This window comes from Gossypium hirsutum, chromosome D12, assembly GCF_007990345.1.
Source record: "Gossypium hirsutum isolate 1008001.06 chromosome D12, Gossypium_hirsutum_v2.1, whole genome shotgun sequence".
Lineage (NCBI taxonomy): Eukaryota > Viridiplantae > Streptophyta > Magnoliopsida > Malvales > Malvaceae > Gossypium > Gossypium hirsutum.
Window position 1 is genome coordinate 10,146,150 of NC_053448.1, and position 136,746 is coordinate 10,282,895.

The 136,746-nt window shown below is 31.8% G+C and overlaps 2 protein-coding genes, 3 long non-coding RNA genes, 1 other non-coding gene and 2 pseudogenes across 12 annotated transcripts; 5 read left to right on the plus strand and 3 right to left on the minus strand.

The window, feature by feature from the left end:
• Window positions 1-12,921: 12,921 nt before the first annotated feature.
• On the plus strand, window positions 12,922-13,728 carry LOC121224667 (uncharacterized). The gene is made up of 3 exons (XR_005922355.1): window positions 12,922-13,102; window positions 13,184-13,512; window positions 13,618-13,728. It is a non-coding gene; the product is annotated as an uncharacterized lncRNA (long non-coding RNA).
• Window positions 13,729-52,174: 38,446 nt separating this feature from the next.
• LOC107945775 (transcription factor MYB20-like) lies at window positions 52,175-53,879 on the plus strand (annotated as a pseudogene).
• Window positions 53,880-69,621: 15,742 nt separating this feature from the next.
• LOC107945776 (uncharacterized) lies at window positions 69,622-71,118 on the plus strand. The gene is made up of 2 exons (XR_001696729.2): window positions 69,622-70,682; window positions 70,823-71,118. It is a non-coding gene; the product is annotated as an uncharacterized lncRNA (long non-coding RNA).
• LOC121224855 (small nucleolar RNA Z122) lies at window positions 70,350-70,442 on the plus strand. Its single transcript, XR_005922598.1, has one exon. It is a non-coding gene; the product is annotated as a small nucleolar RNA Z122 (small nucleolar RNA).
• A 13,723-nt stretch (window positions 71,119-84,841) lies between the features above and the next one.
• On the minus strand, window positions 84,842-88,575 carry LOC121224668 (uncharacterized). 2 transcript variants are annotated; one of them, XR_005922357.1, is made up of 4 exons: window positions 88,455-88,575; window positions 87,873-87,963; window positions 87,096-87,201; window positions 84,842-85,401 (listed from the first exon to the last, which is right to left on the minus strand). It is a non-coding gene; the product is annotated as an uncharacterized lncRNA (long non-coding RNA). The 2 variants fall into 2 exon arrangements; XR_005922356.1 differs by lacking the exon at window positions 84,842-85,401 and having other exon boundaries at window positions 85,409-87,201.
• A 1,911-nt stretch (window positions 88,576-90,486) lies between these two features.
• LOC107945777 (repressor of RNA polymerase III transcription MAF1 homolog) lies at window positions 90,487-94,019 on the minus strand. Of its 3 annotated transcripts, none has more exons than XM_016879900.2 (11): window positions 93,897-94,019; window positions 92,962-93,084; window positions 92,706-92,776; window positions 92,583-92,632; window positions 92,412-92,485; window positions 92,266-92,328; window positions 91,818-91,905; window positions 91,321-91,383; window positions 91,172-91,251; window positions 91,017-91,088; window positions 90,487-90,925 (listed from the first exon to the last, which is right to left on the minus strand). In XM_016879900.2, exons 2-11 carry the CDS (start codon window positions 92,991-92,993, stop codon window positions 90,844-90,846), a joined length of 675 nt encoding a protein of 224 aa, XP_016735389.2. In that variant the 5' UTR covers window positions 92,994-93,084; window positions 93,897-94,019; the 3' UTR covers window positions 90,487-90,843. The 3 variants fall into 3 exon arrangements, with proteins under 3 accessions (XP_016735389.2, XP_016735390.2, XP_040964361.1); XM_016879901.2 differs by having other exon boundaries at window positions 92,962-93,061; window positions 93,897-94,005; XM_041108427.1 differs by having other exon boundaries at window positions 92,962-93,061; window positions 93,855-93,989.
• Window positions 94,020-102,832: 8,813 nt separating this feature from the next.
• Window positions 102,833-107,086, plus strand: LOC107945778 (calcium/calmodulin-regulated receptor-like kinase 2). Of its 4 annotated transcripts, none has more exons than XM_016879904.2 (9): window positions 102,870-103,135; window positions 103,354-103,426; window positions 103,906-104,296; window positions 104,517-104,670; window positions 105,144-105,270; window positions 105,845-105,930; window positions 106,016-106,087; window positions 106,199-106,402; window positions 106,491-107,086. In XM_016879904.2, exons 3-9 carry the CDS (start codon window positions 103,971-103,973, stop codon window positions 106,770-106,772), a joined length of 1,251 nt encoding a protein of 416 aa, XP_016735393.1. In that variant the 5' UTR covers window positions 102,870-103,135; window positions 103,354-103,426; window positions 103,906-103,970; the 3' UTR covers window positions 106,773-107,086. The 4 variants fall into 4 exon arrangements, with proteins under 4 accessions (XP_016735392.1, XP_016735393.1, XP_040964362.1 ...); XM_041108428.1 differs by having other exon boundaries at window positions 102,929-103,135; window positions 103,354-103,449; XM_016879905.2 differs by lacking the exon at window positions 103,354-103,426 and adding an exon at window positions 103,479-103,776 and having other exon boundaries at window positions 102,934-103,135.
• Window positions 107,087-107,830: 744 nt separating this feature from the next.
• LOC107945779 (phosphatidylinositol 4-kinase gamma 5-like) lies at window positions 107,831-111,751 on the minus strand (annotated as a pseudogene).
• Between the last annotated feature and the right edge of the window lie 24,995 nt (window positions 111,752-136,746).

Sequence of the window (136,746 nt, forward strand, 5' to 3'; positions counted from 1 at the left end):
AGGAACGAAATTTTACCTCTTGAGGAGACAATAGAGATTGTGACCTTAAGGGAACATGCATAATCGAAGAAGCAAAGTAAGACCTTGTTAAGTTACTTCAAGAGTTCAAAGATGTCTTCGTATGGTCATAATAGGATATGCCCGGTTAAACACTGATATTGTAATCTGAACAACAGCACGATATCAGAAATTTACAGTATGTTCAAGATTAACATCATTAATGATACAGTGAAAATTCTTTGTTGGGACAACGCCTTTCTCTTTGACTTATCATAGCTTTGCCCATTGAAGTCGAGTTACCATCTCTCCGCATTCTTTGTTGGATTTTACTCTAATTGAATAGGAAGATCCAAAGTTTTTAGTCATAGTTAAATGCACCAAAAACAAATCTCACCCAGAAAGCTCTATGAAAGAAACCTGATACCAAATAAGATCATTCGCATACAAAATGAAAGTGGATGAGAAGGATATTGTATGAAAGATTTTATTTGGAAAAGCATTGATTCTGATCGAAAGGGATAATAAGGACTTGCTTAATCCTATGAGTTTAAAAAAATCAAAAAAATTAAAATGATGGGAAAAGAAAAGAAAAGAAAAAAAGAAAAAGGAGAGGCCATGGCGAAAACCCGCAAAGGGCGCTTTGTGACCAAATAGGGATTTGAGTTGAAAACCCGAAAAGGGCAACTCAAATTTTGACCAAAATGGGGCCTGGACGTCATCATCATCGAAGGCTTCTAATGGGTATTGTTTCATTTTTTAGATCATTAATTACTTCATCAAACAGGTAGAGGCTGCTTCATACGCCAATGTCATCATATGCCGTTATAGAATTCCGAAGAAGATGGTATCGGTAAACGCATTAGCATGATAGCTCAGGCCTGTAATCAATTTAAACTCAGACATCACGATTCATCACTGTATCACCCAGAAATAGATAATAAGAAGATTGCGAAAAAATGACTAAGACTTACAAGGGCTGGCATGAGAAATTACCATTTGCCCTCATTGCTTGTCAAACATCTATCAAGACTTCTACCGGGGCAACACCTTTCTCTTTGGTCATGGGAGAGAGGTAACTTTACCCATTGAAGTAGAAATCCCTTCTCTCCGGGGATTAGTTGAGCTAGAGTTGAATGAAGCAGAATAGAACCAATCGCGATGTGATCAGTTAAACCTGATAAAAGGGAAAAAGGCTAAAAGTTATTCATCACGGTCAGATGTACTGGGAATGAATGATGTGGGCCTACAACAAAAAGGTTCGTCCAAGAGAATTTCACGAAGGGGACCTAGTGTTGGAAAAGATTCTTCCAATACAAAAGGATTTTAGAGGAAAATGGATGTCAAATTGGGAAGGTCCTTATGTCGTAAAGAAGGCCTTTTCCGGAGGAGTATTGCTTTTAAGTGAGATGAATGGAAAAAACCTGCTAAATCTTGTAAACTCAGATTCAGTCAAAAAATACTACACCTAAAGAAGTAAAAGGGAGCAAGGTGCAAACCTACAGAGGGCGCTTTGAGTCCTAAAAAAAAGATAAAAAAGAAAAGAGAAAGACCAAGGTGAAAACCCGCAAAGAGTGATTTGAGTCCTAAAAATAAAAATAAAAAAAAGGAAAAGTATAAATGGAGAGGCTAAGGTGAAAACCCGCAAAGGGCGCCTTAAACTAAAGGGGATTTGAGTTGAAAACACAAAAAGGGCGACTCAAATTTTGATCAGAATAGGGCATGAGGTGATCAGAGTTACTCAAATGTTGATCAAAATAGGGCATGCGGTGATCTTGCTATGACTGAGTCAGTAGGAAAGGGTACGCGAAATCTTGGGGCATCGACAGAGTAATGTAGATCTCCTGAACACATTTCAAACTCAGAATGGTCTTCAGAAAGTTTGTACAGAGAAGTTCAAGCTGCGATATCTGGGGCACCTAGTCTTTATACTATTTACATTTACTTATTCTTAGAATACTTCATTCTTTTCTAAGATACAATTCAATTCTTCTTTTACTCTCAATATTCTTGATAATTTATTCTTTGTAAGCTATGCTCTCAAATCAATTCTATTTTATCTATCGTTTTGTTCTTTTTGCAAGCATGTTGCATTAGAATAATGATTAATAGACCAATAAAACTTTCACAAGGGAAGTTTTGCATATTACTTTAGAAGTTTCTAAATAATACAGGAACCTGAAACAAGACTATTGTTTAGAACGCACCAAGTTTAAAGGTTGGGAATCTGAGAAGGAAGAGTCTAAATTAAGACTATCTCTTTGGATTTTGTTGTCAAAAATAGTGATTGAACAAAATGACAAGATGTTAGGTTGGTGACGAGGCTCAAATGAACAAGCAAGCAATAATCACTAAGTAATAGAAAGAGGTTTCCTTGGAGAAGAGAATCCTTCATTTGTGCATAAGCATTTGGTATGACACCCTGGGAATGGTGTAAAGAACCAAAGAGTTTCACGTTCTGTATCCTTGAACTACGATAGGAGAGGATTAAGAAAAAGCTAGATTTTTCTACCCTTGGGTCACAGTGGGAGAAAGATGATACAAATTTCGCGTCCCAGTGGATTGAACTTTAAAGTTCACAGTGGGGGTAGCTTGATTAAGTGTTTATTTGAAAATGTCAGCTGAGCAAGAAGGCGTTGTAGCACGTCAGTAATAAAACCTTAATAAACTTTGAGTAATGACAACCTAAGTGATAAAGAAAGATCGTTTTCGAAAAAATGACATTATGCATTTATTCAAATGTCATTCATAAACGTCTAGTTAGGAGCATTTGATTCATCCTGATCATGTCATCCTAATCACTAGGCATAATTAGGTCCATAAAATGGATTATACAGGTCATGTTCCCCAGAAAACAAATCAGTGAAGATAGCAAATCCTATCTCCCTAAAGTTGCAGCGAAGCAGATCAAAGAAGCTTTATTTCTCTTAGTAGCAGTGGAGTAGGTTGAAAATAGTATATATTGTCTTCCTGTATTGGCAGCGAAGTAGATCAAAGATAGCAGATCTTGTCTTCCTGTATTGGCAGCGAAGTAGATCGAAGATAGCAGATCTTGTCTTCCTGTATTGGCAGCGAAGTAGATCGAAGATAGCAGATCTTGTCTTCCTGTATTAGCAGCGAAGTAGATCGAAGATAGTAGATCTTGTCTTCATGTATTGGCAGTGAAGTAGATCGAAGATAGCGGATCTTGTCTTCCTGTATTGGAAGCAAAATAGATCGAAGATAGTGGATCTTGTCTTCCTGTATTGACAGTGAAGTAAATCAAAGACACTAGCCTTGCATCCCTGAGTTTGCAATGGAGCAGACTGAAGATAACAGATCTGGTCTTCCTGTATTGACAGTGAAGTAGATCGAAGACACCAGTCTTATTTCCCTGGCGTTATAGTGGAACAGATTAAAGCTAAAGGTAGCGAATCTTGTTTCCTTGGCGTTGCAGTGAAACAGATTAAAGCTAAAGATAGCGGATCTTGTTTCCCTAGCGTTGCAGTGGAATAGATTAAAGCTAAAAGTATCGAATCTTGTTTCCTTGGCATTACAGCGGAGTAGATTAGAGCTGAAGTAGAGCGGATTAAAGCTGAGGAAGGATCGAAGTACCAATTCCTATACTTCTGAAGATGTAGTGGGTTGGAATGAGGCTACTTGAAGAAGAAAAGCACCAAGGTCCAGCACGACCGAGCAAAATTGACTATTTTTAAAGTCTTCGCTTCATTCTCGTTTCACGACAACGAGCAAAAAGGGGCAGCTGTAATACCCAAATTTTGCCCAGCCTTACCAATAATAAAAACAAAAAAAATAAAAAAATAAATGTCCAGTTCTTATTACAACAGTAGGCTCAATTAATTGACCCAAAATACATTTCTCAAACCCAAAAAACAAACCCAATACCAAGACACATTGCTACAGCCCGATAAAAAAAACCAACAGAAACCCTAGAAGGTTCAGGCGCCACTTCTGCCCTTCGCGCGTGCCGAGCCCCACACGCTTGCACCTTCTCCACAGCTGTACCTACAACGAACACAAGCAGCAAGCAGAACGTAAATAAGATAACAGAAAAAATGGGATAACGGACGAGATTTTTGGGGATTCATTTTCTTTTATTTTGTATTTTCGGCTATAAAAAGAGCCGATTGATTCATTGTAAGGGGGAGGAGATACAAATCAAAAGAGAAAAGAGATTCAAAAATTTTACAATAGATTCAAAGGTCTATTTTTTATTATTCCGATTTCTTTTTTTTTTGGTGTTTATTTCTTTCCTTTTCTTTTTCTTTTTTTGGTTTCATTTTGTATAAAAGAAACAAACAAAAAATAAAGAATAAAAACGCACCTATTTGCGTGAGGTTCACAAATTCCGATGAAAATCGGTGTTTTTGGAGTCGAGAAGTCAAAAAGCAAAAAAAAGGGTTTTCTTCGATTTTTCGGTCACCATGGACGGCGGCACCTTCGCTGGCAACCGGTGGCCGCCACAGTGCTTCGACGCCGGCCGGTGGCCCTATTGGCTGAAGAAAATATGAGAGTTGAGAGGATTTTTGAGGGTTTTTTGTGGAAGAAAGAAAATGAAATTTTTTAAAGAAATTTGGTTTAAATAGAGAGGCAAAACGGCACCGTTTTGGGTTAGGGACTCAGGCGCCAAAATGACACCATTTAGGGCCTATCCGTGTACGACCCAAACCGCTCCAAGGGGGATCCGCGCGTTTTTCTTGAATGGGTTATTTATAACCCTGGCCCTTTAGTGTTTATGCTCCTTTTAATTTACTCCCTCCTTGTTCTTTTTTTAATTTTTTGAATTTGGTCCCAGAATTTCGTTTGGTTTTCGATCAGATCCCTGTGCGAAACAGTGAGCATGGGTGATTGGAATAATTTCCTTTTCAGTCCCCGTACTTTTGCGCGTGTTTTATTTTAATCCCCCAATTGGCCCTATCATTTATTTTTTTTAAATTCACCCTAAAGTATTATTCAAATTGCAATTTAATCCAAGGCATTTATTATTATTATTATTTTATTTATTTACCTCTACTTATTTATTTCCATTTATTATTTATTTATTATTATTCTTTCAATCTTTACATTAAAAATAAATTTTAAACATTTTTTTATATACTTATTGTGCGGTTCCTATTTTATTTTTATTTTTATTTTTTTATGTCATCTTATTTATTTATTGATCGAAATATTAATGATACATTTATTATTATATTATTTATTTGCTTATACTATTTCACATATTTTTTTCAGCTTTGAGATATTCACTATTGTCATTATTATTCTTATTATCATTATTCCTGTTATTATATTTATCTTTTTAGTTTTATTTAATATTTCTTTGTCCTTTTATGTACTGGTTCCTGTTCAAAATTTTTAGTTTTCCATTTGTTTACTTACATATTTTTCCTAGATAAATTGGTTCATTCGTGCTTTCTTTCATTGTTTATCTTATTTTATTTTTGTTTTTGCTCTTATTATTGTCGTTTATAATCGCATTCATTAATATTTTGTTATGTACATTAGCACCGTGTTTTTTTTCATTTTATTATAAAATCATATTACATTAATTTTGCTCAATGCATAAATTATGATTTTAGAATAAGTAAAACTTCGTGTTTAGATTCGAAAAAGTCGTACCCTAGCTTACGAGGTTTCGATTTTCGAGATAAACTTAAATACACGACTCTTTTCAAACTAAAGTTTAAGCGATTTCGAGAATGAACAAAAGATCTTGCTCTAACTTACGGGACATGATTTCTCTTCCAAACCCGAGATAATTGAATCGAATATCTTTCAAATAAATAAATCTTTCGGTATTTATTCTCGAATCAAGAATTTTAAATTGTGTCCTAACTTACGGGATATAATTCTCATTCTCGATTCAGGTAAAAAATGCATTTTTCTTGAAAAGTTCCAGAATTTTAGTAAAGGATCATATTTTTAACTCCTCAAAATTTTTAATCTTCGACACTAAGACATTAATAATCAATTAGGTACCAATTTTGGACGTTACGAGGGTACTAACCCTTCCTCGTGCGTAACTGACTCCCGAACCTATTTTCTCAAATTTCGTAGACCAAAATCGTTTTCAAGGTGAGCCAATCACACCTCAATAAAGTATCGGTGGCAACTCCAACTTTTGTTTTTCAAAGTCGGCCCCGTTTTTTCAAAATAAAAATGGCTTCGACAATTCGAGTTCGACGGATGAAAGCAAATTCTCTTTGGTAACTAAATTAGGATCCAAGCTTGTCAATGTTGGCACATAATTAAATTAATCTTGCACAAAATAAATTTTGAAAAGTTAGAAATGTGAAGAGACTTGAATATGAAGAGTTAGTAATGTGAAGAGACAAGAAGATAAAAAGTTACACACATGCATGAATAGTCACAACTTCTATAGCATTTAAGTTATGTAAATGAACAGTCACAACTCCTATAGCATTTAGTGATGTAGATGAATAGTCACTTACAACTCCTATATAAAGAGTTGTATGTGATGAAGAATTTTAAGAGTGAGTGAAATAAAAATTTATTAGAAAGGGTGTTTTCTTTCTTCCATAAAAAAATATTTCTCTTCTCCATTATATTCTTTATCATTTTCTTTGTTTTATTTCTCCAAATATTAATCAATTTTCTACAAATTGGTATCAGAGCCTTGTTCAATCCAAATGAACAATTCTATTCCTCTTTCTTCCGTACCATAATTAACCAAAGAAAATTATGGCAAATGGAGTATCCAAATGAAGGCTCTTCATGGATCTCTAGAAGTTTGGGAGATTGTTGAAAAAGGTTATAATGAAGTTGAGGCTGAAGAGGAGGAAGGATTAACGCAAGTTCAAAAAGAGAGTCTAAGAAAATCAAGGAAGAAAAATCAGCAAGCCTTATTTTGGATATGTCAATGAGTTCAATCATATGAAATGGCTTGGGAAAAAATAGCTTGTGCCACCACGGCAAAACAAGCATGGGAGATTTTACAGAATTCATTCAAAGGAGATGAAAAGGTGAAAAGAGTTCGGTTGCAAACTCTTCGAGGAGAGTTTGAAAGATTGCAAAAAATAGAGCCGGAATCAGTTTCTGATTAATGTTCACAGGTTTTGTCCATAGTCAACCAATTAAAAAGAAATGGTGAAACTATAGATGATATTCGTGGTGTTGAGAAAATCCTCCGTTCTTTAGATTCCAGATTTGACTACTTATGGTAGCCTTGAAGAATCAAAGGACTTGAGTACCATGACTATTGATGAACTCACAGGTTCGTTGCAGGCCGATGAGGAAAAATTAAACAAGAAGAAGAAGGAAGTAGATCTAGATCAAGTGCTCTAATCAAAGTTGTCTCAAAATGAGAAGAATAGAGATTTTAAAAATCAAAGAGGGAGAGATCGTGGTCATGGAAGAGGAAGAAATTTTAGAGGAATAGGCTCAAATGCTCGTGAAAGAGGTAAAGATGCAAGCACAGAGAATGGATGGAAAGAAGCCAACCAAAGTCAAAATTTTAGAGGATCACAAAAAGGACATGGACGTGGAAATTAAATAGGAAGAGGTCGTGGCTATTTTGAATGTTATCATTGTCGCAAACCTGGTCATTTGGCAAGTAAATGCTGGTACAAGAAAGAAGATAAAAATGAAGCTAATATAGTACAAAATAATCAAGAGCAAAAGCAAGAAACTTTGTTGCTCGTGTATCATGGTGGAGAGATTGATGATGTCTGATACATAGACAGTGGTGCTAGCAAGCATATGACAGGTAACAAAAATTTATTTTCGAAGTTATTTGAATCTGATTTTGGAGAAGTAAAAGTAGGAGATGGCAAAGCTTACAAAGTTAGCGGTGTTTGTGAGTTGGAGTTCAAAACAAAGCAAGGAAGGGTAGAGAAAATGTCTGAAGTTTATTTTGTTCCTGGTTATAAAAATAATCTTCTTAGCGTTGGGCATCTCTTGAAGAAGGGATATGATATTCATTTTTGTGACATGACTTGTTATTTGTCAAGGAAAAATCAGGTTGTTGCTAGAGTTGGAGTGGCATCAAATAATCTTTTCTCTCTCACCCTTCAAAATCAGAATATGTCTTGTTTTATTGGTGCTCATAAAGGAGTTTCAAAGTTATGACATGATAGATATGGGCATTTGAACTATGGAAATTTAGAGATGCTTTCAAGGAATATGATGGTCAGAGGTTTACCAAAAATCGATCGGCTTGATATGTTTGTGAAGCATGTCAGCTTGGAAAGCAACACAAAATTGGTTTTCCTTCTTAATCCTCGTGGAAAGCAAGAAGACCATTGCAACTTATTCACTCGGATCTTTGTGGTCCAATGACAGTTTCATCTTTGAGAGGTAATCGTTACTTTATCTCTTTCATTAATGATTACTCAAGAAAGTTATGGGTGTATTGTGTCAAATAAAAATCAGAGGCTTTTCAGAGATTCAAAGATTTTAAGGCAGAAGTGGAGAACTTTACTGGGCTAAAAATTAACACCTTGCGGACTGATCGTAGAGGTGAATATTTTTCAAAATAATTTGAGAAATATTATTGAGACAGTGGCATCCGACATGAAATGACAGTCCGGCATACACCTCAGCAAAATGGTGTGTGTGAAAGAAAGAACAGAACAATTATGGAAATGGCTAGATGTCTTCTTAAGAAGAAAGGTTATCAAGAAGATTTTAGGCTGAAGCTGTTTCCTGTGCAGTTTATCTTATCAACAGATCGCCGACAAGAAGCTTGGAGAATTGCACACCACACAAGGCTTGGTATGGTACAAAGCCTAGTATTCGTCATCTTAGAGTATTTGAGAGTGTTGCTTACTCTCATATTCCAAATGCAATGAGAAGAAAGTTGGATGACAAGTCAAAGAAATGCATTTTCATTGGCTATAGTGAAATAAGTAAGGCATACAAGTTGTACAATCCAGTGACAAAGAAGATTGTGATAAGCCAAAATGTTCGGTTTGATGAAAACTCCATGTTTGAAGATATGGAAGTTGAAAAGGAAAATTTATCAATTTTTCCTTTTGAACTTGAAGAAGAAGAAGATGCAATAATTGAGAATGCTGAAGATGATGCTCAAGCAGGAAATCCTCCTGCTTCCCCAAGTTCTTTATCAAATTCTTCTTCATCCAACCCGATCCGAAAAACGAGAAGCATCCAAGAGTTATATGATGTAACTGATGAAGTTGTGCAAAATGATAATGTATTCTTTGCCTTCTTTGCAGAAGAAGATCCAATTTCTTTTAATGATGCATATCAAGAAGAAATATGAAGGAAAGCCATGAAAGAAGATATTTGCTCACTTGAAAACAATGATACATGGGAGCTCACAGATTTGCCGTCGCACAAGAATTCAATTGAAGTCAAATGGGTGTACAAGACAAAGATGAATCCAAATGGCTCTATCAACAAGTACAAGGCAAGACTGGTTGCAAAAGGATAAAAGCAAAAGGAAGGAGAAGATTTTACAGAGGTATTTGCTCCAGTTTCAAGACTTGAGACAGTTCAGTTACTTATTTCTCTTGCTTCCCAAAACAATTGGAAAATGCTCCAAATGGACGTAAAATCTGCGTTTTTGAATGGTGTTCTCAAAGAAGAAGTCTTTGTTGATCAACCACCTGGGTTTGTCAAAAAAGGAGAAGAAGAAAAAGTTTACAAGAAGAAAGCTTTGTACGGGTTGAAGTAATCACCCCGAGCTTGGTATAGCCGCATCGATTCTTATTTTCAGAAGTGTGGATTTCAGAAATGTCCATATGAGCATACTCTCTACATCAAATGCAATTCTAAAGGAAGATTCATGGTTGTAAGTCTCTACGTTGATGATCTTATTTTCACAGGAAATGATGTGATGATGTTGAAAGAATTTCAACACTCAATGATGAAAGAATTTGAGATGACAGATTTGGGAGAACTTCATCATTTTCTTGGCATTGAAGTTTATCAATCCAAGAAAGGAATTTTTATTTCACAAGAGAGCTACGTAAAGGAAGTTCTAAAGAAGTTCAAGATGGAAAATGCTAATCCAGTCTCTACTCCATGCATCACAAGTCTGAAGCTATCTAAAGAGGGTGAAGGAAAGCTTGTCAATTCCACAATATTCAGAATTTTTGTTGGAAAGTTAATGTATTTGACTTCGACAATGCCTGACATCGTGTATGTTGTTAGCTTGGTGAGTAGATTCATGGAGAAACCTTACTCCAATCACTGGGAGGCTGCCAAGAGAATATTGAGATATGTGAATTTTCTATAAAGCTAATACATTAGTTGATCTCATTGGTTATACGGATAGTGATTTAGCAAGAAACATTAATGATAGCAGAAGCACTTCTGGTTATGTTTTTCACCTTGGTAGTGGTGCAGTTTCATGAAGCTCAAAGAAACAATCAGTTGTGGCGCTTTCGACTACAAAAGCTGAATATATCGCTGCATCTTATGCAAGATGTCAATTAATTTGGTTACATGGAATTTTAGAGAGTCTTATGTAGAAGCAGAGCAAGTCAACAATTTTGTTTTGTGACAATAGTTCTACTATTTCGGTCACAAAAGATCCAGTTCTTTATAGAAGGACAAAACACATTCGCATTCGATATCACTTCTTGAGGGAACTAGTGAATAATGGTGATATTCAAGTTGAATATTGCAAGACGAAAGATCAGATGGCTGATATCTTCACAAAGCCGCTTAGTGGACAAGTCTTCAAGAAAAATGTTGAAAGGTTGGGAGTTCGAAGCAAGTTTAATTTAAGGGAGGCATTGTTGGCACATAATTAAATTAATCTTGCACAAAATAAATTTTGAAAAGTTAGAAATGTGAAGAGACTTGGATATGAAGAGTTAGTAATGTGAAGAGACTTGAAGATAAAAAGTTACACACATGCATGAATAGTCACAACTCCTATAGCATTTAAGTTATGTAAATGAATAGTCACAACTCCTATAGCATTTAATGATGTAGATGAATAGTCACTTATAACTCCTATATAAAGAGTTGTATGTGATGAAGAATTTTAAGAGTGAGTGAAATAAAAATTTATTAGAAAGGGTGTTTCCTTTCTTCCATAAAAAATATTTTTCTTCTCCATTATATTCTTTATCATTTTCTTTGTTCTATTTCTTCAAATATTAATCAATTTTCTACAGTCAAAGCAGCTAACCTTGATGTCCCTCCATATATTTATGTCCCTGCGCATATATTTGAGTCTTACGATTGAAACCTAAAGCAACAAACATAAGTACAACTTCTTCTGGTGTTAATGGACACAACCCTTCAGATCTGAGCATGGCAAGGGAAGGGAACCTGAAGCAAGTAAAACAGTTGGCTTCAATATAAAGAATTATAAAATTGCAGTTAGTAAATTTAATTGGCAATTTAGCACATTACAATTAATAAAAAGTTGTAATCTTTTTGCAGATCTAACACAGATACATAGCATGTAATTTAACCAATATGGAAGTATAAAAAAAAACAAGATTTTTCAAACCAAACCAAATTCAAATAACTTTTAGAAAAACAATCAAACACCATCGAATCAAACAACTTTTATTAAAAGTGAAGGAAACCCAAACTCATAAAGCAAGAATTATACGATTTCATGTTCATAAAAGATGACAAATAAAGCACAAAAAAAAAAAGCTCTTTGAACATGAAATAAAAAATATATATTATTTCAAAACACTATAAAAAGCAAGAAACCAAATGATTTGAAACATGGTACGAGAATGATCTAATTTCTTAAGCTAGAGAACTTGAATTCCATAACCAAATAGATTATTATGATTTTGAAAGCCAATTCTAAAATATTTTTCTATTAAGATTGAAGTTGATAAATTTAGTTAGCAGTTTAGCACATTACAATTAATAAAGAAGTTGTAATCCTTTTTGCAGAAAACTAACTCAAAACCCAGAAATGGCATAACATGCAAAGTCATGCTCAAAGATGAATATTTTTGAATCTCAAGAAAATGAAGTATCAAAAAGATTTTTAAAAAATGAAAAAGAAACAAAGAGGAGGGAAGAACCTGTAGTTAAACCGGCATTAGAGGCTCGGTTGTGGGTGGAGCAAGCAAGCCAAGAGACTGAAAGGGGCTGTCGGGTTGAGTGAGGAGGTCAAATCGAGACCGAAAAATAGACTCAGGTATTTTATTTTAAGGTTTAAATTAAGTGAAGAAGAGATGAAGTTGGAGATTTGTTGATGATTATAGTGGAGGGAAGAAGCATGAAAAAACAATGGAAAAGATCTCAGTTGGAGATTTCAGACGCGAAAAGAAAAGCGAATAGCGATGGTAAAATTGAAACCTTGGGCTAAGCCCACCGAATGATATCTTAACTCATCCTTGAACGGACCGTAATAGCTTATTACAATTAGTGATGAGTCCACTAAATTGGATTATATTACATTGCTAATTCCTTCCGACCAAACATGTTGATACATTTTGTTAAATAATTTCAAACCCTCAACTATTTCCATAAAATTTGTAATAGTAACATATTCGTTAAAAAGACTTCAAAAGAAAGAAGAAAAGACGGAATGTGAATAAAAAAATCATACTACTATATTTAAAAGGAAGGCTCTAAGGGTCTTATCTTTTGACACGTATACAAGTCTTTTTTTAACTAGGGCAAAACTCTTCTTTTTACTGAATCCCACATCATAAATAGAAAACCAATCCCACACATCTCTCAAGGCCTTTTAGGTAGACGAATGATCTCGATCCTTGAACTGGAGTTTTTCCTTAATGGAATAATAAAAACAAGGCAAGAATCCACCAAAACTTTACACATGTCGAACATGTAACATTAACGTTAGCACCTATCACTCCATTAAGACCCTCAAAACTTTACATATGTCGAACATGTGGCATTATCGTTAGGACCTGACACTCCATTACACCGCCACCTTCACGTTTCCTCCTTATACGTTGCATTAGCATACCCAAGTTAATGGAAAGGAAGAACTAAAGAAACCATACTCAAGAAGACACCTTCTAGTGGAAGAAAACAAAAGATCCTCATCAATGCTAGCCATGTTTATAGCAAAGTGTTCACTCAAAGGCTCAAACTCTTTCTTTCTTTCACTTAATCATCCTGCAAAGTCTCAGGAATATGCTTCACTACCACCTCGTCCAAACACTTAGAGGTAAGGTAACGAACCCATTGACTTAGTTCTTCACTTCTCTTTGGGCACTTTTTTATGGAGTTGGTTTGCAAGGAATTTCAGGTAAAAAATTATGCATATATATGAAGAAAAAGACCCGAAAAGCAATGAAGATGTCACGGAAGGAGCAAAGGTGAAAATAGAAGTAGTAACTAATAGAATGCGGAGACTGCCTGAAACAACGAAGAGAAGGCCAAAGAAGGAATGGAGAGGAAATTTTAGAAACTGCATACGAACTGAAAGACAATACAGAAGAAAAAAAACAAATGGTGTGAAGAAGATAAAACAATTCCAAAAGATTGTGGAAGTGAAACGCATACGAGGCTTTTGGGGTTTAATAGCTTTTATGCAATTGATCAGGACTGGATAAACATAAAATTATACATAACCGAGTATGATACGCTAGTAATACTGGGTTGTTTGTGATCGCATCAATAGCTCAATTAACATTTGCTACACATATCATATTTGATCATATTATATTTGCTTTTGAGCAGGTGAAAGGTACTATCTATGGCTTAGAGGATTATACAACGGAGGCAACAACTATTGATCCTCTAGAGACTGTGTTTTCTAAGAAAGGTTTCATTGTACTGTCAATGGTATCTTATGATCATCTTACACTACACCAAAACAGGCTTTTAGCGGCGCTTTTTTAGGCCTTTAGCGGTGCTTTGAAAAGCGCCACAACAGACGCCGCTAATGAATGCGCCGCTACTTTAGCGGCGTTTTTAGAAATAAACGCCGCTAAAGGTGTTGGTCTATAGCGGCGCTTCTAGCACAAACGGCGCTGAAGACTAACACCTTTAGCGGCGCTTTAGTGGAAGCGCCGCTAAAGACCTTGACCTTTAGCGGCGTTTGTGCTAGAAGCGTCGCTATAGATCAGGGTCTTTAGTGGCGTTTTTTTTTCAAACGTCGCAATAGACCCTGATCTTTAGCGGCGCTTTGACCACAAAACGCCACTAAAGAACCTAATCTTTAGCGGCGCTTTCCCCCAAAACGCCGCTAAAGACCATGATCTTTAGTGGCGCTTTTTCCACAAACGCCGCTAAAGACCCTTATCTTTAGCGGCACTTTGACCAAAAACGCCACTAAAGGCCAACACCTTTAGTGGCGTTTTTTTTAAAAACGCCACTAAATTTGGTAAATTTGTAAAATAAAATTTTTTATATTTTCAGCCCTCCTGTAAAAATAAATCAGAAGAAATCATATTTAAACCAGCCAAAAGTAATAAATCTATATATTAAACAAATAATAAATATCAATAAATAAAATAAAATTTGTATTATTCTTACAAAAATGTTAAAAGTTAAAATGATAATTAAAAGTCAAAATCGAAGTATATTTACACGATAGTCTAAGACGGCGGCTGTTGCCACTGCTGAAACATCTTCATCATGCTCTGAAGCTGCTGCTGGAGTTCATCGAACTTTTGACGCTGCTCTGCTTCCCTCGCTGCAGCCTCTGCTTCCCTCACTTTAGCCTCTGCTTCTCTAACTGCAGCCTATACTTCTCTAGCTGCCGCCTCTGCTTCTCTTGCTGCCTCATCTACTTTAAGCTGCTGCTGGAGTTCTTCATACTTTCGTTGAACCTCAGCTTCTCTCGCTGCTGCATCTGCTTTCAGTTGTAGCTGGAGTTCTTCATATCTTTTTGAACCTCAGCTTCTCCCGATGTTGCCTCCGCTTTAAGTTGTGTAATTTGCTCAATTGTTGTCGCTTGCATCTGAGCCATCTGGTCTCTTAACCTCTAAACTTCAGCTTCGGCTCGACTCTCCGAAGACATATATTGTTGCAAGCTAGATCCAAAATATTAGGATGGGTTAACAAAAGATCCTTGAAATCGAACCCGACCATACCTTTCAGGACCTAAAACTTCAGTGATAATCCGGTTATCAATGTCGTCAATATGAACAGAACTATCACTGGAAGCAATCGCTTCGTACTCCGCCTTTTTATCCTTTAATTTTTCCTAAAAAAATAAATCCTATAGTTAGGAACGCAATATATATTAAAAAAAACCCAATGCAACATAACTTAACAATATTTGCATTACAATAAATGAAATAAATCATAGAAAATAAACACTATAAATTATTAAAACAATTTAAATTGTATTAATTAAGCAAACGTACCATAATTTCTGCAGCTTCAGGAGTCATAGGGTTTCCATCTTTCTTCCTATGTGTAATGTCAAAAAGTTGAAGGCATCCAACTTTTTGACCGGACGACAGTTCCTACAATACAATAGTAAAAATATTAATGTAAGTAAGTAATAAAAATCTGCCAATATTAAAAAATTGAAAATACCTCTGCATGAGCTACACACGCAAAACTTTTCGACCCAGCTGTGTGAGTGAATTTTTGTTGCTGCCTACTTTTTTTTCCAACTTCTTCACGATCCTACATTATGAAATTATTAGTACGTTAATTAGGAAATACTATACACCAAAGTAATTACAAAATTTTATAAGTTACACATACCTCTCCTTTCTTCGAAGTCCAAAATCTAACGACCTCTTCCCACTGGTACCTCAGCATTCCCGGCGGGACATTTTGTAATCTCTCCTCGAGTGTTGTTTTTGTCTTAAAATAGTCTTTCTTTAAAGTGCTCTTATGGTCTCTCCATCTTTTTCCCAATGCCTTCTTTACATAAGCATCGGAGACCTCTAGAGCAAATCTCACCTACAAAAAACACAACTTAAGAAAGTAAATGTAAACGAAACTTAAACCCAAGTATTATAAATGACATACACGTTTTGTTACCTTAATGTTATCGAGAGCTTGGTTCTTGTTACTCTCGGGCACTTTATGCCATGACTCGAAGTTAATTGGCAACATATTTGCATTCCGTGCTAGAATGCCCATGTATCCTGCTAAAAGGCGAGCTTTTGATCCAACAGGCTGACCGAAGCTATTACTGGATACTTGGACACGCTCGACTGGATCTAGGTCGTATAAATCGCTCAGTACCGTACGTCCGCGACCTCTCCGCGTCCGACCAGTTTCATCTGAAAAATAAAAGTATTGTAATATACGAAATTTAAAAAAAAACAAACAAGAAGTCAACACACATGTAAATTAAATGTTAAATTACTTTGAACTTCTATAGGTTCCTCAGGTGTAACTGGAACATTCGAAGATCCAATAGCAGTCTGTTGTTCAGTGCTGTTTGTTTCCGCTGAGTTTGGAGTACCTTGAACAATGCGGTGCGATCGCACTTTTCTTCTAGGCATTTTATCTGCAATACAAATAAATTAGCTGAAAACTTAGTATACAATTACAACAATAATATCACATATAAAATAGTTGAAATGTCATCATTCGTAGATGTAATTAGATAATCGTAAAAGCTTACTACATTATAATTCGTAAATCTCTTCATCCGTATCCTGGCGGACCCATTGAAATTGTGTACTAGTACTAGGGATGTTTTCGTTTAAGTTCTGTTCTGGAAATGGCAAAGTTTGTGTTCTGTCGTCAATGTCATCTCTACTTCCACTGCCCATGTCAAACAAGTCTCTAGGGATGTTACGGAGTACAATGTACCAACCCTCATCAGTTGGGTCTTTTGAGTAAAAAACTTGTTTGACTTGAGAAGAAAATACATACGGCTCATCAATCAATTATTGTCCTGTGTGAATCAATCAAGCAAAGTTTACCATTGTGAAACCAAATTGATCTTGCTTGATTCCACGTGCAGTATTAACATCGGCCCAATCACCTCGAAATAAGACAACTTTCCATTTGCCGTAGTAATCCAACTCAATTATGTCAGTAAGAAGTCCAAAATATTCCACATTTCCCTCGACAGGATTATTGTCCCTAGCACTAGCATAACTTGTAATTGAGGAATTAACCACTATTCCACAATTTTGCGTTCTCCTCAATCTCTCGCGATATTTTGTATGAAATCTGAATCCGTTTATGAGGAACGCACTATATCTTTTAACCACCCGATTTGGACCTTGGGAAAGCCATTTAACTTCGTCGGTGACGTTTTACCCACTCCAAACCTATTGAATGGAAAGTAAACTGAGTAATTAAAAATGTTTTGAGTAAATATTATTATTTGTCGGTGAAAGCTCTAATTACATACCGTTTGGCTTAACCATTCATGAAAAGATTCTGTAAACAACTTATTGATATCTCGATGTTGTGTTCTTCGGGAGCGTGAACGAGATCTCAATATTTTTTTGTACCCACTGAGTTAAAAATATGTTCACTTTGTTAGACTATAAACAATTTTTAAATGATGAATGTTTATCAAATTTCTAGAACTTACTTGCGTAAAGGTTTGATTGATTCGTGGTGAAATAGAACATATCGATGTACTTGAACCCACGATAAATCATCTAATTATGCAATTTCAACTTTATCATTGGTTCTCCAAAACTTTGGAACAAATAAGTCTCGGCAAAGTTATGATCCGTGAGTCCAGCATTTCTATTTGGTCTGTTCAACCTTGTTTCAACATCTTCCAAATATCTTGAACAGAAGGTCATACACTCCTCTGCCAAGTAGCCTTCAGCAATCGATCCTTCTGGATAACGCTTGTTGCGGCAATAAGAATTTAATTTGGATAGGAACCTAAACACGATATACAACATTATCAAAAGTTGTAACTAAAGGCATATAGGTGAATGGAGGAAAATTTTAAAAATTGTAATTAATACATTTCTATGGGATACATCCATCGATAGAAAACGGGTCTGCCAAGAATTGCTTCATGCGGGAGATGGATTATCAAGTGAACCATAATAGTAAAGAAGGAAGGTGGGAAGATTTTCTCCATGTTGCATAAAGTTAAAGCGGCTCGATCTTGTACCTTCTGAAGTTCTTGAACATCCAAAACTTTGCCACAAATGACTTTCATTATATTGGATAGTTCAATTATACAAGACATCATCTTCTTCGAAATACAACATCGTAGAGCAACTGGCAGTAAATCTTGCATTAAGATGTGATAGTCATGTGATTTTAGCGAATATAGTCTTCGATCTTTAACACTAACACATCGAGATATATTAGATGCATACACATCTGGAACCTTTATATCCTTCAACACCATGCAGAACACTTCTTTCTCTGTCTTCGACATTGAGAAAATAGAAGGCGGCAACTGATATTTACCATTCGAAAGTGGATTCGGATGAAGATCAGGTCGAATTCCCATCTGAACTAAATCAAGTCGACTCTGAAGATTGTCTTTTGATTTTCCGTCTACATTCAAAATTGTACAGACAATATTCTCGCAAACATTTTTCTCAATGTGCATAACATCAAGATTGTGTCGTAAAAGGTGGTGCTCCCAATAAGGCAACTCAAAAAAAATACTTCTTTTTTTCCACAAGTCCGCCTCATTAGGATCATCCTCTTCATCGGAGTTATCATCAGCTTCATCATTTGATCTTTTATTTCTTTGCGTGTTTGCCGGTTGATTCATCTTCCCATAACTGAAATTCATATCTTCCAACATTAACAAGATTTCAGATCCACTTGTCTGCGAAGGAGCTTCTCTAAACTCTTCAGTACCGTCAAGTGTCGAACTCTGATATCTAAATCTATGATTTTCTGGTAACCACCGACGATGCCCCATGTAAGAGAACTTCTTCCCATTGTATAACCATTACGAACATGTTTATGCAGCACAACAAGGGCACGCATAACGACCCTTGGTACTCCAACCGGATAAATTGGCATAAGCAGGGAAGTCATTAATGGTCCACATCAAAGCTGCATGTAAATTAAAGTTCTCCTTTCTCAGCACATCGTATGTCTCGACACCAGCCCATAATTGTTTTAACTCTTCAATAAGTGGCTGTAAATAAATGTCGATATCATTCCCGGGCCCTTTCTCTCCAGGGATAATCATAGATAAGATAAGGGAAGATTGCTTCATGCAAATCCACGGAGACAGATTGTAAGGAACAAGCACTGCTGGCCAAGTACTGTATGCAGTACTCATGATCTTGTAAGGATTAAATCCATCAGATGCTAGGCCAAGCCTCACACTCCTGGGATCGCTTGCAAAGCTTGGAAATTTATTGTCAAATGATTTGCAAGCTAAAGAATCTACCATATGCCTTAATAGTCCATCATCGGTTCGTCCTTCATGGTGCCACGTCATTGACTCCGCTGTCTTCGACGACATGAAAAGCCTTTGAAGCCTTGGTATCAGCGGAAAATACCGCAAAATCTTGATCGGCTTCTTTCTTGGTTGTGCATCATTTTCATCGTCGTTCCCATCTTTTGTGTTTCTATTTATCCAACGGGATTCACCGCATACATGACAGCACTGTTGGTTTCTCCGATCGCCCCAGTACAACATGCAATCATTCGGGCAACTATGGATTTTGTTGTACCCAAGACCTAAGTCTTTTATCATTTTCTTCATATCTTTGCATGACTGAGGGATTTTTGCAAACGGAAACATTTCTCTCAAAAACTCTAACAGCATTGTCAATGAGTTCCCGGTCCACCCTCCCAAACATTTTAACTGGAAAAGACGAATGCAGAAAGACATTTTTGAAAATTTCGATCCCTCATATAGTTCTGAGTTCATCTCATTAAGTAGCGCGTAGAACTTTGCCGCTTCTCCATTTGGCTCTTCATGATGTACACTTCCTCCGGGTTCAGTAAAAGCATTTCCACCGAGATTATAATCATCAGATGGCACAAAGTCGGGTGGGAACGACTGTAAACCATGACTGTGAATATTAAATGCTTCCCGCAACATCCCTTCCATGTCATCCCCTCTAACAGACTGATGGTAAGCAGTACTATCATAAGATACATCCATCCTTAAAGAGGAAGTACTAGGCGGGCATTCTCCATGAAAAAATCATTGTTTATAACCACGAACAAACCCATCAACAATTAGATGCTCGTATACAACTTCACGATAATGTCAGTTTATGTTGACGCACTTCTTACACGGGCAAAGAATCATGTTCTCTTGGCTTGCATATTGAAATGCAAAATTTAGAAATATTTGTACTCCATTTCGATAACCGTCGCTTACCCTTGACAAATTCATCCAAGACCGGTCCATTTCTTATTTCTTGAAGCCTAATCTTGACAATAAATTGCACGGGTTTAGGATTTAGGAATAAGTATAATTAAGCTATGTAAGTTATGTATTATGTAAGTTATTTATTATGAAAACTATGTAAGTTGTGTATTATGAAAATTATGCTATGTAAGTTATATAAGTCATATAAGTTATGTATTATGTAAGTTATGTAAGTTATTTATTATGCAAATTGTTAAAATGTTATGTAAGTTATGTATAATATTAATTAACTAAGTTATGTAATTTATGTATAATATTAATGTAAGTTATGTATAATATTAATTAAGTTATGTAATTTATGTATAATATTAATGTAAGTTATGTATAATATTAATTAATTAAGTTATGTAATTTATGTATAATATCACATCACCCCATCTTTAAAAAGAAATAAGTCACAGCAAATTATGTAAGGTAACATATAAGTTTATGTAAGTTATGAATGTAAGTTATGTATTATGTAAGTTATTTAAATTATTTAAGTTGTGTATTATATAAGTCATGTAGGCTATGTGTTATGTATGTAAATTATGATTTATAAACGCTTTAAATTTTTCAAATATATCAATATAATTTTAATTAATATATTAAAATTGTATATAAATATATATATCAAAGATGTTTTAAAATATAACTTTGAAAACATTTCATTTAAAATATAATTTTGTAGATTTAATCTCCGGAAAATTCAAAGATCGTTACGATATGATGTATATTTTGTAGCTTTTATTAATTCAAACAACAAATTATGTTAGTAAAAAAAATTGACTTCGAATTACAAGATATAATTAATTTGTTTATATTTATCGCGATATTTTTGTTACTAAAGAAATAATACTTTGAATTGTCATTACAGAATAAATATATTTCGAAAAAGTATATTTTTATTTTAATAGAAAATATAAATAAATATACAAATTTATTTGTATGTAAAAGATTATTAATCATTAACGAATTCCCATTATGTAAGTTAAGATCGATAATTAATCATTAATTTTCCAGTAAAATTTATAATGGCAACACATAATATTGGAAATCGATGATTTATAAACGCTAAACCGATAAAATGATTCGCCCATCATTGGACACGCACTCAAATATATAAAGTTGTTTAAGAGTTGTATTCCGAATTTTAATAGTTTAAAACAATTTCCTTTGCCGAATATCTTGAGCAGAAAATTTAAACATCAAATAATATGTAATAAGTTGCAAAGTAAAATGCAAATTTAGCTAAAATGGTAATTAAAACTCCCATCTAAAAATGAAAAATAATAATTAAACTATACAACTAAAATATAATGACATATAAAAATTTAACAATTTGACTTTTTTTTATAAGAAACCTAAATGGAGAAAAATAGGAATAAATACCTTAAATCCACTCAATTCCGAAGCAAATCCTGGCAAAAAAAAGACAGAAATACATTAGTACGTACCGAAAAACATAAGTAATTAAAGCCAAAAAAATTAAAAAAATAGGAGTTTATACTCACAAAGTTAGCTAAACTAAAAAAACTAAAATTGAACATATATATGAAAATATATATGAATATATGTTGAAACATGACAGTGAATTAGATGATATTAGAGGTTTAAAATTGAACATATATAACTGTACCCAAACTAACATGTTCCCAAAATTGAACATATATATATGTTCCCAAAATAACATGACAGAAAAACAATCCATTAAATCCATCAAACTAACAGCAATAGTCTACCTACTTGTCTAATAATTACCCAAAACTTCAGTGATGATTCCTACATTGATACTACATTATAATCACATCACCCCATCTTTAAAAAGAAATAAGTCACAGCAAACAGCAAATTATTTGGCAATTGGGTGATGAGAAATCATTAGTGGGTTAAAACACTAAAATATAATTCACACCAAAGAAATAAAACACGTCAAATTCACACCAAAATCTAACCATCATATTCTTCACCTGAAATCATTAGTGGGTTAAAACCATTCTAATTAAATCTGGAAAAGAAAACGGAGGCAATTGGGTGATGAGAAATAATTAATTTGGCAGTTTGTAGCCTTTTATAAACCAAAAACACAAATTGAGTTTTGGCAGAAAGAATTGTGAAGATCCTTGTAAATCAAAGTCTAAAACTTGTTAATCACTCTATTATTCTCCTTCACTCTTATACTTATTTCTCTAGCTATTGAGAATGCATGTCTCATTCATGTCTTCGACAATGTTTTCAATACAACATGGACAGATTCAATTAAAGCCATCGACACCATTGCCTTACCTTTGCCTTGCCTTGTTCTTGTTCTTGCCTTGTTCCAGTTCAAACAAATTCCCCTTTTTTATTCTGCAAAAGAAAAAGAATGGATGACGAAGACATGAGTAAAATTCCCCTTAAATTCAAACACAGTTCCAAGACGACAAACGGCTTACCTATTCCCCATCATCTAATGATTCCCCACAAATTATGTTGTTTAATCGAAACCCTAAAACCCCAAATAACTTAGACTAACCTAAAACCCCAAAAATTTAATCGAAAAAGAACAGAAACGGCTTACCTATTCAATCGACAAATCTCGCAGCTGTGCCCACCGTCTTTCAAGATCGACTCCGACCACCTTTCTTCCCTTTCTATTTTTCGTGATAAGTTTTTACACACTTCTTTCTGTAATTTCGACACTTAGAAAATTTCGAAACCTAATCTCTGCAATTTTGTTAAGGGTTGCTGTAACTGGAGGACGGAGGCAGAGATGTAAGTGAATTTTGTTAAGGGTTGATGTAAGTGAATTTGTCCGCTGACGAAACGGCGCCGTTTAAGTTAAGTTATGTAAGTTTTGCGGCGCTTCCCTATAAAACGCCACAACAGAATCTGATTCCCTAATTCACGGAACGACGCCGTATATTACAATAATTGTGGCGTTTTTGACTAAAACGTCGGTAAAGGATACCTTTTGCGGCGTTTTTATATAGAAACGCCGCTAAAACTCTCATTTTCTTTTTGTTTATTTAACAAATAAATAATTACTAACTTATTTATTTGTTTATTTATTTATACCAATTTTATTTTGGTCCTATATTTACAAATTAAATAATTAATAACTATATATATATCCATATATATTCATATATATCCATATATAAGTAAAAATATATCAAATGGACGTTAATTTGGGTTAAATGTTTTGCCAGTTATAACTATTATTAGTTATATTGTATCATTTAACAAGTCTCAAATTATAAATTAACCTTGTAATCTTCATATTAACCATTCAATTTATGTAGCTACGTACATGCATAAAGTGATCACCTACCTATTATACTCAAAACTTATCTTAATATTAAATTTATTCTGGATATATATTTTACAAATATATAAGAACATATATATTTACCTCCAAAATTAATCAATCTAATATTAACCTATTAAGAAACCCTAAACCCTGGCCAAACCCCTAAAATATCTGTAACCCTCACTAAACCCTAAACCCTAATTAACCCTGTCCTTAACCCCTAAATTTACGTCTGTAACCCCTAAAGCATAACCTAGCCCCTAAACCCTAAACCATAAATACCAAACCTTAAATTCATATATACCGGCCCGTACTCCTTAGAATACCATGCATCGACCAAAATATTCCCTAAATATTCTTTAATAAAAAAAATATATAGTAAAAATCTATTAAAATATAATAACTTATATATATAGTTAAAAATATTGTATAAAGTTGAAATAAGGAAGCAATATTATCTTTATGACAAATTTTTGTATGAAGCTTCGAATGTCCTCTTAACAAATGGATGAAATTTGTTATAATAAACTTGGTACAACAAATTTTGTCTCTAAGTTAATAAAAAACAATTTTTTATTATTAAATTTGGTATAGAAAATGCATTTTTTTCGATAATAAGTTCATAAAGGATGAGGACAATGGCCTTTAAAGAAACGGCGCCGTTTAAATTAATTATAGGTCACATTTGCGGCGTTTTGGGTAAAAACGTCGCTATTGCATGCCTTTTGCGGCGCTACGGGAAAAAACGCCACTAAATTTTCAATTACAGAAAGAAACGGTGATGTTTTCACAAAATTGTAGACATATTTGCGGCGTTTTCCCTTAAAACGCCACTAATAGAGTACATCATTCAACTGAAACGACGCCGTTCTGACACAGTTTCAAGAATATTAGCGGCGCTTCCCTATAAAACGCCACAATAGAATCTGATTCCCTAATTCACAGAACGACACCGTATATTGTAATATTTGTGGCGTTTTTGACTAAAACGCCGCTAATGGCTATTTTATATATATATTAATTATAATATAAACTATACACTAAACTTCAATATATTAAATTTCATCTAACTGGATTTATTTTACAAATATATTAGAACATATATATATTTACCGTAAAAATTAATCAATCTAATATTAACCTCTTATTAAGAAACCCTATCATGACCGTCTAAACCCCCTGACCATTGAAATATGGTACGTAGCAAATTATCTTTATGACAATAATTTTCGTTTGGATCGATCTAAATATAAGTTTTACCATTTTTGAACTTAAGTATCGATATTTTTGCATCTGCTATTGCTATAGCCATATATATCAAAAAAATCAAATGGTTAGGGTTATAAATGTTTTTAAATATACAAGATATTGTATCATTTAACAAGTCTCAAATTAACCAATCAATAGACATGCATAAATCCATCATGATGATCTACCTATTATATTAATATTCAATATATTAAATTTATTCTGGATCTATATTTACAAATATATAAGAACATATATATTTACCATAAAAAATAATCAAAAACTAATATTAATCTAAATTAAACCCTAACATGACCGTTGAAACCCTAAACCTCCAACCCCTAAACCTCCAACCCCTAAATTAACCTTAAATCCCAAACCTTAAATCTATACCCAGTCCTCCTTAAAAGACCGTCCATAAAAAAAATTCCATAAATATTTAATATATATAATCATAAAATATAGTCAAAATCGATTAAACAATAATTAATTGTTAAAATATATTTTGTTTAAACTGGTGTTTTATAATTCCTTTCATTTATTTAGTCGAACATGAGTACTACCAAAATTTATTACTCTTATAAAAGTTAATTCTATTTTTAATTTATTCTTTGCAATACAAAAATTTAAGTTTTATTATATTTTATTTTATTCATAATTTAATATATTTTCTCTCGTAAAGTAGTTTAAATCAACTATGATTGAAAATTAATAATAAATAGTTAGTTGTTATATATATATACGACTTCTATTTAATAAAAACTTTTTGTATTAATCAATATTATTTGTTAATTATAATTTATATGTAAATTGTACCACGACTATATAATAAATAGAACAAAATATTAATTATTTCAACTTATAAGATTTTTGTTACTATTAGCGGCGCTTCGGAAAAAACGCCGCTAAAGGTAGCATTAGCGGCGCTTACATATAAAACGCCGCTAAAGGCCAGGGTATTAGTGGCGCTCAGATAAAAACGCCACTAAAAACACGAACTTTAGCGGCACTTAGAAAAAAATGCCGCTAAAGAACAGAGAATTAGTGGCGCTCAGACAATAACGCCACTAATGATACGAGCATTAGCGGCGCTTAGACAAAAACGCCGCTAAAGGCCAGAACATTAGTGGCGCTCAGATAAAAACGCCGCTAAAGATCGGATAATTAGCGGCGCTAAAGTAAAAACGCCGCTAAAGGTTTAAAAATCGCAAAAAACGACGTCGTTGGTCTTAAGTTTTTTGTGGCGCTTTATATAAAACGCTGCTAATTCCTATTTTTGGTGGCGCTTCTTGGAAATCGCCGCTGATGGTCTACCTTTAGCGGCGCTTTGACTAAATCGCCGCTAATGCTCGATTTTTTGTGGCACTTTTGTTCCAAACGCCGCTAAAAGTGCCGCTAAAGGCATATTCTGGTGTAGTGTTAGTTATGGCATCTCGTTACACAATGCTTAAGAATAAAATTCACACAAACGTTGTTCATAACTCCACAAGACAAAGATTACTTTGCCGAACTCTATTCCAGGTAATGGCATCAGTTTACAGGCTTCAACATCTACCTTACATCATGTATTACAAAATTTGATATGATTATTCCTTTCTATGCCTTATGTTTGTATTTGCTTTATTATCCTCAGATAATCATGCAATTACGATGACCCACTCTTTTATCTTCATATACTATACCTCATGCTTCTTTTTTTAAATTCGTTTCTATTTTTTTAAAATGATTTTTAAAATTTGATTCAAAAGGTGTTTAAACCACGGAGTAATAATAACAAATAATATAATAGATGAAAGCTGAGCGAAGTATGGCAGGAAAAAGAAGGCACAAACTTGACCGAAGGCTAATTGGGTCCATAACTTTAATACCCAATCAAAGCAAATGGGCAGCTCAATGCCTCTTAACTAAAATAATAATAATTTGCTATTGCTCCCCATGTTTAATAAAGCATGATATGCATTAATTAAATCAAATGCCTGGAAACATATTATGATTTAAAATTTTAATTATATTATAAATTTAGATTATATTTAAGATTTTGATTAAATTGGTGTTATCTTATAACTTTTATTTTTATTATTTCAAGTATTTTTCTCGTAATGGATTTTGAACTTAAAATATTATAATTTTTAACATCTTAACTTTTATTATTAGTTGAGTTATCTTATTAGTCACGTTTTTATTTTGGTCAATTTAATTTTTATTTTTTTTAATTTGATCATTAACGTTAAAGAAATTGATCAAATTGGTCATTGTTAAATTTTTTTTCTTTTTTTTCCATTAATTTTTTTGTTTTCCTCTCTTTTTCTTCTCCTTTCTAATTTAAGAATTTTAATCACCGACATCCCTTAAAGATGTCATGGCTGCCTCCGTCAAATCATCACTGATAAGCGCAAAAGTAATGGGATAAGGATATCAAAGTACAGAAATTTTGAAGCTTTGAGATCAACTTCATAATTTTTTAGGTTTTTTTTTTGAGAAATTTGATCTTGTAAAATTGAAACGAGGCTTTTGGCTTTATTTTGGTGGATTTGGTTTGATAGTTTTGATGTCGAAGAAGACGTTGGACAATTACAACATCGATAGTGAGAAGCAACGATTGTGGGTAAAGAGAAGGAAACAAGGAAAATGAGAAAAAAGAAGCATCTCTCAGCATTGTTCATTGACAGGATATCTCTCATCAGCAATGGTTTGATGGAGGAAGCAACAACATCTTCCAGGGAAGGGAGGTGAAGGTTAGGGTTTTTAAGTTAGAAGGGAGTCGATATAAAAATTATAATTAAAAATTAAAAAAAGAAAAGAAAATGAGAGCATTCCGATAGTTTTAACGGAAAAATGAACAAGTTGATTAATTTCTTTATCAACAGTGATCAAATTATAAAAATTAAGGTGACTAAAATAAGAACAACTTAATTTTAGCCACCTCAAAGTAACAAACGGGTAGTTTATCCTTAATTATTTCAATCAAAATATTTTATTGTTATATCATTTTTTTTAAAAGGATAACGTTATTTTTTTTACTCACGCGTGGATCATAATTTAATATGTTATATGATAATTAATTATATTTAAGAAATTCAATCTAAGCATTTTTTTTAAAATGTATAATCAAAACTTACCTGATAATGAGAGATATCTAAGGATCAAACTATGGCCCAAAAAAAAACATGACTTGCAAATCTGACTAACCAAATTTTGGGATACCTTAACTTTATTAATTAATTCATTAAAAGATAAAAGCACAACCATGTGCACAATGTATTAATATGAATTTAAAATAATCTTATAAACTAAAATTTCATAGTTAGGTACTTGAAGGTTTTTTTTTTAATTAAAGTAAATATTTGAAGTTTTATTCTCTTTATCATTTTAAGTACCAATAGTCAACTATCATCAAAACATATCCCTCTTTCTTTCCCTTCCTTCATCAAAAACCTCATAAAACCAAACCTATCATGGCTTCAAAATGGATAAAATGAGGGTTGTCTTTTTTCTTTCTATTTTGAGTTTTTAGTGTAGAGAAGATGAAAATGAAAGGAGAGAGATTTAGAGATGGTATTTTTTAAATTTATTTTTTATTGAATTTTAATTTTAAATATTTTTATTTAATTAAAAATTACACTTGTCATAACTTAATTGTGTGGAGTTTTTCTTCCATGAGTGTTAACTGTTGTTACTTAAAATGATAACAAAATAAAATTTTTGGTACTTCCTTTGACAAAAAAAAAAATCTTCAACTACCTAAATAAAAAAGGTTGCATATAAAAAGAATCTTTGATATTATGAATGGAGCGACAAAATTTCAAAACATAAATAAACTTAGCAAGTTGAAATATTCATATTTTTATCTCTAACTTTCTTTCTATTTCAACTTGGACTTTAAATTAATTAAGATTTATTATTATAAATAGAATTCAACAAATGGGGGTTATTCTCATTGGTAAATTTAAAGTGTCTAAAACATAATAGAGTATTAAAGAACTGATTTTTCGAAGAGAAAATTTCTAAGTCATAATCGAATAACAATACCACCAAAAAAAAGAGATGAAAGATCATTTTAATTAACAATAAGGTAAAATTGTAATATTCATTAATCACTTCACACATTTATTTAGTTTATAATACATGTTATATTAAATTTGTTCCTAAAGTTGTATCGGCTTCAACTAAGGTAAGATATTTTATATTGTTGAAAAAGATAATATATTTTTAAAATTTTTATTTTCAAGTTTTTAATGTTCACATATTTTTATATTTCAATTTTTTATAATAAAAAAAAAAACCAAAATCATTCTTGACAACTTTGTAATAGATGTCGTCATGCGTCTTTCTTTGACTATGGTCTGTTATTTTGGACAAACATTATTGGTCCCTAACTCTCCGTGGCCCTACACATTCCCCTTATCATCAATTCTCTTTCTCCCTTCATGCATACGCTATACTGACATAATCAATCTAAATAGATAATTCACAATTCTACTTTTCTTTAAACAAAGATAAAATACCACTTAAATCTGATTTGATTTTTATATGGTGATTAAAAAATAATTGTTAAAATTTATCCTTTTTTTTAAATAAACTCACAAAATATTTTTTATTTGCACCAAATAAATTACGGAATAAATCAATAAAATAGTTTTAAGAGGTTTTCTTCACATATTATAAACTTACAGAACTTTAAAAAATATATCATAATATTATATTATTTCATCATCGTTGACGAATACAAGGGTGGCAGGTGGGGGTCACTGCCCCTTAGCTTTTTAGAAATTTATATAATACTCTTTTAAGATAAACTTTATTACATTAAACCTTTTAAAAGTTTAAATTCTACTCTCAAACCCTTAAAAAAAACTAATTCCTTATAAAATAATTTCTTTTAGAAGTTACAATAAAAAAATAAATCATCAACTTTTAATATATATATATATCAATTAAAAAATGTTTACCCATAAAATTGAAAAAAAAATAGCCTATAACAAATGAAAAAAGAAAAAAAGTAGTGAAAGAAAGCAATTAACAAATTATAAGAGAAAGAAGAAGATATTATCATAAAAAAGGAAGAAGAATAAGAAAAAAAATTCAAGGTATTTTTTAAATATTTTGACTTACTTTCTTTATTTCTTTTACAGTTCTATACTTCTATATTATCTATAAGTACCTAAAAGAAACTCAAATTTTAGGATTTAGGGTTTATAATTTTATTTATTTTATTTTGATATGTTTTAGCTTAATTTTTTATATATGAACATCTAAAGTATTTCTTAATTTTTTACTAGATATATATAATAACATTTTATATTTTTTAATTAAATAATCATTGTTTCCACTAAAGATGAATGATTGCACTGCAATTAGCTATTTAGCTATATAATTTTTAATTATAGTATTTAAATAATATATACTTTAATTATTGAATGATTATACATGAAAATTAATAGTAAAAAAATAGTAAACATTGCTAATATAAGTAGTCGTATTTCTAGATTTGCTACTGCTCATCATCAATTAATATAGTCTTTGATCACTTTCCAATAACATTATTATTTTAATATGATTCAATAACGCCTCTTCGAAAAATCAAGGCTTTAATTCTTAATTCTTTTTTATATAATTTCTAGCTTATTAATGTTATAAATCTCCAATTTTTTACTAATAATTTTTCTTAGACGCTACTTGACTGAATATGCTTAATTATCTAATGTCATTTATAAAGCTAAACTTAAATTTTAATTAATATACAGCTCTAAAATTAATTAATTGATAATTAAGATGCTTATGGTTCTATTTAATTAATAATTCTATTTTACATCAATAAACAAAATTTTTTTAAAAAATTAACACAACATTTTTACGTCAAAAATTTTAAATAATAATTATAAATTAAATTATAATTATAATTATCACATTTTTTATATATTTTATGCTCAGAGTTTTATCCAAGTAAAAACTCTATTTTAAAATCAGCACAACTTTTTTAACTAATAATTCTAAATTAAATTATAATTATTTTTAAATTTAAATTTAATTTCGTAATATGATGAAAAATAAAATGTATTCTCATTAGGTTAAAAGGTTTTCCAAACTTGTGATTTTATATATATTATAGATTATAATGTTATATATTTGAAATAAATTTTAATAGAAAATAATTGTATATACAACCCTCCAAACCTGGCCTAGACGTTAAGACTGAATTCGAAATATTACATTGGCCACCAAAATAGCCCAGTAACGATCAAAGTTTATAATACAGTTGTATAAGACATTTGCTTATTTTTGAAGAAAACTTAGCATGCCATCTTAATTTTACTAAAAGATATAATTTTCTAAAAAATGACGGAATTTAAAATTTACTTAGTAAAGGTTGATTTCTAATTATTATGTGTTTTTCAAAACTCATTTACATAACAATGCAATGGGAAAAGTGATATTTAACCTAAGTTTAATGGAAACTAGATTTTTATGCATGATTGATTAATAATCCATATTTCAATAACCTAAATAAAAATAAAATGTCATGTATGCAGAGTAAACCCAAAACCTAAGTCTCATGCCACAGTTCAAATAAAATAACAAAGTCTTTGAATAGTAGAGATTGTGAATAATGAATCTAAAATACTTTTATAAAAGAAACAGTCTGTGCCAAGTTCTCCGGATGTCGAGTCTGCGATCTAACCTGGTGGGTTATCTATAAAGATAGAAATAAAACGGGGAGTGAGCTTAAGAAGCACAGTATAAGTCCAATCACAAGAAAAATCGGTCCAAAGTAGCAGATAAAGCATGCGAAATAATAGTTCTTTAGAACAGTCACATTCGTATAGCAAGTCACAATAATGGTTTTATAAATCAATACATCACTACAAAATTTCAACATTCATAGTTTTGTATGCACATGTTTATGAATGAAATACAATTTCGGTATGTCAAAAGAAAAATCCTACCCAACTCCGCTACACACCTCACCGGGAGTTCCCTTGAACTTAATCATCTTTATACATCGGGTTATGGATTAACCACCACTGCTTTGCAGATAAAAACTACCACTGGGTTGTGGATGCATAACATATTTGTAGATAAAAACTACCACTGGGTTGTGGATGCATAACATACATATCATCTCAACCCATGCAGTGCAATATATCATGCTTTGTAATAGAACAATTCAACACTAGCAGTAGACATGCTTAACATGTATTCAATTCAACACTAGCAATAGACATGCTTATCATGTACTCTGTAGGGCTGTAACAATAATAACACTAACAGTTTATCAGTATCCTTTGACAAAAAGCATGTAATATTCACTTATCATGTGATGTAACATTAGCACTTTAGTCATAAAATCACAGATTTCAAAAATAACACAATATCAGGGACTTATTTGAGCAAATAAAAACTCTAAAAATAATCTAAGGAATATACAAGGACTAAACTGAACATATCATAAATTTCTAGGCAAACTGTAAAATAGGGGTTACATGGTCGTGTGTCCAGGCGATGTGAGAGGTTTTAGGTTATGTGGAAGGGTTACACAGTTGTGTGGCCAGGCCGTGTAATAGACTATGATTGTGTGGTAAACTTTAAAATTACCCTACAAGAGAGACACGATCATGCGAAGGCCGTGTGGAAGGGCTGTGGCTATGTGGTTCACGAACTGGCTTAGGGTTTGCAGGGGCATGTGGTCGTGTGATAGTTGTGTAGTCCACACGCCCGTTTGGGAGACCGTGTAGCCCTAATGCTACACATTATCACCACTGATTCATTTGGGAAAAGACACACCTTTCACCGAGATCCGATTAACATTCCTTATGCTTGATTCTAGTCTGACGCACCTAGATCCAGTCTTTCAACAATAAATAAACACAATTAACAATTGATGTTAAAATTGGTGAGATTATCCAAAGATTAGGGCAAGAATGATAAAACATTTGGAACAAAATATCTACGTGGAATAACGATGTTACGGAGTTAGAAGTTTTACTTATTAAAACAAATGCACTTACCGATCTTTGATGAAAATAAGGATGCTATTGATGGTAATTTCAAAACTTGGTAAAGAAACAAGTGAACGGGGAATGATTCGATTTGGGAAAGAAAAAATAATTTACAGTAATGGAATGAAAATACGATGTAAAGAAAAGAAAAAGAAAAGAAATAAAGAGAGCTAAGCAAAGTTTTAATATGAATTAAAAAGAAAACAATGTGTCAAGTCTAATTAGGAAAAGATAGCTAAATACCTAGGGTTTGAAAACCTTAGGGGAAATATAGTAATTTTTTCAAGATTGCCGAAAATAAAAAGACTACACCTGGGGAAGGTGTAGCTCAAACCTAAAATCACAAAGGGAAAGTTTAGCTCTTAACCATTAGCCCTGAAGCTTATTTCTTGTTTAATCTTCATCCTTGATCGATTTTATATTAGATGTGGTTTTTAACTTAGGTTGTCGAAAATAAAAGAAAAAGAAATAGGAAGAAGAGAGCTCGAACATGGTCTCTAGGGAAGATAGCTAACACTTAACCATTTCGCCTAATAAATTTCTATTAACCATTTCAATTAACCCTCTATATTTTGGGGGTGTAACAACTATCCCCTCTTTAAAAAAATTTCATCCTTGAAATTTACCTAGTTTAAACAGATGAGGATACTGTTGATGAATTGAGTTTTTTGGTTCTCACGTGGCCTCATGGGTACCATTGTTCCACTACAGAAATTTAATAAATAGGATCTGTTTCTTTCTCAAAATATTTACTTCGCAATCTAAAACCTGTATGGGTTCCTCCTCAAAAGACAAATCAAGTCTCACTTCAATCTCTTCGATAGGAACAATGCGGGACGGGTCGGATCGATATCATCTCAACATGGAAACATGAAATACATCATGAATATGGTCCAGTTTAGGTGGTAATTCTAATTGGTATGCCACTGGACCGACTCCCTTAAGGATTTTATAAGGTCTGATGAACCTAGGACTTAACTTGCCCTTTCGTTTGAACCTCAACACTTTCTGCCATAGACACTTTTAGGAAGACTTAATCTCCGAAGCTGTATTCAATGTTCTTTCTCTTTAGGTCCATATACGAATTCTACCTATCTGAAGTCGCTTTAAGTCTATCCTAGATTAATCTAATTTTCCCCTTTGACTCATGTACCACTCTGGGACCCAAAATTTTCCTTTTACCAGTAAGAAATGAGTTAACTTAGTTAATCGATCTTTTATTACCCAAATTAAATCTTTCTTAGTGAGTGTTAAGGGTAACCCACTAACAAAGTCTACTTTTATTCGCTCCCACTTCCACTGAGGTATTTTGATTGGTTGTAACAAGTCAGAAGGAAACTTGTGTTTAACTTTCATTACTAACATGTTAGGCACTTAGTTACGAAATCTGTTACTTCTCTTTTCAGTCCAGGCCATCAGTATAGTTCCATTAAATCCTGATACATCTTATTTCCTCTAGGATGCATGGTATAAGGGCTACTATGCGTTTCTCGAAGTATAGACTATTTTAGATCCTCATCATTCGGCACATAATACCTCCCTTAGAAGCATAGAATACCGTATGTATTAAACCCCCCAAATCCAACGATGAATTAATCGAGAAAGAGTTGGAACACTTGTTTCATTAAATCCATGATGGCGGCAGGAGCATTGGCTAATCTAAAAAAACATTACAAGGAACTCACAATGACCATAAGGAGTCCTAAATGCGATTTTAGACACATCTTTCTCCTTCACCTTTAATTGATAGCACTCGGACCTTAAATCAATTTTTGGAAATACCGTTACACCTCCGAATTGATCAAATAGGTCATTGATTCTAGGCAGAGGATATTTATTCTTAACAGTCAATTTATTTAACTATCGATAATCAATGCATAGCTTAAGGGATCCATATTTCTTCTTGAAAAATAAGACCGGAGCTCTCCATGGAGAAACACCAGGCCTAATAAACCCATGATTCAATAGCTCCTGCAGTTGAACTTTCAATTCTTTAAGCTCTTTAGGTGCCATGTGGTAGGGAGCAATGGACACCAGAACAATTTCTGGCAACAACTCAATTCTGAATTCTACCTCATGATCTAGAGGTAACCTTCTTAACTCCTCGGAAAATACATTTGGGAATTTTCTAACTATTCGAATACTATCTATAGCAAAGCTATTTGCATTCACATCCATTACATAGGTTAGATAAGCCTCGCACTCTTTTTTAACTAATTTTTTGGCGACCATAGCAGAGATTTCATTCGATAAATAGTTCTGTCACTCCCCACCCATAATGATCTCACAAACCTCAGTCGTCTTCAGGGTTACTCTCTTAGAGGCACAATTTAAGCTAACTTGGTGTTCTACTAACCAATCCATTCTAAGAATTAAACCAAACTCCATAAAAGATAATTTCATGAGATCAGCTGAAAAGACTACACATTTAACCTCTAATAGACATCTCCTATAGATTTTATTTACAACAACCACCTATCTTAAAGGGCTAACTACAATAACATTAGTAATGGTTTTCTCTACCCCCAATATCTAATTTATCAGACATACTACAAGCAATATACGAATGGATGGATCCTATGTCTATTAAGGTAAAGTATAAGACAAAATGAATGGTGAAAATACATGTGATAACATCGGATGCATCTTTATCCTTATAACCTTTAACAGTATAAACAAAGGTAGACTATCTAGCCTAAGTTTGGTTCATACTAGTTGCTACGATATTTATGGCCCCATTCTGACTTTGGCCCCTAGGATATAATTGACCCACTCTTTGATTTTGGGCTAGAGCTTACACTTGCCTGTTTCGACGAAGATAATTTTTTTACTATATGCTCCACCGACTGACACTTCAGACAAGTACCCAATTTCTTCCAACACTCGCCCAATTTGTGCTTACTAAAATATGTACAGCTGTAAATCCTATCACCAGAATTAGCTACAATGACCTTTTATTGTGCCCTACCCTCTTTAGCTTGTTTTATAGGACAAGAATTCAAACTAGTGGAACTAGAATCTCTCTTAACCGAAACCTTACTCTTCTCCCATTTTTCGCGTTCCACTTGTTTGATCTCCTCCACAATTTTGATTTTCTCCACTAACGTTTCAAACACCCTTTTTTGGTGTGGAACAACCTAAATTTTGAGGTCGAAACACAACCCATTTTCAAACCTCACGCATTTATCCTGCTCCGTGGCGACAATACATTAAGCATAACAGCTGAGTCTCAAGAATTCAGCTTTATATTCTACCATAGTCCTATCTCCTTTTTGCAACTTGATAAACTCGAGTCTATAGGCGTCCAAATATCTAGTGTCCACATATTCTTTTGAAAGGCATCTTGAAAATATTCTCAGGTCAAACATTCAACTTGGGTACCCCTTATAACAAACTACCACTAACGATGGGCCTCATCTCTTAACAAGGACATAATGACCTTCAATTTTTGTTCTAGAGTACAATCTAGATCCTTCAGAATCCTCTCCATTGACTCTATCCAGTACTCATCTACAGTAAGGGTCATTCTAGCAACACCCCTGAATATTTCATCCCCATTCAACCGGAGCCTCTTTGTAACAAATCCACGGCTCCTTGATCCAGTTTGGGCTCAACAACCCTTTATAGAACTCTCAACATCACCTGTAACACTGCATCATCTCCGTTCTTATAACCTACACCACCCTTGGAGGTAAAATTCTCTATGTACTCCTCCTCAAGGATTGGGTTTTCTCCCTGTACATTGGGCAGCTCTACGAGAGTAGCCTTACGCGGCTTACCCCTACCACGTCTGCCTTGGGTATTCATAATGATCTCACAAAAATTTAGAGTCTAAAGTATATTTACAGTTTTTACATAAAAGTTCAAGCATTAGCTATTTGTCATAAGTGTTTGCAGTCTAAAGATTATAACTTATCTAAAGTTCCAAAAGTAACAGTAACTAAATTAGGACCGACATCGAAGTCTCAAATTTTAATTTCTTTAAAGAAAATTATTTTTCAAAATATTGTGGCATAGTTTTTTCTTCAAAATACTTATTTTTAATGCATGCATGCAGACTCATTTAAAATTCCACAATCCAAGTTTTGTAAACCTAACTCTAATACCACCTAATGTAACCTCTCAAACTCGACCTAGATGTTAAGACTGAATTCGGAAAATTACATTGGCTACCAAAATGGCCTAGTAACGATCAGAGTTTATAAAATAATTGTGTAAAACATTTGCTTATTTTTTAAGAAAACTTAGTGCGTGTTATCTTCATTTTACTAAAAGATATAAATTTTTAGAAAACGATGGAATTTAGAGTTTACTTAGCTAAGGTCGATTTCCAATTATTATATGTTTTTCAAAACGCATTTACATAATAATGCAACGGGAAAAGTGATATTTAACCTAAGTTTAATGGAAACCATATTTTTATGCATGATTAATTAATAATTCATATTTCAAAAACCTAAATCATAATAAAATGTCATGTATTTCGAGCAAAGTCAAAACCAAAGTCTCATACCACAGTTTAAATAAAATAACACAGTTTTTGAATAGCAGAGATTACTAATAATGAATCTAAAATAATTTTATAAAAAAATAGTTTGTGTTGAGTCCTCCAAATGTTAGTTCGCATCCTAACCTGGCGGGTTATCTGTAAAGATGAAAATAAAAGGGGGAGTGAGCTTAAGAAGCTTAATGTGAGTCCAATCACAAGAAAAAATGGTGCAAAACAGTAGATAAAACATGAAAAGTAACAGTGCTTTAGAACAATCATATTCATATAGCAAGTCAAAGAAACAATTTTATTGATCAATGCATCACTACAATGTTTTAGCATTCATAGTTTTGTATGTGCATTTTTATGAATGGCAGTGCAATTTCAGTATATCAAAAGAAAAATCCTACCCAACTCCGCTACACGCCTTACTAGGAGTTCCCCTAAACTCAATTATCCTTATACACCAGGTTGTGGATTAACCACCACCACTTTACAGATAAAAACTACCACTGGGTTGTGGATGCACAACATATTTATAGATAAAAACTGCCACTGGACTGTGGATGCACAACATATTTACAAATAAACTGCCACTCTTTTTCCGTACATATCGTCCCACCCCATTTAGTGCAATGTCATACTTTTTAATAGAACAATTCAACACTAGCAGTAGACATGCTTATCATGTATTCGATATGACGGTAACAATAATAACACTAACAATTCATCAGTTTCAATTTGACAGAAGACATGTAATATTCACTTATCATGTAATGTATCAATAGCACTTTAGTTATAAAATCATAGATTTCAAAAATAACAAAATATCAGGGGCTTGAGCAAATAAAAACTTTAAAAATAATTCAATGAATATACAGGGACTAAAGTGAACATATCATATTTTTTTAGGAAAAATATAACAGTCGTGTGGTCAGGCCATGTGGAAGGGTTGTGGTTGTGTGGTTCATGAACTAGCCTAAGGTTTGCAAGGGCATATGGTCGTGTGGTCCACATGTCTGTTCGGGAGATCGTGTGGCACTAATCCTACACACGATCACCACCGGTTCACTTGAGAAAAAACACACATTTCATTGGGGCCCGGTTAATGTTCCTGATGCTTAATTCTGGTCCGACACACCTATATTCGGTCCTTCAACAGTAAATAAACACAATTAACGATTTATGTCAAGATTGACAAGATTATCCAAAGACTTGGGCAAAAACTATAAAAGCTTTGATTAGTTGAACGAAAGATCTATGTGGAATAGTGATGTTATGGAATTATGAGTTCTACTTATAGAAACGAATGCACTTGCTAATCTTTGATGAAAATAAGGATGCTATTAATGACAATTTCAACAATTGGTAGAGAAACGAGTGAACGGGGAATGATTCGATTCAAAAAAGCAAAAATAATCGACAATAATAGAATGAAAATACAATGTAAATGAAAGGAAAAGAAAAGAGAAATAGGAGAAATAGAGAGAGCTAAGCAAAATTCTAATAGGAATTGAAAAGAAAACAATGTGTCAAGTCTAATTAGGAAAAGATAGGCTAAATACCTTGGGTTTGGAAACCCTAGGGGCGACATAGTAATTTCCTTAAAGCTGCCGAAAATAAAAAAGATTGCGTTTAAGAAAGGTGTGGCTCAAACCTAGGATCACAAGAGAGAAGCTTAGCTCTTAACCATTAAGCATAAAGCCTATTTCTTATTTAATCTTCATCATTGACCAATGTTATATTATGTGATTTTTACTCTAGGTTGTCGAAAACAAAAGAAAAAGAAATGGAAGGAAGAAAGCTCAAACTTGGGTCTCTATGGAAAAAAAAAACTAACACTTAACCATTTAACCTAATACATTTCTTTATTTAATCATTTCAATTAATCCCTATATTTTGAGCGTGACAATATATCACAAGTAAATATTATGTAAAATACATTTCATGTGTAATTCAAAAATATTTTCTCAAACGCAAAATAAAAAATAATAATTTTGAATTTGAGAACACTTTTTGACTTCAAATAAAACATGTTTGACTCAAACACATTTTTGAAAAAAACAAAGCCTAAGTGGAATGTAGTTAACATAATTAGCTGTCAAGGTCGCCGATCCTAAAGACGTAAAAAAAAAGGGGAAGACTGCTAGAGTAGAGTTTGAAGATTTAGGCGACGAAGGAGGACTTTAGGTTCATCCCACATTTCTTTGATTTTGGTGTTGTTTGGGTATCCTCATCTTTAGTATAAAGAGTTTGACCGTTTGATAATGATGTCATCATACGAGTTTGATTAATCAGTTGAAATAATATTCAATCTCATAACATCATTTTCTGGGTTTACAAATGATTTAAAAGACATCCAAATTGTTACTAATCCACCTTTTTCAACAAGGGTGAAGCCCCACTAATCCACCTTTCTACAATTTGCATGCAGATTTTTTGTCTTATTTTTAGAAGCTAATCAACTTTACTTCCTTTCCTACGTCAGATACCGCGTTTTATTTTCTCGTCTTCTTCGTTTTGGATCTCTCCCCTTCAACGGTTTACATAATGTATGTTTGACATTGTCTACCACACGGGAATAATAACACTAAAATCAGAATTTGTTTGAGTTAGAATTAAATTGTACATTTTTTACGATACTAAAATTATAATTTTATTATTCGAAGTGATCAAAATGTAATTTTACCATTATTAGTTTAAAATTTTATAAAATATAAATGAGTTAAAAAGAAAATTTTTCATTTTAGGAGGGATCGGTCCTGCCAACCACGATGTAAGTTAAAGAAACTATTTTATATAGAAGATAATTTCTTTTCAAATTTATTTAATAATAATTATCGGTGAAATGATAAAAAAAAACTTTATTCGTAAATCTTATTTCATATATATATATATATATAAAATAACACCTGATTCACTAGTGACATTAATTTATAATGAATATGGATGAAATTTATGTTATTTGCCAAAAGAATATATAAACATAATTCTTATTTTAGATTTTTTTAGGAACTCATAATCAATCGAGAATGTGTAACTCAAACTGAAGTGTTTCGTTTCAACTTTCTGTAATTTTCCATTAATAATAACAATTATATAAAATAATTCGCATCTGTAAAGTTTTTCTCCTTACCAAAACTTAATAAACCAAACATAAAGAAAGAAACCGTGTTTTGAAATTTCTTGTATTTCAGCTATATTTTTTTTAATAATGTTTTTTTTTAAATTATCACTTCAATATACTTTTTTTTACTAGTTTGATGTCTGTATTTTCATTACGTAAAATCCACGTTACTTCCAAATCACATTTTTATTAAGAAAATTAGATCAGCCAATAACACATCGCCATGTGTCAAGAAAAGGAAAAAAATCACTTAAAAATATTAAAAATATAAAAATCCAAAAAATCATTAAAAAATCTAAAAAAAACTCAAAAAAAATTTATTAAAAAAACTTTAAAATATCATAATATATTTTTGAAAATTATAAAAAATTAAGATTACAAGTATGCAAAACATCAAAAAAACAATTCGTAAAATTTTAAAAAAAATTATTTGGAATTTAGTCTTTGTTTTTTAAAAATTTTAAGATTATTATGAGTTTTTTTAGAATTTTATGGTATTTTTACTAAAAAAACTCTAAATTTCATAAAAAAATGCATAAAATCCCTAAAAAATAAAAATACCACAAAATTCTTTAAATTTCATAAAATTATAAAATTTTATAAAAACCTAAAATTCCAAAAAAAATAAATTTTTAAAAATTTTATGAATTTTTTAAATTTTTTTTATGTTTCATACTTCTAGTTTTAAATTTTTTCATGTTTTTCAAAAAGAGATTATGATTTTTTTAGTTTTTATAAGTTTCTAGGTTTTAAGATTTTTTTTATTTTTATAATTTTAAACATTTTTAAGTGATTTTTCCCTTTTCCTTGACATGATGTGGTAGCATGTCATTGGTTGATTTAATTCTTTTTAATGAAAATTTGGGTTGAGGGTAAAAGATTACAGAATGAAAATACAAGGATAAAATTGATAACAAAAATAAAATACATGGGTCAAACTGATAAAAAATTATACAAATACCAAAATATAATTCAACTATAATACATGAAGCAAAAATGGTATTAAGCATTTTACATATTATAGTCATTGCAATTTGTTTTTCAAGTTTGAAGAGAATTATTTAATTTCCAAGACTGCTGTTAAAATATATCTAATAAAAATATAGGTAATTTCTTTCAATATATATATATAGTTAATAGATTTATTTGTATTATACTCTCAATAAAATTTTAATATTATTTAAAAAACTTTAATATATAATGTTTGGTATATATGAGAATGTATTGATTAAAATCTCTAAAAAGTTACATGATCATATTTACTTTCGTAAGAATATAATGATAATTTACGAATGTACTCTTATTAAACAAAAATAATATTCATGTATTTAATTTTGACAATGAAATTTTTTTCTTTAACGAATATTTGAATTAAATACTTAATAATAAATTTTTAATTGATATTTAAAAAAATTAATTTATAATTTTAATTAAAAGCAAAATTGTTTCAAAATTATATAAAATCATGTATATATAAAACTTGTTTTGGTATAAATTTAAATATATATATAGTCTATATCTTTATAATTTTTAAAGGATTAAATCAAATTTTTATCATTTTTGGGGTTAAAGTGTAATTTTACCATTACAAATTTAAAATTTTAAGGAGTCTAATTAAAAAAAATTTATTTTAGGGAGATTAGGGATTCTGCCAACCCCTGGATTCGCCACTGCCCACACTCATAGGTAGAAGACGACTATAAAACTATACTTCTTATAAAATAATTTATATTATACCATCTCAACCAAAGGTTGATTAATTTTTATATAAACTATAATAAACATAATTTTTTTACCTCATATTATAAATGTATTATAATTAAATTTTTTATTTAAATATCTATCAAAATTAATTGTTAATACCAGCTTAGTTTATAAAATCAATAAATCTAAAAAAAAATTCAATAACAACTCTTTTAAGGTCTTCTTATAAACATATTTTCTATTTAAAAGATTACAAAAAGTATGTATCATTTAATGAATATCACAATTTATGTCCATGAAAATTAACAAAAACAAATTAAAAACCCCCACATACAATAAATATTTAATTTTTTGAAAGTGACATTCAATCAAGATTTAAATTTTTTTCGAAATTTTTATATATGCCAATATATATATATTTCATACTTTTTAAAAATAAAAATAAAATTAAAATTAAAATTAAAATTAAAAATGGAACAGAAGAAGCAAATATGTGTATTTTTATATTAAGTCGTCGCAGCTGATAGCTTCAAGGCAACCCATAGAAGTTGACTTATCTCTTTTTATTCAGTTCACATAATAAACCTACACTTCCGGGAAGCTTCATGCCAACGGTTAGCATATATATATAATTGTGTGCATGTGAACACTACGTATTTTAAATAGAGAAATTTTTTAAAATGAAATTTAATAAATAATAAAATATATGGTTTAAAATTAATTAATAACAACATATGAAATATTTATGATATTAAAATTAAACAAAATAGATTAAGCAGAAATTTAAACACATAAATATATCATATTAAGAATACTAAATGCAATGCAGTTGTTTATCATGGTGTTGTCATCAATATTGAGTTAGTATCGAGTTGAGTTGTGACACCAACTCAATCAACAACATTATCAATATATATAATTGATGGAGGTAACAAAATATGCATAATAACAATAAAATATAAATATTATTTTAAAATAAAGCATTAATTTCAGTGATAAAATTAACAGCGTGTTTGGTTCAGTGTAATAGGTAATCCATTACGCCCCGATTACGTGCCTATTACATTACCGATCTATTCCGGCGTTTGGTTCGCTGTAATCGGTATTACGCGGCTATTACAATATCGACCTAATCCCCAAATTCGCTGCTTTTCTATTCCCTTCCCAAATCGACGATTACCCTATTACTTCCGGCTTCCCTTCCCAAGTCTCTGTTTTACCCTCCCTCCCTACCCGAAATCGACCTTTACCCTCTCCTTTTTCTGTCCTCACCATTTCTCCTCTCATTTCCCACTGCGTTATTTTTTCTCTCGGTCTCGGCGTTTGGTTTTTGAATCTTGAGGTATGAATCAACTTTTCATTTCTTGAAGCATTTTACATGATTCTTTTCGTAATAATGGTAGTATAACTGTGGCATTATCTCCACATTTTATAGGAGTTTCTTCCATTTTTTGAATGAGTTGGGTTTTTTCCCAGAATTTTCCCTTTGTGTATAGGTTATGTGGGTTAAAATGTTTATGATTTGCTTGTTTAAAGTTTTCTAGATCTTTTTCTATATCTATAGTTTCTGCTAGTTCTATTTCTTCGTTTTTCTTTTTGGTGCTAAATACTCGCTTGAATATGTTATTCTCTTTTTCTTTATTGGTTCTAGAACTACTAGAACCTTCATATATAGTCCTTGACTGTCCTTTTATGTTTTCTATATTGGTTGAGCAATTGTTTCGTCCTGCATGAGATTCAATCTTCAATTCCAGTACTTGTTATATGCTGATTATAGCAGATACGATTCCCCTGTCCTCTCTGAAACTAGAACAGATAGTATAAACTTGCTATGATTAATGTTAATATCTTGGATGATAAAAAGCTAATTTCTTCTGGGATTGTACCTATGTACTCAATTTTGTCTTTACACCTTCAATTATTTTCCTTTAGATATTAAATTTTAATCAGATTATAATCTTAGTTTGAGTTTTTCGATTTGGAATTAGGGTGTTTTTAGTGTTGCCAATTTATGTTATATCCAAAGCATTTCCTGCTAGTTTCCTTCAAATTCTGCCATTGAAGCTTTGGTCTTCTTCCCCATAATAGATGCCTCCATAGAGTTCTGCAGCAATCTAGAACCAAATTTCTAACTCCTGATGTAATTTCCAGATTAGAAAAGGATTAAACGTGTATACTAATATTGTCGAATTCAACATTGACCATTCAATATTCAATAAATATATTCAACCCTTCATCCTTGTAACATCAACAAGATGTCTTCGCATTCTCTTCCGATATCTTCCCTTCTGGCCCTCTTCTTTCTCGTTGTCTTAACTAGAGTTCCGACGATTTTATCCGTCGACGATCTGCAGTACTTGGCATGCAGGAACCTCACCCTATGTTTATTTATTTTTATTTGTTTTAGGGTAGCATAGATAGTCAATCTAGGTTTCAATTGAATATCTTAACTTCAAAAAACAGATTTAATGTTGGAATTATTAAATGATTAAAATTGAAGAGTATCCTCTTTATTAATTTTTGATGTCTCTCAACACTTAATCGATTTCCCTTTTCTCATTAGAGGTTCTTTGTTCCAACACTTCTTCATCGCAGTCGTCCCCGATTTGCTCATTACAGGTTAGTTTTCCATTGGTATTCATGGTTTTGTTTGTATGTTTTCCCCGATTGCATGTTTGTATTGCTGTAGCAGCTTTTGTTGTTTCCTTTGTATGGTTTTGTTTGTATGTTTGTATTGCTCATTACAGCTTTTGTTTGTATGGTTATGGCTATTGCTGCAAGAAATGTAGAGACAAAAGGAATGTAGGAATATAATGATTCGCAATCCTTGCTTGCAAGCTAGGTTTGGTTTGGTTTGGTTTTGTTCTATTGGGTTTTTCCATTCACACATACACTCCACTCTCTGTCTGACTCATAATTCATTGTTTGCTTTCTCTGCTATCTCTCTCTCCCACATGCCTTACAGCTTTTGCTTTGTGTATCATGGAATGACAGTGATTAACATCACCCTATTGGTTTTAGTAGATTGTATATAGTCCAACCTGCGAAAAAAGTTATTATTAGCACTATTGGACCAACAAAATTATTGGGATGCAGGCAGCCTGCACCACACAACTTTTTTTTCTCCCTTCTCTGGGTTTGCCTGCTTTATCATATGAATGAAGAACCCATGATCCTTTTTCCTGTCGTCTAATCTTCGGACATAATGCATGCATGCCCATAAGGATGTTTTCTGCTTCCAGTAGGTCTTATTTATTAGTTTATAGTTATGTTAAATGGTTGTATTTACATTAATCAGAAAAAAACCCTCCAAGTCATAACATATTTTAGATATTTTCTGATATAATAAAATAGTAAAGGTTTCCCCCCCTTTTCATAATCAAAATCATAACATATTTTATATCATATTTTAGATATTTTCTGATTTATCATATATAATAAATTTGTAAAGGTTTCCCTCTCCCTTTTTTTTTCAGGTAAATTATATTTTCTTATTTCGTTTATTGTATAAAATATAAGATTTTATTGCTTAATTAATGAAAATTAATATTACTTACAAACACTTCATACTAAATTGTCTTGTTATATAAGAATTGTTTTTTTTAAACATTTATGGGTAATAAAATTGAAACAATTTTAAATATCATTAATATGCAAATTATTTCTTTGATCATACGTAACTTTTTAGATTTTATAATAAAATTGTAAATGCTCTCTCTCTATATCAAAAAATATATATTCCCTCTCCCAATATTCTCAACTTTCTACAATCCCCTCTTCCTCCATTTCAAGCACCACTTGTGGTTTTCGGTCTTCCGAATAAATTGTCACATAAATATTTTTTAATTTATCCATTAATAATTAGTGCGATGAGTACAAACGACATGACGCACTTCAACTTGCGTATTCCGACTTTTACATCATTGATATACATTAATGTCCCAAATAATGAAAATCAAGATTTAATTAAATTGTATCTATATAGATTTTAGCATCCATAGAATCCACGTGAATGGATTTTCTATTAATGATTTTATTAATTTGCATCAAGTTTAAAAATATAAAAAAATTAAATTACTCAGTTGTGGAAAATATATTACATGCCCAAATAATTTGGGTTGCCCCTTGGACAACTTGACTCATCATTTCAACATCAGTGGGATAAAACACCCACTTCCTTTTTCATTATACATAAAAATAAAAGATATTTGTCGATGAGGAATTCTCATACGTGGTTTCTTTGGATTTTATATTATAATTAATTAAACATATATTTGTAATAGTAATGGTGGTGTTTTAACAACATAGAGATATTTACAAAAATAAAGTACATATACCTTTAATATATTTAAAATGTATTTAAAATGTATTTAAATATCTTTTCTTTCATTATTGTTTGGGTGATTGATAAAGAAATGAAATTAAAGTTGCAACGATATCATTTAATAGATACTTTTTTGCTTCGTGTGTTCTAAATTTGTGCTGTTTATTTTTATTTGATAATGTGTAATTGCAACTTTAATTCTTTGATAGTGTGTTCTAATTTTAATATGTTGCAGTAATGGCTCGTCTGCCTTTAATTGCACAAAGTGTGAGGCGTAAAAGAATTGGTATTGCATTGACAATATGGTTGAAAATCTGTAGAATTGTGATTTGGTTCTTATTTAGAATGGGTGCCAGCCTTAGCCTACATAGACCAAGGATTAGGTCCTATACCTTAGATTTTTATGCAAAACAGGATTATGTGAAAAGGCTTGTATATGCTAGTGATGAGACCTGTATTGAACAAGTTAGGATGAATAGAACTGCCTTTTTTAAACTATGTGAAATGTTAGAATCAATAGGGGGATTGAAGTCGTCAAGGTTCATGCTTGTTGATGAGCAAGTAGTAATGGTTTTACATATCATCTCCCATCACCTGAAAAATCGAGTTATCAAGCATCACTTTAGAAGGTCCGGGGAAACTGTTAGCAGAGCATTTCATAGTGTTTTAAATGCTGTCATACGCTTACAAGATGTGTTATTTAAAAAGCCTGAGCCAATTACAGCCGATTCTTCTGACACAAGGTGGAAATGGTTTAAGGTATTAGACTGAGTTTTATATATAGCTTGTACAACATTTAGTTGATTTAGATTTAAATTAGTATTCTAACTCAAGGTTTTATATCATGTGATGAATTGCTTAGGTGCTCTTGATGGAACCCACATTAAGATTAGGGTTCCAACAGTTGATAAACCTAGATATCGAACGCAAAAAGGTGACATAGCAACAAATATGCTAGGTGTTTGTACACCTGAGATGCAATTTGTTTATGTTCTTCCTGGTTGGGAAGGTTCAGTTGCCGATAGACGGGTTCTTCGAGATGCCATTAGTAGAAGACATGGACTAAAAGTTCCTCATGGTAAAGTGGATAGTTAGAGGACTTTGATATTGTTCATTAAGATCAAACTTTTTGTGCTGAATTAATCATTTTAAAAAAAATTATTTTATAGGTTGTTATTATCTAGTTGATGCTAGATACACAAATTGTGAGGGATTTCTTGCACCTTTTAGAGGACAACGATATCATTTGAATGAGTGGCGTCAGGGTTATCAACCAAGTTCTCTGCAAGAGTTTTTTAATATGAAACATGTCTCAGCACGTAATGTTATTGAAAGATGCTTTGGGTTATTAAAACTTAGATGGGGAATACTTAGGAGTTTATCGTTCTATCCTGTAAGGGTGCACAATAGAATTATTATTGCATGTTGTTTGCTCCATAATTTTATTCGAACCCATATGAGTATTGATCCCATTGAAGCGGAGGTGGGAGAAGGATTACCTAGTAATGTGGTGGATGACGATGAACCGAATATCACAAATATTCATCCATCGGATACTTGGGCTACTTGGAGGATGGAACTAGCCAACCAAATGTTCAATGAATGGCAAGCATCTAGAAATTAGTTTGTGAAACTTTTGTATTGATTTTTGTATTGTACTAAACTTGTTGAATTATAATTTAATTTCTTCTCATTCAGCATGTGTTATAATTTTAAATTTTTTGTGGTATGGAGCTTTTGATTCATGATATTGAACTTAATTATAATTTTATAAAGTGTTCACATTTTGATTCATGATATTAAAATAGTAATTAATATAATTTGTTTTTTTTTTGTTCTTAAGATAATTATGTCAAGTGTTCCAGAATCAAATGCTTCTTCTCAAGCTTCTCGAGGAACCAAAAGAAAATGGGTTCCAGAAGAAGATGCAGCATTGGTTTCCTGCATGGTGGACCTGCACAATATTGGAACATTTAATGCTGATACCGGGTTTAAAGTCGGTTATTTAAACGAGTTGGAAAGAATGCTACAAAAGGTTTTGCCAAATGCAATGTTGAAGGCGAAACCTAATATTGAATCGAGGATTAGGTTACTAAAAAGGGAGTGGTCAATCGTCTATGACATGCTTAATGGCCAAAACAATAGCGGTTTTGGTTGGGACGAGCATAGGCAGCTCGTTGTTGCTGAAGATGCGGTTTGGGACTCCTATTTAAAGGTAAGATTATTTCAAGTCTTTATTATCTTATTTTTACCAAACTTATAACTAAGATGATTTCCTCATTTTTTTAGAGTCACAAAGAAGCCGCTCAATTCAGACATCGTACTTTCCCTTACTACGACCAGCTTACTACCATATACGCAAGAGATCAAGCAACTGGAAAAGATGCTCAAACAGCTGCTGATGTTCTTGAAGAAATAAATGCTGAGGGTGTACCTACTACAGGTATGGATGAAGAAAGAAACGCATTCTATGACTGCGAAGCTAACATCTCTTTGGATGACATGGATGTTTCTGCTGCGGAGCCGCAACGAGATAGAGACCAAGGGGGTTCCTCATCTTCAAACAAGAGAAAGAAGAAATCCGATGCTCGTGATAATATGTATTCTTCATTTGATGAGGCTGCCACTTTATTGGCCGAAAACATCAAGTCCGTTGGCGATCAAATCAGTAGGAGTATTGCCTTCGATGTGGTAGTTCAGCAGAAGTCAAAAGAATTCCAGATCATGCATGAGAAAGCTTCAAATTTATATTCAACCTTATGGGAAATTGAAGGTTTAACCGATGATGAGCGGTATCGAGCTTTGAGTAAAATTCCAAATCATCCAAGTCAAATGATCGTTTTCTTTAGTTTACCTTCTGTTGCGCGATTGGAATGGGTCAGAAGATTTCTTTCTGACCATTAAAAATCAATGTTCAAACTTTTTGATGTTGTAAAACTATATAACATATGGATTATGATGTAGAATTTCATTTTCATCTAACCTTTTCTTAATATAAGTTAATTATGTTTATGCAGAATATAATTCTCAAGTTATATTTTGATTTTAGTAAATTAATATAAGAACATTTTATTATTAAGAATTGTATGAAATTATATATCATTATTAAATTATATTTAATATTAATTATTTTAAATTGTATAAATTCATATAAGAAAATTTATTATCAAGAATTTTATGAAATTATATATTATTATTAAATTATATGTAATAATAATTATTTTAAATTATACAAATTCATATAAGAAAATTTATTAGTTATAATTATTTTAAATTTTATTAAATCATATATTTTAATTAAAATATATTTAATAATAATTATGTTAAATTATCTTTTATAGTATCATATATTATGATTTGAGTAAATTCATATAAGAATATTAATTATTAAAAATTTTATTAAATTATATATTTTAATTAAAATATATTTAATAATAATTATGTTAATTTATATTTTACAGTATCATATATTATGATTTGAGTAAATTCATTTAAGAATATTGATTATTAAGAATTTTATTAAATTATATATTTTAATTATAATATATTTAATAATAATTATGTTAATTTATATTTTATAGTATCATATATTATGATTTGAGTAAATTCATATAAGAATATTGATTATTAAGAATTTTATTAAATTATATATTTTAATTAAAATATATTTAATAATAATTATGTTAAATTATCTTTTATAGTATCATATATTATGATTTGAGTAAATTCATATAAGAATATTAATTATTAAGAGTTTTATTAAATTATATATTTTAATTATAATTATTTAATAATAATTATGTTAATTTATATTTTATAGTATCATATATTATGATTTGAGTAAATTCATATAAGAATATTAATTATTAAGAATTTTATTAAATTATATATTTTAATTAAAATATATTTAATAATAATTATGTTAAATTATCTTTTATAGTATCATATATTATGATTTGAGTAAATTCATATAAGAATATTAATTATTAAGAATTTTATTAAATTATATATTTTAATTATAATATATTTAATAATAATTATGTTAATTTATATTTTATAGTATCATATATTATGATTTGAGTAAATTCATATAAGAATATTGATTATTAAGAATTTTATTAAATTATATATTTTAATTATAATATATTTAATAATAATTATGTTTAAATATGATTAAATTATTTATTATTGATATTAATAATCTTATTAAAATTTAAATAACAATAACAATAATCATTTACCCAAACAAATTTATGCTAAGGGTATTCTAGTCATTTTAGTTTTTTCCATTATGCTATTACACTTCTATTCCATTCAACCAAACACAAGAATACTATTACGCCTCTATTCCATTACATTCAACCAAACAATTGATTTGCTATTACACCTCTATTCCATTACGCCTCTATTCCATTACAGCGAACCAAACGTGTTGTAAATGTTTTATTGATGTAAATGTTGTGGGGTTCAAATCTCACAATATCTAAATGATTTATTATTATTTTTTGATATAAACAGATGAAAGTACCTTAGAATAATATAGCTTATTTTAAATACAGAAGAATATTTTTGTAATGCCTCTATTCGAGTTAGTACTTGGTTGACTTGTGACACCAAATTTTTACTACGAAGGGATCAACAATGATATAATCACCCAATGGTTGAGGCAATTTGGAAGTTAGTTGCTTAGCTGAAAATAAAGATTTTTATTTGGCTGGCATGGAGAGATAGAATTATGTCCAAAGCTGTAGCATGTGCGGACTTGTAAAAGAGGAAGAAAGGAGTAAATTCAATGCTAATGCCCATGAACAAAAAGGGTTGGGGCCTGCACTTCTCACTTACCTTAATCCCTCAATTCAAACAACAAAACTTTATTCTTCATCCTTCCCTTTCTCTTTTACAAGAGAAGAATAATTATCTATAATAATATTTATTAATTAAAAAAATAAATTTTCTAATCAGAATTGACATTGAAATATTATTATAGAGATGGTATCCCAACAACAATTCCACTACAAAATGCCGGAGAAATGAGTAGTCAAAATTCCAAGAAACCATTCTAATCTTACGAGTACCCAACACAGTAGAATTATCCGATTAATGCTCCCTATATCATAGCAAATTTAGACTGCTGGATACGAAGGTCGCAGCCAGTTGTAATGCAACAAGTAACCGACGATAGCTTAAATTAGCAGACGCCTTTTCTTATCAAATTTATTAAGAATCTAAACAGGTAGATAATAGCATAGAAAAACCTTAAAGCCAGGCATGAAATCTCTATACCATTATTCCGAGCCTGCATGTTCAGTGAAGCTACTTCCCCTTTATAATTGAAATATAACTATCAACTTAAATTTTTTACTACTTTGACATATTATTTTACTTTTTTAAGCGTCAGAATCTAAATTTCTGATTGTGGGACGATCCTTGTATGGTAAAGTGGGTTCTCCTCTAGGAATTAGACCATGGAACCATCACACAAAACTAAACAAATCTTTGTTAATATTTAAATTAGCTACAAGCAAAAGTTAAAATAATAATAATAAAAGAAGAAACACGTCTGTAATCTTTCTTACCATCTGTCCATCTGTCTATCCCTAGGTTAGATATTGTTGGGTTTTTCCAAAAATAAATATTTTACTTTTACTTTGATGTTGTTAATTCCAGTCTATATCTTGAAACTGAAGGTGGAAAAAGAAAGAAAAAACAAAGATTCTGAAAGTAGCATCGCACGTGTGTTACGCGTCGTTTCATTGATATACACGTGTATAAACCCAGACAGGGGAAGGGGGGGGGGAATTCAGTTATATATGAAGGTGGGAGCTTGTGTATGTGCTTTGTTATTGTCAGTGCATCAAACATCGAAGAGAGTTCCAGTTTCTTGCTCTTGTTTTATCTCTTGGATCAACTGCTTTGTTCTAATTATTTCATTTCATTTTCTGGATAAAGTTTTGATATTTTTGAGAAACCCATTGTTTGATAAAACACTTGTTTTTAATATACATATAAAGATGGGAAGACAACCATGTTGTGAGAAAGTTGGGTTGAAGAAAGGGCCATGGACTGCTGAGGAAGATAAGAAGCTAATCAGCTTCATCCTCACCAATGGCCAATGCTGTTGGAGAGCTGTTCCTAAGCTTGCAGGTCTCTCTCCCATTCTTGTTTTCAGAAATTTATGTAATGTTTTAAAAAGCAAAAATGAAGATGTTTGATGTGTGATTGCAGGATTGTTAAGGTGTGGAAAGAGTTGCAGGTTGAGATGGACAAATTATTTAAGACCAGACCTGAAAGAGGACTTTTATCTGAATATGAAGAGCAAATGGTGATTGATCTTCATGCTCAACTTGGCAATAGGTTAATTACCCCATCTTCATTTATTTTTCTACCAAAGACATTATGGTTATTATTATTATGTGGTTACGATTTTCCTTGAAAACAACTCCATCTTTCACAATCATTTCCATCCAAATCTCACATGCTTTAGAAATTGCACTTTGAATTTTATTAAAAATATTTGAGTTATAATTATCCAAATCTCTTTTACATGGACCTCTCTTGTGGTTACAAAAAAGTCATCCTTCTTTCTAGTGGTCCCAAATTTCAACTCATTATTTTACTTTATGGTATCACACTTGCTGCTTTTCTTTTTTCCTTAAAGAAATTGATTTTTGACATCTTCAGATGGTCTAAGATTGCCTCTCATCTCCCCGGAAGAACTGATAATGAGATCAAGAACCATTGGAACACTCACATCAAGAAAAAGCTAAGGAAAATGGGCATTGATCCTCTCACCCACAAGCCACTATCAACTGCTGAAGAGCAGCCAAAAGAGCAAAAGAAGCAAGTTCCAAAAGTTGACAAATCCAAACCGCCTGAAACATCCTTACAATCCACTATAACTAAAGCAAAAGAGGAAGATACGAGCATGACAAGCTCATCATTTGACCCAATGGATATGACGATGAACAATGAAAACATCGATGGTTTTTGCACCGATGAAGTTCCATTGATTGAACCCCATGAAGTCTTGATCCCTGGCCCTGCTGCACCCTCAACATCTGCTTCTTCTTCTTCTTCTTCTTCTTCATCTTCTTCTTCTGCTCATTCTCCCAACTTCCTACAACAATTTCACTACTTCCCTGCAGATTTTGAATGGCCTTCAGTTAACAACACCAACAAGACCGATAGCAACAATTTGAGCTTGTGGGATACTGATGATTTCAGCGGTTGGGATTTGCTGATCAATGATGATGATAGTGATACAAAGCTAGCTCTTAATTCATTATCATCTCCTCTATTTCAGTGCCTAAGAATGGGCTTTGATCAAGATTCTTGGACATATCCACTTTTATGATTTTTGTTTTCACTTTGATTTTTATTATGTGTTTTCTTTATTTCTAGTTTCTCCTTTTATTTTTAATGTTTTCATAAAATATAATTTTTTTAACCTTGTGTTTGCATGATGGTTAAGGTGTTCATCACCCCAAATATGACTTGAATTCGAGTCGTGCTATTTGCATTGTTATTAGAGTTTTACCCTCCTTTTATAATTCATTAAAAACAAATATATATGTCTTATTTTCCTTTTGTATATGGGAAGTTGAAGAGAATCAAGAATTTTAAGTTAAATTTAATATATTAAAAAGTTTTTTTTTCTTGATTACAATTAAACCTATAAATAAGATTAAAATCTTACTATCATGAAAAAACATGCGATATTTTTATATTTCCTTTTCTATTTTATAGCCATCATCTTCAACTATTGATCAAGAGTTGAGCATCAAAATTTGCTAAATGCAAACAATTGTTTTCCCTGTTTTCACAAAAAAACAGAAGTCCAACAATGTCCATCTTTTAATCAATGTTTTTCCCCCCTTTTTTATCATTCAAACTAATTTTTCTAATTAAATTATTTAATTCTATCCAATTAACTTCCTCTTTATCTATAATAAAACTTATTAGTTATATGTTGGTAATAAATATTTCTCAAAATATATTAACACGGGAGGAAAAAAAACTTAAGTTTAGAGTCAAACATTTACAATAATCTTTAATTAAAGAATTTTATTGACTAGTAAACACAAAATTATTTTTGTGTCTCTATTGGAATTGAACAAAATGGTGTTTGTATATATATCAAATAGTTTTTCTGTTGAAGTTATACCATTAAATGTTTATTTCTATGTTTTGTATATGATTATAACAACAAATTTAGCCCTCATTTTTACACATTTAGTCAATTTGGTTTATAATCTTTTATTTGGAGTAAATTGGCCTTTAACCTTTTATACTAATGTGGTACTATTTTCTCATATATGTCATGTTTATAAATAATTTAAACTTTTAAAAAATTCAAAATTTTTAAAAAAAATTCAAATAGTCAAAAATAAAAATTATAATACCAAAAATTATGAAGAAGAAAAGCTATTCAAATTAAAGAACATAAAACTTTAACAGCTTTTAAAAGTTTAAAATTTTCAATATATAAAGTGCTATTATGAACTAAGAGAATTACAACAAGAGAAAAGAGTAGAAAAATGAGAGGATGGTTCAACTTTCATTTCAGGATATCAAAAAAATTTTACATGCCCTCTATTTATAGAGCCTCAATCATCATAGGTTACAAAATTATAATAAAGATAGTTAAGGCACGAGTTACAAGAAAATGAATTATTGGGGGTTATGGGAGTTATATGGAAATTCATTTTTTACAACACTCCTCCTTGGATGTCCATCAACAAACATGTGTCTCGTTAAAACCTTAATAGGAAAAACACTGTAGGATAAAAAACTAATGAATGAAAAAGAGTATACAATCTCTTATTACAAGTTGCCTCCTTGAAAACCTTTACCACAAAAACCCAGATAGACAAAACCTTGATTAAAGGAAACGAGTACAACATGTTTTAGACTCCCCTTAAAGGCAACATCATATTACATCTTTGAGCTGACACATTCGAATATTGTATACTAATCTTTCTAATGTTGTGGTTGGTAATAACTTGGTAAAAGACTAGCCAATTTATCTTTAGAATGAATTTGTTGAACTACTATATCACCTTTCTTCTCAAGATCATGATTGAAGAATAATTTTGGTGAAATGTATTTCGTTCTATCACCTTTTATGTAACTACCATTCAATTAAGATATACATATTGCATTATCTTTGTATATAATAGTTGACATCTTTTCTTGCAGAGGCAAATCACATATCTTCTAGATATGTTGGCTTAACAACCTTAGTCAAACACACTTCGGCTTGGTTTATGCATTGCAATTAATTCTGCATGATTTGAAGAGGCAACAATTAATGTCTGTTTTGTTGGACGCCATGATATGATTGTACCTCCACATGTAAATAAATATTTTGTTTGAGATCAACCTTTATATGGATATGATCAATATCCAGTGCCAACATATCCAACTAATAAAGATCTTGAGTCATTTGAATAAAATAACCCTATACTAGCAGTACTTCTGATATATCTAAATACATGTTTAATTCCATCCAATGTCTGCATGCTGGTGTTGGGAAATGTGTCCATATTGTAGTAAACATATAACTTTTGTTTATGTATTTGAACGATGAATAAATAAATAAAGTTAATTTTACATTTCATTGTTATATCTTTTGTGTTTCTGTCTTTCATGTTTTGCATACATATCAAAATTGTGACAAGAAAATATTATCTCATTGATTGTCTAAGTTCAAACTGATTATAAGTGGCACTGTACGAACATTTACATTGCGAAAAAGATAACTTACTTCAGTAGATAATCTAAACGAGTCTATAATCCCGTAAAATAATCAAAGTGAGCGTTTGATTCAAATAATTAGAAGGATTATTATGTCACATATAATTCCAATTGTGGAGACGGCTAGTCTATAATTACATGAGTAGAAACATAGATGTACTCATTGAAAGAATCATACATTGGATTGGACCCAAGTTGAATTAATTTTGAATCTGTTTGTGAGTTAATTCACTTGTGACATTTATGGTGTGACTTACCTAAATCTTGAGTTAGTCACTAACCATGCGTATGTAACTCATGTGCTTTGATATAAGTGGAGGCTTATGCTCTAAAAATTATCAATCCCATAGCCAATATGTTGGGTAGATGACTTGTGTATGGCATGGCTTTGCTAGCAACAATAGAATTCATAGCTCGGTTAAAGAGTTAATGATATCCTCTCATTAGCATTGTGTGGATTGATAAATATGGAACATGGTCACGAGTTGCTTGTTCTCGAACGAGCAATTTATCACAATCATTTGTTGACAGTGGTCATATTAATCATTAAAAAGACACACTGGTGATAATGAGATAATGTAACCTCCCCAACCCTACCTAGATGTTAAGCCCGAATTCAGAAGATTATATCGACTACCGAAATGACCCAATAAGCCATTAGAGTTTATAAAATAGACATTTAAAACATTTGTTTATTTTGAAAGAAAACTTAGTCTATTTTTAGAAAAACCTACAAGTTATCAAAGAACCGATTTAGATTAACTTACCCATGTAACGGTGACTACCTTTGAAAACTTGGTTAATTACCAATTTATTTATTACTTGAAACTTTAATTATAGTTTAGCAGCGGAAAAGTGATATATGTTTTTAAATTTTAATAAAAACCGAAGTTCATGCATAATTAATTAGTATCCATATTTTTATATCCTAAAATCAAATTAAAGATCATGCATGCTATAAAAACCTAAATCCCGAGTCCCATGCTGTTATTCAAAATAAAATAATACAGTCTTTGAATAATAAAACTATCAAATAATAAATCTAAAATATTTTAATAAACGAAACCGAGTCGAGTTCCTCTAGATGCCGTGTTCGTGTCCTGACCTGGTGGGTTATCTGTAGAGATAGAAATAAAAGAGGAAAGTGAGCTATGAAGCTCAGTGTGAGTTCAATCACAAGAAAATTAGTACAAACAGTGGACAAATCATACATAATATCAACTCATAAAATAAATCACAATTGGATAGCAATATAGAATATCAGAAGTGCAGAATAATTCATCAACATAATATCCCAGTGTTCATAGCCATGCAAATGCTTATGAATTCAATGCAATTTCAATTTATCAGAATAGGTCCTACCTAACTCCGCTACACTCCATGGTAAGAGTTCCCCAGAACTCCTCTACCTTTACACCACGGTGTAAATGAAACACTAAGCATTGTAAATAAACTGCTAGTATGGTGCGAATAAACCACTAACCGGTGCAGATAAAATCTGTTAGTACGGTGTGGATAAACCACTATTTGATGCAGATAAAATATATTAATACGGTGTGGATAAACCACTATTCAATGTAGATAAAAGCTGCTAACACTTCTTCCGTTCATATCGCCTCACCCAATGTAATGTAACATGACATGCTATGACAGATTAGTACGGTAGCATTAACATATTTTTAATAAGTATGTAGGTAGCAATTATTATGCTTATAACAAATCACAACAATAGCAATAAACTTGTTTAACGTGAGTTCAGTTTAATAGTAACAGTAGACATGTATGTCATGCAATAGGTAGTGTTAAACTAAGCTTTATTGGATAAATATAACAAATTAAAGTGTTTTTGAATAGAAGTAAATTTGAGCAATTTTATAAAATTAAGTTGATGTGGTTTTAATTGAGTCAAAGATTTTTAAATATGTTTTAATCATTTTCAAACAAGTTAGAATTACTCCAAGCCAAAAAGTATTGATACTTTTTGTCTAAGTATCAATATTCTAGAAGATATCGATACCCCTTTGTTAATCAATACCAAATTGACATTCTGGAATTTGTAACCTTTTCTAGGCACCGATCTAGTATTGATACTTTTATAAAAACTATCAATAAATCTCTCAAGTATCGGTATTCCTGCTCCAATGGTCAGTGAAATCAGCATTAATTACAACAAAATATCAATACTCTTTTTGGTAGATAGCGACACTCGTTGCTGCAGGTGAAGTTAATGACCTGGTATTTCATCCCCAATAGCTACATTCACTTTTACGACAACCACAATGGTTGGAAATCAAATTAGAAGGTATAAATATCATTTTCCAAAGGTTTAGCAACAACAAGAGACATGTGCAAAGCTTAAAAATCAATAAAAACAACTTAGAGCTTAATTTTTTCATACCTTTTCTTGTAAACAAATTAGAGGATTGTTTCTTTGTTTGCTTATTTGTTTCTCTTTGAGAGAGGGTTAATTCTTAAGGTTTGGGTAAAAACTTTAAGGGAGTTGTATCTTAAGATTTTGGGGCATAAATCTTAGGAGAGATTGTAAGGTTAAACATTGTCCTCAAAGGTTACCAAATTAGTGAATTTGAGAAAATCTTTAATTGTGATAAGCTAAGGTAATGGAGTAGACAATTGGGGTTGAACCACTATAAATCATTGTGTTCTTTGTTTCATAATTTTTATTGCTTCCACCACATCTCAAATGCCTATTCAACTTCCCTATCGGTGTTCTCGAGTTGATCCTTCCGAGCTAACAAGTAACGCAGTGGTATGGAAAACATTATCGGTTCATTAGAATTACAGTGGTTGTAAACAAGTAATATTCTCATATCAAGCATATAAAATAATAATTCAATCAATAAGATTATAGATTCCAACATTACTCATATTGACAGGGACTTAATTGAATGAAACAAAGCACTAAAAATAGTTTAGGGACTATTTAAGGACTAAACTGATCAATTCATAAAATTTTGGGTAGAATTGTAAAACAAAGGTAACATGACCGTGTGGGGTGCTATAGGCCGTATGGAAAGGTTACACAGTTGTGTGGCCAGGCCGTGTAATAGGTTGTGACTGTATGGCAAATGCAAAAATAACCTATAGAGGAAACACGACTGTGTGACAGGCCATATGGTCCACGAACTACACTAGGGTTTCCAGGGCACACAGTTGTGTAGTCCACTCGTGTGGCCCAAACGCCTGTGTGGCCCTAATACTAGGCATGGTTTGCCCTGATTCGCTTGTAAGAGAACACACACCTTTCACTGAAAGTTTGATCGAAGTTCCTTGCATTCAAATCTGACCCGATGTACCTAAAACGAGTCCTTCAAATGACATTTATACATGAGTTAACGATTAATTTCAAGATTTATCAAGATTATTGAAAGATTAAGCAAGAACCGAAAAAGATTGATTAATCAAACGTAAGACTAGTGTTGAATAGAAATATTACGAAAATTAGATATCTAAACATCGAAAATTAGATGTACTTATCGATTCTTGGTAATTGTAGGGATGCTATTAACGAAAATTACAAAATTGATAGAAAGAATGATTGAATAGAGGATGATTTGATTCGAGAAAGCAAAAAAGTTATCAACAATTAGGATGAAGATATGGTGTAAAAAAAGAGAAAGAAAATAAAAAAGAGAATAAATAGGAAGATAGAGGGCATATTATATTAGGATTTGAAAAATGGCAAATTGAGATTCTAATTAGGCAAAGAATATAAAAAGATGGTGGAATTCTATTTCTATAATTTTGAGGAAGGGCAATATATGAATTCTAATTATGAAAGAATTGGTTAAATTCCTAGGGTTTGTAAACTCTAGGGGATGACTTGCAATTTTTCCAAGGTTTTGCCAAAATTTAAAATTAAAAATTAAAGGGGGAAAGGAGGTGAAGGCTCAAACTTGAGTTCATAAGGGGAAACTAACACTTTAACCATTAGGCTATCGCGCATTTCTTGTTTATTTTTTATGCTTGATTATATCGATCTATTTTGAAGCATTTTTGGTGAAATTATGAAATAAAAAAGAAAGGAGGAAACTCGAACCTAAAACTTCCAAGAAGGGTTCTAGCATGCTATCCATTAGGCCGAAGCCTATTTCTTATTTAGTTTTTACCCCCTAACGGTATTTATTTTAGTGTGGTTTTTATCCTAGGTTATTGAAAATTAAAAGAAAAATAAATGGGAGGGGTGGGGTTTGAACCTAGGCTTTCTAAAGAGGAAAGTTAACATTTAAGCATTAGGGCTAACGCTTACTTCTTACTTAATCTTTTTTCTTAACTACCTATATTTATTTCGGGCTCAACTTACATATTCTTTATTAGCTTACACATTTACTCAATTTTTTTATTAACTTATTTAACTTATAGTTCTTAGCACATTCCATCTTAGTTTATATAAAATACTCATAGTCAAGTCTCATTATTAATATTTTAATTCATGTAACCCCTTTTCCAATTAGGTCCTAACTCAATTAAAACACACTATTTTCAAATTAAACCTCATAATCAAGTTTAATTTTAGATTAATTAATATAATAATGACTGACTATATTATTTTAATACTTTAATTAATTATTTATGATCTTAATTTCAATATTTGTTTCAAGTTCACGATTTATAAATGCACAAAGATAACCTTATAAATCAAGGCGTGACCAATCTCGATTTTTACAAACCCGATTCTTTTAACCCGATTTTAGGGGTGTGACAATTGTCCCCTCCTAAAGAGAAATTTCTTCCCTGAAATTTCCCTATTGACACATCAGTTACTTAGCCACAAAATTTGTTATTCCTCCTTTCAATCCAAACACCATGTTTCCACTAGGAAACTCTGATTCCTGTGCAGTTCCAAACAATATTTCTCCTTAAATCTCCTACGGGATTTTTTTGAAGATCCTATTCACTATCACAGACTGTCCTTCGGTAACTTTACTAACAATTTCCTCTACTCTAAATTCCTTGTAACACCCTTCACCCAGTCCGATCGCCGGACCCGACTTATAGGACATCAACATTGTAACAATTTCACATGCATATATAGCTTTAAGCAAGAATGATTTTTATTAGTTTAAGCAGTTTTAGAGGTGATTGCGACTAAAAAAATATTATATGACATTCGGAACAGTTTAAATACATGATTAAAGACCATTTAGCAAATTTCAAAAGAAAATAACGTAGGTATCAATACACAACAATAGGTATCGATATTTAGTAAAACATGTATAGATACTAGTTGGTTGGTTGGTTGATGGAAATGTGGGGAAGTTTATTTTTTGATTTACGGACTAAATCAAAAAGACGTCGAGACCAAGATGAGATATTATTGGGCACCAATTTGATAGTCCCAGATTAGTTTGGTGAAGTCGAGAGATAAACCAGGCTAATTTGTCTAAATTGGTAAATTTGAGATTGAAAGGTAAAATTGAACCAATTGAGGAGTATTAGCGATTTAGACCCCTAATTCAAAGGTTAACCAACCACATGAAAACCAATCAACCGTTGTCTGTTATCGTATTTTTTTAGTTTCATACTTTGCTTTATTTACAATTTAGTTATTGTCTGTTTCTAGGTAGTTAATTAGCGTAATTAACCTCTTGTATGGCCTGCCATAATAAAATTGCTTACTGATTAGTTAGCTAGACTCTTTGAATCACATGTCCTTAGTTTAGAAATTGATTAATCGCCAACTCCTTTGGGTTCTATCTTTGGAATGCTTTAGTGTTCCATTGACACTATAAATATTACAACTGACACTATACACTTGCAGTTAAAATCGCATTTTTAAATTTTTTTATAAAGTTTTTTGTATTTTTGGTACACGCGCAAGCGATTAGTACCATATACCCTAACAGGTGACCTATATTCTATGGGTTAGGGGTTTAAATCCCACCAAGGGCGAGACACTCATGTCGTCTCTTGGTGGGTGGTCGTACATCCATATATGGTCGAGGCGGCCCTCTCTATGAACCATACACGGGTTTCGAGGAGGGGGACAAAACCCTCCTCTGGGGGACAATACCTTCTATTATCGAAGGACTAGGTTGGTGTCCCTGAGAATGACACTTTGAAGACTTCTCTTGGAGGAGTCTGTCCCCTATCAATAATAACCAAAATAATACCGTATACCCCAATAGGTGACCTATATTCCATAGGCCATTTTTTAGTCTATTCCCTAAAGATAATACTTCAAAGGCTTCTTCCAAAAAAAATACTAATCAATTTTTAAAAAATTTTAAAAAAAAATCTCATGATTGATTGAAAGTGGGAAAAGTCTCGTTAGTGGTATCCCTTCATTAGCCCACTCGCCGACAAACGCGTAGAATAGCAGACATGGAAGTTAACAAGAAAACAAATTGACTAAAAGGACACGTATCAGCTTCACATCATTCTTGTCCAAATAAAAGTCAACACACTTTTGGGGCTTGTAATAGATCCGATTACACGGAATCGCAACCTTTTTCTTTTTTCTTTCCAACACCTATCACAGTCAAATCAACTATTTAGGACATACATTCCCTCGTCTTTGCGATCACTGTCCTTGTGGATTTTGTAGATAATTGGAAATCAGCTCAACTTGAACCAAGGATTTATGTTAATTAATTTATTTTTAAGTTTGTTTATATTGGTTAATAATTTCAAATTTATATTTCTATTTGTATAAGTTAAAAAACATATCTTTGTAAACATTTAACTAATATATAATCGAATATGTTTTTTAATAATAAATAAATAATAATTTTTTTTGTAATCATGTTATCTATTATCGACAATAGTAATTAATTTGCTCACCATAACTATTCTTTAAAAAGATAAATGATTGACTATAAAATGTGTTTCATTCACATGAGTAATAATTGAACTCTTTTGATAACATGGTTAATGGATGAGATAAATAATTACAACACCCACCTCATGGTTATAAATAAATAATCATATATCTTCTTTTTTAGATATGAAATAATCAAATATAAAGAGTTTTGACTTTGGTTTTTCTTTTAAATGATATCCGGTTTAATTTTGATTATGTATAACCTCAATAATATATTTATTAAGTCTTATATTTTTTGGATTTATTTATTCTAATTTTTTTAGTATTTTAGGTTAATAAGAGTGTGACTAGGTCTAAGAAGGTCTATGTTACTTGCTCTGCAAGATAGTTTACTAGATTCAGGTAAGACTTAGACATGGTTATAAATACTTAGGAACAGGCACGGATAGCCACCACCATGATGCACTTTTGATTATTTTGATTAATAAAATCGCTCCAAGGGAGCTTTTTTTCCTTCCATGACTCAAGACTAGTTTCTTGTTTCTTTCTCGATAGAACTTTTATTTCAGTTCTTCAATATCATCTAATTCAAGTCAATAAGAAGGGTTAAATAAAAGCAACTATAGTTCTTCGTTGGTAAAAATTCACTAAAAAAGGCTAGGCTATCTATCCAACTACTTCACCACCAGCACCATCCATCTTTCTTCTTTTCATCAATTCATCTATCATCTGTTGTTATTTTTCTTTTGTATCAAATTTCATTTTCGAGCTCATTTTATTATTATTCGAATAATATCAATTAAGGCTCTAACATAACCATAGCTAATATATTAGTAAAAACATAATTGTATGCATCAATAAAGCTACCAAAAACTAGTAATTTTTTTAATGTATTAAGTCAATTTTTATGGTTTACAGTTACCCCATATTTGGAAGTTGGAACCATTAAACTATTGTTTTTCTTTTCACTTGAATTTTTATTGTTTAAAATGAAATATTTCTTTACAAATATTTTAATCAGTTGAACTACTAAAAATTGGGTTTGTATTATGAAATTTGTAAAATATTTCTCATGCATATTTTTATTGAAATTTTAAAAATTTCATAATAAATTTTTAGAATTAATATATACAACCTAACTCGTGTATTGCACAAGAAAAAAAAAACTAGTATATATACTTTAACAATTTAATGTTTCGATATAATGAAAGAATTCAATGTGTCACCATCATTTGTCATTCTAATAATTTGACATGAGTTTATATTCCAATTTTAAAGACTTAACATATATTTAATGAAATTTTAATTAATACTTGGTAATTAATTGCTAAAAATAAAAAAAGCATAAACGTTAAATTAAATTAAATCATTTTTTTATCATTTTGATGAGTATTATTAATTAATTTATATTTATTTTAAATATTACATATTAATTTTCTTAAGTTATATTAATCATAGTACAAACTATTATAATTTCAAAAATTAAAAATTGAAAATACAAAAGTTAAAATTGCAACTTAGCCTAATTTTACGTAGAGGAAAAATTGCTTTCTTTGTGCTCTTAATTTTTTTCAGGATTCCATGTTCTCTAATATCACATAACCCTGCAATTATTTATTGATGTCAATCAAGAAAGCAAAAAAGGAACATGAAGTTTTAAAATAGATTCAAATAATAGTTACTAGAAAATTGATTCAAATCATATATAATTTTGCACAGGTAGAGAAAATTTGATTTGGCTTTTAAGTGATCAGCAATAATTCACTTACTATGCATGGTTTTCTAGAAATATTGGCTTTGTACAAGGGTGTCATAAAAATAATAATAAAAGGCATTTACTGGATTACAATACAATTTAAGGCTCTTGAGACTGTTAAAGCTTCCATTAGTTGGGCGTAGTAGTTTGATCTCCCCTCAAAGTATTGCTTCTCAAGTCTGAATGCTGCCAACCTTTTGATAATGGGGTCTTGGAATGCGAAATCTTGCAGATCAGAATAAGAATTTTCTTTTAAAATTGGATTTAATATTGTTGCTAACACTGAGGCTCTATGAGTGCAAGTCTTGAAGAGCAAATATAACATTCAGGGACTGTTGTCAATTTCGATTTCAAGGAGTTGCCACTCCTTCATCTGGCTTTTTATCATGAGAGTGTGGCCCGAGGTTCTCAATAGTGTATATTGGACCGTTGGCAATAGACACGTGATTAATTTTCAGAATGATGTTTGGGTTAGACAGGTTAGCCCTCTTAAATTTTTCTATACAGTGATAGAGTTGCTGGATGAGGCTTAGAGTTTGTAACATGATTGATAATATCGGGAATTGGGATTGACCTCGTCTAAATCAGTTGTTGCCTAACCATATCCTCCTCCACATTGCAGCCATTTTACTCCTTGATCCGACTGCAGATATTGATTGTATCTCGTGGAAGTAGTCACAAAATGACTCGGTCTCTTCTATTGAAACTTAAAAAAAGTATTTACTCTATTGGTAATTTTGCTTCGCCTATGAATTGGAAAGCTCCGCAATGAGTTCAATTGTTCTTGTGGCTATTGTTGAGAGTCGCATTTTGACCAATAGTGAGAGATCTTGAAGGCACATGTCAAATAAGAGCCATTGTCCCCGATGCGGTCATGTTATTGAGTTAGGTATTCACGCAGTTTAGGATTGTTCTTTTTCGAGAGCAGACTAGAATGTCGTGGTTCCTTTCAATGCTAGAAATATCTTCTTAACATCTGATCTTAATGAGTGGTTAGTGTTGAACTTTGCTAATCAGAAAGGTCTTGGTAGTAGAGAGGTGAACTGGCCAACTTTGTTTTCCATCATATGTTAGTCGTTATGGAAATCTCGTAATAATTTTATTTTCAAAGACAACCATAGTAGGATCGAATCAATAATTTCTACAGCATTAGCATGGACTAAGACCACGGAGAAATCAAATATAGGTGATCTTCTCAGATAAACTAAAGCCAGTCTTAAACATTTGATGCCTTCGGAGCAAGGTTGGGTCAAATTAAATAAAGATGGTGTTGTTTCGAATAACACTAATGGCGCGTCAATAGGAGGATTTTTCAGAGACTCGTCTGCAAACTGGTTACATGGCTTCACAATGAGAATTGGGAATGAGAGAATTTTTAAAGTTAAGCTAGAGCTATTTTGGAAGGATTCCAAATTGCATGGGAAGCTGACTATAGACATTTGGGTCTAGAATATGACAATGCGATGGTAGTTGAATTGATTTTGACTGGAGAGATTATTGTTAATAGGATAACAAAGTTGTGACTAACTAATCAACTCCTAAAACACAATTGGAGTGTACGAGCATATTCCTAGAGACCACATCAAAGTTGCTGACCACGTATGGCTAAATTAGCTGGTCATAATCTTAATAGTTTATAGAGGTTTATAGAACCCCAGACTTAGCTCTAGTGTTGCTGCATAAAGATTTAAATGCATCGTCTCTTACTAGTTACTACTACTTAGGAATTTCACTGGTTTGTAATCACAATTGGTTGGTTGTACTTTGTGCCAAAAAAAATATTAATATTTGTATTTCACAACCCTTATAGCATTTATTATATTCAAAATATTATAAATATATTATGTTCTAAATGGTTTTATTCACACATTAAACCTTGTGCATAGCACAGAAAAGAAGACTAGTTAAATTATATTTTCTTTGTCATTTTTAAATTTTTAACTAGATTTTTCTATTTAATTTTGTTAATTTCCATAAATTCAAATTAATCATTTAATTATTGTTTTCGATTACTTTCTTTATCAAATATTAAAATTTCAGTTATATTTTTTAGTTAAATATTATTTTTAACTTATAGGTAATTTTTTGGATAAACTGCATCGGTCATCACTCAACAAGAGTAAAAAAATTAAAAGTAAAAGAATTTTAAATTGATCATCCAATTTATTGGGTTTATTTTTTTATTTTTTATTTTTTTGTCCTTTTCCGTTATATTAAGTCTGTGATAGATGGATGACACGGCTGTTCTAAAATTGTTATAATAACATATTTAGTCCTCAATAATTACATATTTTATCAATTTAATCATGATTATAGAAAAATTAATCCTCAACATTTATAAATCATCTCAATTTGGTCGTAATTCTAATAAAATTATATTTTTTTCTAAAATTAAAAAGTCAAAAAATATATAAAAAATTACAAAAAAAAACTTGCAAAATGAATAGAGGGAAAACCCGAGGCGAAAAGGGGAGGAGGTGGTGCGTGGGTTGAGGCAGAGACGAAGACGAAGGAGACGGAGATGGAGATGTGGTTGGTGTGGGTGAAGACTATATATTGCAAAGGTGACCTTTGGAGCGGCAGAAGATGGCGAAAGTTTCAAGTTTCTTTTGTAGATCTAGGATTTGTTGAATTTTTTTTTAGCAAAAACTAATTGGGAAATATGGAAAAGGAGATGGAGATAAAGATTTTGGTCAAATTTTGATAGCGTTCTAGGCTGATGGTCGATGGCGTACGGTGGACGGTGGACGGTGACGGCAGAGGTCAACTGAAATCTGGGTTTGGCGGTGGTTTTGGGGGAAAATGTTGAATATTAAAGAAGGGGTGAGGGAAGAGGGAGATGGAAAATTGTTGGATTTATTTAATAACTTTTTAATTTTTATATTACATATTCTATTTAAAGAACAATATATATTTTTAATAATACTTAGAGCTCAATTAAACTTTGAACAAGTGCTTTTTTTTAATTTTTTAATCATATTTTAATTTCTGAAAAAGGGCATTTTTAGATATAAATGCATTTTTTTATATTTTGAAAATGTGTGAGAATTTTATAATTTTATTAAAAATTAGAATTAAATTAATTTTAATACTTGTAGTCTTACAAATATTTTAGAGCTCATTAAACTTGAACAAGTGCTTTTTTTAATTTTTTAATCATATTTTAATTTCTGAAAAAGGGCATTTTTAGATATAAATGCATTTTTTTATATTTTGAAAATGTGTGAGAATTTTATAATTTTATTAAAAATTAGAATTAAATTAATTATTAAAAGCTATGTTATGAATATCACATCATCAATATGTCACATACTTAACAACACATAATGAAAAAACTATAAAAAAGAATAGACTTGATGTGCTGGATGATTGATTTAAACTTTTTTTTATGGTTGAGAGATTAATCTCCATAATAATTACTTACTTTATTAAATGTTAAAAATTTCAGTTATTTTTTTAATTTTAAATTTTCTAATCTATACATATTTGGTTTTAGAGATTAGTTTGGTGGGGTTTTGCAAATGAGTCATGGAGAAATAATATTGTAAATAGGTATAGGAAGAAGTTTTACAATATTCAATTAAGACATATTCTATAAACCAAAATGTAATGCATGATGCTATCAACATTGATTTATAAATTTGTTCCTTCCCTTTCAAAATATTAAGAGTTTACATTTATTCCAATCTATTATTTGAATTATAAAATTCAACTTCACTCCAACTCGAAACTCAAATTTAATCTTTTTTTAATTGAATCGAGTTTTACTCACCCATAATTTTACATTTTTTTTATTATTAAATGTGAAGCCTAATTGGATAGGTTCAGAAGCATGTATTTGATTTTTATTTTTATTTTGTATGGTGTCATCTTATTCTATACCAATACTTGCTAATTTTTTTTATCTTTATCATATATTCATAAAAACAACCTTTTTTTAACATCAAATTTGATTCCAAAGGTCAAATAAAAGCAAAACCATCATACCAATATGCCATATGTGTACTAGGAATCCAAAACCAACACAATGTCTCAACATGTAACAAATCAAATGCCAAAATCCAAGCTAATCCCCAAACTTATTATAAGGCTGGTATCCCCTTTCATTGACATTGCTTTAAGCCCTACAAAATATGAAACTTCGTTAATCGACAAGTGGAGCTAGTGGTACAAAACATATCTCCAAACATTTATAAAGTATACTAAAATAATTTTTTTAATGGATGAGTGGCTAAATGTTTTCATTTAGTGATTAAATAGATTTTCTTAAGTGAAAAAATAGAGGTTGGGTAACTACTTTTATAGTTTACCCTTAAAAAAAAGGTAAACTACACTTAAAGTTATTAAATTATTAGTAAGTTTATGTTTTAGTTACTCAACTTCAAAAAGTTACAAATTGGTCACTAAACTATTTGAAAGTTTTCATTAAGTCACTAGGTTGTTAAAGCTGTTGTATGGCCTTCTCTTTTCACATCGAATGCACCAATTGAAAACTCTCTTTCCCCTTATCTCCCATAGTTCAATTTTTTTTTCATGAAACAACTTTAAAAGTCATGAATCTCCGAATCAAAATTCAAACAATTTTCTTCTCCAATCTTGACACTGGCTATTAGGTTGACTTAGATCTACGGTATATTCTTTTACTTGTTTATGGGTATTGATCCATCATACCGATTATCAAATCACCGCTTAAAGCTTGTTAGCCTAACTTTAAAAAATGAAGAACAATCTAGTGATTTAAATGAAAAATTTTGAATAGTTCAGTGACTTAAATGAAAACTTCAAATAGTTTAGCGACCATTTTGTAACTTTTTAAAGTTGAGTGACCAAAACGTAAACATATTAATAGTTTAGTAGCATTGTTGTAATTTACCCTAAAAATGGAATTGCACCCGGGTCGACCCGATGGGCATACAGTTTTCATCCACGTTTCCATAAACCCTAACTTCGCCCACATTATATAGAACCACCCCAACAATCAAATCTCAACCAGCCGAATCCTATCAAAATCCCCGCCTTTTCTAATTCTAACACCCAATTGATCTCTCAAATTTCTTCACTTTCTCAATAGCATCTCTCTATGATCCTCGGTGTTAATATATAAAACAATAACACAAGGAAGGATACGAAAAGATGCAATATCGAAGGTACTTCTGGACATGCAGTTTCCAATCTATGGATTCTCGCATTTTCTCGTAAGTTCCACAGTTTTTAAATTTATTTATTTTTGCTCAATGATGATTGATTTGCTTTAACCACACTGAAAATAGAGATCTTGGAGTTTGGGTTTTTCGAAGCCTTTTTCTCTATGGTTTAAGGCGAATTGCTAAGCTTTTTGTGTTTGATTGTGGCTTCATGATTCTGTTTTCTAAGGGTTGAGGTTAATGTTCCTTTTGTTACATATCCTCTTCTTTTAGATTATGGAAGAAAGCTTTTTGTCAAACACTTGGAAGTTTTTGGTTTTTTTGTTGGTCTTAAAATTTAGAGAGGAAGAAAAACCCTTGCTTCTTTTGATCTCTGATGTGGAAAACATTGGCCTTTCAACTGAGAGCAATTAATCGCTTCATTCTTTGTCTTTTTTTTTATCCTAAGATTTTTTGTGTTTCTGATTTGGGCATTTTTAGTTATTTCATCTTTGATGGTTTTGGCTTCCAAAAAGTGTTCCTTGATAGAATAAAGCATTTTGTTTTGAGAAATTGATGGAAATTGGGAAATGATGACAGCTTAATTGCTGGATAGTATCTGAGCAAAGCTTTGAAGATTTTTTTTTTCCTTTTGCACGTCAGTCTGATTCCAACCTCCAAAACTTTCATCTCTACCGTTAAAAGGAAAAAAAGAACAGGAGAATGGGCTTACCGGTTAACAAATATCTAGGATTCAGGGGACGGTGATGATAACATGCATAGTTCTTTTAATTGTGGTGCTTCTAACCATGTTCAGAGATCTAAAAGCTTTGCATTTAGAGGTCCTGGAGAGAATTTTTAGTATCCAGGATTTTGAATTAGGTAATGTCTGTGGGCGTTGGTTCTTCCTCAAAGGTTAGCTTTTTCTTTTCTTTGGTACTTGTTTTTTATACTTGAGTTTGAGTTTGAGTTTGGTCATACTACTCTATCAATTTGTAAATAAGTAAAGAAAAATGAAATGACATTACTCTATGCGCTCCTTGCTATTGATACAGTGGACCAAGCTGTTTAGTGATAATTGAATGGCAGATGCGTCGCATGTTCTTTCCTAATTTCACACTGCTTAAGAAATAGGTAATCATATGAATCCCAGTCCTCCATATCGCTTCACTAATGCAGCCTTTTCTGATTGTGTGCTTCCGTATGAATCTTGTTCTGCAGCTACTTTGCTTTTGATCATATTGTTATATTGCTGCATAAATTTTAATATAATTTATCCGATGAGATAATGGCAAGATTTACCCATGTACTTCAATAAATTTGTCAATGTAGTATCTATACATTTAATTTTTCCAATTTGGTACTTGGTACTTTGTTTCCGTTACCCATTCTTGTACTCGACCATAACGGCGTTAGATTTTCTGCCGATACGGCGTGTTGCGCAACCAGGGGCCGCTACGTGATGCCCCTTTTTTTCATAAAAAATCAGATCTCTTTTAAAATTTGCTTCAAACACTTCTTCCTATGAATGAAATTTTAAATTATGAAGTTTTTATAAATTCAGTAAAAACGTGTTTTTCAGAAATAAAATAGATTATTTAAAAATTTTCTTTTTACTTTATAAACATATATTTTAAAATTTTCATTAATTTTCTACGTTACCCTTTCATTTCTTTTGTTTTAGTTTCAATATTCTTCTCTACTAATTTGTTTTTATTTTCTTTTCTTTCTCAAGAACCAAACAGAAACAGAATACTAGAAAGAACCAAACAGAATACTGAGAATTTGTGAGATTTTGCAAAAAATGAGGAACAATTTGAAGAACATTCATTGACAAACCAGCAATTCTTTGGTTCAAAATGACAAATAGAGGTTCAAACAAACAAAAGAATCTCATGAATGAGTGGATTTTGTTATGAACTTTCAAGAAGAGGAGAGGATAACAGAGACAAAAGAAGAAAACAGAATTTGATTTTAGCGTAAGCCACGCATAACCTCATACTAACAGCTCCTATGACCGTTACAGCCACACCACACATCAATAATAGTCCAAAATGTCCCGTTTACTAAGTCGAAACTCACTTAACTACCCTGCCCTGTAAAATGCTGCGTATAACTAATAAAAGCAACGGTCAAAACAGAAATTCAAACAGTAATAGAAATACAAAAACTGTCCATAACGATTACACCCTATCGAAAATGATCAAATGCAGGAAAACTTTTCTGAAGGTGTTGTAGATTCTCCTAAGTGAAGTCTTCAGGGAAAGTGATAGCCCACTTTACTAAGACATTTGTGACAGCACCCATCCTTCTATCCAACACTTGGACAGGCTCCTTGATGATGGCCCCATCTGTGCCCACCAGTGGTAAATGAGATTGAATTGGGGCCTTCCCAACGTGTTTCTCAAGCTGAGAAATATGGAATGTGGGGAGGATCCAAGACCTTGGTGGTAGCTGCAAGTGAGATGCTATCTTGCCAACCTTAGACTTCAACCAAGTAAGACCAAGATAAGCAAATTGATCATATTTACACTTCTGATAACTCACACACTCCTTCACCCATTGCTTGATATCCTTGGTCAACCTTTTCCAATACATAAGACCAACCAAATGATGTCGCGTAGCGTGCACCTTCGAGTGAGCCCCCATGACTCCCTCATGGAAATGTTAAAATAGTTTTTTCCTCAAGTTGCCATGATCTCCAATCACCAGTTTTCCCTTTCTTTTCAGCTCCTTGATCTTAGGAATATTTGGGATGTAAGGATGGTTACACTTGAATGTCAAGACAGAGTTTGTTGAGTTTAGGGTCCAACAACCAAGAATCTCAAGCCTTATTGCATAGATCGGAGATGAGTGTGCTCCTAGTGTATTGTAACAATTGAGCCTTCTATCCATAAGGCCTTTTAAGCAAAGCAAAACAACCACATTTTGGGACCCTTTCTTGTAAATTACCACATAATTGTACCCCAATATTTTAGCTACCCATTTCTGTTGGAAAGGTCTTATAGCTTGTTGGTCAGCCAAAAATCGAAGGCTTTGGTGATCAGTACAAATTTGAAACCGTCTTCCAACTAAATATGGTGCTATTTCTTTACTGTCAAAAGGAAAACCAACATCTCTTTGTAATATATATAGAGGGCTTGGTGTTTGGCTCCAAGGGCTTTGCTAAAAAAGGCCAAATGCCTCATCTTCTGATGCAACAGAGCTCCCACACCTTGTCCATATGCATTAGCATCAACACAAAATTTAGACGTGAAGTCTGGCAAGGCTAGATCAAGTGCTACACAAATAACTTGCTTAAGCTGTTGAAAAGATTCATTAGCCAAGGCAAACCATTCCCAAGGTACTTTCTTATTCAATAGTTGAGTCAGAGGCTAGGCTACAGTCCCATAATGTTTAATGAATCTGCCATAATAGCTAGAAAGGCCCAAGAAACCCCTTAGTTCCTTCACTGAAACTAGAATTGGCCATGAAGAACATTGCCAACCTTGGTTCTATCCATTGCTACAACTCTTTTGGAAATAACATGATTTAAGTACTCGATCTTTGAAGTGCCAAAACTGCACTTTCTTTGCTTAAAGTACAGCTTGTGTTCCCTCGTATACTTTGTAGCACATAAAAATACAAGCCCTTTCTTCTCCTTTCTTCCATGTCATTGTGGGAGAGATATTTAATAGGCCCCTTTTGACTAGTGGCAACTAGAGGACCCCCTCTAGAAATGAGTGTGTGGTTTGTTGTGGTGATGGCTTTTGGGGTAAGAAACATGGTAGGTAACCTGGGGTACCCTCCACTCCCTACATGAGGATTTTTCTTCTGGTTATTCATCAAAATGCTCTCAACTTAGCGAGCAATAAAAAAAATCCTTCAACTAAGGTTTTGGGTTTGATTAATTGCAAATACTACCCAATCTCTACCTTTAAATTGCTAATAAATATACTCAAAGCATTGCTCTAGGGTAGTTGTAGCTGGTTGAGTAAACTTACAAAGACATCATGGTAGTGACCAACTGTCCCTTGTTGATTGAGGGAGATAAGTTCTACCATGGGGTCAAGGAAGGTACTGGACCCAAACCTCTCATTCAATCCTTGAACGTAGTTGTCCCAAGTAAGCAAATGCAGCTCGCCTTGTCTTTGAGCAAAGAAGTGGTGCCAATCAAGAGTCTTCCCTTCCACATGCAACATGACTACCCTCATTTTAGCACTGTCACTGACTCCATCATCTTTAAAATATTGCTCCAATTTGGGCCATCAGCCTTTGAAATCCACTTCATCGAATCTTAGACATTCTAGTTTTAAGGGTCTCATTGGTGTTTCCACATTGCCAACTCATGATGGTGTTATCATGTACCTTAGATCTGCCATAGGAGAAGCAACCAAGGCTTCCTTTGGAGGGAAACCAGATGGAGGACCTCTCAGGATTCCTTTCCTCTTGTATTGAGAAGAACTAGTGACAAGCATTAAAAGTGGGTGTCCCAGGTACTGCTCAAATAACGTTTGTAGTTCAACCTTGATCTCCCCTCTGAACTTATCTCGGACCTCTTTTAAACGAGAGTTAAGCTTAGTGTCCCATCGAGAAATCTCCACTTGCAACTGAGTCACCTCCTATAGCAGATGACCCATCTCCTTCTGAAGTTAGGTTGTCATTTCTTCACCAACTATGGAGGATGGAAAAGCTCTGATACCTTTGATACGAGAAAATAACAAGCAAAGAAAATAATAAAAAGAATAAGGAAGAAAGGAAGAAGATCAAGAGAAGGGCAAGTGAGAAGTAAAATTTTTGTGTTGTAAATTCATAATAATTTCCCCCTCAAACCATGCTTAAGAGGGAAAAAAGTAATGATTATGGGAAACGATTTGCAAGCCCTTATGACAATTGTGCCATTCCACACGCATCGTTTTATAACAATATAACACTCAAAACGCGTCATTTAAACATGACTCAAACCTAAAGGTGATCATAGGTTGGGATACCCGACCTGGCCCGACGGCCCGCTCAAAAAATAAGAGGATTCGGGTAAAAATATAGGCTCGAAATATGGGTTTGGGCAATAAATGAGGCTCGTTTTCTGAGTAAAACTTTTTTGGCCCGGGCCCGACCCAGCCCGAATTATATATTAAATATATATTTGTTATTTTTAAAATATACTACTTTTTAACTTTTGTTTCACTTCCACCGATCCAAAATCCCTAAGCCCTAACTCAGATCGTGCCCTCCTCTCTTTTTTCTTAATTCCAAAATTAAGCTTCAAAATCCCTAAGCCCTAACTCACCACCTCCCCCGATCCACCTCCACCCAATTCCAGAATCAAGCATCAAACAACATTGTTAGAATCAGAGGTTAGAACGATCGTATTTAAGGTAAATGGAGCTCTATTTGAAACTTATTTATATAAACCAAAAAGGGATAATCAATGTAAAAAGAAAACGAATAATTTTCTCAAAATAAACCATTCACAATCGTTGTATTTTGCTTAATTTTCGCATATGAATCTTTTAAGAAATCATAAACAATGGATCCCTTCCATTTTCTGTCTGTTTGTTTTTGGTTAATCTGAGTAACTTCATTTTCTCCTCATTCTTTTATGAAATAAAATTTGTCAATTAACTTTCAGTTAATCTACGATTCAATCAAATAATTAAGCGGCAAACCGTTTGTTTATATGTTTATATCTGGAAATGAAGTTCTCAGAATTTTAAAATTGCATGAGATTTAAGTTGAATGAATTTATTATAATGTTTACTGAGATCACAAGCTTAGTTTCTTCATTTAATCTCATCTTTTTTGTTTTTGCTTTGTTTTATTGTAGAAAGAAGCGACATTGCAATCGATTTGGCTTACCTTAGCTTCCTTTCCCGTAAGCTTTCATTTACATTTTCTTTTTAGAATTTAATTTAATTTAATTTAATTTAATTTTACTTTGTACAACATTTTGCAATTAAATGTAGGATTAGCAGATTTTCTAGATGATAATTTGTGTCCTTATCTCAAAACATAGTTATGATTATTTATTCCTCTGAAAAAGAAGTAAACTTCCAAAATATTAGGGGGAAAGAAAAACTTAAATTTTGATTAAATTATGGTAATGTTATGCTAAAATTTTTTATCTACTAGTAGGAAAATAATGAGATTGAGAAATAGAAATGCTTCTATTTATAAATTTGGATTGGATTTATGCAGTTTGAATTTCATTCAAGGTAAAGAAGTCTGTCTATGTGTTCTTAGCAGATGAATGATCATAGAAACATTTGTTTTCTAATTAAAATTGATTTATTTTTTATAGAGCATGTAATTTGCAGGGATAGGATTCTACTTTGCATTTAATTGAAGTTTGGATGAAATTAGCCCTAAAAATAAGCTCTTGCATGAAATTAAATTTAGTGGGGGTGTTAAAGATCTATCCCTATTATTTTTATTTGAAATTGTCGATTCATTATGATGTGTTTGATGAAGACAACTTGTTATTTTCACGTATTACTAAAACAAAACAATTAACATATTTTTAGTATTTTAATCAACTTGTTATATAATCTTTTGGTTTATTTGGATTTCGGGACTTGAGTTTTTATGACTATGGCTAATTCGAACACTCCTATACCTATGGACGATGGGTTTAATGAGTATGAAAGTGCTCTCAAATGTCAAAAGTCTACCACTTCAAAGGTGTGGGATGAAATGACAAAGCTTGAATGCGAGAACAAAAATGAATTGAAGGCACAATGTAATCACTGTAAGGCTATCTTCTCTGCTAAATCTTCTAGTGGAACCTCTCATTTAAGACGTCATCTAAATAGCTGTTTGAAAAAAAGTTAATAAGGACATCACTCAATACACCATAGCCACTCAACCATCATTAGGAGGTGTTTCATCTATAAAAAACTACAAGTTTGATGCTGATGAGTGTCGTCAAGCTATTTCTACTTTTCTTGTGTGTGCAAGCATTCATTTGGGACAGTTGAAGAACTGGGATTTAGATATATGATGAGAATTTCTAGTCCTAATTTTAAGAATATAAGTAGACATACAGCTGCTAGGGATGCCCTAATGTATTATGCAAAAGAGAAAGATTGTGTTAAAGAAGAGTTGACTAAAACACCTAGTTTAATTTGTCTAACTTTCGATAATTGGAACTCGGAGCATCCTAATGATGAATATATTTGGATTACTGCTCATTGGGTTGCCAAAGATTGGAAGCTACAAAAGAGAGTCATAAGGTTTAGAGCTTTATTTCCTCCGTATGATGGTTTGAACATAGCGAATGAACTTGTTTTATGTTTATCTCAACAGGGTATAGAGAAAAAAAATTTAGCATCACTTTTGATAATGCTTCTTATAATGATGTTATGGTTTCTTGTCTTAAAAATCATTTTCGTGCAAACCGAGCTATTTTGTGTGATGGTGTTTTTTTTCAAGTTAGATGTTGTGCACATATATTGAATCTTATAGTTAAAGCTGGTTTGGAACTTGCTGATGATGTTGTTGGTAAGATTCGAAATTGAATTAAGTACATAAAAAAGTCGGGAATTCATAGGAAAAGATATTTATGATGTGGTCAACAAAAGTTTTCATTTCAATGTGACCAAAAAGTTGCGTCAAGATGTGTGTGTGATGGAATTCTACTTATTTGATGCTTGAATCTTCTCTTTACTATAAAGCTGTGCCAGATTATTGGGGCCAACGGGATAAAGATTATTAAATGTTTGCACTTTCTAACGAGGAGTGAAGAAATGTTGCTATTTTTTGTAAATTTTTGAAAGTCTTTTATGATATGACTTGTGTTTTTTCTAGTTCTAATTATCCAACGACTAATCTTTATTTTAGAGGGGTTTAGAAGGTTCACAAGGTCTTGCTTGATATAGTTAAAGGTCCTTATTCATTTTTAACTCCAATGGTTAAGTAAATGCAAGAGAAATTTAATCAATATTGGGCTCAGTATTCGTTGATATTGTCATGTGCTGCAATTTTAGATCCTCGTTACAAGTTGAATTATGTGCAGTATTGTTTTACTACAATCTATGGTATTCATGCTTCTGATTTTGTTGAAACCATCCTTAGCAATCTTAGACTCTTGTTTGACGAGTATGTTAAGAAATCCAAATCCACGTCTTCCTCTTTAGTTGGGAGTTCTAATGTTTTAGATAAAAATCATGTTGATTCTGGTTTGGATAAACACAATGTTAATAGTGATGATTTTGGGGGATATTTTGATGAGAGTGATGATTATAAACGATATTTAAACGAATCTAGCACTAGGAGTGAAAAGTCACAGTTGGACATTAATTTGTAAGAACCGGAGCTTGAGTTGAATAGTCAAATAGATGTTTTAGATTATTGGAGTAAAAGTTCAGTTCGATACAATGAGCTTTCATTATTGGCTTGTGATCTTTTGGCAATTCCAATACCGGCTGTAGCTTCCGAATCGGCTTTTAGCATGGGTAAGAAAGTTATCACACATTTGAGGAGTTCAGTTAAGCCAAAAATGGTTCAAGCCGTTGTTTGCTTGGATGATTGGATGCGAGCTAAGGGATTTTCAACATGTAATTATTATTTTCGTTTTATTGTTGTAATTTATATTATTTTTTTATCAATTTGATTATCTAATTATTTATTTTTATTTCATGTTAGAAATTGGTTGCAAGAATGACGATGAGGATGATATTTCTTTGGTTGCTTTTTAGGATACCTTCCTTTCTAATTGTTGAAAATTTAATTTAGCTTACAATTTATAGTTTGTATAAAATTAAATATGTCGATTGGTTAGTGTATAGATATTCTGGTTGGTTAATTATATTTTACAGGTTTTTGATACAATTTTGGTGTTTACTCAAATAATAATAATAATAATAATAATAATAATAATAATACGGGCCGAGCCAAGCCAGACCCAGGCCTAGAATTTTGTCTGGACCCGACCCAAACCCAACCTGGCCTGGCCCGGCCCGGCCATGATCACTACTACTCAGAACTTAACCATAACACATCGTTTTATTGTAAGTAACAAAAATAAGAAAATAACAGAAATAATAAAATTACAAACAAGCATAAATGACTGTTATTGTTTCCTTCCATATCAATATAATTAATCACGAATTATTTGACTTGATTTTCATAAAATATTAATTCATTTTAATAGTATAAAAAAGGTTTGTATGTTTTTATCTTAATTTTTGAAAAAAAAAATCTTTCTGTTTTACCTTTTATTCCATCATCTTTGAAATCTTGAGGCTATATTTAATTTTTAGTTAATTTGTTTCCAATTTTGCTATTTATTAAATAAAAATAAGTTTATTTTAATGCCTAAATTGCCTAATTAATTCCTTAAATACAACTTCTAATGTTACCATGAGAAATTATTTTATAATTTATGGTTCCTGCTAATTAAAAATAAGATAAACTATTAAAATAGTCACTTTTGTTTATCTTAAGTTATATTTTAGTCACTTATGCTTAAAATGTTACGTTTTAGTCACTTACGTTAACGTGTTGTTACATTTTAGTCACTAAGCCGTTAATTGTCGTTAACAGTATAATGGTAAGTTGATGTGGCACGTTAAATCATCATTTCAAACAAAAATTTTAAGTTACATTATATAATTGGTCTCCATATTTTTTTGTTTTGAGCAATTTAATTTTTTCTTTTATGTTCTTTTAACTTTTTTTTCTTTATTTTCCATAATCTTTTGCTTCTCCCTTTGTTTTCCTCCCTTCTTCATCTCTATTTTCCACATAATTAATTCAAAAAAATGGGATTTCAAACATAAGGCATCTGCAAAGTTGTTTCGCTTGAATGATCTAATAATTAATTTAAAGAATTGGGATTTCAAACGTGAGGCATCTACAAATTATGTCAAACAGTCAGCTAAAGGTTACTTGTTAATGTGTAGCATTTAACCATATGATGGATTTAAGTGCCAAGTTGCACGAAAATCATTTGAGGCAGCTTTTGAAATCACAATTGGAATATGGAGAAGGGAACATAAAAGAAAGAAAGAAAAGATATTTAAAAGAATACAAAAGAGATAGAGAAGGTAGGAAAATAGAGGGAGAAGCAGAAAAGAATGGAAAAAAAAAGAAAAAAAAGGAAAGTTGAAAGAATATAAAAGAAAAAAGTTAAATTTCTCAAAATGAAAACATATGGGGATCAATTGTATAATTTAACCTAAAATTTTTGTTTGAAATGATAATTTAATGCGTCACGTTAGCTTACCGTTACACCGTTAACGACAATTAAAGGCTTAGTGACTAAAATGTTACAACACAATAACGTAAGTGACTAAAACGTAGCATTTCAAACATAAGTGACTAAAATGTAACTTGAGACAAACAAAAGTGACTATTTTAGTAGTTTACCCTTAAAAATAAACACATCATATTTTTTTCCAATTAAAAAGGAAATGGTTTGAAAATTTAGTCCAATGTACATATGATGTGGAAAAAAAGATGATGTATTTATTTTTAATTGGTAGAGACCATAAATGATGTGGTACGGAGGGTTCATAAAATAATTTTTCTTTAATCATTTGTTCAAAATTTTAAATTTATTATTGATCGTTGATTCAGAATTTTAAATACCACTTGGAAAATAATTAACTAAGCCATGTAAGGATTATTTCATTTTTTTTAAAACCTATTAAGGTGTGTTTAGTATTGTTTCTAAGAAGCAGTTTTTAGACTAAAAATATTTTTGAAACAAAAGCATTCCTAAACAAATTGCTTTTTGAGAGAAAAAGTATTCCTCCTAAGCTAAAAATTAGCTTCAAAGCATTTTTTTTTAAGTTTTCATCGAAAATACCTTTTTTGAAAAAGATTCCTAATTCTTACAAGGTTTTGAATGTAGAGTTGACGGAAAATAAAATAAAAGGGTGTTGGCGTTTAACTAAGAAACCCCTAGATTTCGTGTATAATATAATTTACTATATTTAAATTGATTTCACTTTATATTTTTCACGAACTATAAAAACGAAAATTACATATTTAAATTTAATTTAAATACAAGTTTCTTTTGACCATATTGGTGAGAGAATCTATAATTCCTTAATTTTTTTGGAAAGGAATCTTTGACTATGAATGCAATTATATGCTTTTATTCATTAATATAATTAATATTGAGGATTCCTTAAATCATTTGAAAGGTGATAATATTGTTATTCTACCATAAAATTTTCATTCATTTATGTAATTTTATCATTTTTTTAACATTAATCTCATTTTTAATAATAATTTGAAAAGAAGTTCTTATCATATCTGTTCTTTTTGATATAATGTCTAGAACTATTTATATCTCCTCCCCAACCCTTCAATAGGAGGATAATGTACTTCAGCACACTCGAACTCACGTCCTCCTATACTGACAATAATGTCGATACTAATGAAGTTAAGACTCAATCAACTTTTACTATGTGTTTTATTTAGAAACATAACTTGTTATATGCCTAATATTTATAGTGATAAATGGCATGAGTACAACTATGTCATATAAGAATACTTTCTATAATTATAACTTCATATTGCTATAGTATATGAATAAATACAAATATATTTTTGTTCTTAAATTAAATTACTATGATAAATTATACCATATATAAGATGAAGTAAGACAATATAAACGTGACATGAAAGAAAAAAAATTAATCTTTAAATCGAGACATTATGAAAGGCTATGTAAAACATGATAGACACAAGAATAATCTGAATATAATATACATACACAAACATGTTAAAATCCATATAAAATGAATTATTAGAAATATAATATATATATATAAATTCATGATACTTTAAATAATATAAAACAAATACCCAACTGTGACGACTTGGTATGAAAAATAGCTTTCTAATATTAAATTAAGAGATTAAAATTTTCATTTTCATCCCTAAAACAAACTCTTTAAATATTTAACTTTATCTTATCATAATTACTCTTTTAAAATCATTAAACACCTTTGTTTATGTGGCTACAAATTAGCCATGGTATTTTTAAACAATTTTTAAAAATAAGGTATTATTATCAAAAGGAATAATGACAAATTAAATATTTGAAGTTTACATTCTTTTTCAATTTGACCCTTATTTTTTTAGCTAAATTTGGTACTCTACCTTTTAAAAAGAGTCGAATTTAACCATTAATCTTTTAAATAGAATCGGATTGTTGTTTTTTAATGGAAATATGGATTAAAACGTTAAATTTTTAAACATGGAAATCTATGTATATTGCATGCTATTTTTGAATTTTGAATTTATTTGAATATTTTTATAATTTTAAATACTTTGTTGTTGAGGATTAAAATTGAAATTTGAATTTATTTGAATATTTTTGTAATTTTAAATACTTTGTTGTTGAGGATTACCATGCGGTTGCCACACCATATCATTAAAAAAAATAATGTTTTAATAAATATTTCCATTAATAAAAATAATTTGTCTCTTTTTAAAAGGTTAATTATCAAATTTAACTCAAAAGAAAGAACCAAGACCAAATTGACAAAAGGCGTGAACTTTTTTTTTTTGTGAATTACAATAACAGGGCAAAATTCGAACAGCAAACGTGACTAGCGCGACTTGAACCCAGGCCACACCTAGGACAGTGAACACCGTTGACCATCAGGTCATCACATGGGGTTCCAAAAGATGCAAACTTTAAAGCTTAATCTGTCATTGTATTTTAAATCCTTAAAAAGATTATTTAAAACACGAAAAAGTTAAGAAATTAAGTAATTTGTAAAACATTAAAGAATTACTTAATACATTAACCATCATTTAAATAGTGTAATTTTTTCTAAGTAAATCATAAATAGTAGAAAATCCACTTAGTACATGAAAATATTTTTAAGAAACCATGAAAAATTACTTAATTTCTTAAAAGCTACTTAAAACATTAAATGGTTTCTAAGAAATTAAGTCATTGCTAAATCATAGAAATTTACTTAATAATTTAAGTGTTATTTAAAACATTAAAAGGTTGTTAAGAAATTAAATAATTCATATATTTAATGGTAATTCCTAAATTATGTGAAAATTAATTAATTTCTTAAAGGTAATGTCATATTTGATAAACCTTTCAAAAATTAAATCAATTAAAAAACATAGAAGAATTACTTAAAAAGTAAAAGACCGCTAAATAATTAAATAATTTGTAAAATTTAGGATAATTACTCTGAAAGACCTCTAAATCCGTAATAATTACTTAAAACCTAAAAAAGCCTTTAAGATATTATGCAGTTCCGTAAATATGAAAAAAAATTTTAAAAATTAATTTACAATACAGAATAAATTATATTAGGATCATCTTAAAAAAAGTATAATTTTTAGGCAGTGTCACGTCATTAAATTTTAAAGATAACGAAATATTATTATACACTCATCTATATCTAATATCTTCTCCAACTTAATTTAACTTTAATTAAATTACTTAAAATAATTAATTTTTTAAATTATAAACCAACATATTTTCTTCTTTTACAAATTTTAATAATTTTTTTCATAAGTTAATATTTTTTATTTTTGTGCAACCAATTTTAAAAAAAAAGTAATTTTTGTGTAATTTTTTTTCATGTCATTGACACATAATTTTGGTAATTATTTTAGTTAAAACTTCAAACCTTGAATCTTGAGATTCAATGTTTGGATTCAGGATTCAGGGTTACGGGTTTAGAGTTTGGGTTTAAGGTATGGGATTCTAGATTTTGGATTTAGGGTTCAAAATTCTAGATTCAGAGTTTAGGGTAAAAAAAATATCAAAATCATGTCTCAATGGCATGGAAAAATTGTTGAAATGTAATTAAATAATTGAGAAGGGACAATGAATAATATAGTGGGAAGGATCATAAAATAATTTGTCTATGGATGAGTGTATAATAATAATTTATTGTCTTTAAAATTTAATGATTTGGCCAAATTTTATTTGTGCATAAAAGCTTTAATTTTTAGGATCATCCTAATATAAGTTATCCCCTTTACAATACATGAAAAAATTATTTTCTAAGAAATTAATAATTCGTAATACATGAAAAAAATTAATTAAAACCTAAAAGAATCATTTAAATGATGAAAAAAAATAAGCAATGGAATGAGTTTGTTATATCATATTTGGTTTTCATAAGATAATATAAAAAATGATAAAGATATTTAATTAACTATTTTAAGTAAAACAAAAATTATACTAAAACGTTACAAAGTTTTAATAAATTAATTAATTCTCAAAACATTACTATTATTAACAACATCACAAAATTCTAATAAATCAAATCAATCCTTTAAGCTTATTATCACTTAAAACTAGTACGATTTCTTATTACGATTCATGTGGCGTTAATTGTTTTTTTTTTAAACTAAATTATAGAATAAATTTTGAAAGTTAAAATATGCTTCAAGTTTCCGTATTTTTTGTGCATTTAAAATTTAGTCTTTATATTTTTATCTTTAAGAATTTATTCTTTCTACTTTCGGATTTGAAAATTCAACTCCAATTATTAATACCATTAAATTTTTCTGTTAAATTCGTTTGAGTGAAATTTTGAATTTTAAAAAAAAACTCACATAGTAACCATGTAACAAAAATGACATTAAAATAGATGTGAATTTAATAGATAATTTTAATGATGCTAATAACTCTTAAAAATTACATCATCATTTTAATCAAAATAAAATATTTGGACTAATTAAGGACATTGTAAATGTTGATATACCAAATTATGTTAAAAAGCTGAGGTATAAAGATTAAATCTTAAATTTGAGCAAAATTCAAACTTGACCGTGATTACATAATCTATAAAAAAAATGCCACTTTGCTGCTACTCGATGCACGGACAATTCAATTTAAATAGTGTGAAATAGGCTTCTCATGATCTTAAATTGGGTGAAGCCTATTACCGGAACTACGAATTAGATAATTATGATTTTTGGTTAAGGATTATATTAAGAGATTTTAAAATATTGATATTTTTTAAAAAATAATATAATTTTATGATAATCCCTTAATAATTGTTATGTATGATTATGTGCATTCAAAAACGTGTTTTTGAATAAAAGGAAAGGAAATCAATCCATCTAATACCACCCCTTGACTTACCCAATTTGATACACAACTAGCACTTGTGATATTCATTTTGAGCAAAACTCTTTTAAAAGGGTTTTTGAGAGGGTTTACCGAATGGATCACATACAGCCTAGGAAGCTTTCACTGCGGCCGAGGTTTGCGACAATGACAGAGTTTTCAACCCTATACCAGTGTTTTTTTTTTCAAATCGTTTGACGTATATTTCCAACCTTGTCAAAGTAGGTTCATTCCTCATACATGGATTCATGGGTTATGATCAGTGAAATTATTTTCTCGCTAGGCCACGAAACGTACCATCATTCCAACAACTCCATCATCATCAATCACCTCAGGCTTTGTCCATCCTTCTTCAATAGCTTTCCATGTAGCTTCATCGATAAACATGATAAAATCTCTCATCCGAGATTTCTATTAAGCATAGTTTGAAGATCCAACATGAAGAGGTGCTCGAGAAATAAAACTTCCTTCTTTCATAGCCTCCATGGTAGCAAACTATGCTAGGGTCGTCTTCAACCAACTCTTGAAGCCTCCTCTGATACCACTTGAAAATAAATAGCCAGTTTGCTTCTTGTTCATTGTTGCCTAAATAGTTGTTCAGACTTCAGTTTGAATAACATAAAGAACATAAATGAAAGCAACACAAATAAGTAGAGATAAACGCACAATGTTTGTTAATACAGTTTGGAAATAATCTTATCATGTGGAGTCTTACTCAATGAATGGTTTATTCAACAGTTGATCCAATCACTTATTGGCCAAAGTTCAATCTACACTTATAAAAGAAACAATTGTAGCCCTAATATATAGCTCCAACTTGTTACAACTACTTACCCAAATACCTAACTTACAAACAACTTTAACTCTCACAAATAATGTTTGTTAACTAAGTGCAAGAATACTAGAAAAATTGATAGAAAACAAATCAATAAAATTAACACAAACACTCTCTAAATATGCATCTTTAACATGTGAATTGTTTCCTATTTATAGGCCAAATAAGAAAGCCTTTTAGATCACTTTTTGTACAGATAAAATCATCCTTAATAGCATAATAATCCTAGATAAATAAGCTCTAAATTTCATCTCAATATGAAGCTTGATAAACCAAGTAACATCAGCATATAAATCACTAAGGATAAAGGCTAAAAGGATAAGGATAAGCCTTAATTGATAAGGCATATCGATCTCAGTCTTCCTGAAATAACTAAAAACGATCACCATGGTTTGAGATGAAATGAAACTTTTTCTAGGATTCATTTTCTTGTGGAGAAAAAAATTATGTAGGTATACATAAACAAATGTAAAATCAACCTTAATAGCATAATAATCTTGGATAAATAAGCTCTAAAATTTATCACAAGATAAAGCCTAATAAACCAAGTAACATCAACATATTAATCACCAAGGATAAAGGCTAAAAGAATAAGGATAATCCTTAATCGATAAGGCATGTCGATCTTAATCTTCCTCAAATAGTCAAACACAATAAAGGCTAAAAGAATAAGGATAATCCTTAATTGATAAGGCATGTCTATCTTAATCTTCCTCAAATAGTCAAACACGACCACCATGGTTTATGTAACACCCCTAGCCTGTTTCCGTTGCCAGATTAGGATCACAGAGTGTCACTATACAATTCAGAACAATTATTCAAAAATAATACTAACCTTCAATAACTCAAATTAACAATAATGTAATACACATATGGGTCTTAAATTAAGCCTATGGGGCCGTAAAAATAGTTTGGAAACAACTAAGGTTCAATTTGATACGAAACAGTAAAAGTTGAAAAAAAATTAGAAATAGGGGTCACACGGCCTTGTGACAAAGGTCAGCCCTTATGGCTACTCCACATGCCCGTGTACTCAAACCATATAACTCACTGACTTGGAACACACAGCCGTGTGCTAGACCGTGTGGCACTTGCACCTAAAATAAAAAGTGACACATGGTCGTGTGTGTCACATGCCCATCTGACAACCCGTGTCCCAGGCCGTCTGCAGTACAAAAGTCCCCTAAACAAGCCATTTTCAACTTACATACTTTGGCACCAAGCCAAACCATTCCCATAAGCATTCATAAGACCCAACCACATTCAAACACACTCCAAATCATGCCAAAACAACCAATACTACTCACTTTCAAAAGGGCATGCATAAGAATTTAAAACCACATATCTACACCATGTTTACAAAACATCCTAAAAAGGACAAAAAAATATAAATAGACCTGGCACCTAATCAAAACAAGCCAAGATGAGGTTTAAGCCCTATTACATGTCATTTATAACCTTAACCAATGTAACCGAAAGCTGCCAAAAAAATGATTGGTTAGTGTGATTGTGTTCCAACGAAATTCCAACCGATTGAGCTTTCCGATGGCCTACAAGAAAAGAAAAATAAATGCATAAACATATAATGCTCAGTAAGCTCGTATAAGACGTAAACAAGAACTTACCCAAAAAAAGGGCTCAATTTATAAAGTTAATGCATTATTCCATTATCATGCTCATGTGTATCTCAGATTCCTATTTTCAATCACCATTCTCACAAGTTGGTGAACTTGTAATACCCGTTGAACCAAACAAATCTACTTGGGATAAACAAGACCATGCTCACACAAAGTGTGCATGTACATGTAAGTATAATCGTATCCTGAAATGATCACACGAGTCATGAATTAGGCTTGCTCACACAAGCTATGGGTTGGGATATTAGACTGCACGGTGCTGCTCACACGAGCTGTAGAGAATCCGCAACAAATGCAGGACTTCAGCCACAGATAGGACATCCAGGATTAGGACCCAAAAGCGTATGATCCCTAATGACATGTCATTTGTATCCTAAGTATTAATAAGGCTTAAACGGGTCATGTTTCTATGACATTCCATAATTCTCAACATTTTACACACCTTATCTTAATTTACATAAACTTACACTATCATCTAAATAACAAATTTACAATTTATAAACAAAGAGATTATACAAAGCACAAAATAAATAAAATTTCCATCAAATAACAAAATTAGTTAGTTTACCATTAAACGAACTTACCTCGACTACACGATTGCACAAAAAGGTACCGACGACTAATCTGAAACTTTGGCCTTTTCACGATTCAAGTCCAGTTGTTGCGTATCTTGATCTAAATAATAATTTTGTTCAATTAAATCATTCAAAGTCAACTTAAAATAACTAATTCAAACTCATAAACCTTTCTAAGGTGATTTTACAAAATTACCCTAAACACTTTAACATTTGTACAATTAAGTCCTTAAATCGAAATTTACAATTTAACCACAATCCATGCAAAACCAAACTAGCCAATTTTTCTATGTTTTCATGTCAGCCCAAAATTTCTATCATTTCATATTTTTCACATTGCATTTTACTATACTCTCAAATAGGTCCTTAAACACAAAATCATCAAAAATCATCAAAAATCATTTATTAAAATACTTATACTTAACTTTCAAACTCAAGGATTTAACAACTAAGTTCACAAATACACTTATCACATTCATGGTAAGTCTCTAAACTTCTAACGATTTGACAAATCAACCCTCGGGTTAGCTACACTAAGCTAAAATGAACTCAAAACATAAAAATCAATAGAAATGGACCTCAAAAACTCACCCAAGCAAGAAAGGAAGCTTGGCCAAAACTCTTATTGTTCAAAAATGGTGTTTCGCGTTTATGGGAAGAAGAAGAAGTAAAGCAATCTAATGTTTTCTTCTTTTTCTCACCTAATACCACTTATTACCATATTTTTAATCAAAAGAAAAATTTTAACCACTCAAATATCTAAAGTTAGTGAACCAAACCGTCCACCATTCTTTGATATGGTGTCATCACCATTTTGAGTCCACCTAATCCCTTTTCCTTGTTGATAGATACAATTAGTTAATAGAACTCCACTTTTGTGGCTTTTACAGTTTAGTCCTATTTACTTAATTAACTATTCAAACATTTAAATTTCTTAACTAAAATTTAATATGACTTTACTAAATGTTCGTAAACATTAAATTAAAAATATTTACTGACTCTCTTGTCGAAGTTATGGTTCCAAAACCACCATTTCTTACACCACTAAAAATTTAGCTGTTATAGTTTAAGGGTCTCACGCTACAGTATCACTACAGTATCTAATCTCACCGCCACCGCTGTTTTTACACTAATCGCAGGTAAACGCACCGCCCATCCAAACTCACCCTAAAATAAAATGAACTCGTCCTGAGATTCTTTTGCTTAAGGAAAAAACAATTATTTAGGCCCAAGTAAAAAATGTCATCATCTAATAACATTTACAATGTCTTGAAAGTTTGTTTGGGCAATTGTTTAAATAGGTTGTTTAAACATCAGTGCTGGACGGCTCTAATCCCAACAATTTTCATTTAAAAATGAAAATTAATTTTTTTGTGGCCACATATCATCATCTCATAGGTTTTGTTTGTCACGTTAACTGATTTTAACGGTCAATGTGGTCAAAGACGACTTCTGTTAATGAAATGTTAAGGGCTCAATCTGATGCAATTAAGACAAGAGGTCTAATTGTTTATTTATTTATTTTTTCTTAAGGGCTTTTTAGACTTATAAGCCTAAAATTTGCTCTTTTTTTTAGAGTGTAAATTTTTGGCGTCGATAATCCAATATTAAGAAATCACAACCAATTGTCTCTAGTATGCCTTGATTGAGTTTGTGCCTCGAGTTAATCAGACACTAAACTAAAAAATGATTAAAAAAACCATTCTTTTTACAAAGTAAGTTAAATTATTATTATTAGGGTATATTTATCTTTTCATATTTTTATATATCAAAAAAGATTTACACAGTAAAATTTGAATCATAAATTTTGAATCTTTTAACATTACCATTTCAAGTAAAGCATCATTTGATTCTTACATAACTTTCTGATAAATATATTTGTTACATAAATTTTTGCGCATGTTGGTCAACTATCATACACACAAATATATGTATCGTGACAAGTAGTATAAAAAGATTGTTTCCAAAAGAGAATCATTTCTAGCCAATTATTACTTTATAACCTTTCCAAATAAATTGAAACTAGAATTTTTAAAATTAAATCTAGTAAAAAATTTGCATCTAGATTACTCTTTTCAGAACTAATATGGGTTGAAGCACTGAATGGAACAATAGCGTGATGGAGTCCTTGAAGGACATTAATCTCAACGGTCCTGAGGTAAAGCAGCGATTTGGCAAGTTTGGGGCTTTTTTAATGCTTGGGATAATATATTAACGAGTGTATATCAGAACCATAATATGTTGTTTATATATAATACATGTAGTTTCCAGCTGGTTGATTCCTCTGCTGCTGAACGTGTCCTAACACCTGATGAAGTAATCTCCAAAATCATGGACGAATGTGTCATGTGGCTTATGTGATGTATCCTTGACTATCTGTATCAATGTTGTCCACACATACCGGCAAGGAGGTAAACTATCTTTTTTTTATATACAATATTTAAAATTACTCATAACTCCTTTTCACCCTTAAATAGAAGAATAAATGCGCTTAACCCTCGTCCTCTTGCTAAAAGTCAACAACAATTTTATTTGAAGTTTATTGATGGATTTTTGTTAAGCACATGAAACATCAACAATATATAAAATAAAAATTAAAAAAAAATCAGCTACTGTTCCAAATTTTGGAAAAAAAGATTTATCATATCTAACACAGGAGCGAGGAGTATGTAAGAAATGTCTTCCACAACTTCACCTACCTAAACTCAAATTTGACTCACATTACATAGCATTACATGCTATGTTGCTTGGGATTCTTTATTTTCTTAAAATACCACGCCCGACATTGGTCCTGTTCTACCAGTAATCCTCCAAACATAAGAAAACACTTAAAAGACAACATATTCAGGTAGAACGCATCTGAGTCTGGGTAACATAAACTACATATACACAGCAAAGTAGAAAATATGCTACAGAACATAACTAAGTGCAGACTGATGTCAAAAGGTATTGACACATTGTACAAGCAGTAGGTAAGTGATCATATATCCATGTTATCAAATATTTCACCATCTTCCTCGTAACACAAGTTGTCAGCAGCAAAACCATCAGCCACCAAGTTACTGCGAGAGACAATATATGGTAATGAGGCTTAAAGATAATCATGGAAGCTTGTACATAACTATAAATATCACAGAACACAATTAGACCCACCTTAAGCAGCAAAAGCTTAAACTCACTACACGCTTTAGTTTCCTATTGTAGAAGAAGAAACTGAATGACCATCTGAAAATATAACTCCACAACAGTTACTGAACAATTATGGCCCACTGACTACTCACTAAAGTATTAGTATAATACACACTTACATTGCTCCTTTCTCCAGAAAGGGATCTGCATCAGAGTCTGGATTATAACTATAAATTTCGCACTCCGAGAGTTTCACAACCTGCATAACCAGGTATTTAAATTACCATCTGCTGAGACTTGCATTTAGTCATTTCGAACTTACACTCACCTCATCTAGAGCCTTATAAATCGTTTCGAGGAGTGAACTGCCCCCATATGCCTCGATCCATTCCTGTCAATGATGTGAAGCAGGAAACTTAAATGCCAGGCACAGTGACTTATTTAAGGATAAAACATACCACAATTGAATGAATACTAGTTATCGCTCTTCTCACATACTACAAATCACCATCAACAGCATCGGCATCTTCCCCCAAATCCATCTCTTTCACCCCGAATGACATGAACACAACACACCATTGGCCCAAAGTTTCATGAGTCTGATTAACTCCCAAAAAAACTGATGAACATGCAAATTCTAGACTAAAATCACTGAAGTTATATTCATGACCAGCATAAATACCACAAGAACAGGAGATAGGAGAGTGCAACAAGAGTAACTGCAAGTTAATATTAGAGGAAATGCATATTCCTTCTCTCACAAATGTGCCCAATAATCTTTTGATATCCAATGTCAAGAGAATAAATGAATACTTATGCCAATACCTTTGACGCTTCAAGCATGTTGGTATCAAAAATCTGTTTAAAGGTATCCCAGCTTTCCTCTGTTAAGAACTGGTGTGCTTTAACTGCACTGGAACCACATCAGCACATGCAATATCATAATATAAGAGAACCATATAAGACACACATGAATGTCAGTATAAAGCATTCAATAGAACAAATAAGACTTGAATCAGACACAATCAAACCCAGATAACTAGAAGAATTAGATTTGGGAAATGGAGAGAATTGAACTCTCAGCTCCTCCAAGAGCGACAGTATGCTGAACTGTCTGTCAAAACCTTTTGACAACACTCCCATTGCAATAAAAAGAGGATTATATAGTGGGTTGTCAAGTCGCCAAATAAGCTGACAGTGGCATTACCCCATAATCCTCCTTTTAAACTCTCTTTGAAATGAAAATGTGCTGATGAAACATATACAGAGATACCTGAAGTCATAATCAGGATACATGTGATAGAGGGTAAGCACCAGATAAATCAATGTCTTCCGACTGAAATGCACAATAAAAATCTGGTCAAAAGTCATGAACGAACATAAATCAAACTACCTAAAACTGAATATAATATTTACAACCTTGATCTACTCAACAGGAATTCAACTGGTGAGGAGGAGTCAGTATCTGAGGATTTCCCCAGATAGTCAAGGATCTGATATGAAACAAGCATCAGAAACCCTCAATCCTAATAATAATAAAATTCTAAAGAAAATGGAGCCAAAAACATGATATGTTGAATGTTCTCAAACCTCATTCTCCAAACTGAGAGAGAGTTTTTTATCTGTTCCTGTGTGTTTGCCTAGAAGCATGAAAAAATTGAGTTTGAACCAACATCTCCAAATGTTTGGGACAACTTATGTAGTTGAACTTACAAGAGTATGCTTCAAGTCTTCCTTTGATGGTACGCTCACCGAGGTTTAATTCACTCAAGAAATCATTTATTCTAGAAAATAAGATACTAATTAAGTCAGACTTTAAATCAAAAGGCAGACAAAGATCATGAATCTAAGAAGGGCGAGGAAAATTTGTTACCATTCCATTTTCTAATAATTGACAATTACCAGTCACGCAGAGTATACTCTTAAGAACTTCACACAGAATATGCTCAGACGCATAATTGAAAATTACCGGTCAAGCGGAGTGTATTCTAAGAACTTCATACTGAATACGTTCAGACTTCAGACAGATTACTGGAATTTGCTGTCAATGATGCCAAAACTTGAAGGTCCTGCAGACAAAAAAAAAAGAAGACTAGAATGTAGAAACTATCAGTACAATGATGCAATCAAATCAAAATGCGTTAGGGCCAGAAGCTGGATTCATATATCAAAGTAAGCCAAACTCAAATGGCCAAACAAAATTATAAAACTAGAAATAGAATTTCAAAAAAAAAAAAAAATCTTCATTTCTGAAACAAAAGCACACCCACACTAATATAGCCCTCAATTTTGTCACTTCCCAGAATAATTTTTGTCTCATCTCTATCTTTAATCCCATTATGCCATTATTGAAGATTTAAACATTGAAAAAAGAAATCCCATTATTCCATTTCCCAAATCCATATTTAAATTCCATCCCATGCATCAAGTATAAAGTCTAATACAAAAAATTGCTTGCCAAGGCTTACTGATTTGAAACTGTTCATCATTGTGGAATTTGGTACTTCGGATTAGAGTCAAATTTATACTTTCACTATATTTAAATATGGAATTTTGCTACTGCACATTCCATTTCATTGATTTATAAATAAAAAAATTAACAGGATTAGAATATTTCATGGAACAATTTGTTAATGTAATTGACCAATTTAGTGATTTTCATTAGTTTTAGTCCAAAAATCAACAAAAATGAAAGTATAACCGCAAAACTGAACGGATTTGAAATCCAACCACAAACTTCAGACAATTTCACATGAACTGAATCAAAAGGAAATTGCAAATGTAAAATCAAATTACAAAAAGTAAAAGAAGTTTCTAATTAAATGATAAAATCAAATCACAACAACAGAAAAGGGAATATACCCTTGGCTCAGTTCGATGTCAGAGAAGAAACGGAAAGCTTACCGTAGTTTCTGTTCGCCGGCTTTTAACAGTTAGAAGAAAAGGGGAAGTTCTGAAAAGTGAAATCTCGTCAAAATCAGAAATAATTAGAATGAAAAAAAACGTGGCTGATTTTTTTATTTGTTTATTTATTTATTCGTAAATATATATTTTTTACAAGGCCATAATGCAAAGTAGTATATTCATGGCATAAAATTATTACAAGTTTTTCAATATTCATCTTGGTCCCTCCGTCTTTCGACGTTGACGGCAGGATTAATTTGTGATTCTTGCAGAAGTTAGGGGGCTAGATATATATTTCTCATAATACTTGTTTGACTATATTATTATCAACTTCAACGAGTTTGGAGGCTGGATTTATATACTTACTAAGAATATTTTCTCGCGTTCCGATTTTTTTTTAATATTTAAACATAAAAGTAATTTTATTTACTTATATTTTTGTAGAAAATATTTTTCATAAACTATATTAATTGAAATAATCGAACCTTTTAATCCTTTAATGATTAACGAATCAAAAAATTTAATCGAACCGAAATATTTCAGTTAATTCGGTCGGTTAACCAAATTAACCAAATTTTTTGTTTTTTGGTTAAAACAAGTATAAAATATATAAAATAAATAAATTGATAATGTTCATTTGACCGAATTAATCAAATTAAAATTACATATAATTTGTATTATTAATTATTAAGTTTGGTTAATTCGGTTAAGTACTCAATTTTTGAACCGAATTAACCGATAACTGAACTTCCAAAAGATCATTAATCGACCTCCAACCGAATTAGATTAGTTAATTGATCGATTAATCAAATTAAACCGGTTTGGTCGGTTAATCTGATTTTAATTGAAATTTGAACACCCCTAATTCTCTAGAGCACTGGGTGTCCGTGAGAGCGTATCAATAATTTCTCTTGAACACTGGGTGTTTGTGGAAACGCATCATTAGCTCCTGAACATTGAATGCCTGTGAGTGTATATTGGTTTGATAATGGAATAATCCACGTATCCGTCTTTTAGTCCATGTCTGGTTAATAAGGGCTAAAACATTAATGTAATGCGGTTAAAATACGTAGTGTTTTATAGATACATGTACTTGAATATGAAATTTATATGAGAATAATATTATAAAAAATAGATCAATATGCTTGATAGTTGAAATCAAAATCTAAAATCCTGTGGGCGTATAATATGATGGATAACAAGAGTTGGACATATAAAAAGCATGTAAAAGAACATTTTCATTACAAATTAAGAGTCCTAGGCGCCTTATGATACTATGAAAACAAAATGAATTATTCAATATATGGAATTGAGATGCAAAGCCTTGAGGGTATATCACTAAGCTAGCAAATGAGAATTTATTTATTGGTTGGGCTATATCCTATATGGTGAGAAGGTTCTATGATATAATTTATCTAATCTTGGATTATGACACACTTATGATGGATGAAAAATAGTTAGATAATAAATATATTTATTAAAAAATTATATAAAAAAAGTAAAACTCTAGCTAAAACGATAAAGTTCAATGTTTAAAATTTGTTTATGTCCTAGATTCAAATCTCACTTTGTATAAGGTTTTTTTTTGTTTTTGAAATAAACTTCAGATTGGGCTTATATTAAAATCACACTTACACAAGCAATTGTTTAAAAAATAAAGAGGACACCAGTTATAAACTTGTCCATCCTAAAAACTTGAATAATAAAAATAACAAAATAAAACTACTCTCCTAGAAAAACGTAAAAGAGGGAAACTAAAATCTGAAGCAGATTAAGGGTGGGTTTGGATGGGTGATTGGGTGCGGTGCGGTGCATTTAGCTTACTTTTTATCTCATGCTACAGTATCGCTACAGTATCTAATCTCACTGCTACCACTGTTTTTACACTAACCGCAAGTAAACGCACCGCCCATCCAAACACACCCTAAATGTTGCCGTTCTACTTGCCCAATCAGCGTCAAATCCTTTACCTTCCTTTCATTTCAAATCTTCCTTTCCTTCTTCAAGACTCAGACTCCCCTCCTTCCACTTCTTCCCCTTTATGGTTCAATCGGGTTCTCTCACCCTTTCACATGCCGCTTGAACTTCCGCATCTTCAGGGACCCTCCCAACCAGGTAAACTCCTTCATTTCTTTTCAATTTTTCCTTTGCAAGGATATGCGCAAGACTATTCGCTGATCTTGGGACATATTCGAAACTACACTCTTTAAATTTTAGCCTTAACTGATGAATATCATAGATATATGCACTTACCCAAGATTTATCTGGGTTCTTTTCCTTGCATTTTCTTATTATTGATAATGAGTCTCCTTCTATAATAATACTTTCCCATTTCATGCCAATGCCTATTTGGAGAGCTTTCCGATATGCTACTGCCTCCACCGCAAAAACTGAAGTTATTCGATGATGGATCTCTGAACATGAAAGGAGGACTGAACCCTCTCTATCTCTGGCTACTATTCCCACTGCCGATCTATTTTGTCTATCATCATATGCTGCATCAAAGTTGATCTTAACCATCCGGTTATGTGGCTTTCTCCATTTTTTGACAGTTATGGGGGCTTTTGGTCTACTCTTATCAATCTCGTTTAACTCTGTTACGTAGCTTTGAACATATCTCCCTGTTTTTTTTCCAGATTTTCCCCCTTTCTTATGAACCCTAGCATTTCTATCTCCCAAGATAACCCATAATGCACAACAAAATATCCTACATTGGGAAGTCGAGCTCTACGAAAAAAACCAGGTTAGCCACTGAGAGAAATCCATCTGATTATCCTGTAAACACTGATGATATGATAACTCTCTCCATACTGATTCTGAAACAGGACACTCCCGGAAAAGGTGATCCATATTCTCTGGTCCTAAGCCACACTGGGGGCACGCTATTGTATTTGTTAGCTTTTTAAATACCAGATTAACTCGTGTAGCTAGAAAATTCCACGAGATCTTCCACACTGTAATTTTAATCTTGGAAGGTATATCCAGTAGCCATAATTTATTGTAGAAGTCCTTATAGTCATCTTGAAAAGCAAAAGCTCTAGGATTATCTTCAGTACCTTGTAATAGTTTATAGGCACTGCGCACTGTAAACTCGCCCGACGCCTCAGCACGCCAGACTTGGAAACCTTCATGAGGTACCTCCGACAACGGAATACTCAGAATCTTCTCGGCAACATTCTCCGGAAAGGTAGCTTCTATTAAGTCCTTCTTCCATGTTCTGCTGCTATGATCAATAAATTCCGCAACTCTCTTGTCATTCAAATTCAAATTTAAATCTGATAATCTGCCAAGCGATAAATCTGGAATCCAATAATCACTACTTACTGAGATGTTCTTACTGTTGCCTACCTTCCAGCATACTCCCTTCGTTAACACACCCTTAGAAGCCCAAATGCTTTTACATGTGTACGAAACATTGTTCCCTAACTGTGAATTTAAGAAGTCAACATTTGGAAAATATTTTGCTTTTAAAACTTGTGCTACTAAGGAGTTTGGATTTTTCCAAATTCTCCATCCTTGTTTGGCTAATAATGATATATTAAATTTAGTCATATTTCTAAAGCCCAAACCCCCCTTTTTTTTAGACCGACATAAATACTTCCATTGACACCAATGAATACCCCTTTCACCATGCACTTTCTGCCACCAAAATTTAGCAAAAACATTTTCAATATCTCCACACATAGTCTTCAGTAGTAAAAAAACACGACATGGCGTAAGTTGGGATGGCCTGCAAAACTGCTTTAATAAAGACTTCCTTCCCTCCTTGGGACAACATTCTAGTACTCCACCCATCAAGTCTAATCGAAATCTTCTCTTTTAAATGTTGAAAGTATTCTTTCTTACGTCTACCAACAACACTCGGAAGCCCCAAATAACGCTCCATATTGATTGAAATCCTTACCCCCAGTATCGTCGAAACTTCGTCTTTCTTCTTTTCTGAAGTATTTGTGCTAAAGAATATGTTAGATTTATTAAAATTAACACATTGCCCAGAGCACTTCTCATATTCTTGCAAAATTTCTTTTATCTCCCTTGTCCCCTTCTCTGACACTTCCCCAAAAAGAATGCAATCATCTGCAAAAAGTAAATGTGAGATTTACGGGCTTCTTCTACTGGTCTTTGCACCCTTTATCAACCCCGCTTGTGACGCCGTTCTCATCAAGGATGATAATCCTTCACTACATATCAAAAATAAAAAAGGACTCAGTGGATCTCCCTGCCGCAAACCTCTAGTTGGTCTAAAAATTCTGCCACTTTCCCCATTAATATTTACTGCATAGGACGTTGAGGTAATGCACTGCATAACCAACTCTACCCATTCAGTTGCGAACCCCAAACGTAGCATTACTTCTTTCAAATATCCCCATTCAACCCTATCATAGGCTTTGTTCATGTCGAGCTTAACTGCCATGTGCCTTTTTTCCCCATATGCTTATGTCTAAAAGTATGCAAGATCTCATAAGCTATTAACACATTGTCGGTTGTTAACCTTCCCGGAACAAATGCACTCTGAGCCGCATCAATACATCTTCCAATTACTCCTTGAAGACGATTTACAATTGTTTTTGTAACCATCTTATAGATAACCGAACACAAACTGATGGGTCTAAAATTAACAATGCTAGTAGGACTTGGGATTTTTAGAATTAACACTATATCTGTACGATTTAGCTTGCCAATACTTCTACCATTATTTAAGACTTCCAAATAAAATTTACTTGTTTCCTTACCGACAATATGCCAAAATTGCTGAAAGAAAATTGCTGGAAAGCCATCATGTCCTGGCACTTTTGTAGGTCCCAACCCTTTTAAAGCCGCGAACACTTCTTCTGCTGAATAAGTTTTCGTTAACTCTCTATTGATATCTTTCGAAATATTATTCTTGATGCCCGTCAAGAGATAGGAAAGATCCCCAATCCCATTTGTCGTGAACAACCTCTGAAAGTATAAGGTAGCTACCTCATTTATCCGTCAAGAGATAAGTTTTCGTTAAGTTTTTATTAATTTTATACAAAAAAAAGTAAAAACATTCTCATAATAATATAACTTAACATATAGAAAATTTAATGCCTGATTGACTCGTGATACCAACTCAGTTAATAGCTTAAATATAATGTATTTCCAAGTTTAAGTAACATGTTTGAGTTAGCATTTCGAATTTTAATAAGTTCAGTTGTGTCTTGTGGGTAACATATTCCCTATTTGAAGTATAATAATAAAAATTTTTGGTAGATAAAGATAGCCTAAAGCAAAAACCAAATATTACACTAGATTCTCAAAGCGGTAACATAATCCTCATCAACTAAGCTTCGAGCTAATTGCGGGGATTCTCCAAACCATTGGATTTCCGTGAAAGTTGTCGCCATACACTTGGCCTTATGATCAACAATAGTATTTTGGGATCTCGAAATATGAGAAATAAGGGCCTTCCAGTTTTGATTTAACAAACGATGAACAAGACGTAGTTCCACTAAGTTACTATCTGCAACACAACCAGCTAAGATTAACTCTACTAATAATGCATCATCACAACTTCCAACTGTTAATAACCCTTTCCCCACGATAATAGTAGACTTTTGAGTATGGCTCTTGCTTCTATCTTAAAAATTGAATCATTACCTAATTGCATAAAAAATCTACCTAACCATTTTGCGTCAGCATCACTAAACACTCCCCCAATGGCTGCAAATAAGCCATTTTACAACACAACTCCATCTGTGTTAAGCTTAACTCATCCTCTATTAGGGCCTACCCACTGTTTGGTTGTCACCATAAGGTTTGCATGCAAACTTTTCGTATTCAATAGCATGTAACTTCTTGTCTAACTTATGCCTGTATCCACAATTTCCTGAACACAACTATGGCCTGTCGAAAACAAATACATGTTCCTATTATTCCATAATAACCAACAAATTATTGGGAAAAACATTTGCCACTCAATATCATGATATCCATAACCTTCTATATTTTGCAGATTCCATAGCAACTAGTCTTGAAGTGATAAGGAGAAAAATTGTACCTGATTATGGTACGGCACTATCGATGCCCACACCGCCTTAGAGAAAGTTCAATCACGTAAAGCATGGATCCCTGATTCACCCACATGGCTACGTCTCTCACGGCTACTGTCATTCATCATGTGTCTCATTACCCTTTCATCATTAATCAAAATTCTCCCTTGCCACAATGTCCATGAGAACATTCTAACCCTTTGAGGCCATTTGCTTTCCATATCAACATCCAAATATTTGCGCTGACACCCAAGTCAAACTAATGGAGTCCTTTATAAATTTCAGACGAAGAAATTACTCCTTTAGTCATCTATTTCTATGCAAGACGATCAGAACCAACATTCATCAAGGGTGGAACTACTGCGGTTATTTGTAAGACAATGTGATCAGGGAGTAAACTCTTCAAATAGGCCAATCCCAATTACCATTCCCATCCATCACATCATTAACTTGAAGAGTTTCATCCAGTTGTGACCCCTTGTGTGCCAAGCTTTCAACGTGCCCACCTTAGGAACCTAATAATAATTTTTTTTAAAATTTATAGAAAATAAAATTAAATTTTAATAATTCCAATTTGTTCTGTATATATTTGTTGAAGTCTTTTTTATTTTTATTTAAAAAATATATTTGACATAATATAGGTGAAGATTTTAAATCCACAAATAATATTTTAAGGATAATTAGTGTTCTATTTAGATAATAATAATAATAATAACACATGATAAATCCAATATTTAACCTTATTTATAGAATTAAAAAATGGGAAAATATTTCATTAACCATTTTCCTCATAACTTATTTGTAGTATTTTTAAAAAAAAGTATTTGTAATAATAGTTAGGGTTAACTATCAAAATAGTCACTTTTGTTTATCTTAGGTTACATTTTAGTCACATATGTTTGAAATGTTACGTTTTAGTCACTTGCGTTATCGCGTTGTAACATTTTAGTGACCGAGCTATTAATTGCCGTTAACGGTGTAATAGTAAGTTGACGTGACACGTTAAATCATCATTTCAAATAAAAAAATTAGGTTAATTTATACGATTGGTCCCCATATTTTTTCGTTTTGAGCAATTTATTTTTTTCTTCTATGTTTTTTTAACTTTCCTTTTTTTTCCATTCTCTTCTGCTTCTCCCTCTGTTTTCCTCCCTTCTTCATTTCTTTTAACGTAGTTTTTCTATATTTTCCATTTGTTAAAACTAGTCCCTATACTTCTATTTTTTTGAACAATTTAATTTTTTCGAGTGAGTCGAGCTTGGGGACTAGTTTTAACAAATAAAAAATATAGAAAAACTACGTTAAAAGAAATAAGAAGGGAGGAAAACAGAGGAAGAAGTATAAGAGAGTGAAAAAAAATGAAAGTTAAAAAAACATAAAAGAAAAAAAATAAATTGCTCAAAATAAAAAAATATAGGGACCAATTGTAGAATTTAACCTAAATTTTTTTGTTTGAAATGATGATTCAACGTGGCACATTAGCTTACTGTTACACCATTGACAACAATTAATGGTTCAATGACTAAAATGTTACAATGCGATAACATAAGTGTCTAAAATGTAACATTTCAAACATAAGTAACTAAAATGTAACCTGAAGCAAACAAAAGTGATTATTTTAATAGTTTACCGAAATAATTATTAAAACTCTTGTATAGGTTGAAACGTAATGAATTTCCATCCTCTCCCAATATTGTTTTGATAACAAAATATTCATAATTTATGTAAACTAAAAGAACATAAAATAGCATACATCTGAAATTTCTATGCCTTAGAATACGTCTCATACGCTCATCCCACTCAATAAAATAAAAAAACAGACGACAAATATGACGAAAGTACAAAGCATCCCAATTAAATATTTTTATTGGTAAACTAAGGGTGGGTTTGAATGAGCAGTAGGGTGCGATGCGGTGTTGTGCGGTGTGTTTAACTTATTTTTTTGTTTCACACTACAGTATTGCTATAGTATTTAATCTCACTACCACTGCTATTTTGTAAACGCACCGCTCATCCAAACCCACCCTAAATTCAATGTCATTAAACTATTAATAAATTTATATTCTGTTCATATAACTTTTAAAAGTTACAAAATTTTCATTAAATTATTTAAAAATTTTCTTTTAAATAATTGAGCTATTAAATTTTCTATTGTTTGGCATTCTCTATATTCACCCCACCTACATTAATAAAAAACTCTTATTCCCCTTTCCTATTACAATTTAGTTTTATTTTCATGAAACTTCTTTAAAATTCACGAATCTACGATTTGGATCTAAGGTACGTTATTCTCCTTGTTGGCGGGTACAAATCTATCATATTAATCATTAAATCGTTGCTTGTAACTTACTAGCTAAACTTTTTTAAAAAAATTAATAATCTAATAATTTAAAGGGTAAATTTTAAGAATAGCCACTTTTGTTTGCTTCAGATTACATTTTAGTCGCTTATGTTTGAAATGTTACGTTTTAATCACTTATATTATTATTTTGTTATGAAGTGGTCACTCTACCGTTAAGCTCTGTTACCTCTCTAACGATGGTCCTCCGTGATACTCCAAATGGGTTTTAAATGTCAACTTGGATGTCCTATGTGGCAATCCAAATTAAATTTATTTAATTAAAAACCTATTTTCATCCCAACAATTAAACATCTAAGTTGGCATTTAAAACTCATTTGGATTGCCACGTAGGATAGTCGTAAGGGAGGTAACGAAATTTAACGATAGAGTGACCATTTTGTAACAAAACGATAACGTAAGTGACTAAAATGTAACATTTCAAATATAATGACCAAAATATAATCTTAAGCAAACAAAAGTGACTATTTTTGAATTTACCCTCATTTATATAAAAATTTTCCAATATTTTAATGAGTTGTATTTTACTTTAATAAAACGCAAATTGGAACATCGTAAAAGTCGGAATTATCACCAAGCACTGAATGAAGCCTATTTTTACCGGCTAAACAGTCAGTTTGATTTATTTATTTTTTAATATAATATTGGCCTATCATCCCTTTAATGGAAATTCCATTTTCATAAGTTGCAACTTGAAAGCCTCCAACCGAGACTCTTTCTCTTTTCAACTTCAGTTTTTCGTGTTTTCTTGTTTTGTTATGTCAACTCTGGAGTCTTTACTAATCAAAGGACCATCAAATTATCAAAAGCCGTGGCAAGGAATTATCATGTTTTGCCTTTTCACTTACTGATCATCTTTTTATTAGGTATGGGTTCATGTACAATTTTGCTAATTTTCATATCTTTGCTTTAAAATATCTTCTCTTTTTCTTTTTTGGTGGCTGCCTTTTGCTCTTGGGTTTGTTTTGATCTTTTTTCTTTATCATTCATTACCTTTGGGTTTTTGATTATATATAAAAGAAATTTGATATATGAAGGTTTTCATGATCTATTTTTTTATTCTGATTTATGTACTTTTCTTCAGAAAAATTGGGTCTGTCAAAAAATAGGGGGAATGATTTGGCAATGTCATATGTGAAAACCCAAAGATTGTGGAGGCAAGTGAGACTTTGGATTAAAGGTTTATTCTTTAGATGTTCTTTTTTGTAGGGGCTGATAGTTGAAAACTGTTTGACTGATTGTTTCAACTCTCAAGAAACTACATAGCAGAAGAGTTGAATTGATCTTATAGCAATGGAAACTTAGCCTGGGTGCCTCACTAATTTTTGCAACTAATGATATACAATTTCAAGTCTTTCTATTACCTCATAATTGGTTTTTGGAGGTAAAAATGGGAGCTTGCTTGATTGTATGGTTTCTTGCAATTCTCCCGTTTTTAGAGAGCTGGTGAAAGTTCCTATTAAACAACAAATTTTCACTTTCGAGTTTTACTTTATTATGTTACATGGTATGATTTTTTGTTCATCATTCCACCCCTCCCCCTTTTTTGTTTTTTGCTGTAAGCTTGCTCTCTGCCTGCCTTCAAGAGAATGGGCTATCAAAGGCTTTCTAATTTGAATAGACTCATCTCATGCAGCGAGCCTACTTAATTTGTGCACTGCAAGATGTTCTCATTGCCTGAGTGCTTAAAGAGACCAAAACATGGGTCATAGTGGTGACTTAGTTGTCCTTGGCATCTCTGTTGGCTTGGCCATTGGTATATTGATAGCTTCACTGGTATTTTTCGGAATAAGGTGGTACAGAAGGCATGCAAAACTGAAAAGAGGTTCAAATGAACGTAGTGTTACAGTTCTTCCAATAAGAACAAATGGCTTTAATACAAGCACCGACTTCAGTGCATCTCTCTCGAATTCTATAGCTGTTCAGGCACCAGAATATCATCAGAAAAGTTCTCCGAGTTCTTGGTGGAGTCTTCATAGTAAAGATCGGTTTGCTTCTGCTTCTGGTTTGCCAAAGTATTCCTATAAGTAAGTTCATTTCTAGTTTGAGTATAGGCATTATACTTAAGTGGAATAATATTAAAGCAATTCATGTTTAGAGGCTTACCAAATTCACATTTCCTATAATGATAAAAATCGATATGAAAATTTCAGTTTATCTCTCTTTCTAAATAAAGCTAAATGATTAATGTTCAATGTTTATTTGTGAAATAAGCAATGCGTTTATCTTATTCATTATGCTTTACAGGGATGTCCAGAAAGCTACACAAAATTTTACAACTATTTTAGGAGAAGGATCATTTGGTCCTGTCTATAAAGCTACAATGCCTACTGGTGGCGTAGCTGCCATAAAGGTGCTTGCTTCTGGTTCTCATCAGGGGGAGAAAGAGTTCCACACAGAGGTAAGCAGCACTAACCATTCAAAACGAGGCCTCCCGTTAATCAGGGGATAGGTTGATTTCCAGCTGTTTCTTTTTTCTTTTTCCTTCTTATGGTATTGCCTGGATTAATCTGACTATATGAGGAACTGGTTTCTATCAATTGAAATAAAATTATGAAAGATAAATTTTTTATTTTGTTCTATATCAAAGTATTTAGAGCAAAGATCCATTAATGGATGTCGGATTATCTTTCAGTAGCCTGTACAGGTAGGTTAAAATGGACTATGGTTCTTAATTCTATCAAGGTAGGCGCAACCTACATTCTGATATCTTATTTATCTTTTACTATTCATCAATAATTCTCTCAAGACAGCTGCTGAGGTTGCAATTCTATTCCTCGAAGGGGGGGAAATGAAGTTCCTTCTGAAAATATTTTATATTAATTTGCTATTGGTTACTAAAGCATTTTAACTATTAAACCATTTTGTTTTCAGGTTTGTCTACTAGGAAGGCTGCATCATCGGAATCTTGTGAACTTGATAGGATATTGCGTGGATAAAGGGCAATACATGTTAATTTATGAGTTCATGAGCAATGGAAGCTTGGCAACCATACTATATGGTAAGCTTGGAAACCACTTCTTTGTTGCACCTCTCATCTTATATTTTCAATTGTAGATGTGTGTTGTGCTAGAACATACCTGTTTATGTAAAATCATAATGTTACTTCCCAGTGGCTTGTAACCTAGAACCATGGTCGCTGGTCTGACTTGCAGTTACTATCCTTTCCTGTTTTAACCTGTAATATAGGCCAAAATTTCCATCATCTTCTCTAGCATTCCTATACTACTTATATGCTAATGCCATCTTCTATTTATTATATGGATATTCAATAGTCTGCAGTTAGAGCCAGATAGGGGAATTTGAGTAGTGCCAATGACATGTCAAATTATGTAAATTGATGGACTACTAGCATCTTTTGTCCATGTGTTTATCAATGATAGGCCCACTTCTGTGATGGTTAATGTTGTACGGTGATCATGTTCCACCAAGTTCAATTCTGTTAAGTGTTACCTGCTACCAAGCTTTTGAATGCATTGATATTTTAATGTTATTTGGACCCCAACTGGCACTGTGTTGCTAATATTGTGATTCCCTAACAATAACGATAACCAACCTGGTCTACGTGTACTCAGGTGAGGCGGAGCAGGGTCTGAGTTGGGACGAAAGACTTCAAATTGCTCTTGATGTTTCACATGGCATAGAATATCTTCATGAAGGGGTAATGATAAAATGATTCAAAGTTGATTTTCACCATTGTTACTGGAACTTGTTAGTTTACTTGAATATCACCCATTCTTGGACAGGCAGTCCCTCCGGTAATACATCGTGATTTGAAGTCAGCTAATATATTATTGGACCAGTCAATGAGAGCCAAGGTGCGCAAGCATATAAAGGCTGATACTTTTCAGACCCTTTCTTTTTAGTTGAATGAAGATAACTATAATGGACTCTAAATGGCATGACTCCACTACTGTTCCTTTTGCCAGGTTGCTGATTTTGGGTTGTCAAAGGAGGAGGCTTTTGATGGCCGAAACTCTGGCATTAAAGGTACATACGGGTATATAGACCCTGAGTATATATCCACAAACAAGTTCACAATGAAGAGCGATGTATACAGTTTTGGCGTCATAATCTTTGAGCTAATTACAGCTATCCATCCGCACCAGAACTTAATGGAATACGTTAATCTTGTGAGAGTCTATTCTCCCTATGTAGTGAAGTCTTGCTTGTTAGTAATTCATACATCAATCTTTTCTTAACATAAACTTCCTTTACAAGGCCGCTATGAGTCCAGATGGGGTCGATGAAATCCTTGATAAGCAACTGGTTGGAAAATGCAACATCGAAGAAGTGAGGCAGCTTGCTAAAATTGCTCATAAATGCTTGCATAAATCACCTAGAAAGCGGCCTTTAATGGGCGAAGTAACACCGGCTATACTGAAGATAAAGCAGAGGCGCCTCGGTAAAGAAGACATGATGTCCATGGCTGAAGGGGATTTTTCACGAATTATGAGCAGGATACAGGAGCAGCATATTGAGCTGACCAAATTGGCTAGCTAGATCAATTTGAACCGCAGCTTCCCCTTTTTTCTGTTCCAGTTTTAATTCACCTAATTTTCTCTTTTTACCCCCTTCGCCCCCCACCCCCCCTAGGAAAAAAAAGTCCAAACTTTTTGCAACTGATGGCAAAGATAGTTACAACATACAATTGAAAGAGTTACAGAGAAATAGGGTGTTTAAACATTTCTATCCCTTCATGTGTAGTATACAGTGGTGATCAAAGGAAGGTAAACGTACCTAGCATTTCGATCGGATCAAATTAATTTAACTCTTATATTGTTAAAAATAATTAAATATATTGAAAATTTTTGTGATATTTTATTTCATGTTAAACTGTAAATTAGAAAATAATAATATTTTATTTCAGTTTAAACTTATTTGATTTTTTAATAATTAAATTAATAATAGAAAATTAACAAAAAAACTTCACAAGTACTATTATTTGATCTTCTATACTCGGTAGTGGGCTCTGACTGGCAAATATCATCTGAAAAATCTCACAAGCCTTTCTACCCCTCTTTTCTTTTTGGTTTTATGATCTTGACAAGGGATTGCCCTCAGCGGTGGCAGTTAGCAAAATGGAGGGGCTTAGGTTGGATTATTTGGATTCAGAGTCTTTCTAGTTATCCTTATTTAGTTTTATAGATAAAATGTTGCATGTATTCTTCTAGTGTGTATTCTAAGCAACTATATATACACCAACAAAAAGTGATTAATAGAATCAGGTGAAATAGTTACGGCTGTAAGAGATAGGATAATGGTATTGTACGTTTACACGCAGGTGCCAATCTCAAATTACCAAAAATATATGAAACTCGAGAAAGCAATCCCTGCAAAGAAGATGGTAATTTCTAAAGACGGAATAAGAGATACTATAATCTTGATTGAAGAAAATAAAATAACAAAAGAGAATCCAAAAGTCGCCCAACTATAAAACTTAAAAACTTCAAATCATATAAACTGGTATGAAATACTGGCCCATATGCTATAACCATAATAAAACACATACTTGCAAAACTTTAAATCACAGGAGGTGGACAAACCCAATAAACTTCACATAATTTGAATCTGCAATATCGTTGCATTATTTTTCTTGTAAATTCCTTATTATATTCAACATTCAGGGATGAAGAGCAGTTCAACCAGATTATTTATATATGGACACCAAAGGAAAAAGAAACAGAACCAAAAAGCACAAAGCAAATGGAAATGGTGATAGTTAAAAAGGCGAAGAAAAGTAAACAGTAGTCCTCACCTTTCATGATCTAAAAGTAGTACCCTATCTCCAATAAGAGTAACGTCAACCCGGTCAATGTCCATCCTTAACAGGAAAACCTTCAAGTAACCTACAGTTTTGCTTTCTGGTTCCAACAACCCTCAAACCTTCTAACTTTAGCATTGAAAAGATTAACTAAATCAAAACTGGCATGAAGTTCCAAGCCTCTGTCTCTGTCTCTGGCCTACACTCGCTGATTTACGATCAGAAAATGCCAGGCAAACCAAATGCTGGAAATTCTCAAGATACTGTACCCACTCCTCTTCACTCATATCAGCCAGTTTCACAAATCTGGTGCTTCCAGCAAACTGTTCATTCACACTTCTGTTTCCAGATGACGTTCCAGACAAATAGCCATTTTTCTGCATTACGTTTTCATGCTTCCAACTCTTGTCTCCAATGCTAACATTTTTCATGGACATTGACAGTCTTGGAACAGTTGGAGCCTTTTCTTGGGCAGTAAAAGCATATTCATCTGACCTTGGGGGTATTATATTCCCATCCTCCTCTGTGCATTCCTCTACATTCTCTTCTACCTTGGAAAGTGGGTTCCGGATATTTCCACCGAGTGGCCAACAAGCCTGTGGTGCCAATTTCTTTTCTAGATTATAAGTTATATCTGACTCCTCCTCACAGTCAATTTCAAACTGGAATTCATTCTCGACAGCTCTCACGTTATCAGAAAGCATATTCCTTTCCTCTAAAAGTCTCCTCGCCTCAATACATATGAACTCAAGTTCACTTGGCTCCTCCTGCTGGCCTCGAAACTCCCTACTCATCATCTCACCTATCTCAGCTAAACACAGACCAGAAATTGCTGCTTCCTTGAGGAAAATAGTGCAAACAACCAAGACACGAAGACATGCCTCTCGAATCATTGGAAGCTCCATTCTGAGCAGTTCAGAGTCTCGAAATGGATCAAGATGAGATATATATTCAAGCTCATCCTCTGAGAAAGGAATTGATGCCTGAGGCCAATGGATCCACTCAAAGTAGGGGTCCTCCAGGTTTTCTGGAAGGCATAGGCCATGATCAATTGGAACAAGCTCCACTTGATCAAGTCCTCCTCCTCCATCAATTTTCCTGACCAGAAGATTTCCAGCATGCCTATCAGTGTTCAAGATGCGGATATCCAATATCCCTATCTTATGTACAGCAGCAACTGGAAAGCTTGAAGTCCCATAATCACTGGCATCAAAATCATGAGGGATAAACTGCTGCAGAGAAGCAATCTTGCTAAACTCCTTTCGCTCTTGCTGCTTGGTTCCATTCACTTCACCATTGACATTAAAAATGGAGTGTGTGACCTTCACAAGAGCAGTAGAGGGCACATTGGCAAAGTGATCATAATCAAGAAGATAAGCTGCTACCTCCCCAAAAGCCAGTCTCCCCAACCCGAACTGAGCGTTTCAGTCCCGGCTGCCCAAGGGCTTTGCCAATAAAACCTTTTGGGTTGTTTGGAGCATAAGGTTCTTCATCAGTTGGTTTAACAATTGCCCAGTTTTCACCCTGGCAATCTCGAAAATAGTAGGCACCGCCTAGACCACCACAAACAGGGATGGGATCAATCCCAAACTTCATTGCTTCCACAATTTCTCTTACAAGTTTTCTTATCCTGGAAAAGTGATCTGAACATACTAATATCTCAATGGGACCACTCTGATCTCTCTGCTGCACATCCTTTCCAGTAGGTGAGAGACATGGTGTAGATGAGCTTCTGTGCATAAAGTTTTCGTGAGAAGAAGTGGAAAATCATTTCTGACAGTACTTAGATCATTCTTCAGCACTACATCCCCAAATATGAGAGACCTCTCCTCTATTGGAACATTAAGAGCAATCTGTAGTTTCCTTTTCACAGTATGGGCATTGTCACTCCTATCTAACTCTATACCAAGAACAGAGCCAGTTTCAGTCTGCACAAATACACGTCTTCTTCCCGAAGATTTCCTTTCCATCATCTTATTTCCATGAAATTTGCTATTAAAGAGTCCCTTAAATGCTGCAACAGCCATCCAGTTACAATGGAGCAGTTCAGATCAAGATATGTGAAATGAAGGGGAGAACTGGTAGAGTTCAGTGCCAGCAGTGAAGATGGCGACAGCAGAGAGCTTTTCTCTCAAGCAGACGCCAAACTCAAATGCTGGTAAGACTTGAATGGAAATGTTTGTGTTGTAAGTGTTCATAATCACCAAGATGAATTCAATTTGGTGACTCTTTGTTTTACATTGTAACCGATTCTGTAAAGCAAAAGCAGATATAAAATATAGTGAAACTGCTACATTGAGGAAGCAAGCCAATACCATTAACCGAAGGAAAGATAAAAGAACCATTAGAAGAATCACAAGAAAAACTGATTCATTAAAAGAATCAAAAGAAAACCTGATTCATTAACCAAAGGAAAGATAAAAGAATCATTAGAAGAATCACAAGAGAAACTGGTTCAATTTATTTAAAGAAAAAGGAAGTAAAAGCTGAAAATTCCATTTTCAAAGATCAAAAAGAAATTTCAAGGAGTAAATACATCAAGTAAGGTAATCAGAGGAAAGAACCAATAAATCAAAGTCTTTTGAACCAAAAAGAAAAAGCACACTATAAACGTATTACTGGAGTATTTATGAAGTAAATTCTATGTTTAAATAACAACTGTCTATGGAAGACACCAAAAGAACCAAAGCTGAAGTAAACTTAATTTGCCTCATAAAATAGATTTAAAGAACAGAAATATCACCCATGCTTACTTGATCTAATAGTTATCAAGTTAAAAATTAAAATAAAAACCCCTTTGTCATGAAATCTAAATACTGTAAAGGAAAAATATAATAACAGACCGCTTATCCATTCCAACCTATAAAAAGCGCTACATGTTTCGTCCTCAAACGTACCTTTACTCAACTTAGATGCCAATCGAATTTGAATAAATACACTTAATTATGTAAAACTGAGCAAAGATGTAGCCATGCTAGAAATTAAATGCTAAACCAGGACTGTGAATTAGAACGAAAAGAAACAGAATTCGAAGAATAATATTAATTTCTATAAATTATCATTACAATCCATAGTTTATATTAGGAGTAAAACATTCATTTTGGTTTTCTAAGACAATTATTCATCGAGAATATTGTTTGCTTTTCCATCCGAAAGCGTTTTTGCGTTCACTTTTGCTTTCAAAAAAGTATCAATCAAATAGAAAAATCAACAACGGGAAAATTTTATCTTCAATAATTTTCAAGATATAAGTTCCAAGAAAAAAGAGAATATCAACATTTCATTCAAAGAAAATTTTTTCCTGATAGTTTATATGATTTACCAAATCGTTATATTAACCAAAAAAAAAAACTTTGCTTCATTTTTTTAATTCTTCAATACGCTAATAACCAGCTCAATTTCAAGAGAAAAAGAAACAGAAAGAAAAAAACAGTTCAATTCCATTCTTCATAATTTTAAAAACAACTAGAAAAATCATAGGGAAAGTGAGGATGAAAGACTCACCAGCGATAAAGAAATGGACGGCGGAGCAGCGATCGAGAAAGAGCTACCGCCGCTAATGAGAATAAACGGTAGAGATTCAACGATGAGAAGCTAAACCAATGGCTATGATCCGATTAGTCTCCCTTTTTATAAAATTATTTATTATTCTTTTCGCCTTTTTCTTTTTTCCTTTTTCTCTGTCCCGCTTTCTGTCTGAGATGTATCTTTAGCCTCTTTTCAGGAGAAGCGGAAGGAATTTTAACGGTTAAATAATAAAAAGTAATAAAATTTTCCAAATTTGTTAATTGGGTGGTAAGGACTACGTGGATTGTGGAGCTTGTGCCATGTAATAGAATTGTGACGTGGCCGGATCTTAGATGGGTGGAGCAGTTAATTAGTTGGTTTCGGGCGTGATTGGCGATGCCTAGGATTAGTAAGTGTTTTATTTGCTTTTTTGTCAATAATTAAAAAAAGTCTAATTCTACCCCAAACCTTGTACTCATATTTTAAATTTAATATTTTATTTGTAATTACATTAATTTAATCCCCCTACATATCCGATTTAAAAATTAAAATCCAACCTAATTTGACGAATGAAGATAATATAGTAGTCCAACAAATGGATTCTCATTCTTTTATTTGCTATTTGCATTTGCATTTGAAAATCATGTTTTTAATGATGGGCATAATAGCAATAGAGAAGTGCTTTTGCTAGCATCTCGTGGGTCAATTTTGTTTTTTACGACCAATAATTAAATTAATAAATTCTTATTTTGGTGAGTAAAAAATTTTGAAAGCCTGTCAAAAAGATATAGATGGATTTATAACCGTAATTGGAGAGTAAGCGGCAATTAAAGGTCTACTTCGAAATTCTAAAAGTAGGCGAATTTGTATGGAACCTAAAATCAATCACAATCTTTCAAATAAAGATATGAGCAGTGCTAAAAGGTCTTTCTCTTACATGATATAAGATATACTTAAAGATTGAGGTTGAGAGCAATACTGTATTGATTAAGTCCTTTGTAATTATGCTTCTAAGAATTGTCTTGCGGAAATTCCACTTACCAACTAACTTAGTAAGAGGGAGTGGTTGATTGAATTCAAGCAAATAAATAGAGAGAAGAATTCTTGCATTGATAGACTAGCAAAGACGGGACATTTGATGATGGGAGGGCTATGTTTGTTGGAGCATCCACCGGATGTGTTACTTGACATGTTGCAGGATAGGCACCAGCAGGACACTTCTTGGTCTGATTTAGGTTGATTTTGTTGTGGTTCTTCTGAATCCCTCTATTATCCGACAAAATAAACCTTTACGGCACGTTTGGTTTGCTGTATTGGAATAGAGGCGTAATAACAAATCAATTGTTTAGTTGAATGTAATGGAATAGAGGCGTAATAGTATTCTTGTGTTTGGTTGAATGGAATAGAGATGTAATAGATAATGGAAAAAACTAAAATGACTAGAATACCCTTTAGCATAAATTTGCTTGGGTAAATGATTATTATTATTGTTATTTAAATTTTAATAAGATTATTAATATCAATAATAAATAATTTAATCATATTTTAACATAATTATTATTAAATATATTATAATTAAAATATATAATTTAATAAAATTCTTAATAATCAATATTCTTATATGAATTTACTCAAATCATAATATATGATACTATAAAATATAATTTAACATAATTATTATTAAATATATTATAATTAAAATATATAATTTAATAAAATTATTAATAATTAATATTCTTATATGAATTTACTCAAATCATAATATATGATACTATAAAGATAATTTAACATAATTATTATTAAATATATTTTAATTAAAATATATAATTTAATGAAATTCTTAATAATCAATATTCTTATATGAATTTACTAAAATCATAATATATGATACTATAAAATATAATTTGAAATAATTAATATTAAATATATTTTAATTAAAATACATGATTTAATAAAATTTAAAATAATTATAACTAATAAATTTTCTTATATGAATTTGTATAATTTAAAATAATTATTATTAAATATAATTTAATAATAATATATAATTTCATAAAATTCTTGATAATAAATTTCTTATATGAATTTATATAATTTAAAATAATTAATATTAAATATAATTTAATAATGATATATAATTTCATAAAATTCTTGATAATAAATTTTCTTATATGAATTTATATAATTTAAAATAATTAATATTAAATATAATTTAATAATGATATATAATTTCATAAAATTCTTAATAATAAATGTTCTTATATGATAAATGCTTGAGAAGAAGCATTTGATTCTGGAACACCTGACATAATTATCTTAAGAAAAAAAATTATATTAATTACTATTTTAATATCATGAATCAAAAGGTGACCACTTTATAAAATTATAATTAAGTTCAATATCATGAATCAAAAGCTCCATACCACAAAAATTTAAAATTATAACACATGTTGAATGAAAAGAAATTAAATTATAATTCAACAAGTTTAGTACAATACAAAAATCAATTCAAACACCACAAAAGTTTCACAAACAATGAATATTTGTTTTTTAATCAACAATGTTACCAAATATTTGTTTTTTAATCAAGTTGTTTTTTAATCAATCATAATAAAAATGAATATTTGTTTTTTAATCAAGTTGTTTACTTGATTATATCTAATGATCCAATTTTAATATATTGAATATTTGTTTTTTAATCAAGTTGTTTACTTGATTATATCTAATGATCAAATTTTTATTTTATTTACTCATGATTGGATTGAGTTTAATTTATAATGGTTCAAAAGTCGATATATATGTAATATTATTAAAATAATATTTTTAATTTTAATTATTTAAAAATATTTTTAATTAATGCGTTGTATATGAATATACACATTTAATTAGTTTTATTTTTAATAAAATGTTTCTAATTTATTCCTTCAAATTTAAGCACCTTACAATTTATTCATTGTATTATATCTAACGCCCCATCTAAGTAATCACTAGTGCAAGAAATCCTATAATTTCGTATGAATGTCAAGTTTACAATCTTATCTTCTTTAGTGATACATTGTGCTTTTGATTTTACAATATGTGACCCATATAAGCTTGTTGTTTTAGGAGGCTCTCATCTAGTTAAATAGATGATTTTCAAGCTCTTTTATCAATAGACTTGATGAATGTTCACATCTCAATCTTCCAATAGGCATAGTTTATTCTGTCCAAAAGAACTAGTTTTGAAGTTGAGCTACCTTCCTTCATAAAATTCATTTTAACTCACCAAATAGAAAATCACACCAAAAGCTTTTGTTATTAGGTTTTAATACCAATTAAAAATGTGTTTGGAAGGACTTGTTAAATAGACTTGTTGTATATACTTGTTGGCATAAATTGTGTAACAACTCGGTTTTGACCCTAATCGGAATAGTGGTTTCGGGACCACAAATCCGAGTCTAAAAAATATTTTAATATTATTTTTTGTGTTTATTATATATAAATTTGATGTTGTGAAAATTTCGTGAATTAATTTTATTGTTTGTGTGTTTAATTTAACAAAAATATCTAATTGCATAAAATGTGAAATTTGCATATTAATGTGTAAAGTGATTATTTGATAGTGGCTTTTTAATATGAGGTCCTTAAAGGGTAATTAGTCTATTTTAAAGGATAGTGGACGGTAATGGTAAAAAGTGAGCTTAATTTATATTGTTTTGTTTGTTTATTTTTAAGGTTATTTTACTAAAAGGTTAAATAAATTATTATATGCTAAAATTTAACTAAAAGAAAGCCATGTTCATCTTTGTTATTGCCGAAATTCAAAGAAAAGAAATAGGAAAAAAAAACTTAGGAACATTCGGTCACTTGGAAGCTCAAATTCAAGATCAAGAAACGAAGAAAACGGAATTAGATCGGGGAAAAACGAAAGTAGTAGAGTAATCGGTCGTGTCCGCTGATATCCGAGGTAAGTCTATTAGCTATTTAATGTTATTAAATCGGTATATAGGTATGTAAATGTATTGTATTTTTGTTGAGCTTTAATTTAAAAGCATATTGATTGAAATAAAATAAATTATGAATGATATACATGTATTATTAATGTTCGAATATATATATGTTTATAATTATATAAACCTTTAAATTTAATTAAAGTATAAATAGATATAAGTATATACATGTATAAATTATTAGATTAATCAAAGATATGTATAAGATATATGTATATATTTATAAGGTTCGAATGATTATATAAGTATATTTATATATAAACTCTTGGATTTGATTTGTGATATATGTATGTTATAATTGTATATATATATAGATTCGAACAAGCATGCAAATACACATATGTGTTGTGTATTGAATTTAGATATGTCATATATATATATGTATAAGTTCTTGTTTTGAAATTGAGTATGAATTTATATATTTATATGGTAGATTCAAATATGTATAAATGTATATGTATAATTTCTTGAATTGAAATTAGGTTTGGAATTATATATGTATACATGAAATCAAATGTGAACGTGTATGTAAATGTATAAGTTTTGTATTGAATAAAAGGTATGAAATTATTAGCTTAGATTATTTTAATATGTTTGAATGCTAAAGGCACATAGTATATTATAAGTTAAATCTTACGATTTTAGTAGTAGAATCAAAAGTATGAGGTTATATATACAAATATGTTTTGGTTGAATTATTGAATTATCAAGTTAGATTGGGTGATGGAGATTTATATATCCATGTGTTTTAAAAATATAAGTTATGAATTTTGAGCTGAATCTCTATGCATGGATTTTATATAATATATATAGTTTGCAAATAAGATGTTTCAGACTTTACGTCTAGGAGGCTTGATGCTGATGAAATGTTTCAGACTTTATGTCTAGCAGGCTTGATGCCGGTGAATTACTTCAGACTTTATGTCTAGCAGGCTTTGTGCCGGTGAAATGTATCGGGCTTTGTGCCTAGCAGGCTTTATGCCGGTGAAATGTATCGGGCTTTGTGCCTAGCAGGCTTTATGCCGGTGTTTTATACAAGGCTCTATGTTATATAAATCTTATGTGAGCAATAGTAAAAGCAAATAATGTGTTAAGAAAGCTAAATTATTCAGGTATGTGTTAGCCATTTGCTTAATTAGTGTTAGGGTAAGTTGATTGTTATAATTTGATAATATTTTCAAATGAAATATAGAGTATGAGTTTACCATTTGAGTATAAGCATGATTTGGCATAATGATTTATTGAATATTTGGTTGCTAAATATTTATGTGTATTTGGCCATATGGTTTGTTTATGTGAAAATACAATGTGACTTTTATTAAAGTGTTATATGGTACAAAATATTAGGATATTTTGTTTATTTTATCTTAATGATGGAATAAATATTAGTATATATATAAATGAATTTTTGCTTATAACTTACTAAGCTTTAATAGCTTAATGTGTGTTTGTATTTGTTTACCTCTGTTTTATAGATTTTGGAGTCGCGTTACGAGCTCAGGGATCGTCAGCATAGTCTATCACACTGTCGACTGTCTTTGGTATTTTATAAATTTTGAATTCGAACCTTTGGCATGTATAGTCTAGATAATATGTTTAATTTTGGGATGTATGAATATGAGCCATGCGAAAATGGCTTATTCATTTTGGTTAAGTTTGGTTTTATGTTTTTGATCTATTTGGTATATATATATGTTTATATTTATATGATGTTTAAAGTTATGCAAAATTTCGGTTATTTATATGGAAGTGTGATGTGTTTAGCATATTTGATAATAGTTGTATAAATTAGTTATAATTAAGCCTAATTTGAAAATCATATTTGTATTATATGTAGTATAGTTAGTAAATTGAAATGAAATAAATGTTTGGACAATTGCTTGATTTATGATATTAAAATTTGATCGGTAATGCCTCATAACTCTAATCCGTCGACGGACATGGGTCGGGGTGTTACATTTTATTGGTATCAAAGCTACGGTTTAGTCGATTCTAGGACTAACGTAGCGTGTATGAGTCTAGTTATACATGTCATATTTTATACTGAGATAGTGTGATGACTTCTGACATCTAAAAATGTCTTTTTGTATAGTAATGGATCCCGATCAAGCCGTAGCTAATGATGTTGAGAGTATAGCGCCTGTTCCCGTGCAAGGGACAGAGCTGGTAGATTCTAGACAGACCTCGAGTAACCAGGAGGGAGAAGCTAAACAAGCCTTTTACCAAATGATGAACGACTGGTTTGCTCAATATATTAGGACTAATCCGGTTGCACAACAACCTCTACCCCCGATTAATCCATCTTCGATTCCTGTTATACCTCAAATGAGTGATCCGATGAGATTACTTAAGCCTCCTGTTGATAAAATTCGAAAACACGGGGCTGAGAGTTCAGAGCCACTGATGATGATGATGCTGAGCGAGCTGAATTCTGACTCGATAATACTATTCGAGTGTTTGATGAGTTATCTTGCACCCCTGATGAGTGCTTGAAATGTGTCTTATCTTTGCTACGGGATATTGCATATCATTGGTGGAATACACTAGTATCAGTGGTTCCAAAAGAACGAGTGACCTGAGAATTCTTTTAGACTGAGTTCCATAAGAAATACATCAGTCAAAGGTTCATTGATCAGAAACGTAAGGAATTTCTTGAATTGAAACAGGGTCGGATGACAGTGACAGAATATGAGCGGAAATTTGTAAGACTCAGTAGATATGCTCGAGAGTGTGTTTTGACTGAAGCTATTATGTGTAAAAGATTTGAAGATGGGCTGAATGAAGATATTAAACTGTTAGTTGGCATACTTGAGATAAAAGAGTTCGTAGTACTTGTTGAACGAGCTTGTAAAGCTGAGGAGCTCGGGAAAGAGAAGAGAAAAGCTGACTATGAAGCTCGAGATTCCCGTAAAAGATCATTTAGTAAATCGTTTCAGTCAGCCTCAAGGAAATTTAGAGAGGATCATAGCCGATCCAAAGCTACTGTAGGGTTTTCTAAACATGATCGAGATCGACTCCCTGTAAGTTCACGAGCTACTTCAGTTGCTAGTGTGGGTAATGTTCGACAAAATAGATCAGAGTGCAAGCATTGTGGTAAATGGCATCCAGGAGACTGTAGATTACATGATCGGTCTTGCTTTAAGTGTGGATCAAAGGATCATTTTATTCGAGAGTGTCCAATGGTGGCCGAGCAAAATACTGTACAGAGTACCAGACCGAGTAATGTGTCAGTACGAGGTAGACCACCCAGGCATACGGGTAATGTTAGTGGTAGTCAGAAAGGGACAAAGGACACGACAGTTCGATCTGAGGCTCGTGCACCTGCCAGAGCATATGCCATCCGTGCTCGAGAGGAGGCTTCTTCTCCAGATGTTATTACTGGTATTTTCAGTATTTATGATACTAATGTTATTGCATTGATTGATCCTGGTTTGACTCATTCTTATGTGTGTGAGACCTTAGTATTCAGTAAGACTCTACCTGTTGAGTCTACTGAGTTTGTAATTAAAGTATCAAACCCCCTGGGTCCGTGTGTTTTGGTCGACAAAGTGTGTAAGAATTGTCCCTTGATGATTCGAGATTTGTGTTTTCCGGCTGATTTGATGTTGTTACCTTTTGACGAGTTCGATATAATTCTAGGTATGGACTGGTTGACTTTACACGATGCTGTGGTTAACTGCAAAAGAAAGACTATCGATTTAAGGTACCTGAATGACGAGATTATTCGGATTGAATCTAATGATCTGAATGGTTTATCAGCAGTGATATCCTCGATGTTGGCTCAAAAGTATGTGAAGAAAGGGTGTGAAGCTTATCTTGCATATGTTCTTGATAGTAAAGTGACCGAAAAGAAGATTGAATCTCTGTCAGTTGTGTGTGAGTATTCAGATGTGTTTCCCGAAGAATTACCGGGTTTGCCACCTATTCGAGAGGTAGAATTTGGAATTGAGGTAGTACCGGGGATGACTCCGATTTCAATAGCTCCGTACCGTATGGCACCGATTGGATCAAAAGAGTTGAAGACACAGTTGCAAGAATTGACAGATAGAGGTTTCGTACGATCGAGTTTTTCTCCCTGGGGTGCACCAGTTCTATTTGTGAAAAAGAAAGACGGAACAATAAGAATGTGTATTGATTACCGACAGCTCAATAAGGTGACTATAAAGAATAAATATCCGTTGCCACGTATTGATGATTTGTTCGATCAGCTAAAAGGGGCTTCAGTGTTTTCGAAGATAGATTTGAGATTAGGTTACTATTAGTTGCGAGTTAAAGACTCTGATGTGCCAAAGACAGCTTTTCGAACGAGGTACGGACATTATGAGTTATTGGTTATGCCTTTCGGACTTACTAATGCACCTGCTGTTTTCATGGATTTTTGATTTACTCTCGTATCTTTAGACAGTATCTGGACTAGTTTGTGGTAGTATTTATAGATGATATTTTGATTTACTCTCGTGACGAAACTGAGCATGTCGAACATCTGAAACTTGTGTTACAAACTTTGCGAGATAAATAGTTGTATGCAAAGTTTAGTAAATGTGAGTTCTGGTTACGCGAAGTCAGTTTTTTGGGCCATGTTGTATCAGCATCGGGTATTCGGGTTGATCCGAGTAAAATTTTAGCTATACTTGATTGGAAACCTCCGAGAAATGTCTCAGAAGTTCGAAGCTTTCTGGGCTCGCTGGTTATTATAGACGGTTCGTGAAAGGGTTCTATATGATTGCGACCCCGATGACAAAGTTACTACAAAAAGACGTTAAGTTTGAGTGGTCAGAAAAGTGCCAGAAAAGTTTCGATCAGTTGAAAGTTCTTTTGACTGAAGCTCCAGTCTTAGTTCAGCCCGAATCGGGTAAAGAGTTTATTATCTATATTGATGCATCTTTAAATAGTTTGGGCTGTGTTTTGATGCAGGAAGGAAAAGTTGTAGCCTATGCCTCGAGACAATTAAAGCCGCATGAAAAGAACTATCTGACGCATGATCTGGAATTGGTCGCTATTGTATTTGCGTTAAAAATATGGCGTCACTATCTGTTTGGTGAAAAATGTCATGTTTATTCCGATCACAAAAGCTTGAAATATTTGATGAGTCAGAAAGATTTGAATTTGAGACAGCGCCGATGGTTAGAATTGCTGAAAGATTACGAGCTTGTGATTGACTATCATCCGGGAAAGGCTAATGTTGTTGCTGATGCCCTAAGTTGAAAATCACTGTCATCAGGTACCTTCTGGGTTGCTTCAGCCGATTATGATTCCTGAGTAGAAATGGGACCGAGTCACGATGGATTTTGTATCCGGTTTGCCGTTGACACCGAGCAAGAAAGATGCAATTTGGGTTGTTGTTGATAGATTGACAAAATCGGCTCACTTTGTTCCGGTTCGTATTGACTATTCACTTGATAAACTTGCTGAATTATATATTTCTCAAATTGTAAGATTGCATGGTGTACCTATTTCTATTGTTTCGGACAAAGACCCGAGATTCACATCGCGATTTTGGAAGAAACTACAAGATGCTTTAGGTACGAAACTACATTTTAGCACAGCTTTTCACCCGCAAACAGATGGTCAATCTGAACGAATCATTCAGATACTTGAGGATATGTTGAGATGTTGCATTCTCGAGTTTGAAGGTACGTGGGAACGATACTTACCTTTGATTGAATTTGCTTATAATAATAGCTTTCAATCTAGTATCAAAATGGCACCTTACGAGGCTTTGTACGGTCGTAAATGTCGTACACCATTGTATTGGACCGAGCTCCGTGAAAACGAGATACACGGGGTTGATTTGATTAAAGAGACTGAACAGAAAGTGAAAGTGATTCGGGATAGTCTGAAATCAGCATCGGACCATCAGAAATCTTAAGCGGATTTGAAAAGAAAGGATATAGAATTTCAGATCGGGGACAAAGTGTTTTTGAAAGTCTCACCGTGGATGAAAATACTCAGATTCGGTCGTAAAGGCAAATTGAGTCCGAGATTCATTAGACCGTATGAGATTATAGAGCGTGTTGGACCGGTTGCTTATAGATTGATGTTACCGCCTGAGTTAGAAAAGATTCATAATGTATTCCATGTTTCGATGCTCCGTAGATACCGATCTGATCCTTCACATGTGATTAGTCAAATAGAGATTGAAATTAACTCTGATATGTCATATGAAGAAGAACCGATTAGCATTCTGGCTCGTGAGATCAAAGAATTACGAAATAAGAAAATTCCGTAGCCACCAAGAGAGAAAATTGATAAGGAGACCATGGGGAGCTAGAATATCAAGTGAGATTCAAGAAATAAAGGCTGGAGGAGAGAGAAAATCAAGTTAAAGATTGAAATCAATAGAGCAAGGTAAGAACATCAAGATTTCAATATATTTTTGAGTTTGATATTATTGAAAAAGTATGAAATTGATGTTAATGTAGGGTTTTATTATATAAAGTTCTATGTTCTTGATATGTTAGTGAAGGGAAACAAGAGGAATTGATAGAAAATATTGTAGAGAAAGGAAAGGAGGGTGTTATAAATTTGATTATCAACATCTTGCACTAAAACAGTTTTGGACAGCAGCGGTAGGTTAAATTTGAAAAATCACCATAAATAGTATAAATTGAATTATAGGATGAAAAAAATATGAAATTAAATATTATTGAGTCTAGTTTCTCTTAGAAGAAACGGTGTAAGCAATGGAAATGTAAATCATGAGTTATAATAAATTTTGTGAGATAAGGTCAGAAAGATTTCGGGTTCCCTGCTCTGATTTTGGAAAATCATAAAAATTGGATAAAAATTATTAGGGGCTTAAATTTATATGTTTAAAATCTTGAATGATTCTATTTTTTTAGTGAAAAGGGTCAAAACTATCATACAGCAAAATATGGATGAATTTAAAGAATAAAATGTACTTATTGGTTAAAAAATTATAAAAATTTTATAGTAAGAATATATGTGAGTATAGTTTCATATAAAATTAATGGATCTAATTTGGAGTTACGTAGCTTAATATATAAATAATTTTGTGACTATGACCCAGGTGGACAGCTTTGAATGAACAAATAAGTAAATAATGAAATTATAGATAATGTTACATATAAGCATGTTATATACATTTAAGGACATGGAATGGAGAGGAGGAGGAGGAAAACATATGATTATTAAACTAGCAAGAGTTTTCATTAAAAATGGCTAATTTGCATGTTTTAGGTTCAGAGACTAAATTGAATAAAAGTAAAATTTTAAGGGTAAATTTGTAAAAATGTCAAAAAGTGACCAAATTGCATGAAATGAATTGTTTTATTATTTAAATTAATAAATTGAATGAAATATTAATTTAGATCAAGATTGGGAGGAAATTCGAGGAAAATAGAAAATTACCAAAATGTCCCTAAATTTTGGTATTTTTGCAATTTAGCCTGGTAAGTTCGTATGAACTATATTTTGTATAATTTTAATTAAAGTGAATGTTATTTGGTGATGAATATTATATAAATATGTATTTTATTATTGGAATTAAATTATTATTGGTAATATGTATAATTATTAGATGCATTGAAATGATTATTGGAAGCTCGATTGGATTGGAAGCTTGTCGGATATATATCACACTATCCATTGGTTCTATTAGTAATTTTGGATGATTTGATTCTGGTTATAATGGCATGAATAAGTTAAATTGGCCAACATTAGCTCATTAATGTTTTGATTTTGATTGGTTATAAATATGAATGCTTGATGAAATAATGAAATGTTTGTAAATTAATTTGTAGACTCCGGTAATGCCCTATAACCCTATTCTGGAAATGGATATGGGTTAAGGGTGTTACAAAAACTCTTCGAAGTGAGAATGCCATTGACAAGAGCATTCCTTCCAAAGCCCAAGAGCCCTATCTCGCTCCACAAAGTAGTGGTAAGTATGACAGTAAGCCTAAAAGTTCTTACAACCTAGGCAAGAAAAAATGAGGGATTTCTACTCCTTTCCCTCAAAGATTGCAACCAATAAGGAATTTGGATCAAAATGATAAAATTTTAGAAATTTTCAAACAAGTCAAAATTAATATTCTTTTATTGGATGCAATTAAACAAATTCTGTCATATACTAAGTTTTTGAAAGATATGTGCACAATTAAAAGGAAACATAATGTGCAAAAGAAAGCCTTTTTAACTAAACGTATAAGTTCAACCATTCAGCATATCACTCCACCTAAAAATAGAGATCCTGGTTGCCTTACAATTTCATACATCACTGGCAACAGTATAATAGAGCGTGCTTTGCTTGACCTTGGTACTAGTATTAATCTTTTTCCTTTCTCTATTTATCAGTAGTTAGGTTTAGGTGAACTTAAGCTAACATCTTTCACACTTTAGTTAGTTGATCGATTTGTCAAAATTCCTCGAGGGATAGTAGAAGATATGTCAACTCAAATTGACAAAAAAATTTCCAGATGATTTTATTATTTTGGACACACATCTTGTCTCAAATTCTACTGTACAAATCCTTATTATTTTAGGTCGTCCATTCCTTGCAATTTCTAATACTTTGATTAATTGTAGGAATGGTATTCTAAACTTATCTTTTGGAAACATGACATTAGAATTCTATGTGTTTAACGTTTGTAAGCTACCTGCTGAAGATTCTGATGTACATGAAGTGGACTTTATTGAACAGCTTGTCCATAAACAGTTCATCAATTCAAAACTATTCAATCCTTTGGAAAATTATTTAACTAAATTTGAAATTGGTGATGAAACAAAAAATTCATGCATTGATTCTATGTTAAATTCTTTTCAGGGACATGATAAGAACTTTTATTGGAAACAAAAGTTTGAGGAACTTCTAGCAACTACAAATGTTTTGATACCATCAGTTAATTAACCACCCAAGCTTGATTTGAAACAACTACCATGTGATCTAAAATATTCATTTTTGGGTGAGAATGAAACTTTTCCAGTCATAATTTCCAAAAAACTTGTTGCACACCAAGAAGGTAAGCTATTGAAAATTTTGAAAATGCATAAAAATGCATTAGAATGGGCCATAGTTAACATAAAAGGAATGAACCCATTGATTTGCACACATAACATTCATTTAGAGGAAAATGTTAACCTTTTAGAGAAATGCAACGAAGACTTAATCCTAATATGAAAGAAGTGGTGAGAGATGAAGTTATTAAACTATTGGATAATGGAATCATTTATCCTATTTCTAATAGCAAATGGGTAAGTCCTACTGAAGTTGTACCCGAGAAATCTAGGGTTACTGCATTCAAAAATGAAAATAATGGATTTGTCCCAATTAGGATTGTTACTAGTTGGTGCATGTGCATTGACTACATGAAACTAAATTCAGTAACCAGAAAAGATCATTTCCCTTTACTTTTCATGGTCAAATCTTAGAAACTGTTGCGGGGTATGAATTTTATTATTTTCTATATGGATATTTAGGGTATAACCAACTTGCAATTTCACTTGAGGATCAAGAGAAAACCACTTTTACATGTCCTTCTGGCACTTTTGCATATTGAATGATGCCTTTTGGAATATGTAATACACCACCCACGTTTTAAAGATGCATGCTTAGTATTTTTAGTGATATGGTTGAAAGCATTTTAGAATTCTAAGATGATTTTTCTATTTTTGGTGATTTATTTGATGATTGCTTATCCAATTTAAAAAAGGTTTTAATCAGATGTAAAGAAAAAAATTATTGTTCTTAATTGGGAAAAATGTCATTTCATGGTCATTAAAAGAATTGTTTTGGGACACATAGTTTCTTCAAAAGAGATTGAGGTAGACAAGTAAAAAATTGAGTTAATTTCCAAATTGCCAGCACCACAAATTGTAAAGGACATTAGGTCATTTTTAAGACACGCACGATTTTATAAGAGATTCATAAAAAAATTAGTATTATATCTAGGTCTTTGTGTAATCTCTTATTCAAGGATAGCGTGTTTGAATATACTAAAGAGTGTGAAATGACTTTTGGAAAAATTAAAAAGTATGCCCACTTCTAATAGTATTATGAAACCCCCTGATTGGTCTTTTCCATTTGAAGTAATATGTGATGCCAATGATTACGCTATTGGTGTTGTGCTAGGACAAAGGAAAGATAAGAAATCATATGTCATTTATTATACAAGTAAAACTTTAAATAGTGCTCAAATGAATTATTCTACTATTGAAAAAGAATTACTTGCAGTAGTTTTTGCATTGGAAAGATTTAGATCTTACCTTGTTGGATCATCTATTGTTGTCTTTAGTGATCATGCAACTTTAAAATATCTTCTCTTCAAAAAGATGCCAAACCCAGGTTGATTATGTGGATTCTTCTTTATGAATTCGACATCACCAATCGAGATAAGAAAGGAATAGAAAATGTTGTGGCTAACCATTTGTCACGGCTTGTTTGTGTTAAATCTTTTGAAACTTCCCCAATTAATGATAGTTTTCCTGATGAACAGCTTTTAAATATCTTTATTACACCATGGTTTGCTGACATTGCTAATTTTTTTACCATTGGAAAAATTCCTTCTTAATGGAGTTTACAAGATAAAAGGAAAATTTTTTCTAAAGTAAAAAAAAAATTATTGGGATGATTCGTATTTGTTCAAATATTGCCCTAATCAAATTTTTCGAAGATGCATACCTGACAATGAGGTACATAGCGTCATTAATTTTTGTCATTGTGAGGTATGTGGTGGTCATTTTTCATCCAAGAAAACTGCTGAAAAATTTTTACAATATGGATTTTATTGGCCAAACTTATTAAAGGACGCTTATAATTTTTGCAAATCATGTGAAAATTACAAAAAAATATGGATCTATTTCAAAATGAAACATGATGCATTTGAATCCAATTTTAGTGATTGAAATTTTTTATTGTTGGGGTATTGACTTCATGGGACCTTTTTCATTATCATTTGGTTTCTTATACATTTTGGTTGCAATAGATTATGTTTCAAAATGGATAGAGGCTATTCCATGTCGAAATAATGATCACAAAACATTGATTAAGTTTTTAAAAGAAAATATTTAAAGTTGATTTGGGATTCCTCAATCTATTATAAGTGAGGGGGGTATACATTTTTGCAGTAAAATTTTTGAATCATTAATGAAGAAATATACCATTACACACCAAGTTGCAACCCCTTATCACCCTCAAACAAATGGTCTGGTAAAGCATGCAAATAGAGAGGTTAAGAACATTTTGAAAAAAACGGTTAATCCAAATTGCAAAGATTGGTCTCTGAGACTTAATGATGCATTATGAGCTTATCGAACTACTTTCAAAACATCATTGGACATGTCTCCCTATGAATTAGTTTATGGAAAACTTTTTCATTTACCTATGTAACTTTAACTTAAGGCATATTGGGCAATTAAAATGCTTAACTCCAATATTAATGATACTTCTAAGTTGAGAAATCTGCAAATTAATGAACTTGGAAAACTTAGAAATGATTCTTATGAGAATTTAAAAATAAATAATAAAGAACCAAAGCTTTTCGTGACATGATGGTGTTAAGAAAGACATTTGATGTTGGACAAAAGGTTTTGCTCTATAACTCCCGACTTCACTTAAGATCAAGGTGGAGTGGTCCATTTGTTATAAAGCATGTGTACCCTCATGGGGCAATCGACATTGAGAATCCAAAGAATGGTAATGTATTCAAGGTAAATAGACAAACACTTAATTTATTCCTAGAAAACCAATTTGCTCAAGATGAAATTCCTTATCTTTCCGATCCTTGTTACAAGAATGTTTAGGTGTAAATATATATTTTACTAATTAGGAGTTCATATTTATAAATATTATTATCGTTGTTATTGTTACTATTTATTTTAATTCTCTCTTGTTTTTTGTTTTTTTACCCCGGTTAAATGGTGGATAATGGTACTCTGTGACTTTATAGTCGGTCTCATCATCTACTCATAAAACTGATATTGCATATTTTTACTTTTGAATCTTCTCCAATTCAAAACCTTTTACTCTTCTCTCCTATCTCGTTTTCTTTGCTTTCAAAGTACTCTAATGTTTTTCTTAAACTTTCTTTGTTTTCAAAGTGGATAAAGTTGCTTCAAAGTTGCACAACCTATTTTCTTGTATCCCTAGAAATACGATAGTGAAGTTTTCCAAGGTCTGGTGTGAAAAATTATGGATGCTCATGCATATGCCTACAGACATATGATTGATTATTGAAGGAAAGGTAAGATTTGAAGAATATCTTCCTTTTTGTATTTACCTAGCACAAGTAGGAGCAGTTGTGCAAGAAAGCAAAGAGCAAAGCGCTTTGGAGTGATTTGTCACAAGTGTGCTAGATGAACCTGTAACGGTAAATGTTGATCAATTGGGATGACATCTGTAAATCGAGTGGATAAAACAATATTCATTAAGGACGAATTGTGTAAGGAGAACTTTGGAGATATTTAAACTTCTCTTAAGACCCATCCTAATGGAGCTGTGCAAAAAGAACTTCTTTATTTATAGTCTCAATTCCACTATGAATGGAATCGTCTTGGGAATCTAAAGGTAAAAGACCTTATTTTCCAGTTTATAAGAAAACTAGATGGGAAGTTGATCCTCAACTCATAGAAGGCATTTAAGTCGTTACTGGATGTAAAATCGGAGGAAGATGTGAGCCACAATTACAACTATTTTAAATAATTCTCATCCTTTAATTTTCATTTGCAAAAATCATATGCTTCTTACATTGTACATTATGTTTGTATCTATGTTATTTAACTTGATCTCAACTATTTAAATAATAATAAATTAAAAAATGAAAAAAGGGGTTATGAATATTGTTATATTATTATTGTCTGTTTTTAGACTTTCTATCACGCGTGATAAATTTTCTCTTCCATATAATTGTCTCGATATTTATTTATTTTTAGTACTTGATAATTAATTATGCCATGTTCCTTTTTGTTCCTTTTTGAATTTTTATTCTCGAGAAATATTTGACTCTAGCATGTTTGATTTGTTTTCATGACATCTTATTTTCTCTTTCTTTTTTATTATTATGTAGACTCCGAATCTTATATATTTCACTACTCCCTCGTTCATATTCAGGCAATAAAAAAAACATGGCAAGTACTTCAACTCAAAAGTATGAATAGATTTGTGTTTTTTGTGGATCTTATCCAGGAAAAGATAAAACTTTTACATATATGGCTATAAAATTGGGCAAAGTGCTTGCCAATGAAAAAATTAAGCTAATTTATGGAGGGGGAAGTATGGGTTTAACGTGATCAGTGGCTACATCAACATATGTTAAAAGGAGTTCATTTTTGGGAATAATCGCAAGAGTTTTCAAAGAAAATGCACAATGTAGACCAACCATCGGTAAAGAATTACCATTTTGGAGTATTCCTAAACGGTTAGCACTTATGTTCAACAATGCTGATGCATTCATTGCCTTACCTGGAAGTTTTGGTACATTAGAGGAAATATTTTGCATAACCTCTTGGTCACCTTTCTTCAAATATAAAAAGCTCATTGGTTTGCTTAATGTTACTGGTTATTATAACAATTTGCTCTCATTTTTAGATAATGTTGTGGAAAGTGGATTTGTGTTTCCAGAGGTAAGGAATTTCTTGATTGCTACTGTAATTGTTGACGAACTATCCATTAAGCTTCAAGTTTTTAAGTACCATCCAGATCTAATCACTCAACAGATTGTTGAATCAAGAAAAAGGAAATCATATTCTGACAAGCAAGAATTGGATTTAACTTTGTCTTTGTGACATTATTCCAACTTTTGGGTTTAACTTATATTTCTATTTCTATATATATATCTAGATTGTTGTGTTTCAGTTATAGCAATCTTGACCAACTATCACGAGTGATATCCTCTAAACTTCACTCATGATTTTGACATTGAGGACAATGTTTTAATTTGGCAATGGTAGGGGATACTTTTGTGAAAATTCTAAGTTTGCTTCAAAAAAAAAATCACCAAGGGTTGTTATTGTGAACAATGTGACAAGAGTATGGAAAGTAATCTTGAGAATGCACATTATTAGAATGCCTACCCTTATTTTATTTTATTTTATATAAAATGCAAGTAAGGAGTGAATAACATTCTTGAATTGCATCATTGTATGTTAAAATGGAGGATAAAGAGTAATCTTGACACCCATTTTTCATTATTTTCTTCCCTCTCTCTCTCTCTCTCTTTAAAAAATCCTTTGCCAGTTTTGTTTATGTGTGATGTCAGTAAATATTTTGCAAGATCATTTAAGATATCCAATACTTTTGAGATTTTGACGTGCTTGTAAAGTACTAAAGTATGTAAGCTTGAATAATTGATGATTATCAAAAGATTAAGTGCTAACCTATTATAGAACGTGTTTCATGGGTTTTGTGTAATTAGGTTTTATTAGGACTTTGGATTTTTCCTCTTTAAACTTTCTTTGACAATATCTTCTTTTGAATTTTTCTTTGATACATTACCTATCTTAGATGATATGCATGACTTGTAATGGGTTGTAAGTAATATCTTAATCATGATCTTAAAATCTATTGGTTTATTACCCTTAAATATGATGAATAGTTCCAAATGCATGATAAGGGAAAACCTAGGCAATTTCTTTGGATTGTTTGAGCCTTTCGAGCCAACCCTTGCATAATTTTTCTTAGTACCCTAATTTTGAGCCTTTTAAGATTTTTTTCCCTTGTTTAATGTTGTTATCTTAGCCTATAAAGCCTTAATTGCTAAATCACAATCCTTTTTTCTACATTAACTATTTAGTGCTTACTAGACATATTCCTTCAGTTTAAGTATCTTAATATTTCGACTTATCCTATTTAATACTTTAGCTCGAGAGAATGAATAAAGCATGACTTCACTATCCTTTGTATATACATCATGAAATTTAAAAAAAAATCAAAAGAAAAGCATTTTTTTTACTTCTTTTATCCATGCTTTATTTGAAGGATGGAGAAATAAGGAGATGTCTAAAAAAATAGAGTTAAAAATATAATTAGTGCTCATATTGAGGAAGTAGGGAATGATGCTTTAAGCTTTCTTTTATGATCCGTAAGTAACTAATGCTTAAGATTTTAGCCTAAATTGACTTTTCATCCTACCATAGCCCTAGCCTAATGTTACAAGCTAAAAGGCCTAGTGAACTTGTTATTCATATTAGAATCAGATTAAAGGAGAGAGGAACTGTTAATGGACTTATGAAATCCCCTTTCCGATGACATAAAGTACACCCAAAATGTAATCCTGAAGCTCGAGACATGATCGAAACACTAAAAAATGTTCTGACCGGAAGTTTTAAAAGTGTCCAAATTACAAAATTTGAATCTTTGATCTTTGCACTTTCACTCATCATCTTGGATCAGCTTTAGGTTCAGTGCATTTAATATCATGGTTCCATGTATTGACATCTTTTTCCCAAACCTGTTTTACTTGCAAATTTCACATAGAATATTTTATTGAAACTAAATGTGTGAAAAATAATAAAAATACACAATATTTACAATACAAATAAAAAAAGTCAAATCACCAATAAAAATACTCAAGAAACCAGGAAAATGTAAATAAGATATAGTCCAAAATAATCATATGATGAGGACTCATCACGTATCATCTAGAAGGCCTTTGTGGTGTATCATCTGGAAGACCTTTATGGCTAATATGTGGAAAGCCTTTGTGGCGTATCATCTGGAAAGCCTTTGTGGCTATTTTGTGGAAAGCTTTTGTAGCGTATCATCTAAAAGGCATTTGTGGCTAATCTGCAGAAAGCCTTTGTGGTGTATCAACTGGAAAGCCTTTGTGGCTAATTTGTGGAAAGCCTTTGTGGTGTGTTATTTGGAAAGTCTATAGAGTGAATTCTGTAATGATCAAATGGTGAGATGTTAGTGCGATCTGGGTATGCTTGTAAGGCATTTTCTGATAGAACACATGACAATGTAACCAATTGATGCATCCGCCTTAGTGAACTACCATGAAAGGGAACCTTACGTATTAGAATATAGGGTAGTGAAGGTACCCGCCAAATGTGGGATTATCTTGGGTCCTATAAAAGAATCTGTCAAGTGTAGTATCCGATAGGTATCGTTATGGGAAGCGTATCTAACTACGAACTACAAAGAAATCGTGCAATGAGATTCAAAATGTGATGTAAAGTCTGAGATCCGTCAGTTGGGTAAAATGAATATAAGACGGTTAAATGTAGAGATTGACTTACGTTTATCCGCGAACCAAGAATTTGTAAAGTATCTGCCAATGTCTAATAGGGAACCCAAACTCTTAAGTCAAAAGAGTCTGCGACTCCATAAAAAGGTAATAATGAGTGAGACCCACTAAGTTCCTTTGAATTTATATGTGTCTTTTGGTGTATAGGTCTGTGAATTGAACTAATGCGCCGGGAATGACCAAGTCAAGGAAACGCCATGATGGTAGAGCGAGGGCAATATTCTGCATATAGAGGGACATGTATAGAAATATGTTTTCCAAATGAAAAATAGTAATACACGCCACAAATATGTCTACTTTATCAAACAATTTGTCATAAGGTTTTATTTTACCTTTGAAAACTCGTGACAAATGATAAATGTATTATTCAAACTTATTGTCTTATAAAGGATTTTAAGTAAAGAAGAGGTATATTCAGTATAGTTTTTTTTTTTTTGCAAATTGAGAAATTTAATTAAATATGTAAGTATTGTGACATCTTATATTCAAATCCGGTAAATCGGTTTGGAGAAAGGGTGTTACAACTCATCTCTAAATTCTCCCCTTAAAAACTTGGGCAGTAAACACTCAATGTTTGCAATTAAGTTTGCACTTACTTTAAAAAATTGTAACAGCCCATTTTTTAGTAGTGTCGAAAACAGTGATTTCAGGGTCACCAAATCAAAAGAGTAAGTTCGTAAATATTATTATTTAATATTTACGAGTCAAATACAATTTTTAAAAAGATTTTTGATTTGATAATTTATGTTATATAAGTGATTTATTAAGTTTAAGTGGTTTTAGAAAATGAGGTATCGGGACCTTATTTTTATAAAGAGAGCCGTAAATATTTATAAAAATATTTACGGAGTGTCATTAAGGTGGTATTAAAGTTTCGTTGAAAAATTACTTAAAAAGGACCAAATTGAAAAAGGACCAAATTAAAAAAAAGTGCATTCCCGGGACCCCGTTCTCGTAAATCGAACTCGTAAATATTTTTATAAATATTTTTTATAAATATTTACGAAGCTAGTTGTGTAGTTAATTAGATTTTGATTAAGTGGATTTGCATTAATTAAAAATAATTAGGTATAAGGACTAAATTGCATATAGGGTGAAAGTTGAATTATAGATTAAAGAATAATTAAAGGAACTAAAGAAGCAATATTATCATTGTTTCTTTAAGTGGGACGGTTAGTGATATGTATATTATATGTAAATTTAATTTATATATTATATTATAATATGAAATCTTAATTGATAAGTATATATATTATATAATAATAAAACAAATAAGTATTAAAAGAAAAAGAAATAAAGAAAGATAAGGCCAAACCAAAATTAGAAAGAAAAGAAAGAAAGAAAAAGAGAAAAAAGGAAAGAAGCAAACCCATAGCCTAAGTGCTTCAAAAATTTCGAAGTTCAATTGGTTAGTCAATTTAGTCATTTTTCTTGTAATTTGTATGTTTTGGAACCCCGGTGTTACGTATTACCTGGCCCATGTCGAAATTTTAGCAATTATTAAGTTTATAAGTGTTGTTAATGTTGAATAATTTTAGTATTAGGGATTAAATTGATAGATTTTTAAGCTAGAAGTGAAAAAGGATTAAATTGTAGAATAAATTGTAAATTTTGAGTAATAGGGATTAAATTGTGAAAAATTAAAAATTTAGGGTTTAAGTGAAAATAAGGAGTTAAGTTTAGTTTAAAGTGGAATTTGTATAAAAATACAGAATTAAATGTGAAGAATAAAAATTAGTCTCGGTTTTGGGACTAAATTAAAATTTAGGCAAATATTGAGTAAAAATTGAAATATTCAATATGAAATTTAATTGTGTTATATTGATTAATTTTAATTTTTTTAATTCCGCAACTAACGTCGTACTAGAATCTTCGACTAAAAAGGGGAAAGACAAAGTCTACGTCGAATAGCTCGAAATTCCTGGTTTGTATTTCTATAATCTGAATTTAGTTGTTTATTGTTGTAATTCAATTTAATACATATGATAAGTGTTGAGGTGAGTATTTGACATTTTGACAGTTGAGTGAAATGAATGTATGTGTTAAGGTGAAAGTTGAATATTGATTGTTATAGGTTGAATTGAATTCAAGTGAATATCTGATTATATGAAAACTTAATAATGTCTATTGGTTGCATATGAAATGTGAAATTAAACCCTATTAACTGTATCGGGCTGAGTCGGATATAAATGACATGCCATATGATAAGAAGAGTTCAGGGATTTCTTCGACTTCGAGTCGAAAAGGCACTGGATGCCAATTTACTTCGATTTAACCGATGAGACACTGGGTGTCAAATTTATATAGCGCTGGGCACAATTACTACTTCGGATTCATCCGATGAGGAACTAGGTGCCAAACTGGTGTGTTGGTTGGATCCGTGTATCCGTATGAGTCTGAGTAATGTTAATAGAGTAAATAAATAATAAAGTTCTATAATTGATATTGATATGGCATAGTATGAGAAACGGAAGTGATATAGTGATTTGAAAATAGAATGTGAAATATGTTGTAAATACATGAATACATGAGTTATATACTCATGAATTGAATATGGAATAGCTAGTGTCATTGTTTAAATGATATGTGGATCAAATTGTGAAAAGCTATTATATAGCAAGTGATGAGAATTGAGTATTAAATGGCTAATGTCATTGTATGAATAAATGTGGTTTTAAATATTCAATTGTGCTTATAAATAATATGTCCATATTATATTATTATGTCTTTAATTATTCGGATTATAGAAATACCACTGAGTTTTACTCAGCGTACGATTTTGTTTTCCGTGTGCATTTTAGGTACTTAACTTTTTGATCGCCGATTAAGCATCCAACAATGATCCCGAACTCAAATATGGTGATGTTTATCTTTTGTTTCAACATGTACCTAGGGTGTCTAAATAATAGTTATTTTATGGATTGATTGTAAATGAGGTTATAAGTTTAATGTTGGTTTGGTATATATATAAACATGTGTTTGTTTTTGAAGTCATATTATGGCATGATAAATTGAATCAAATTTAGATATGTGCATGTGAATTTAAGTTAGTGTTTAAGTGCTTATGAACTAGGCAAAATGGATTGAATTTGGTATGTTTATAATTTGGATTTTAATGATGCTTTGATGATATGTTTTGATGATATAAATGTGGTACCAACGAGGGTACATTGGTTAGGCACCTAGGATGATTGTTTTGGTATGTTTTGAACGTATGTGATCATGTTTTGAACTGGTTAAACGAATGATTTTTGAGTTGTTTAATGCACGAGCATGTAGAAAATGGTAAATTGGTTATTTAAGGCACCTTTTAGGTCCACACAGCCAGACACATAGTGTTTGACTTGGTCGTGTCAGACACACGGCTAGCACACAGGCGTGCGAGGCCATTTCAAAAGGGTACATAGTCTGGCACACGGGCATGTGGCTTGGCCGTGTGACCCAAGTTAGAGAGTTACACGGGCACCGACACGACCAGGGACATAGTCGTGTGTCCCTACTTTGAATTCCCACACGGCCAGACACATGGGTGTGTGACATGGCCGTGTGACCCCTGCAGCTTTGAAAATTTTTAATGTATTCTGAAAAATTCTCAGAGTTTCCGAATTAGTCTTGACTTGTTTCTAACATGTATTTTGGGCCTCAATGACTCGAATAAAGGACAGTATGTATGAGTTTGATTGATTTCTGACCTGAATATTATATGATATGAAATGTTTGAAATTTCTGTCTGTTTGATCTGTAAACTCTAGTAATGCTCCGTAACTTGGTTCTAACGATGGATATGGGTTAAGGGTGTTAGAAAAGTAGTTCCTCAATGAACAGATTCAAGTGCTCTCAATAAGCTCTCATACATAAACTAGACAAGCCTCAAAGCATATATCAATTTCGACATGCTAACATGGAATTTAAGTGAATACAAAATAACTACTTGAAAATAGCTATTACATTGTCCACTTTCAAAGTACAATCAACCAAAGATATATTTTCCAATATTAGCATCATGATCTTGATCAAATCTCCTCATTTTAAGGACTTAATTAACTTACTCAAATCTAATCAAGTCTTTAATAGCCAAGGGTTGGTTTCCATAGTTGGAAAATTGTATCTTCAATATAACAACACATTAACAGATCCAAATATTTTCTTCATTAAATTGTTTGTAACACCCCTCACTCAGTCCAGTCTCTAAACCTAAGATACGGGGTGGTACAGTAAATAACAGAACCATTTGTGCATTTTTATTAGTTTACACATTTGTGCATTTGTGCATTTCATACCAATTCCATTGAAATTAGTCATCATTCAAAATGACTCAACCATTTAACAAGACTTTAAAATGTACCATATCATGATCAAACTCAAGCATTTGACACACATTATTATCATTATCATCCAAGATGACATTACACTTATTAAGTCTATATACAAGTCGAAAAACTGATTCTTAGACTATAAAAGGTATACCGAGATAGAAGTTGAATAGTGTGACTCCTAGTTGATCCGACCCTCACGCTCATCAAAATATATCTACAAGGTAGGAAACATAATTGAGTAAGCATTATATATGCTTAGTAAGCTCATAGGTGTTAAAACCGTAAACTTACCTCAGATTAGAATTAACATATCAAAATAAAAAGTTTAACTAAGTTTCTTGTCACAATATACCACAACCGAAAGGTGAGCATTTAATATATAACCATATAAATCATCCATTCATTCGTATAAATCAACTAAATACCATTTCATCAGAACTATCAAACAAATGTACCATTTTATTCAATTCAAGCATAAGTGTTCCTATAACCATGTGAACACATTCATTCCAATCACTATACAAAATCAGAAAATACATTTTCCTTTAAACAGTCAACCGAATGAACTAAATGAACAAATACGAATATGCGAGTAACTACACCACACCAGTAGGCACCATAGTGTAAATCAGTAGGCACCAAAGTGCAGTACAGTAGGCACCATAGTACAAATCAGAAGGCACTATAGTACAGAACAAT

What these genes read in the sequence shown, in the direction of transcription:
- LOC107945777 (XM_016879900.2), bottom strand. Translation starts at nt 92,993, where the DNA reads ATGAAGTTCTTAGAATACACTCCGCTTGACCG. An exon ending in TTCCTGTTGAGTAGATCAAG is followed by an intron (nt 92,329 to 92,411) that starts GTTGTAAATATT and finishes TGTGCATTTCAG; the next exon opens with TCGGAAGACATTGATTTATC. An exon ending in ACATGCTTGAAGCGTCAAAG is followed by an intron (nt 91,384 to 91,817) that starts GTATTGGCATAA and finishes CATCATTGACAG; the next exon opens with GAATGGATCGAGGCATATGG.
- LOC107945778 (XM_016879903.2), top strand. Translation starts at nt 103,971, where the DNA reads ATGGGTCATAGTGGTGACTTAGTTGTCCTTGGCATCTCTGTTGGCTTG. An exon ending in AGAAAGAGTTCCACACAGAG is followed by an intron (nt 104,671 to 105,143) that starts GTAAGCAGCACT and finishes TTTTGTTTTCAG; the next exon opens with GTTTGTCTACTAGGAAGGCT. An exon ending in TAGAATATCTTCATGAAGGG is followed by an intron (nt 105,931 to 106,015) that starts GTAATGATAAAA and finishes ATTCTTGGACAG; the next exon opens with GCAGTCCCTCCGGTAATACA.